At 41.3% G+C, this 144179-nt stretch overlaps 4 protein-coding genes across 8 annotated transcripts; all 4 read left to right on the top strand.

The window, feature by feature from the left end:
- Positions 1-45204: 45204 nt before the first annotated feature.
- tcaim (T cell activation inhibitor, mitochondrial) lies at positions 45205-66561 on the top strand. 4 transcript variants are annotated; one of them, XM_058053026.2, is made up of 11 exons: positions 45205-45264; positions 45692-45783; positions 48352-48484; positions 50854-51004; positions 51081-51336; positions 54801-54923; positions 56723-56820; positions 61005-61096; positions 61166-61398; positions 62977-63108; positions 65723-66561. In XM_058053026.2, the coding sequence occupies exons 2-11, from the start codon at positions 45749-45751 to the stop codon at positions 65946-65948; spliced, it is 1479 nt and encodes a 492-aa protein (XP_057909009.2). In that variant the 5' UTR covers positions 45205-45264; positions 45692-45748; the 3' UTR covers positions 65949-66561. The 4 variants fall into 4 exon arrangements, with proteins under 4 accessions (XP_057909009.2, XP_057909008.2, XP_078646816.1 ...); XM_058053025.2 differs by having other exon boundaries at positions 45225-45294; XM_078790690.1 differs by having other exon boundaries at positions 45225-45294; positions 65716-65941.
- A 10431-nt stretch (positions 66562-76992) lies between these two features.
- LOC131105429 (oxysterol-binding protein-related protein 10-like) lies at positions 76993-115034 on the top strand. 2 transcript variants are annotated; one of them, XM_078790685.1, is made up of 12 exons: positions 76993-77344; positions 79987-80165; positions 82113-82192; positions 88298-88390; positions 90291-90618; positions 91912-91997; positions 100775-100927; positions 101176-101683; positions 105044-105230; positions 105315-105497; positions 107279-107432; positions 113808-115034. In XM_078790685.1, exons 1-12 carry the CDS (start codon positions 77190-77192, stop codon positions 113901-113903), a joined length of 2202 nt encoding a protein of 733 aa, XP_078646811.1. In that variant the 5' UTR covers positions 76993-77189; the 3' UTR covers positions 113904-115034. The 2 variants fall into 2 exon arrangements, with proteins under 2 accessions (XP_078646811.1, XP_057909526.2); XM_058053543.2 differs by having other exon boundaries at positions 100766-100927.
- A 3031-nt stretch (positions 115035-118065) lies between these two features.
- Positions 118066-121121, top strand: ggctb (gamma-glutamylcyclotransferase b). Its single transcript, XM_058053492.2, has 4 exons — positions 118066-118269; positions 118325-118470; positions 118541-118673; positions 120761-121121. The coding sequence occupies exons 1-4, from the start codon at positions 118150-118152 to the stop codon at positions 120920-120922; spliced, it is 561 nt and encodes a 186-aa protein (XP_057909475.2). The 5' UTR covers positions 118066-118149; the 3' UTR covers positions 120923-121121.
- Positions 121122-121937: 816 nt separating this feature from the next.
- sacm1lb (SAC1 like phosphatidylinositide phosphatase b) lies at positions 121938-141187 on the top strand. The gene is made up of 20 exons (XM_058053472.2): positions 121938-122048; positions 122474-122571; positions 122652-122726; positions 122801-122928; positions 124787-124936; positions 126341-126400; positions 126548-126581; positions 128707-128808; positions 131886-131971; positions 132156-132242; positions 132330-132398; positions 132505-132584; positions 134027-134125; positions 134203-134341; positions 135865-135934; positions 136032-136104; positions 136216-136309; positions 139971-140063; positions 140134-140191; positions 140260-141187. Exons 1-20 carry the CDS (start codon positions 122020-122022, stop codon positions 140394-140396), a joined length of 1761 nt encoding a protein of 586 aa, XP_057909455.2. The 5' UTR covers positions 121938-122019; the 3' UTR covers positions 140397-141187.
- The last annotated feature ends 2992 nt before the right edge of the window (positions 141188-144179 follow it).

Genomic DNA, 144179 nt, shown 5'->3' with positions numbered 1-144179 from the left:
GATCGCTCCTGGCAAAGAGCTTGAGAGTGGGGTAATAATTCTTTACTTTCGAATGACAGACTTTAGGCTGCAGCGTGTCATTCGGTCTGCAGAGAAGGTGATTGGCTGCAATCTCCCGTCCCTCCAGGATCTGTACGCCTCCAGGACCCTGAGGCGTGCAGAAAAGATTGTGGCCGATCCCTCTCACCCCGGACATAGACTCTTCGAGACGCTCCCCTCTGGCAGGAGGCTGCGGTCCATCAGGACCAAAACCTCACGCCACAAGAACACTTTCTTCCCGTCTACTGTCAGCCTCATCGACAAGGCCCGGAACCCCATCTGACACTCTTCACACCCCACCTCTGCCTCATCCTGCCACTTTGACACTTTCACTATATGTGTTACATTAACGCCCAGTTTGGACTTTTAGGAAAAACAATCACTGCACTTCCGGAATAACAAACAAAAAACAGACTGTGTACATATATTTATACTGTTATTCTGTATATTTTGTATTTTTCATTCTTTTTTAATAGATGTGTCTGCACCTACTATACCAAAACAAATTCCTAGTATGTGTTTGATCATACCTGGCAATAAACCTTTTCTGATTCTGAAGTATATTTTGGATTGAGAGTACTGATCAAATGTGTGTGTATTTGTTTTTTACTTAGTTGTTCTTACTAGGCACTTCTGGGCCATATTTTAATCCATGAATACATAAATGAGTGTTTAAATATGTTTCTGTGTTGTGTGGAAACAAAATGTTATCTTTTTGTTGTCTTTAAGGTGATAAATGCATATCTAACATTGCTTGTCCGGCGATACATCGATGCCAACAGCGGTGATCAAGCTGCTGTCATTGACAGCTATGAAATGACACGCATTTGGACTCACAACACCTCCAAGCTCAAAGTTAGTAGAGAACATATTTTTCTAATTAAGTAATGATTAAACAATTGCTTTTTACAGTCACATTTTACTTTATTATCCTTCAAGTTGTTTGTTTGGATTGATTTTCAGGTGGATTTGATGCAGTTCAACATTAATGTGGGGATTTTTAACCAACATCATCACTGGATGTTAACGGTAAAGCAGTGATTTTCAACCACTGTGCCGCGGCACACTAGTGTACCTTGAGAAATTGTCAGGTGTGCCGTGAGGAATTATCCAATATCACTTTTTATAATTAACATTTATTAATCATTATTTGCAAATATTATGTCAATATCCACGTATACGTGGACACAAATATTCCAATTGCATTTGGTTTATTTACTATTACTATACTTGTAAAAACACTTAATTACAGAAGAGACAGACAACAAAATTCAAAGTTTCTCGCAGCAAGTGTTGCTGGTGTGCAGATGCTGCTATTACAGCCCGCACACCACTGCATCTAGCTTAGAAGAGTAGTACACTATTGGGCTTTCTTTATACCATACTCTTGTAGTAAGACAAAGGTAATGTAAAGACCTTTACAATCTACTGCTGGTATAAATGTTTGCTGTAATCAGAATCGTACTTCCTACCAGTACTTTTTTAACTTCACAGAATGCTTTTTCTGCCTCATTCCACTATAAGGGTGCTGTCATTTTTTTAAGTCTTTTTTATATGTTAAGTTTGTTAATGGGGACACTATTTGTGCATAGTTTGGAATCCAACATCTACAATAATTGTTATATTTTTCTAATCTCTTCTCATAATTTGGGTTAGGTCCACTGTGGATACGATTATGGTTGTCCACCTACTACACCTCCATTTTGACTACTGTTGCTCACTATTTTGGTTGGCATAGCCCTACTCTCGTTATCTTCCTTGCGTGTATCAAAAGTGTCTGAGTCTTTCTCCTCACTTACTTTTCCTTCATCTTTCTGATACTCATGAAGTAAAACTTCCCTTACTGTCTTTTATACTATTATTACGACTCTTACTATATTATTGTTGTCGTTTTTTGCAATATCTTGTAATGTAATTAATTTAGGGATCGATAATTGTCCATTAAAACCATACTTGCCAATCCATATTTCTAGATGGTTTACTTTGGTTGGTTGGCACTGAAACACGAAACACCAATCCTTGCACTTTAGTACTTCCTTTATAATTTGTGGTTTTCCACTTTTATTTCCCATCTTGGGAATAATTTGGTCCCTGTTGTGATGAGCTTCCTAGGGAAAACTAACAACAGGGTTGTTTGTCAGTGAGAGAGTAATGAACTTTTCTTTGAGGTAATTCTCAAGCTTCTGCCCCGGTGAGGGCGGAGAATTCTTGCCTCTGCTTCCTCAAAGACTTACTCTTTTTCTCACCCTTTAATATGAAGACTTGCCTAGTGACAAAATCTCCCATTCACACACTCATTCCTACTTTGAAAACGTTTTCGCATTCAAACCCCGAAAAGGTCTTTCACCGCGGAGGCTCTCCTTTCCTAGCCTAACATGACCGTCAACTCCGTCTTCACACAAAGAACTGCCAACTCTGTCTTATTGTGAAAGACCGCCAACTCCGTCTTATTACAAAAAAATGCCAACTCCGTCTTATTACACAAGACAACTCCGTTTTCCAAGTTCGACTTACTGCAAAAGACACAAAAGACTGCCAGCTCGTCTTCCTACAGAAGACTGTCAAGTACAGTAAACCTCGGATATATCGGATTCAATTGTTCCCACTGGTTTTGTCCGATATAAGCGAAATCCGTTATATGCGTATACCGGAAAATGTCCGCCACATTCATTACACGGACGCGCAATGCCATGGGGGAACTTTCTTTGATCCATGTTCACAGCCAAAGCTGAAGATTATAACATCTTTGTATGAATTACAGACATGTACATGAGCATGTACAACGAAATAAAAAAAATTGTCTCAAATCTGTAAAAATGCCTTCTTGTTGCTATTAGGGAGGTTTAGAAACCAAACCATAAACGTAAACGCAAACGATAATGACATCACAGGCTATTGACAAGTCGGCAAGTTTCCATAAATTTCAATAGCATGTGACGTCATTATCGTTTGCACTTACGTTTATCGTTTGGTTTCTAAACCTCGCTAATAGCAACAAGAAGGCATTTCTACAGATTTGAGAATTTTTTTTTTATTTCGTTGTACATGCTCATGTACATGTCTGTAATTCATACAAAGATGTTATAATCTTCAGCTTTGGCTGTGAACATGGATCAAAGATGGATCAAAGGCCACGATGCGGCCAACCGATATATTATGCGAGGGAAATTGGAACAGGATTTTGTCCGAAATAGGCAAAATCCGTTATAAAAAATCCGATATATGCAATGAATTTTTATTGGAAATGCATTACAGAAAATTGGTTCTTTTTTATCTGTCCGTTGTGAGCGAATTTCCGATATATCCGAGTCCGATATATCCGAGGTTTACTGTATGTCTCTTTGCTTGCCAGCGACTAGTATACACAAGGCTTTTAGCACCGGGTGACAAACCTTATTGACTCGCGGGCCGCACTCAGCTCTAGGGGTCAAGAACCCTTCTGGCCTCCCTGCATTGGTTGCCTGTTCGCTTTAGGATGGATTTTAAGATTTTATTGTTTGTTTTTAAGGCGTTGAATGCACTGGCCCCCAAATACATCTCGGACCTCATCCAGGTTTACTCTCCAGCACGGTCACTGAGGTCCAAGGGCCAGCTCTAACTTGTGGTGCCCAAGACGAGACTTAAGACCAGGGGAGAGCGAGTCTTTTCTGTGGTTGGCCCCAAGCTATGGAACTCTCTCCCCTCCCAAGTAAACATTGAAAGCTTTAAGTCTCGTCTTAAAACCCACTTTTATTCTCTGGCTTTTAACTCAGAGTGACTCGTATGGTCCTGTGTCCTTTAGTTCTTAATTGTTTTTATTTTATTTTTTTTTCTTATTCGACCTTTTAGTTTTGGATTAAATTCAATTTGTACCTTGATTTATTGTATTTTATTTTTACTTTTTATTTTACTAGTCTGTGCAGCACTTTGGAAACTCTGTTTCTAAAATGTGCTATATCAATAAAGTGGATTGAATTAGTGGGCTGCATGCGGCCCCCAGATCAGTTTGCCCACCCCTGCTTTAACACAAAGGGACGACGCCCTTTCACTCACACTCTGATCAAAAGTGTCTTACTGTTTGCTGTCTTCTCTTCCGTCGGTATCCCGTCAACCTTCAGCTTCCAGTTGTTGAGCTGAGAAGCCCATCAAAGGGTTTTGTCTGCCGTGGTCACGGTCTTTCTGTCTCGTCTGCTCCACAACTGGACTCCTCAGGTGTCTTGGGATCCGGCTCGAAGGACCAAGTAAATGTCAGGTTCAAACTCCTGTGACACTTAATTACAGAAGAGACAGACAACAAAATTCAAAGTTTCTTGCAGCGAGGAGTGCGAAACAACATACCCTGTGACGTGCCGCTCCACTCTGAGTATGCCATTCATGCTCCTGTCTTTTTATTTTCGTTAGGAGGTCCCTAATACATGGTCGTGCAACTCTAAGGGGAGGGGGAAGCAAGCAGTTGCACAAGCTGTACTTGTTGTCTATGTGTGTGGGTTTGTATGTGAGAATAATTACTTTTTGTGCACGTGTTCTTATCTTGGCACATTTTGCATGATGAACAGGAACATCTTCAAGGTCCCTGCTGGTATTCCCAGGCACCTGCAAGATTAGTGGTGCTGGGAGAAGCTGGTCAGCGTCTTGGATTGTTCCTGCTCCAAAACACTCAAGACTATTGTCTATTGTCTAAGCCAGGGGTGCTCATTAAGTCGATCGCGATCTACCGGGCGATCGCGGGGGTGGTACTGGTCGATCGCTGGTCGATCGCGGCGTGACATTAAAAAAATATCATCCTAGCATCAATGCCGTCACTTGATTGATATACAGGGCAGCCATTCAGATGACAACTGAATGTTGCCCTTCGGGTGACCAATCAAATCAAACAACGTCTCTAAGTGCAGCAGAACTTACGATGTCAGCCTATCATCCATCCCCGTTACTTGATTGACATACAGGACAACCAGTCAGATGACAACTGAATTTTGACCTTTAGGTCACCGCTCATGCGTAAACAACGATGCAAAGTGCTAAGCTAGTCGGCGAATTGCGTCAGATTTTAAGCCCTCGCTAAAGTTTATGGTCACTAAAATGAGTGAAGTAGCTGGACCAAGTAAAAAGGCAAAAACATATCACTTCCATACGGAATGGGAGGTGTCTCTGAACACTCTCCTTGCAAGTCTATATCTCACGTCTTTGTGTCTTCTTTCACAGTTAATGATAATGTTTCGGGCTTAACCCTAACAAGGTGGACTTTTTTTTTCACAATGTCTTTTTCGAAGTGCGTTTGCCTGGCTAACCTGGCTATCAGCAGCTACTGTCCGGACTATGCATCCCTGGCTGATTCAATTCAGTGCAAGTCATCAAAGTAAACTCAGGTAATTACAAAAAATGTTCATAGTTAATTATGTGTGTTTTGCAATATTGGCTCATTTGGTTATGTAAGGTACATCAACATACATTGTACGTACAAATAATCCTCAATACATTTGAAAATAAATAGATGTTTTGCATTTTTGTAGTGGGTAGATCATTTTGACTCGGTCATTTTAAAAGTAGCTCGCATGCTGAAAAAGTGTGAGCACCCCTGGTCTAAGGGGCCATCCATAATTTTCAACATTTTCACAAGAGTACAAAGAGTACTCTTTTGAGCAACCCTCCCTCCCCCCAAAAAAGAGTACAATCCCAAATGAAAAATGTTGATAGGTCCATGACCAACTGACCCAATACAGCCAGGAAATTCGAACATGTCCAATAGTGTTCTCTGGCTGTATTTTGGGACTCTGGTCAATCAGTCACTGCCCATCAACATTGTATTGAACATGAACAAGATAAAAAATTATATCAAATGCCTCTGTTTTGTACAGTAAACCTCGGATATATCGGACTCGGATATATCGGAAATTCGCTCACAACGGACGGATAAAAAAGAACCAATTTTTCTGTAATGCATTTCCAATAAAAATTCATTGCATATATCGGATTTTTTATAACGGATTTCGCCTATTTCGGACAAAATCTCCAGTCCTGTTCCAATTTCCCTCGCATAGTATATCGGATGGCCGCATCGTGGCCTTTGATCCATCTTTGATCCATGTTCACAGCCAAAGCTGAAGATTATAACATCTTTGTATGAATTACAGACATGTACATGAGCATGTACAACGAAAAAAAAAAAAAAATCTCAAATCTGTAGAAATGCCTTCTTGTTGCTATTAGCGAGGTTTAGAAACCAAACGATAAACGTAAGTGCAAACGATAATGACGTCACATGCTATTGAAATGTATGGGAACTTGCCGACTTGTCAATAGCCTGTGATGTCATTATCGTTTGCATTTACGTTTATCGTTTGGTTTCTAAACCTCCCTAATATATATCGGACAAAACCAGTGGGAACAATTGAATTCGATATGTCTGAGGTTTACTGTATTTTTCTTTCAAGAAAAAACAAATGTATTACAAATTTGGTCTTTTTGTATTGTTCTTTCTATCAAATGATACATGTAGAAAAGTCCTGATGCAACAACTGTTTTCCACAGGATTTTTTAAACAAGGGAATACTTCTTGTATACACACATGATTACTCAAGGAGCAGAAGAGTTGCCCCTGGTTTCCAAAAGCCTGAGGAGATAAAATCTTCTCTGAAATGATGGACACAACCCTTGAACTCAACTCTATGCGAAGTATGCAATAAAGATGCCACAACTGTTTTGAAAAGGCTTAACAATCACACCTATAGTCTAGTCAGTGTATCACAGGAAGTGAAAATCACATTGATTGTTACTGCACTGTCCACAAAGTCAAATTCACCACCACAGAGTCATTCAGAAAATGGCAATCACAGCCAGGTCCATGCCCAAATATAGAAAATAAACGCAGAGCTGGCGAATAGATTCAGGATGGTCGCTTTAGTTTTGATCTTCTCCATTTTCGCAACAGCACTTCGGAACAAATCCGCCCTGCTCGATTCCTTCGATTTGGAACCTTTCCAAGCCGCCTGGCCAGCCGCGACAGCATCCTTCCGCTTTCTTTCCGAACGCACAAAGCAATAAACATTGATGTATTGTTCGTATGCATTGCTCGGTGAGCGATGAATGGCAGCAATTCTCTTTTTGATGAACGAAAATAGGTAATCGAAATCACCGGGGTCGGCCATTGTCTGATTGTTGTGTTGGAATGCGAAGCACGCAGAGCTACGTGGAGTATCGCGTGGACTGGTACGCTCTCGCGCGAGCATGCGACGACAGGGAACCAGTCTATTCGCGCTAAAATTTGACTGCGTCCCGCAGTTCGAACATACAGACCTCGACATTTTCTGGTTTTCAAAAAAGCGTACGTTGATGTCTTAACCCCCTCCCCCCCTCGTACGGTTTGTACGCTCATGAAAATGTTGAAAATTATGGATGGCCCCTAAGCAAACGGATATAAGGGTGATAACTTAACACTATAATAATTGAATTTACATTTTATTCTAACAATAGGTATGAATGTGAGTGTGAATGGTTGTTTGTCTATATGCGCCCTGTGATTGGCTGGCCACTAGTCCAGGGTGTACCCCGCCTCTCGCCCCAAGACAGCTGGGATAGGCTCCAGCACCCCCCGCAACCCTCATGAGGAAAAATCGGTAGAAAATGAATGAATGAATGAATGTTACTGTAAGGATGCTAGAATTAATTTTTAGCATGCTAATTAGCATAGTATAATTTTTAGTCATTTTAATGGGCATACATACTGTATATAACCCACCACCTGGTTCAGAACTCTGCTGCCCGGATCATCACCAGAACCCCCTCATCCCACCACATCACCCCCATCCTGCAGGAACTCCACTGGCTCCCAGTGACTCCAAGAATCACCTACAAAATCCTTCTGTACACCTACAACTCCATCCATAACTTTGCCCCCCCTTACTTCTCTGACCTTGTGACCTCTGACCTATTATTATTATTAACATCTGGCAATCCCTGACACAAGGCATTTAGATGCATGGAAGGGGTGTCCACACTTGTTCCACACAGCCTTGCCACTTGGATGTTTTGGAAAGCAACACATGCAAAAAAGTTATACAGGGTGACACAAAAAAAAACAGAGCTCACTAAAAGTCTTATAACTCCTGAAATTTTATTCAGTTTGAAACAAAAATTCTATGGAATTATGTACAACCTATGTAGCCAACATCTGCAAAGTCTCAATTCTGTACAACAAAAACTCTTTGTTCTACAGCCGCTCAAAGATATGTTCCAGATGCCCGCCCTGACGCTGCAGGCAGACTTGGATTCGCCTGGCAAAGTTCTCAATGACCCTCCTGCACTCCTCTCTCGGGATGGCTCTGATGGCTGCTGTGATGGCTGCTTTGAGGTCAGGGATGGTCTGGGGGTTGTGCTCATACACCCTGTCCTTGAGGTAACCCCACAGGTAGAAGTCTGGGGGGTTCAGGTCTGGTGAGTGCGGTGACCACTCCGGGTTGCACCTGCGGCTGATGAGTCGGTCATCGAAGCGCTGCTGCAGCCACTCCAGGGATTCATTGGAGGTGTGAGGGGTGGCTCCGTCCTGTTGAAACCACTGGAGGGCTCTGTCAATGCCTCTACGTCGGCCAAGTGCTACCCAGAACTTGCGCAGGACCTGGATGTTGCGCTCCGTGTTCACAGTCAAGGACCGCTCGTCATCGTCCTCAAACCAGAATGGCCCGATAACGCCATGAGATGAAATGGCCACCCAGGCAGTACACTTGACAGAGTGCAAGGGCCTTTGCAGGCAGTGGTCAGGGGGTGTGCTGCCCCAGAAGATGTTATTCTTAGAGTTAACGTGCCCAGACAGCAGAAAGTGGGCCTCGTCTGAAAACCACATGTTGTCGAGAAAGTCCGGTTCATCGTCAATCTTGTCTGAAAACCACTGGCACATGGTTACTCGCTTCCTCATGTCGTCAGCTGTGAGCTTGTGCTTGATTTGAATCCTGTAGGGATACAGATGGAGATCTGAGATCAAAATTCTTCTTACAGACTCCCGGTTGATGCCAAGTTCTTGACTTCGCCGACGCACAGACTTGCTTGGGCTGTGGACAACAGAGTCTCTGACTGCAGCAACATTGTCTTGTGTCCGTGATGATTTTGGTCGCCCAGAGTGTGATTGTCTGTTTTTGTCTTTTGCATTCAGGTTATTCACAGTCCCATGGGTTCTGAACTTTTTAACCCATCCGCAGATCACTGAGCTGACAGGAAATTCACGACAATTGAAATGGTCTTTGAATCGCAATTGCGTTTCCCGGAAAGACTTCAGCCGAAAATATGTCTCAACTGCAAATGTCTTTTGCTCTGTAGTCCAAGGCATCTCGAAGCTCACACGTGGTAGACTCTTAGATCAATCCGTCTTCTTAATGAATCTGAAACAAATAACAGAATTACTTGAATATTGCGGAAATTATTCAACTTTTTATGAGCTCTGTTTTTTTTGTGTCACCCTGTATACAGTGGCGTGAAAGTGTTTGCCCCATTCCTTATTTTTTTGCATGTTTGTCACACTTAAATGTTTCGGATCATCAATCAAATTTCAATATTAGTAACATTAAAATAACACAACTGAAAACAAAGTGCAGTTTTTAAATGAAACTTTTTACTAAGGGAGAAAAAAAAACTACATGGCCGTGTGTGCCCCCCCCTCCCAAAAGCCATTTCCAAAGATGTGGGACTCCAGCCAACCACAGTGACAGCCATTATCCACAAATGACAAAAACATGGAGCGGTGGTGAACCTTCCTAACCAAAATGACCCAGGAGCGCAGCCACGACCTCAAGCCCAAGAGGTCACAAAAGACCCTGCAACAACATCCAAAGAAGTGCTGTCCTCACTTGCCTCAGTTAAGGTGCGTGTTCAGGACTACACCATAAGAAAATACTCTGTGGTCTGACCAGGCAAAAGTTGAACTTTCCGGAAGGTGTCTTGTCTGCATTTCAGACAAGCAGCAGTAAAACATGGTGGTGGTAGTGTGATGGTCTGAGGCTGTTTGGCTGCTTCAGGACCTGGAAGACTTGCTGTGATAAATGGAAGCATGAATCCAAAACACACCAGCAAGTCCACCTCTGAACGGCTGAAGAAAAACCAAATGAAGACTTTAGAGTGGCCTAGTCCAGGTCCTTACCCGAATCCTATTGAGATGCTGTGGCATGACCTTAAAAAAAGCCTCCAATGTGGCTGAATGACAACAATTCTGCAAAGATGACTCATTGCAAGTTATCACAAACGCTTGATTACAGTTGTTGCTGCTAAGGATGGCCCAATAACTTTTTCCCTGAACAAATTTTCCAAATAATGACAACTTAGTTTTTTTGTTATTGTGATTTAAATAAAGTTTTTTTCTTGAAAATTTCAATTATTTTTCAACCTAATATAGACATAGACATAGACTTTCTTTATTGTCATTGCACAATAACACAGCAGTGAAATAGCCAACGAAATGTCGTTGCCTGGCTCCCGTGTAATAATAAATAATAAATAATAAATAATAAATAATAAATAATAAATAATAAATAATAAATAATAAATAATAAATAATAAATAATAAATAATAAATAATAAATAATAAATAATAAATAATAAATAATAAATAATAATGTGAAGAATAAATAGATTACATCAAATCTGAACAACAATGTACAGCATAAACAGTAATTTGTACAAATAATTTAAATATCACAGGTTTATTCTGGTAAAAAAAAAATTCTCTTAACATTTGGCCTTTATTCTGGTGTGATGGTAGTAGGGAACACGCAGTTGGCCTTGCAGATCATCAAACGGAACCAACTGCTGCCCACGGCCACCCAGAGGTTGTCCCCAGCGTAAATGAGCCTCCGTCCGTTAGACCACTCTGAGGAGCCTCTATCAAGGCTCTGAGGAGCCTTGATATTTATTATGCTTCTTCTCTCAGCATCCGGGCGTGTGTTAAATGCAAATCTGGCGGCCGAGTGATGTGACACGTGATCATGGACTGAGGCTTCTCGACCTTTTAAATTCATTTTGACTGCAGGATCTGTGTGTGTCTGAATTGCAAAAATCAATTTTTATTTACTTTGACGTGTGACTGTCTTGAATACTTTTATAGTCTCAACCATGATATGCCGAGATATATCAAGTTCTCATCTGAGAAGACGCGACTTTCAACAGTCAAGCGAATTGCTGACTACAAGTGTGATCAGATAAGAAAATCAATTTGGAAACTACAGTCATTTATTTTTCAATTTATTATGCAGGCTGCACGGCGGACGAGTGGTTAGCACGCAGGCCTCACAGCTAGGAGACCCGGGTTCAATTCCACCCTCGGCCATCTCTGTGTGGAGTTTGCATGTTCTCCCTGTGCATGCGTGGGTTTTCTCCGGGTACTCCGGTTTCCTCCCACATTCCAAAAACATGCTAGGTTAATCGGCGACTCCAAATTGTCCATAGGTATGAATGTGAGTGTGAATGGTTGTTTGTCTATATGTGCCCTGTGATTGGCTGGCAACCAGTCCAGGGTGTACCCCGCCTCTCGCCTGAAGACAGCTGGGATAGGCTCCGGCACCCACCGTGACCCTTGTGAGGAAAAGCGGTAGAAAATGAATGAATGAATGAACCAGACCGGGTCATTTTTGACCCACTTATGGAAGGTTGGGGTAGTAACACAAAAACTAAAATTTCTTAAAATGTATAAAATGTAAGTTAAAAATGTAAACGGCATGATATCAAAAACATGTTTTTTGAGGAATACCTGGAATATGAAACGATGAAAATTTTTCATTATGAAGATATTTGAAGAAAACAACCTGACCGGGTCATTTTTGACCCACTTATGGAAGGTTGGGGTAGTAACACAAAAACTAAAATTTCTTAAAATGTATAAAAGGTAAGTTAAAAATGTGAATGGCATGATATTAAAAACATGTTTTTTTTAGGAATACCTAGAATATGAAATGATGACAATTTTTCATTACGAAGATATTTGAAGAAAACAACCTGACCGGGTCATTTTTGACCCACTTATGGAAGGTTGGGGTAGTAACACAAAAACTAAAATTTCTTAAAATGTATAAAAGGTAAGTTAAAAATGTGAATGGCATGATATTAAAAACATGTTTTTTTTAGGAATACCTAGAATATGAAATGATGACAATTTTTCATTACGAAGATATTTCAAGAAAACAACCTGACCGGGTCATTTTTGACCCACCAAGAGAACGTGCCATTTAAGTAGACCGCCTGTTTAGTGCGGCTGCGCACAGTAGCTGCCCATATGATACGTTTGTGGGAGTGCTGACCGTCGGACTTTTGGCTTTCAACTAGAGCCGGAGCCGAGTCACCAAAATCCCCCCATTACACATGCATGACAACATTACAAAAAGTAAAAAAAAAATACAAATGACGGAATACATTTGACAGGGTGCATTTGCATTAACGCGTTATACTTTATTCCACGAGATATGTTTCATTACTGCGATAATAAAGTACGCGAAGCCCCGCCCACTGCAATCAGGGAGGTGTAAAGGCTGTCAGACAGTAGGATCAGCTCTCATATTGGGAGACGCAAACATGGAAAAAGATGCCCGACCCAACTGGGACAATCCCATGCAGTTCATGATGGCCTGCGTTTCGTACGCGATCGGACTGGGGAACGTGTGGCGCTTCCCGTACCTGTGCCAGATGCACGGCGGAGGTAAGAGCACCTATTTCGTGGGTTTGAGGCGGGGTGTCGAACTTGGTAGTGAACTTTATTTTTCTTTCGAACATTAACTCACACACTCCTCGCTACGTGAGACATAACCGCCCACATCTTGCAACCACATGAGAAAAAAAAAAACTTTTTCCTCACGCCCACCCCTCCGGGTGGCAACCACCCCCCATCGATCATACAAAATGCACGGAAAACGATCAATCTCCCTCCAGGGAGCCTCACCATTTGAACTTTGTAGTACATTTGACTTGGTATTATGGTAATGGCAATGGTAATGGTTTTATTTCATTTGAACATGCATCACATTACAATTGAGTGCATTCAAGTCTACATACATTGCTAACTGATGAAATGAACGTTGGGCAGCTGTTTTGCTATCAGCACACAAAAGATCACCTAAACATAAAAAGACCCACACACTGTAAGGACAGATTATTACTATTCCACTACAAACTATTATGTTGAAGAATGCATAATATTTAGAATATTTACCTCAGAGTCGACTCATGCACCCACACGTAGCTTCTACTTGGCTCTCGTCCAACCCTCACTTCCCCTTTCATTTAACCGTCCAACAACCCCTCACAAACAGCACACTGACCCCTAGCGCTGTCACGTGGAACTGCACCAAGGACCACTTATTTTCCCCTGGATTACAATTACCATTACTCAATCCATTCCATAGTTTGATTCCACATACTGAAATGCTATGGCTAGCATAACGTAGTCCTAGCATAGAAGTGTTTCAAATGTACTTCTTCCCTGAGATCATATTTCTCCTCTCTTGTAGAGAAGTATTGGATGACATTTTTAGCTAATTGGTTGTTTTTAGCCTTATGCATTATTTTAGCTGTTTGAAGATGAACTATATCAGCAAGTTGAAGTATTTGTAATTTTAGAAATAAGGAGTTAGTATGTTCTCTGTAGGCGGCATTATGAATTATCCTTACTGACCTTTTTTGCAGTACATTTAGCGAGTGAAGATTGCTTTTATAGTTATTATCCCATATTTCCACACAATAAGTAAGATATGGTAGAACCAGAGAGCAATAAAGAGTGTGGAGTGATTTCTGATTGAGATCAAATTTTGATTTGTTCAATACTGAAATATTTCTGGCCACCTTATGTTGTATCAGGGCTCGACAATAACGATGTACCGATGGCCCGGGGCAAGTTAAAACAAAATTCGGGCAAGTAAATCCAATCAGTGATATTCCCGTTGGGCAAGTGCACTTTGGCATGCCATACTGCCAAGAGTTTTTTTAAAGCGGTTCTTGTTGGGTGTTGGTAAAACACGGACTGCGTAATTCCGGTGGTAATTTGCAAACCAATCCTTGCAAATCTTGAAATGGACCAATCAGAATCGTTTGTTTAGACCGCGGCCCGTAATCCACAGTCCACGTTTTACCCACACCCGTTCTTGTTGGCGATCAACCAATCAGCGATGGTTTGACTAGGAAAACATCTATCATGGCGTCCCTGCCAACATGGTCTAATTCTTCAACAACTTGTGAAGGAAAACAGCAAAAAGTGATGAACCAGTGCCTCCTAAACAAGTATTTTATTAGCGGCAGCAAATCAAATGATGGCACAGGTGAGTGAATCACATTGCTGTGACAATTTGAAGTGGTCACAATGAAACACCACCCATTAGATCCAATACTGCTGATTTTGCACAAGCTACAAAATCTAGCGCTTCCATTTCTCTGTGGATTTTTCTCACCTTTGCTTCACAAATTATTGTTTGACCATTGAGCTTTTTTTCTGGATTAAAAACACTTTACTAGTACACAAATGTGTCTATTCAATAATGTTTCATTGTGGTGCACAACTTATAAATATCACTGCTTACTACGACTACCATGTGTAAGGTATTGTAACGTCATAGAATGACGACAGTCAGGATGGCTCTATCGTTGCATGGTTTTTATTTCCAAGGCAGCATGAAAAACAACTTACTGGCCTGTTGCAGACTTAACTAACTAGCTTGGCGCATGGCAACCGAACTTCTCCTTTTTTCCCCTCTCGTTCCTCTTCTTTGGTCCCAAAACGCCCGCTCCAAGACCGTGAGCTGAACATGACTGCCCCCCAGCGTCCATGCATGAAACTACAGCCCGGAATACAACACACGCAACGCTACAGTATTATTTATTTTATTATTTTATTTATTTGAGATTCTCATGTGATGCCACAAAAAATTACATGATATCATTATGGCAGTCTTTTCATTTTACATGGGGCAAGTTCGGGCAAGTAGTTCTCACCTTAAGGATTCCCTATGGGCAAGTCATTTTGGTTTTTAATGTAGAGCCCTGTGTATATTTGTAATATGAGGTTTCCAGCTCATATTTTCATCTATTGTGATCCCCAGAAATGTATTTTCCTTCACCCTTTCAATGTCCACACCGTCTATTTGTATTTGATGGTGCGTGTCCTTTCTGCTGTTACCAAACAGCATGATTTTAGTTTTATTTAGGTTCAAGGACAATCTATTATCATCAAACCATCTTTTTAATGTGACCATTTCTTCTCTGACCTTTCTAAGGCCAAACTTATCATCAAGTGATCGAATTAAAGGAGACCTATTTTGCTTTTTCCACTTTTCTGACCTATAAATGTAGTTAGAATGTTGTATTCTCGTGTTAAATGATCCAAAGTTTCAGATAATGAGTTTTATGCATTTGGAAGTGAGCCTTGAAAGAAGTTTGGGATGGCTCTGAACGCTCCCTATTATGTCATATTGAGCCGGACTTACTTATAAGGGCAAGACTGTGAAGATTTCACGTGTTAGTACAGAGTATGACCAATCACAAGTGTTTTGTAAAGCCAAGGAAATACAGCTGGAATAGGTGCAGATTCTGGAAGAAGTAGAAAACTTTGTGCGGGTTATTGCGTGTTGTCCACAACTCAATACAAAGGGCCCAAGAAATGAGCACAACAGGTCCCCTTTAAGTAAATGTTATTAACCCTTAGATGCATGTGGATGCAAGTGGGTCAAAAATGACCCGGTCAGGTTGTTTTCTTGAAATATCTTCGTAGTGAAATTTTTTTTATCATTTCATACTCCAAGTATTCCTCAAAAAACATGTTTTTGATATCATGCCATTCACATTTTTAACTTATCTTTTATACAAAGAAATTTTAGTTTTTGTGTTACTACCCCAACCTTCCATAAGTGGGTCAAAAATGACCCGATCAGGTCATATATCATAGGTCATATATTATCTATATCTATATCTATATCTATATCTATATCTATATCTATATCTATATCTATATAACATTTAAAATAATTATATAGATATTATAATTATAATATAATTAATTAATAATTAAGGATGAAGCTATTTGGGAGAAGGGGAAAAAAATAAAAAATAAAAATAACACTAAAAATAATTATAATTATAATTACACTATTTTTAGTGTATAATTATAATTATATTTATAATAAAAAATAACACTAAACATAATTATAATATAATTATAATTATTTTTAGTGTTATTTTTGTTTTTTATTTTTTCCCCTTCTCCCGAATAGCTTCATCCTTAAATTTATTATTATTATCTATTATATATATATATATATATATATATATATATATATATATATATATATATATATATAATATATATAATGTTCTATATTATATTATATATATATATATAATATATATATGTTATATATTATTATAATTATTTATATTTTTTTCCCATTTCCCCTTCTCCCTAATAGCTTCATCCTTAACCAATATTATCACAATCTCTTATTATTATTAATTATATATATATTATGTATATATTATTATAAATATAATATAATATAATATAATATTTTATTTTTATTTTTATTTTTATTTTTATTTTTATTTTTATTTTTATTTTTATTTTTATTTTTATTTTTATTTTTATTTTTATTTTTATTTTTATTTTTATTTTTATTTTTATTTTTATTTTTTATTCCTGGTATTCCTCAAAAATCTTATTTTTGATACCATTCCATTCACATTTTTACCTTACCTTTATGCAACACACAATGGATCCTCACATTTTCTATTGTTGTACGGGGTCATTTTCTTTTTCAAAGATGTAAAAAAGTGAAAAATGAAGATGTTTCTAACATGAAATCATTCTTGTGTGGTCCTAAATATAATACTAAATTTCATACAAGTGATTATTCCTAACCAAAATGGCAAAATTGGCATAAAAACGTGTTGATTCTAGTATGGGTCATTTTGACCCACTTATGGAAGAGTTTAGGGTCCAGTCACTCGTGCATCTAAGGGTTAAAGTATTTTTATTCAAATGTACAAAAAATATACAGCATTTATCCAACCCAATACTAAGTAAATACTTTAACATTATAAAGATTTTTAAAATAAATACATTAACTACAGTTTTCTTACATGGTTTACATGTATAACTAAAGCAACATTTCGTCTGACAAAAAAAACTAGCACCTGCTAAGCTAAAATGCTAAAATGATTGTGTCAATCACTGGCCTCACCACCGCTCATACAATACTCATTCATTCATTTTCTACTGCTTATTCTCACAAGGGTCGCGGGGGTGCTGGAGCCTATCCCAGCTGTCTTCGGGCAAGAGGCAGGGTACACCCTGGACTGGTGGCCAGCCAATCACAGGGCACATATAGACAAACAACCATTCACACTCACATTCATACCTATGGACAATTTGGAGTCGCCAATTAACCTAGCATGTTTTTGGAATGTGGGAGGAAACCGGAGTACCCAGAGAAAACCCACGCATGCGCGGGGAGAACATGCAAACTCCACACAGAGATGGCCGAGGGTGGAATCGAACCCTGGTTCTCCTAGCTGTGAGGTCTGCGTGCTAACCACTCGACCGAGGTCAAAGTTGACATGATAAAACACGTGATGAAAGTGAAAGGCTACGTGATGCTATATCTAATAACTGTATACATAATACATACTAATACACGTTTATTAAGTCGTTTTTCTGCTTGTGCTTTCCTGCTTTAGGGAGTTTCTTGATTCCATATCTGCTGATGCTGCTTGTAGAGGGTGTGCCGTTGTTCTACATGGAGCTCGCCATCGGTCAAAAGATGCGCTTGGGAAGCGTCGGGGCTTGGCATGCTATTAGTCCTTATTTGGGTGGAGTGGGTAAGTTCTGTGACAGTTACTTTTTGACCACAAGAAGGCTCATTTACAATGGAAATATAGGCAACAAAGGCATATTTTGTTGGTTCTTAATTGTATATGATCTAATTAAGCTAAAGTCGTTGTGAAAATGTGAAGTCACTACAAGGAGATTACGGGTTGGCTGTGAAGAATCTTGAGTAAAAGTTTATTCATATCCGTCACACATGGTGATGTTTACAGATGATCCCAGTGGTCTACAACCTCCCCCAACCTCCATCTTATTTATTATTTTATAATATTTATTATTTGGGGTGTCACATGATCTTGCGAGATTAAAACCTGACAAGATTTCTTGTTCTGAAATAAGAGGCTCTCGGCTTTGTGAGGGGGTCTTCACAGACCTTGGCTTTGGTCCTTGGTTCTTTGTCAGTTCTACCACATGCATGTGCTCTCTCAGCATATCTAAAAACCTCATCTTTGGTCTTCCAGACCCAAGTTTCAGTATTTGAGATCATTAATTTGATGTAAAGTGCGTTATAAATTAAATTGATTTTTATTTTTATTTTTATTTTTATTTTTATTTTTATTTTTATTTTTATTTTTATTTTTATTTTTATTTTTATTTTTATTTTTATTTTTATTTTTATTTTTATTTTTAATTTTATTTTTATTTTTATTTTTATTTTTATTTTTCTTTTTATTTTTTTCCCATTTGCCCTTCTCCCTAATAGCTTCATTCTTCACCAACATTATCACAATCTCTTATTATTATTAATTATTATTATATTATATATATAATATATATATTATATTATATATATTATATTATGTATTATATATATTACTTTTATTTTTATTTTTATTATTTTTCCCATTTCCCTTTCTCCCGAATAGCTTCATGCTTCACCAATATTATCACAATCTCTTATTATTATTAATTATATATATATTATATATATATTATACATATATATATAATATATATAATATTATATATATATTATATATATTACTTTTATTTTTCGTTGTATTATTTTTTCCCATTTCTCTTTCTCCCTAATAGCTTCATCCTTCACAATCTCTTATTATTATTTTATATATATATTATATATATAATATGTATCATATATATATTATTTATGATATATATTATATATAATATATATATTATGTTATTTTTTTATTTTTATTTTTATTTTTAATTTTATTTTTATTTTTATTTTTATTTTTATTTTTATTTTTATTTTTATTTTTATTTTTATTTTTATTTTTATTTTTATTTTTATTTTTATTTTTATTTTTATTTTTATTTTTATTTTTATTCGTTTCCCATTTCCCCTTCTCCCTAATAGCGTCATCCTTCACCAATATTATCACAATCTCTCCTTCTCACTTGGCCAAACCATGTCAGTCTGGCCTTCACTTTTGGGGACAGAAATGCCCCACCCCACATTTAAAATAATATTGAGAAACTGAGTATCTGTTTGGAACAGACTGAAACCAAAACTGAAACCATGAAAATGCAAGAAAACGGAGAGCTGTGAAGCATCCAAGCTTATTTGAGAGTCAAATTGCATGAGTATGATCCATTTGTACGTGTTGACAGGTGTTGACATTGAACGTAATCCCTGCCTCCCACAAAACCCCGACATTTGTCCGTGCCTTCCCTGTCGCTGTGCCAATATTTCCATATTGATTGATCATTTCAGGACTTGCTAGCATTATGGCTTCCCTGTATCTTTGCCTCTACTACAACATCATCAACGCATGGAGTTTCTGGTACCTCTTTAATTCATTTCAAGTGAGTGGCTCATCATCATCTTGCACCATGTCATTCAAGACGACACCAGAGCTCATTTGTTCATGAGTTCAAACTCCCTGGTTTGCATTCACAGTCCGTCCTGCCTTGGTCACAGTGTCCTGTTAATGCCAACTTGACAGGACCGCTAGAAGAGTGCCGGAAGGCTTCTTCCACGCAGTATTTCTTTTTCAGGGAAACACTGAATATTTCCCCCACTATTGAAGAGACCGGAGGTGTGCAGACAAGCCAAGTTTTGTGCTTCCTGCTTGCCTGGATGATAATCTACCTGTTCATTATACATGGAGTAAAGTCATCAGGGAAGGTAAGCGAACATTCATTCATTCATTCATTTTCTACCGCTTTTTCCTCATGAGGGTCACGGAGGATGCTGGAGCCTATCCCAGCTGTCTTTGGGCGAGAGGCAGGGTACACCCTGGACTGGTCACCAGCCAATCACAGGGCACATATAGACAAACAACCATTCCCACTCACATTCATACCTATGGACAATTTGGAGTCACCAATTAACCTAGCATGTTTTTGGAATGTGGGAGGAAACCGGAGTACCTGGAGAAAACCCACGCGTGCACGGGGAGAACATGCAAACTACACACAGAGATGCCCGAGGGTGGAATTGAACCCTGGTTTCCTAGCATTCTTATAATTATTATTATTTTATTTTTGATTTTTTTCCCATTTCCCCTTCTCCCTATTAGCTTCATCCTTCACCAATATTATCACAATCTCTTATTATTATTATTATTATTATTATTATTATTATTATTATTATTATTATTATTATTATTATTATTATTATTATTATTATTATTATAATATATATATTACATATAGTATTATATATATATAATATATATATTATATTATAATTTTCATTTGTATTTTTGCCAGCCAATCACAGGGCACATATAGACAAACAACCATTCACACTCACATTCATACCTATGGACAATTTGGAGTCGCCAATTAACCTAGCATGTTTTTGGAATGTGGGAGGAAACCGGAGTACCCGGAGAAAACACACGCATGCACGGGGAGAATTGAACCCTGGTCTCTTAGCTGTGAGGTCTGCGCGCTAACCACTAGACCGCTATGCCACCCGGTAAGAGAACATGAAAGAAGAAATTCACTCCACTTAGACCTTCATTTCAAAAGAATATGTACAGTGTTTTCTAGAAAAAATACACTACCAATTTTGTACTGTACTAAATATACTGCAAAAAAGGTCAGTAAGGATAATTCATAATGCCGCCTACAGAGAACATACTAACTCCTTATTTCTAAAATCACAAATACTTCAACTTGCTGATATAGTTCATCTTCAAACAGCTAAAATAATGTAAAATAAATAAAGTAAAATAAATAATGTAAAATAATAAAGGCTAAAAACAACCAATTAGCTAAAAATTCCCTAAAAAAGGGAATGAGCAAACGGGAATGTCACGGCACGATACGGTCTTGCACATTTTTGAGACCAACAAGTCTTCCTCGGTGGACGTCCAGCTTCTACAATCACCTATTGTAGGTCCATATTTTCAGGCAATCATTACATAACCAAATAGAATATGTATGAATAATCTCTGGTGATTGCATTGAGGACAGGCGTCCAGCCAGCATCATACTGAGCTGGAGAGACGGCTCCATTCATCACTGACTGCTATTCAGCAGATGATACATTGGCAGTTGACACATGTGGGTCATTTTAATAGGCCACAATTATAATTGGTGGCGACTGTCAGCCCAATATTGAAGGAAATATGAAATATGAAACTGTGACCCATCACGCTCAACATCGGCACATACTGTATGTAGTTCCTTGTGTTGTCATTTCAGTCAAGAAAAACACTATAACACATTTTTCTGGATGACGACTGTCCTACAAATTATTGCCGATAAACGATATTATTGTGAACATTACTTTGAGATCATTTTTTCACGAATGTAATGAGAACTGTATCAAAAGCAAAAACTGACCGCGGAAATACTCTGAAGTTGATATTGTGTGCACAGTGTGTACAGTTCTGTGTCGACTACACAGTTAATTTTTAATGAGGTGTGACATTTTGTCCATGTTTGGTCAAAGTACACCCAGTATATACACGTGTAGATACCAGGGGGAAAAGAGTTCAGATTCCTCCACAAGACCAGAGCTATGCCGGAATCACACTCACATCTCAGTTCATTTTTACATGGCGTTTATCAAAGAGCCCACAGCCCATCCATGCGACATTCTCCTCTGGGAAGCTCAGCCTGAAGTGGTGTGACCAAACGTTTGGACTGAGACCACTGGTTTCACCAAGATCATAGCCCAGAAAATCAGGACGCAGGCTTACAGAGTGTCCTGACAAAAACAACAAATAATTGAAGAACAGGAGAAAATGCTGAGCAATGGCGGACCCCACTACCTACCTACCTACCAACCAACCAACCACCAAATGCAGTTTGCTGCGTGTACTTTGACCATGGACAAAATGTCACAACTCATTAAAAATTGACTGTGTAGTCGACACAGAACTGTACACACTGTGCACACAAAGTCAACTTCAGAGTATTTCCGGGGTCAGTTTTTGCTTTTGATACAGTTCTCATTACATTCGTGAAAAAATGGTCTCAAAGTAATGTTGACAATAATATCGTTTATGGCAGGGGTGCTCACACTTTTTCAGCATGCAAGCTACTTTTAAAATGACCGAGTCAAAATGATCTACCCACTACAAAAATCTATAACATCTATTTATTTTCAAATGTATTGAGGATTATTTGTACGTACAATGTATGTTGATGTACCTTACATAACCAAATGAGCCAATATTGCAAAACACACATAATTAACTATTAACATTTTTTGTAATTACCTGAGTTTACTTTGATGACTTGCACTGAATTGAATCAGCCAGGGATGCATAGTCCGGACAGTAGCTGCTGATAGCCAGGTTAGCCAGGCAAACGCACTTCGAAAAAGACATTGTGAAAAACTTTAGCGAGGGCTTAAAATCTGACGCAATTCGCCGACTAGCTTAGCACTTTGCTTCGTTGTTTACGCATGAGCGGTGACCTAAAGGTCAAAATTCAGTTGTCATTTGACTGGTTGTCCTGTATGTCAATCAAGTAACGGGGATGGATGATAGGCTGACATTGTAAGTTCTGCTGCACTTAGAGACGTTGTTTGATTTGATTGGTCACCCGAAGGGCAACATTCAGTTGTCATCTGAATGGCTGCCCTGTATATCAATCAAGTGACGGCATTGATGCTAGGATGATATTTTTTTAATGTCACGCCGCGATCGACCAGTACCACCTCCGCGATCGACCAGTACCACCTACGCGATCGACCAGTACCACCTCCGCGATCAACCGGTAGATCGCGATCGACTTAATGAGCACCCCTGGTTTATCGGCAATAATTTGAAGGACAGTCGTCATCAGGCACCAAACAAACCTCCTCGTTTCCTTCAATATTGGGCTGACAGTCGCCACCAATTATAATTGTGGCCTATTAAATTGACCCACATGTGTCAACTGCCAATGTATCATCTGCTGAATAGCAGTCAGTGATGAATGGAGCCGTCTCTCCAGCTCAGTATGATGCTGGCTGGACGCCTGTCCTCAAGGCAATCACCAGAGATTATTCATACATATTCTATTTGGTTATGTATATGCTGGGGTTTGATCGTCACAGAATCGTCTTTGGTTAGCTAAAAGAAGAACATTTTGAGAAAATCATTGTGTTCTCAAAGACAGAGGAACAACACCTCCTCGACCTTTGACGCTGTGTTTGCAAAGCTGACGCTCAATGTGAAAAAGTGCCACCTACTTTAACGTAAGCTCAGCTTTCTGGGACACCTGGTTTCTGGGAAAGCGGTGGAAGTGAATACTGATGGACCTAAAAAGTCTCCACGGGTTTCTGGGAATGATAGCCTGGCATCACAAATTCATCCCCAGACTAGCTGACCTGGCAGCGCCCCTAAACCATCTAAAAAAGAAGGACGTGCCTTAGGAGTGGAGTGCAAGTTGCCAATCTTAAAGCTGTTGCAGTCACCACCAGTCCTTTCACAACCCCATCCATACCTCAGTTTCCAGGTCCACTATGATGCCAGTGATGTGGGCCTGTGAGCTGTCCTGATATGGACATGGACATGGAAGGTGAGGAACGGCCCATTGCCCTTCATTGTGCAGAAGTCCGCTACTCCACCAAGGAAAAGGAAAGCCTGGCTTGTGATGTTATCACAGTTCCCTCTCATGAAGACATTTTCTGGACTCTCCTTCATGGTCCATTATAAAGAAAAAGAATCCTGGAATGTGTTGCTGGATGCCCTGTCGCATGCACCCCAGTCACCAGAACGTCCAGTCCCAAAAAAACACTGGTCGGTTCTCCCAAGTACGCTCCAAGACATTGCTGAAGTCCAGAAAACAGATCTAACTTGCCTAGACTGTGGACCCTCGGTTGACCAGCCCAAGCCTGGCCGCATCCACTGTGGGGGAGTACCATCTAAGCAACGGCGGCTACAAGTACCAACTCATAGTGCCTATTGCCGTAGTAGCACAGTTCCTAGCCTACTCCTTTGGTGGCCATCTTGGGAGGATGAAGACCCTCCTAAAAGTTCTGGAAGTGGCTTGGTGGTCACATGCAGTACCCGTCAGCAGTACAAAAGCCCTAACGACAAGCATGGTGGACATCTCCAGTCCTCTGAAGTCAAAGCCCTTGTTGAGATGATTGGAATGGACTTCATGGGACCATTTCCACTTAGCAAGGCAAGGAACTCAGTACTGATGGTGGTGGTGGACTACTAGTCAAAGTGAAAACAAAAAGAAAACAAACGACATCTTCACTCGAGGGAGAGTTCCCAAATTCATGGTGTCTGATTGTGGCCCCCAGTTCACAAGTTAGTTGATGTCCCGGCTGTGTGACGCCCTGGGGAGTGTCCCATTAGCTTACCACCACCAAACCAACATGACTGAGCAACGCAATGTAATGGCCACATATGTCCATCAGCAGAGCTTAGTGGGGTCCGTAAGCGTGTCACTATTTGTAAGACTTAGATCAGGGGTCTCAAACTCAATTTACCTGGGGGCCACTGGAGCTAGGGTCTGGGTGAGGCTGGGCCGCATCAGGTTTTCCAAAAAAACCAAAACAAAAAACGCATTTATTAAAAACAGAAAAATGAATAAACTTTGCTTTGGTTCCGATTTTCTATAATAAAAGCTCTGATAAAACATTCCACTGTTCTCAAATATCTTAATTTTTATTTTTCTACACAAAATAAGATGAAAAATAAATAAACAAATCAAGAATAAAGAAAATCAATCAATCAGTAATAAATAAATATAATAATAATAATAATAATAATATGGCAAATTATGAAAAAGAAACCACATATAGTTGGTGGGTAGACAAATGATTTTTTTCAGATTAAAATGAACAAAGCATTATTAGAGCCCTGTAGACATGACAAAACACGACTATAGTCACATTTATACTCTTTTTATTTACAACATATTGCGCAACTGCAGGGTCTTGAGACACATGCTAACTCGCAAACTAGAGAGCTAGCGACCTAAACGGTAGCCTTCAAGTTATTTCCTTTAAACTTAAATAGCCAAAAACTTACCACTTCCACACGGATAGGGAGGATAACTATTAACAGTTATTTAACCTTTAACATGAACATTAATCAAACGTAATAATTTTTTGCGTGGGCCGCACTAACATTAAACTTTCATATCAAGGCGGGGGCCTCAAACTAGTGTCCTGCGGGCCACATTTGTCCCGCGGGCCGCATGTTTGAGACCCCTGATCTACATGTTTCTTACCATGAGTCGAATGGTCGTATGTCTTTTAGTTGGAATTGGTTTTAGTTCATTCCCGATGGGCAGCGGTGGGCCACGTCGATCCCCTGCCTCCATCTTACGAATTCTGTAAGCTTGAACTCCTCCACCTGGGCAGGACCTCATTCCCAACCCGGAAAGAACACTCCACCCTTTTCCGACTGAGTTGCTGAGGTGCTGAGTCTCATCCCAGAAGCTTCACACTCAGATGCAAAGCGTCCCATTAAACGCTGAAGGTCACATCCCGAAGTCACATCACAAAGGGGCTGGAGCTTTCAGAAGAGGCATAGTTAATAGATTTTAATGCCAGTTTTCTGCTGTATAGAATAAAGGTATATATTTGTATATATATTTGGGATGAGGGTGAGAGAGGATGATCAGACATTTCTAACTGTTTTTGTTGTTTCGTCTGCAGGTGGTTTACTTCACTGCCACGTTTCCCTATGCGGTCCTCCTCATCTACCTGGTGAGGGGTTTAACTCTACCTGGCGCCATCAATGGTATCAAATACATGTTCACCCCCAAGGTAAGGAAGAACCACCACAGCGTTGAAGATGTTTCCATGCCTAACCGTTCTTGTACCGGATCTCAGCTGCAAGAACTGGCCAACCCGCTGACGTGGATGAATGCCGCCACTCAAATCTTCTTTTCTCTGGGGTTGGGCTTCGGGTCGCTTATAGCGTTTTCCAGCTACAACCAGTACCACAACAACTTTGAGCGCCAAGCCATCACTGTCACCCTCATAAACAGCGGAACTTCCATCTTTGCTTCCATCGTCACTTTTTCCATCTATGGGTTCAAAGCCACAGTGAACTATGAGAACTGCCTGGAGAGGTAATTCATTTAGTATCTTCTTTCTGGATCATTCTTTGTATAGGAGTCACCCTCCCAATGTACTTAGTAGCACTGGCTAATGTTTCACTTCAAGTTAGGTATGAGTACCTACCAAAGTACATACTGAATATTCAGTAGTGTTGGTTTAATGTATGAAAATCTCTCTGAGAGAGTGAATGATCATGATTTCCTTTTTCAGGACACGCATATTACTGCTGAATGCCTTTGACCTTGCAGAGGAGACTATCAGCAAAAACAACGTGTTTGACTGGATCATGAAACTCAATGCATCGCACCCGGAGCAGCTTGTTGAACTTGGCAATAAACTGGAAGACTGTGACCTGATGACTGAGCTAGATACAGTATGTTCTTCACCGTTATGCTACCTAACCCTAACCACATCGCCAACCCTAACCCCAGGGGTGTGGTCCACATATAGCAGATTGTTGCCAGGGCTCTACATTAAAAACAAAAATTACTTGCCCATGGGGAATCCTTAAACCAGGGGTCTCAAACTCAATTTACCTGGGGGCCAATGGAGCTTGGGTCTGGGCGAGACTGGGTCGCATCAGGTTTTCCAAAAAAAACCCCCCAAAAAACACATTTATTAAAAACAGAAAAATGAATAAACTTTGTTTTGGTTCCGATTTTCTACAAGAAAAGCTCTGATAAAACATTCCACTGTTCTCAAATATCTTCATTTTTATTTTTCTACACAAAATAAGATCAAAAATAAAGAAAATCAATCAATCAGTAATAAATAAATATAATAATGATAAAACAGCAAAGAATTAAAAATTAAGAAACCACATACGTATAGTTGGTGTGTAGACAAATTATTTTTTTCAGATTAAAATGAACAAAGCATTATTAGAGCCCTGTAGACATGACAAAACACGACTATAGTCACATTTATACTCTTTTTATTTACAACATATGCTAACTCGCAAACTAGAGAGCTAGCGACCTAAACGGTAGCCCTCAAGTTATTTCCTTTGAACTTAAAAAGCCAAAAACTTACCACTTCCACACGGATAGGGAGGATAACTATTAACAGTTATTTAACCTTTAACATGAACATTAATCAAACATAATAATTTTTTCTGGGTACATGATACCATACAGCATCCATTAAACTTTCATATCAAGGCGGGGGCCTCAAACTAGTGTCCTGCGGGCCACATATGACCTGCGGGCTGCGTGTTTGAGACCCCTGTCTTAAGGTGAGAACTACTTGCCCGAATATGCTGATAATTCATCAGATAATAGTACTGATGCATTGCATTTGGAGGAATGTCTGAAACGTTTGTTAACATGGCATGCCATACTACCTTACACATGGTAGTCGTAGTAAGCAGTGATATTTATAAGTTGTGCACCACAATGAAACATTATTGAATAGACACTAGGGTGCATCAAATTTGAATGGGAAATTTTAAATTCATAATATCAACTTGGGGGCGGCACGGCAGTCTAGTGGTTAGCGTGCAGACCTCACAGCTGGGAGACCAGGGTTCAATTCCACCCTCGGCTATCTCTGTGTGGAATTTGCATGTTCTCCCCGTGCATGCGTGGGTTTTTTCCGGGTACTCCGGTTTCCTCCCATATTCCAAAAACATGCTAGGTTAATTGGCGACTCCAAATTGTCCATAGGTATGAATGTGAGTGTGAATGGTTGTTTGTCTATATGTGCCCTGTGATTGGCTGGTGACCAGTCCAGGGTGTACCCCGCCCCAAAGACAGCTGGGATAGGCTCCAGCACCCCCGCGACCCTTGTGAGGAAAAGCGGTAGAAAATGAATGAATGAATGAATATCAATTTGGCTGGCATTCCATTTTTTATTCTAATGAACATAAAAATGTATTTTGCAACGTTTTGAGGAAATCCATTGAGATTTAGGGGTGCCACCTCACACAAAAACTTTTGTAAAATTTCGGAAAATTTGCAATTTCTAGTCTAATTGCCAAAACGTTGAGTACAATGAACTTCTATACAGCATCATTTTCTATAGGGTTATCAAAGGGGGCCCAGACCAAAGACCAAGCTGAGACTGCTAGTCTGAAAGGAACTAGTTGTTGAGGGCAGCATCTTAGGAGAGCTGGTGGGTTGTGCTGCACAGTGACTAAAATAATAAATGGACAAGTGTATATCACATTATGTAGGACTACAGTACCACTCTCAATAAATATGAGGCATCAGTAATACTGTCTACTCTATATTACTGTTATTGATGTTATGCTTGCTCAGCTATTAGCTAACTGTCATTAGCAAACTGTAGCTAGCTAATGTTAGCTACAGTAGAGGCAATGAGCACTAAATACCTATAAATATGACTACAAATCATTCAAATTACAAAAACAAAACCACAAATTTGGTAGTAATATGTAATAGGAGTATAAATACCAACAAAAACATAAAAATCACCTGAGAGTTCTTGAGCTGCATTCTTTGCTGACCTCAAATCTCCATGGCGACCATTGAACTGTTCACCACTTTATTCCACAAAAACAGATGGTGGCACCCCTAAATAATCATGTATTGGAAAAATATGTGGTATGTGTTGTTTCTACATATATTGGAACACTTTTAGTACCCAGCCATAGCAAAATTCAATAATTGTGTTTTTTGATGCACCCCACACTGGTCCAGAATCACGAAAAAGTCGATCAAAACTGATCTCTCCGATTTTCGAAAAAAGGGGTATTTTTCCTTTTTTTAGTTCATGAGGAACTGGGGTGTGCTTTTACTTTGGTCCCCGAGCCCCCTGATTAGGAGCAGTGCGCGTTCAAAAGTAAGGTTTTCAGTTTCCTCTTTGTACCGCTTCCCAGCAAGTGAAATGTTGGGCACTTGTGCTCACTAGTGAACGTGCGTGTTTCCAAGTTTTTGTGGTACCTCCAGTCACCCAAGGATGGCAACTGCCCAACCAGGTGGTCGTTTCTCCTTTTGAGCCAATACTGGGAGAATTCCCTTTGGTTTGAATCACATGTTGTCGAGCAGTCATTTAGTGTTTGTTCAATGGGTCATATAATACAGAAGAAGGGCCAAGCACAGACTCAAATCAACATCATGTGATACCTACGACATCACTCTTTACTTGGTTGGAAAAGGTTTTGCCACTTTTTGCAACTTTAGGAGTAAACTGGATTTTCCCGTTTCATATCCACTCCATGAGATGACGTCCCCCACCCGTCGGGGGCTTCTGGAGGCGATGCAGGGAGCCGGTTTCCTGATGTCGGACGCGGCATTGAAAGCTGGTGTCGAGTTCCTGTGTCTCTCGGTTCCTCCTGGACGTGTGCCTGACCAATCCGTCATCCGGGACGTCGTTCTTTATCAACGGAAGATGATACTTCAACGCTGGGATGCTCCAGGAATTCGACGGTCATTCGCGAAGATGCTCAACAAACATGAAGTCTGGCTTCGCGAATCTGTTCCAGTGGCGAGCCTGGAACCTCCAGCTCCCGAGCAGGACAACACGATGGATGGCCGCAGGGGCGGACAACCGTCGCAGATGCCGGCTGCCTTCTCCCTCATCTCCTCCCCCACCCGGCGCCGCAGCGTGTCCCAGCTCCTCGACCAAGGATTTACCGGCGAGCAGCTGGCGTACGCGTCTCAGATGACTCTGAGGAAGGAGGGGAGGCACACCGAAGCCGACATCATCAAGAAAGTGATGGCAGCAGATGGCCCGGACCCTACAGTGGTGCAGGCATCGTACCGCGCACCCCCTCCATCGCTTCCGAAAATGCTGTCGTCCGACGAAGCTCTCGTGTTGCTCTTCAACACCAACATGACACGAGCTGCGTACCAAGTGGTCCGTGAGACATCGAAGGACCACGTCGCCGACATCTTCCCGCCGTACAACTTCGTATTGGATGCCAAGAAACGATGCCATCCGGCTGGAGTTGCTGTCGACGACCGTGGCGCTTCTGTCCCCGTGCAGCAGTTGGTTGACCACACGGCGTCAAGGCTGTGCACGCTCCAGGCGTCGGTCATCCAATCGTCGGCAGCTCAAGGCTCCTTGATCCTGACCTCTAAGTACGGGTTTGACGGTGCTACCGGTCAACAAGTCTACCGCCATCGACAGTCAACGGACGTCGACGACTCTACCATGTTCCTGGCGAGTATGGTCCCTCTGCGGCTCCGGACCGAGGATGGCCGAGTGATCTGGGCAAACCCGAAGCCAAACTCCACTTTCTTCTGTCGTCCGATCAGCTTCATCTTCGAAAAGGAGTCCAGGGAGTTGACCACCTCCACCTACGTCCAACTCAAGCAGGAGGTGGAGTCACTCACGCCGTCAACCGTCCAACTCACCAACGACGCCACCATCTCCGTCCGCCACGACATGGCATTAACCATGATTGACGGCAAGGTCCACAACGCCATCCAGGACATCCGGTCGCAACAGGTCTGCAGCATCTGCCTGGCCAAGCCTACCGAGATGAACGATATCGACGGAGTTCTGGCCCGGCCCACTGGAGACCGGACCCAGCACGGAATCTCCACCCTCCACTGCTGGATCCGGTCGATGGAGATGCTCCTTCACATCTCATACAGACTCCCGTTCTGCGAGTGGCAGGCCCGTGGAGAGGAGAAGCAGCGGATTGTCAAGGAACAGAAGCAGCGGATCAAGACCGAGTTTCGTCAGCGTTTGGGGCTCCTAATCGACCAACCCCTTCCTGGCGGATCTGGAACAACCAACGATGGCAACTCTGCCCGCCGCTTCTTCTTGGAGCACGAAACGTCTGCGGACATTCTGGGCCTTGATTCCACCCTGAGCCGCCGCTTCAGCCACCTCCTCCGCGCTGCGTCCTCCAACTTCAACCTCGACGAGGAGCGGTTCGGCGTGTACGCGGTTGAGACGGCCAGGATGTTGGTCAGCCTATATGGGTGGTTCAGGATTCCACAGTCGGTCCACAAGCTCCTGATCCATGCTCCCGCTGTCTCCGCCGGCATGCTCCTTCCCCTGGGGGCGATGTCAGAGGAAGCCCAAGAAGCAAGAAACAAGGACTTCAAGGCCATCCGGGAGCACCATTCGCGCCAGATGTCCCGGGTTCAGTCGAACACCGACCTGTTCCACCGTCTTCTTGAGAGTTCTGACCCCTTGATCAGCCCCCTCCGGATGCGGAAGCTGAAGACTCCGATGAACAAGGCCACGGACCAGTTTCCGCCAGAGGTCCTGGCCCTCCTTCGAGCTCCATCGGTAGAGCTGTAGACCCTGGGTGATGGTGGTGGTTGTCTTTCAGGTCGCGGGGGATAAACTTTTAGTGTGTGATATGATGTGAAGTGGAAGGCGTTAAGTTACCAACTTTCAGTGTGTTTTATGATGTGACTTATAAAGTTTTGGTACAAGTCAGTGTTTTTGTGAAAGTTGGCCAACTAAAGTCATTCGTTATTTTCGGTTTTTGAGGTAAAATGAAGAGATACGGTCATGTTTTTGCTTATAGATCATTTTCATGCTGATTTACAATGAATTCACTCAAAAATTAGTTTTGATCGACTTTTTCGTGAATCTGGACCATTTGTGTACTAGTAAAGTGTTTTGAATCCAGAAAAAAATGCTCAATGGTCAAACAATAATTTGTGAAGCAAAGGTGAGAAAAATCCACAGAGAAATGGAAGCGCTAGATTTTGTAGCTTGTGCAAAATCAGCACTTGGTATTGGATCTAATGGGTGGTGTTTCATTGTGACCACTTCAAATTGTCACAGCAATGTGATTCACTCACCTGTGCCATCATTTGATTTGCTGCCGCTAATAAAATACTTGTTTAGGAGGCACTGGTTCATCACTTTTTGCTGTTTTCCTTCACAAGTTGTTGAAGAATTAGACCATGTTGGCAGGGACGCCATGATAGATGTTTTCCTAGTCAACTAGATTTGCAAGGATTGGTTTGCAAATTACCACCGGAATTACGCAGTCCGTGTTTTACCAACACCCAACAAGAACCACTTTTAAAAAAACTCTTGTCAGTATGGCATGCCAAAGTGCACTTGCCCGACGGGAATATCACTGATTGGATTTACTTGCCCCAATTTTGTTTTAACTTGCCCCGGGCCATCGGTACATCGTTATTGTCGAGCCCTGGTTGCACAGGTCAGCCGTTGGTTCCTGCTTCGACCTTCCGGCCTGTCGCACCTCTGCAGGCAGCTGCAGGGTCATCAGCTGGAGGCCACTGTTCACAGATGTTTCACCCCCTATGCCAGTACATCTCCCGGTGTGGGGGGGCAGTGGCGTATGGGGACGTCAAGAGGGTGTTAGCCCCCATCCTTTTTCCTTCCCCCGGAGCCACAGCCAGTAGCTAGCTTTCTCAACATCCTCTCCCAGCTCCTTCACCGCTTTCCGCAGGCCCTGTCGTCCCAGCACTGCTTCCGACCTCCACAGGGTATACCCCGGCTTTCCAGCCAGCCTCTCAGCACTCTGAGTGTTTGAGGTGTTTCCTCTCGTGTGGTGCTGTCATGCCCTCTTCCCAGGGGATGGTTAGCTCTACCAAGTGGACTAATCTCTCCACTGCAGACCACATGACAATATCTGGTCTGAGAGTAGTTGTTATGATCTCTCTCGGGAACACTAGCTGTCTTCTGAGATCCACCAGCATTTGTCATTCCTTGCCTGGTCTCAGGATGATAAATCCCTGTGTGGGTGCTCTGCGCATTTTGCCTGGCTTGACGAAGGGAGCTAGCGCCGGCCTTACCACCCTGCATCTTTCAAGGTACTCTGCCAACTTGACTAGTACCTGGTTGTGGCGCCAGCTAAATATCCATCCATCCATCCATCCATTTTCCTCCACTTATCCGGGTCGCAGGGGCAGCAGTCTTAGTAGGGAAGCCCAGACTTCCCAGACTGAGCCCATCCCGGATGGCTGAGCTCCTCACCTTAACTCTTAGGGTGAGTCCAGCTACCCTACGGAGGAAACTCATTTCAGCCGCCTGTATCCGCCATCTCATTCTTTGGGTCATGACCCAAAGCTCATGACCATAGGTGAGGGTGGGAACATAGATCCACTGGGAAATTGAGAGCCTTGCCCTCTGGCTCAGCTCTCTTTTCACCACGACGGTCCGGTACAGCGACCGCATTACTGCCTAGGCTGCACCGATCCGTCTGTCGAACTCAGGCTCCCACTTTCCCTCACTCGTGAACAAGACCCCTAGATACTTAAACTCCTCCACCTGGGGCAGGACCTCATTCCCAATCCGGAGGGAGCACTCCACCCTTTTCCGACTGAGAACCATGGCCTCTGATTTGGAGGTACTGAGTCTCATCCCAGACGCTTCACACTCAAGTGCAAACCATCTCAGCAAACGCTGAAGGTCACAGCCCGAAGAGGCCATAAGAACCACATCATCTGCAAATACCAGAGATGAGATTCTAAGGCCCCCGAAGGCACCCTCGTGAGGGTGTAGAGCTGGTCCAATGTTCCACGACTAGGCCGAAAACCACATTGGACCTCTTGTAACAGAGGTTCGACCAACGGTCGTACCCTTCTCTCCAGCACCCTGGAATAGACTTTCCCAGGGAGGCTGAACAAATATTTATTGAAATGTCAACACTGAAAACAGTCGGATTCAGTTTTCTTAAACACACATTTAAACAGTATTATCAATTTTAAAACGAGAAAATATTCAACCATGTGCAAAACATTAATTAAAAGTCTAATTAAATATGGTGGCGGGTGCCGCCACTGCGCGTGTTGCTGGGTCCTCCGGCAACACAAAGCTGCCCGGCAGATGCCTGTCTGTAAATCATGCGCAGAAAAATATATCGGCGAACCCACGCAAATATCGGTTCGATATATCAGCCGGCTGATGTATCGGTCGATCCTTAGATCCTTAGTGTAGTCCCAGCTGTGCATGAGAATTATTCAACATAACCATCCAACATAATCTCGAGTAAAGTCAATCTCAGTAGACAAACTTGTGAGAAGGGTACAAATGAAGGTAGATCGACAGCATCAACTGTGTTTTTTTCTGGTATTTTCCAGGCGGTGGAAGGAGTTGGTCTTGCCTTCATTTTGTACAGCGAAGCCATTCAGAACATGCCTCTGCCTCAGATATGGTCAGTGCTGTATTTTTCAATGCTCCTGCTTTTGGGCATGGGCACCATGCTGGGCAATGTCACTGCCATCACCACCCCGCTACGAGACTTTAAGATGCTGGCTGGCGTTTGCAACGAGGTGCTAAACGGTAAGATTGCAACACATACTATCTCATGTACTTTTGTTTGCTCACAGGGCACATATAGACAACAACCATTCATTCATTTTCTACCGCTTATCCTCACGAGGGTCGCAGGCATGCTGGAGCCTATCCCAGCTGTCTTTGGGCGGGAGGCGGGGTACACCTTTGACTGGTCGCCAACCAATCACAGGGCACATATAGACAACCATTCATTCATTCATTCATTTATTCATTTTCTATCGCTTTTCCTCACGAGGGTCGCGGGGGTGCTGCAGCCTATCCCAGCTGTCTTCGTGCGAGAGACAGGGTACACCCTGGACTGGTGGCCAGCCAATCACAGGGCACATACAGACAAACAACCAATCATTCATTCATTTTCTACCGCTTTTCCTTACGAGGGTCGCAGGGGTGCTGGAGCATATCCTAGCTGTCTTCAGGCGAGAGGCGGGGTACACTCTGGACTGGTCGCCAGCCAATCACAAGGCACATATAGACAAACAACCATTCATTCATTCATTTTCTACCACTTTTCCTCACAAGGGTCGCGGGGGTGCTGGAGCCTATTCCAGCTGTCTTCGTGCGAGAGACAGGGTACACCCTGGACTGGTCGCCAGCCAATCACAGGGCACATATAGACAAACAACCATTCATTAATTCATTCATTTTCTACCGCTTTTCCTCACGAGGGTCGGGGGTGCTGGAGCCTATCCCAGCTGTCTTTGGGCGGGAGGCGGGGTACACCCTGGACTGGTGGCCAGCCAATCACAGGGCTCATATAGACAAACAACCATTCACACTCACATTCATACCTATGGACAATTTGGAGTCGCCAATTAACGTAGCATGTTTTTGGAATGTGGGAGGAAACCGGAGTACCCGGAGAAAACCCACACATGCACGGGGAAAACATGCAAACTCCACACAGAGATGGCCGAGGGTGGAATTGAACCCTGGTCTCCTAGCTGTGAGGTCTGTGCGCTAACCACTAGACCACCGTGCCGCCCTCATTAAGGTTATAATGCAGATATTTAAAGAAAGATACTAATTTGTTTTAGTTTAATTTGTCCACAGGACATGCTTTGCACATGACAGGAAGTGGATTTGATTGCCCTGATGCATTCTGTTAGCGTTCCTTTGAACCTGTTATGTGTGTTTTTTGTGCAGGTACCATATGTGTAGTCCTGCTGCTGCTCGGCCTGGGCTTCACCACCCCTTCAGGGAATTACTGGTTCAGCATGTTCAATGACTATGGGGCCACTGTGTCTGTCGTCTTTGTGGTCCTGTTTGAGACCATCATCATCAGCTACATCTACGGAATTAAAAGGTGAGTGATAAGGCTTGTTCTGTCTCGTCTTTGTTGATGTTGCAAGTATAGTGCGTTAAATGAATTTACAGCATTCGATGTTAATAAATTGAACAGGTAGAGTCTAGAAAACCTGTTTGATTTTCTAAATACTTTTTAACATTATTTTTTAGAAGCCCTGTAGACATGAAATAACATGCTTATAGTCACTTTTACACTCCTATTATTACACTCCTGGTTCTACCAAATCTTACTTATTGTGTGGAAATATGGGCTAATAACTATAAAAGCAATCTTCACTCACTAAATGTACTGCAAAAAAGGTCAGTAAGGATAATTCATAATGCTGCCTACAGAGAACATACTAACTCCTTATTTCTAAAATCACAAATACTTCAACTTGCTGATATAGTTCATCTTCAAACAGCTAAAATAATGCATCAGGCTAAAAACAACCAATTAGCTAAAAATGTCATCCAATACTTCTCTACAAGAGAGGAGAAATGTGATCTCAGGGAAGAAGTACATTTGAAACACTTCTATGCTAGGACTACGTTATGCTAGCCATAGCATTTCAGTATGTGGAATCAAACTATGGAATGGATTGAGTAATGGCACTTCAGTATGAGGTACATTATTAAAAAAAAAAACCTTAAACTGTATTATGGAAAGCAGGAAGTGAACAAATGTAACAGTTAGTGATTGTAAAAGTACCAGATGGAGGGGTAGGATTTAATAAGCTTTGCTTCTTCCTACTCTTTTTGGACATGTGGAACTGTGAACTGATTATGGGATGCACTCAATTGTAATCTGATGCATGTTCAAATGAAATTAAACCATTATCATTAGCATTAGCATTAGCATTAGCATTACCATTACCATTACCATTACCATTACTCATTGTTTACACCACATTGCTACTCTCATGTGGCAGGGACTTGAGATGGCCTCCAGCTAGCGAGCTAACCATTCATTCATTCATTTTCTACCGCTTATCCTCACGAGGGTCGCTGGGGGTGCTGGAGCCTATCCCAGCTTTTTTTGGGCGAGAGGCGGGATACACCCTGGACTGGTGGCCAGCCAATCACAGGGCACATATAGACAAACAACCATTCACACTCACATTCATACCTATGGACAATTTGGAGTCGCCAATTAACCTAGCATGTTTTTGGAATGTGGGAGGAAACCGGAGTACCCGGAGAAAACCCACGCATGCACGGGGAGAACATGCAAACTCCACACAGAGATAGCCGAGGGTGGAATTGAACTCGGGTCTCCTAGCTGTGAGGCCTGTGAGCTAAACAGTTAGCTTCTAATTAATTTCTCAGAAACTTAAGAAGCCAAAAACCAAGCACTTCCACACAGAATGGGAGGAGAACCCTTTTTGACTCAACCATGTCAGATATGCCATGGCTGATTTCATGACTTCATGCAGTGTTATGGTAATGTCATATGAGCTAATATTTCAATGTTTTGTGTCATTACTAATAATAGAAAGTCTACCACGAAACAGCAATCATTTATTAATGAATTAATTTCCTTTAATGTGATATTGCGATGGATGACTGTATGATCAACTTCTATCTGGACTGTAGGTTTGAAAAGGACATAGAAGACATGATAGGCCACCGACCCAACTGGTTCTTCAAGATCATGTGGATGGTGGTTAGTCCCCTTGTCCTCATCGTCCTCCTCATCTTTTATATTGTCAACTACATCAGAGGAGGGACACCCACTTACCAGGCATGGGACAAGGAGCTGGTAAACAGTTTCATTTATTAGTTTCATTTATCAGTTTCACTTTATTGCTGTTTGTTTCATGTGAAAGGAGAACTGCACTTTTTTGAAATTTTGCCCATCAACCCTTATTTGAAACATGAACACATTTATTTCCCTTTTCTGTGCATTCTAGCGCGAGAAAACAAGTTAATATGAGCTATCTAACAATGGACGTCATGGGAAATACCTATTTTGACTTGTATATAAACAAGTTAAAGCTACGGCCATATGGTTATTATTGTAGCAGCTAACGCGTTGCTAGCCGTAATGGAAGAGTGGATACCTAGCTCTCAATTTCACTACAAAGACTCAACAAGATGCTCGTTTGCCGTCAGCATTTTTTACCTGAGGACTGGAGCACACGTCATGTGCTGGAAAACACAGCCATCCCAATAAGAGTAAGTGTTGTCGCTGTTGTTGTTGTTGTTGACAGAACTAGCATAAGTATGTGTATCGATACTTCTAGGTAAGACGTTTGGGTAGTGTTTTAAATCATCAAAATAACGGCAAGATACTGCAACTATTACATATTATCATCAATTGATGATACCATGGGGCGGCACGGCGGTCTAGTGGTTAGCGCGCAGACCTCACAGCGAGGAGACCCGGGTTTAATTCCACCCTCGAGTATCTCTGTGTGGAGTTTGCATGTTCTCCCCGTGCATACGTGGGTTTTCTCCGGGTACGCCGGTTTCCTCCCACATTCCAAAAAAACATGCTAGGTTAATTAGCCACTCCAAAATTGTCCATAGGTATGAATGTGAGTGTGAATGGTTGTTTGTCTATATGTGCACTGTGATTGGCTGGCGACCAGTCCAGGATGTACCCTGCCTCTCGCCCGAAGACAGCTGGGATAGGCTCCAGCACCCCCCACGACCCTCGTGAGGAAAAAGCGGTAGAAAATGAATGAATGAATGAATGATGATACCATTTTACCATTGATATGGTAAAAGCAGATCAGATAAATAAGAAGGTGCAAGGCTGTTAAGACATTTGGAATGGAATGGAATGGCCTTTATTGTCATTATACAAGATGTACAACGAGATTGGAGAGCTTCTCCTTTCAGTGCAGTAGTCAAGTTTAAAAAAAAGTATATAAAAGTAGAGTTAAAAAAAGACAATTTAACAAGATATGTACAAGATATATACAAGATGTCCAAAATATACACATAGTATTGCACAGGAGCAGTAAAAACCAGTAAGAGAATCTTAAAATATATAGGTCAGAAAAGTGGAAAAAGCATTACAGGTCTCCTTTAAGAGCAGCAGTGCAGTACCGTGGGCCTCCCATTGTCCTTCATTTGTACTTTTTTGCCAGTATGGGTGTGACATGGGTCACATTTTGTTGGAAGCTTTAGAGACCCTGTAAAATCTGTAAAATCGACTTACAACAAAATACTCAGATGTTTAAGATATGCCTTTAAGATATGCCTTTATCCGTCCCTCAGTGGGGAAATTTGTATACCAGAAAGTATTAGCGTCTGAGTTTTTTCTCGTCAAATTTTCTCACCATGTACAGTGCATCCGGAAAGTATTCACAGCGCTTCACTTTTTCTACATTTTGTCATGTTACAGCCTCATTCCAAATTGTATTAAATTAATCTCTTACCTCAAAATTCTACACAAAATACTCCATTATGACAATGTGAAAAAGTTTTTTTTTGACTTTTTTTGAATTTATTAAAAATAGAAAACAAAAAAATCACATTTACATAAGTATTCACAGCCTTTACCATGAAGCTGAAAATTGAGCTCAGGTGCATCTTTTTTCCACTGATCATCCTTGAGATCTTTCTACAGCTTAATTGGAGTCCACCTGCAGTAAATTCAGTTGATTGGACATGATTTGGAAATATAATAACTGTCTATATAAGGTCCCACAGTTGACTGTGCATGTCAGAGCACAAACACCAAGCATGAAGTCCAAAGAACTGTCTGTAGACCTGCGAGACAGGATTGTCTTGAGGCACAAATCTGGGGAAGGATACAGAAACATTTCTGCTGCTTTGAAGGTCCCAATGAGCACAGTGGCCTCCATTATTCGTAAATGGAAGACGTTTGGAACCACCAGGACTCTTCCTAGAGCTGGCCGGCCTTCTAAACTGAGCGATGGGGGAAGAAGGGCCTTTGTCAGGGAGGTGACCAAGGCCCCGATGGTCACTCTGTCAGAGCTCCAGCGTTCCTCTATGGAGAGAGGAGAGCCTTCCAGAAGGACAACCATCTCTGCAGCAATCCACCAATCAGGCCTGTATGGTAGAGTGGCCAGACGAAAGCCATCAGACCAGAGAATTTGGTTTCTCATGGTCTGAGAGTCATTCAGGTGCTTTTTGGCAAATTCCAGACGGGCTGCCATGTTCCTTTTACTAAGGAGTGGCTTTCGTCTGGCCACTCTACCATACAGGCTGTGCCATTAAAGGCTGTGAATACTTATGTAAATGTGATTTTTTTGTTTTCTATTTTTAATAAATTCAAAAAAGTAAAAAAAAAAACCTTTTCACATTGTCATAATGGAGTATTTTGTGTAGAATTTTGAGGTAAGAGATTAATTTAATACAATTTGGAATGAGGCTGTAACATGACAAAATGTAGAAAAAGTGAAGCGCTGTGAATACTTTCCGGATGCACTGTAGTTGTGTTTATGTTGGTTATTGCTATTGTTTGATGGCCTGGCCACTAACTTGTATGTGTGTGTCTGCTACTTCAGGGAAAGACGGTGCTGACTAACTATCCTGTGTTTGGTCAAGTCTTCATCGGCGTGTTGCTGGTATCTGCAGTGAGCTGCGTTCCTCTTACAGCTCTGCACGTGTGGTGCAGGAACAGAAAACACGGCTACATCAGAGACGAGGTCTGGACTGAATCGGCTTAGTCTACCCAGATTAGGGTGATACTGCAGATCCTTGTCATTCATTGAGAAATTGAGATGTCTAATTGATACAACCATAAAAATATCTTTAACAAATGATATTTGCTCCTCCCCCTCCAAACACTCCTGCTAGCTTGACGTTGACGTTCTCCGATCAACATTTACAATAAAAGTGACTGTAAATTATTAGATTACAGTCACAATCATTGTTCACTATCAAGACACAATCTAGGTTTAAACATGAAATATGCCTCACATGCTCATTAAAGACATTTCATGTATAACATGTATAGCTACCTCCCCACTAATTAGTGATCATGTAAAATGATAAATATGTATGCGGAATGGGAGGCACAGGGTAAAAGTTATATATAAGTTCTGTTCAAGGACAAATCAAACAACGTGCAAAATCTCAATGTTTGATTTAAAAACATCAGTGAAGCATAAAGACATAAAAATAATAAAAAATATATTTTTAACAGGCACAATTATGCTGTACATTTGACCTGTATTATAGCTAGTGATGGCAATAACGGCGTTTAAATACACGTTACTAACGCTGTTACTTTTTTCAGTAACAGGTAATCTAAATAATTACTTTTACTGTCAGCATAACGCCGTTACCATTTTCGACAACCCAGTACTGCACGTTACTGAAGCCGACTAAAAATATATCACCGACTTCATAACTAATCTGCAGCGCAGTGAGAGTGTTGCAGAGTGACAAGGGAGGGGGTGAGACAACCACATAAGCATGACGATTGGCTAAGGTTTATTAAAATTTTGTCTTCAGCCAATCGGAGAACTTTAGTGGGCGGGTGTTTAAAGCACTTAAGCAATAAGGATTGGCTAACGTTTAGTAAAATTGTGTCTTCAGCCAATCGGAGAACTTGAGTGGGCGGGTGTTTAGAGCACATAAGCAATGAGGATTGGCTAAAGATTTATTAAAATTGTGCCTTCAGCCAATCGGAGAGCTTGGGTGGGCGGGTGTTTAGAGCACATCCAAAGATACAGCATAGCGAGAGATGGCGAGTGAGGAGGAGTCTAGTGAGAAGACAGCGTTTGCCCAATGGAAGTACAGACACTACTTTAACCTCGTTGATGTCAAAGATAAAATGTACACGTCGAATTTATATCATTTCCCTGAAAAATTATTTTCCCCACGTCTTGTGTGAGCAACTCAAACCCATAGAAACACCTGTCGACTGCAATAAACTATTGCAAGTAACTAAATTATTAACTGCACCTGTTAACTAGTTACTATAACTAATTACTTTTTTAAAGTAACGTGCCCAACACTCATTATAACAAAACCAACTTGAGTGCAGTTAGTTTTTTTGGCTACTTCAGCCATCTTTGAGTAGATAATTTACATATTACATATTTTATATAAGAATACATTTGTATTTCTTTTGCATTGATTTATGTTATTTTTGGAAATATTTAAGTTTAAGTTTTTAGTTAAATGCGCTATATTGTGTTCCAAAGCTGATTTAATGTGAATTATCACTGCTGTGTGGGATGAATAAAGTTATTCTCTCAACCATGTGAGAAGATAAAATACATTGTTTTTGGTGTCTAACTGTTTTCCAAGTATGTTATTGTGTGGAAATGTATAAACGAGTGTCATTAACTTAAAGAGGAAGTTTCATTCCCATGTACGCGTTACCACGCTTGTGCAGCCCACTCATTTCCATTGCAAGATGGATGTAGTGGGGGGGCCCGTGGGAGCTATAAAAACAAACAGTAATCCCTCGTTTATCGCTCCTAATTGGTTCCAGGCTTGTCCTCAATAAGTGACTCAGCAAAGTAAGATTTGATATTAAATTACAAAATATTTTCATAGTTAAAGAATAGCTTGTTTGACTTTCTAAATAGGACTTTTACTATTATAAGAGCCCTCTAGACATACTAATAATTACTAATTACGAGTAATGCTGTAGTCAACCACAAAACAGCGATCATTTATCCTTGAAATAATTTTTAAAAAGCATATAGAGCTGGGGTCTCAAACTCAATTTACCTGGGGGCCACTGGAGCTTAGGGTCTGGGCGAGGCTGGGCCACATCAGGTTTTCCAAAAAAAAAAAAAACGCATTTATTAAAAACAGAAAAATTAATAAACTTTGCTTTGGTTCCAATTTTCTACAAGAAAAGCTCTGATAAAACATTCCATTGTTGTCAAATATCTTCATTTTTATTTTTCCACACAAAATAAGATCAAGAGTAAAGAAAATCAATCAATCAGTAATAAATAAATATAATAATAATAAAACGGCAAATAATTAAAAATTAAGAAACCACATATAGTTGGTGGGTAGACAAATTATTTTTTTCAGATTAAAATGAACAAAGCATTATTAGAGCCCTGTAGACATGACAAAACACGACTATAGTCACATTTATACCCTTTTTATTTACAACATATTGCGCAACTGCAGGGTCTTGAGACACATGCTAACTCGCAAACTAGAGAGCTAGCGACCTAAACGGTAGCCTCCAAGTTATTTCCTTTAAACTTAAAAAGCCAAAAACTTACCACTTTCACACGGATAGGGAGGATAACTATTAACAGTTATTTAACCTTTGACATGAACATTAATCAAACGTAATAATTTTTTCTGGGTACATGATACCATACAGCATCCATATCAAACTTGTGCGGGCCGCACTAACATTAAACTTTCATATCAAGGCGGGGGCCACAAACTAGCGTCCTGCGGGCCACATTTGGCCCGCGGGCCACATGTTTGAGTCCCCTGATATAGAGTGTGGAAGCGATGCTTGAACCGTGACTGTATTGGAAATCAAGCAAAATATGCAAGTCCGCACCATTAGGTGGCGCTCTGTCCACGCTAATATGAGCTGTTTTTCCCATCCACGGTACCTTGCGGTTACCTTGCGGCTTCTATAGAAGCAGGAGAAGCCGCTCAGAGAAGCCAGGCAAGGGGCATTAATGTCGGATACGCTATCCCATTACACAACTGTGTTTGTACAAAAATAAAAACAAACTTGTGAATAGCATTGCAATGTTGCAGTAACTATATGTGTCAGGTTACATTAGTACATTATTCTGAAGGCCCGACTCGGCATCAGAATAGATCATGTTGATGTTGCCCGAGAGGATTGGAAGCTCTGCTGGTATATTTTATCATGAAAGTTAAAACACAGGAAACTAATTAGCGAAAAACTACTTACTTAGTTGAATCGCCACAGGGTCCTCCCGTCCAGCTGGGAGTGCTAGAAAAATAATATTTGGTAGAAGAAGAAGTACCTTTTCGATTTCAGAAGAGACCAATTTATGCTGACATACCGGAATAAACTGAAAGGATGCCGACACGGAAACCTGGCTTAGAGTGTCATCCAGGACTGTTGGGTGTATAATTCAACTAGAAGCAATACCAAAGCAAACACGCGGCCCGCGGGCCAAATGTGGCCTGCAGGACACTAGTTTGAGGCCCCCGCCTTGATATGAAAGTTTAATGTTAGTGCGGCCCGCCCAAGTTTGATATGGATGCTGTATGGTATCATGTACCCAGAAAAAATTATTACCTTTGATTAATGTTCATGTTAAAGGTTAAATAACTGTTAATAGTTATCCTCCCTATCCGTGTGGAAGTGGTAAGTTTTTGGTTATTTAAGTTTAAAGGAAATAACTCTCTAGTTTGCGAGTTAGCATGTGTCTCAAGACCCTGCAGTTGCGCAATATGTTGTAAAAAAAAAAAGAGTATAAATGTGACTATAGTTGTGTTTTGTCATGTCTACAGGGCTCTAATAATGTTTTGTTCATTTTAATCTGAAAAAAATAATTTGTCTATCCACCAACTATATGTGGTTTCTTAAGTTTTTATTATTTGCCGTTTTATTATTATTATTATTATTATATTTATTTATAATTGATTGATTGATTTTCTTTATTCTTGATTTTATTTATTTTTCATCTTATTTTGTGCACAAAAATAAAAAATAAGATATTTGAGAAAAGTGGAACGTTTTATCAGAGCTTTTATTGTAGAAAATCGGAACCAAAGCAATGAAAAAGGTAAATTGAAGGTGAAAGGTAAATTGAGTTTGAGACCCCTGCCATAAAGGAATTACAGTGTTGCAAAAAATACAGCTGAAATAATGGCAATCATTATGGGATTGCAATGGATACAGGAAGTTAAACCAGAGAGTGTAATATTGCGTAGATTCTTTGTCAGCCTCATACAGTATTAATAAGTATGAAATCAAGTAGAGAGGATTTATTCTTGGAAATACACCAAAGCCTATTCCAATTAAGAATGGAAAATGGCAAAGCAGATGGGATAGGGATAAAAAGGGAAGGCAATACCACAAAGTACAAAAAGATGGTAGGCAAAAACACATGTGAATTATGTATAGAAGGTAAGGCCATAGAAAAGTATTATTATTATTATTATTATTATTATTATTATTATTATTATTATTATTATTATTATTATTATTATTATTATTATTATTAATATAATATAATATAATATAATATAATATAATATAATATAATATAATATAATATAATATAATATAATATAATATAATATAATATAATATAATATAATATAATAGTGAATATTGTAAAATAATTATTACAATTATTTTGATTATATGATATTAGAATATTTATTAGTAGTAGTAATATCATGTGATATCTCTACTATTCACCCGAACATAAAGTAAAATGCCCATATATACATATTCTGGTCCAGTAGGTGGCGGTATGCACCTTTTTAAAGTTATGGATGCAGCCCGCTATTAAACCAAAAGAAGAAGAAGAAGAAGCAGAAGAAGAAGTGGAGGCAGGAAGTACAAACTAAAAACAAACAAGTATGACCGCTGCTGTCTCCTGGAGTAACGGTTTGCTTTGAAACTCTTGTTAGTTGCCAATTGACTACTAGTAAATAAGTGTGGGCTTGTAATGTAGTAACGATGAAAAATGTACAGTGACAAATGATTCCATACTCGTTCGACAACGTTATGGGAGCTAACTGAAGCCATGATGTTGCAATTGTATTTATGTCTAAACATGACGTCATGGGGACGTTTTGGGAGGAACCATTATTCCCTTACAGTTGTTCATTGTTCTTAATGATCTGCAGGTCTTTCACAGTGTTTGGAATGTATTTCAGGAGCTTGTGGGTGCCAGTTGCAATTAATGCTATAGAATGGGAATGAGCGGACAGCCCCCACAACCGTCGCACACCAATGAATATGAAACATGGGTTCCTCTTTTTTCATATGTTACTGATTGCAGGACTGCTGACGGAGTGTCTGCAGAGATGATGAGTTGAAGTACCCGTCAACAACAGCCATGTCTGTCCAGTGCATTCTGCGCTGCACCGCCAGGTGACACGTTTGTATTACAAACATCTGGAAGACTTCAAATTTAAAATTATTCATTCGTTCATTCATTTTCTACTGCTTTTTCCTCACTTGGGTCGCGGGGGTGCTGGAGCCTATCCCAGCTGTCTTTGGGCAAGAGGCGGGGTACACCTTGGACTGGTTACCAGCCAGTCACAGGGCACATATAGACCAAACAACCATTCACACTCACATTCATACCTATGGACAATTTGGAGTCACCAATTAACCTAGCATGTTTTTGGAATGTGGGAGGAAACCGGAGTACCCGGAGAAAACCCACGCATGCACGGGGAGAACATGCAAACTCCACACAGAGATGGCCGAGGGTGGAATTGAACCCTCGTCTCCTAGCTGTGAAGTCTGCGCGCTAACCACTCGACTGCCGTGTCGCCCATTTAAAATTATATATTATTATATATAAATTACTACGAAATGAACTCACATGAAAGCATCTCAGATTGGGCTTTGTCTTAACCTTCCTCTTGTGTTAGCTTTCTGGTATCATCTCTTATGTTAACAGGTGGGTTTTGACCCATGTATTAAATCAGCTATAAAATACACTAAAAACAATAAGTTACCATCAAATTTGCTTCTCATGTCTTGGTTACCTTCTTAGGCTTCCTCATTCATGAAAATGTTGCTTTTAATACTTTTGGTGTGGGCATGTAGGCCTTTTTTTGTCACTATACCCCTCCATTTCAATTTCCAAAAATGGTCAAATGAACCTCAAAAGAATCATATTCACAAATTGAAGGTTCTTTTGTTACCTGGCTATTACTGAGGGCTATAGAACATATCTCTTAAATCAATTAGTTTTATTTATTTTCTCATTTTAGTATTAATCACTAAAGAAACATCTATGGTGTTGGGGTGAATTTTGACCCATATATATTCATGTCAAGAAAAGGTATAAAAAGTGATTGTTTTCAGCAACAGAACTTTAGTATAAAGTGAAATGAAAAATCAGAACAGGTCCAGATCTTGGTTCACTGTACTTCTTGCCATTCTTTCCATGATCCAAATTGTAAATGTGAAATCAGCCATCAGTCAAATGAGTGAATTCACCTCACATGTCTGGACCTTGTTTTTCTGCTGGTATACTGGAAAAGCGGTCAAAATGAGAATCCCCTGAAGCTTCCATGATGAGAAGAGGAGCTGGTTGTCATTGTGTTGGCTAATTGGACACTTATGATTTCAGTTGTGGCTCAAAATATTGCTTTATAGTCATATTATTATAACTGGGTCCAAACCAAACCTAACAATACAGTGGTCATAATTTCAACCAGACCATTTTAAAATGTAGTAAAAAAAATTTTTTTGGTTTTATTTTGTTGAAATAGAGTTTCCTGACAAAGTCAAAAAGCCTTGATGCAATAAACAAATGTTATGGGATTCTTTTTATGCATTAAAATGTAAAACGGGTTGGTGCCGACCCGAACACAAGAGGAGGGTTAAACACGGGTCTGATGCCAGGCGTGGCAGTTTGGACCCTATGTCAGGGGTGTCCACACGTTGCTGCTGTCTTCTCGTAAATTGTTTTCTTACAATATTATCATATCATAGTTTAACTTTTGTCCCATAAAATTATAACACTCATTATCCAAAAACTTACACCTACATTTTGTTTTGTTAGTTTCTCATATTACAATTTTAAAACAGCTCTCTTGAATTTTTCAATTCTGCACTACTAAAATGACCTCATTTTTTTAATTCTCAAAGAAGTGTGACTTTTTTCTTAGTAGAATACGATCCTTTTCTCTTAATATTTTGACTTTATTCTTGGAAAATGTTAGCTGTTTTTTTCCATTTTTTTGTTTCTTTTGTACATTTCTTTATTCCTATAATACTTTGACTTTATTCCCATAATATAACTTTTTCCCCAATGTCATGATCCAAAAATTGCAACTTTATGTTGTTTTGTTAATTTCTCATAACATTACAATTTTAAAACATTTAAAAAACATTTCAAGTCTACGCTACTAACATGACATTATTTTTATTCATGATATAATGAGTTCTTTTGCAAAATTACAGCTGTTTTTTTTCTGTCAACTGTCAACTGTCAACTTTCCTTTTGAGAATTTCTTCTCATAATTATGCCTTTATTCCCATAATATTTTTACTTAATTCCCTTAATATTGGGGAAAATACTTTTTCCCCAAGCATAATTATCCAAAAATTATTTATTTTGTTTGCTAGTTGTCATAATATAAAAATGTTATACTAAGGTGTTTTTTCTTTACTATTTCAACTCTATAATACTAAAATATTTTCTTCTCATATTACAAGTTTATTCTTGCTAAATTGTGACCCTTTTCTTGTTGTACTATTACTTTACTATCATAAAATTTTTCACTTTATTCTTGTAAAATGAATTCTGCTGTTGTTTTTTCCCCAAATATTTCAACTTTTTCCTTGTAAAATATTGTATTTTAGACTTTGCCATGAGGTGCCATGTTGACCTTTATGTTCTGGTATAAGGATTTGTTTAGTGTGATATTTTGATGCTGCTGTGTTTAAAAGCTTGTTCAACATTTTTTTTGTCTGTAGGCTGGAAAGAAAACGTGTGGCGACACATCTCCTCCAGTTGAGAGCTCTGTCAGGGGCTGATGCTGTCAATGCCCTCAGACCCTTTTACTTTGCTGTCCATCCTGACTTTTTTGGTCAGCATCCCATCGAACGGGTATGTTACCACTTTCATCACTTGTACAATAATAATCATGATTATCACGGCGCTTGGTTGCTTTGTCTGTTGTGCAGAATTGTGCAGCTGTTTCAGAATTCACCATTGACTCTCACGTTGGTTCATACAACGCCACCATTGGCCATATGTTATTTAAGTCATTTTTATTATGCTTTTTTTACACTATTATTGAAGTAATTAAATTGTATTTGTTTATTTTATTTGTTGTTATTTTTATGCTTATATTCAAAGTATTTCACTTTTTTATTTTTAATTATTAAAATAATATAAACGACTCAAGAATAAAGAAAGACAAATAGTCATAGGTGTGTATAAAATAATAAAAATAAATACAAATAATTGTGTAAAAAAAAGTTTAAAAAAATAAATAAAACTTTAAAAAAAACAAAAAATTAAACATAAAAATGCCTTAAGTAAAAGTGAAAAAAATAAATACATAAAATGGCTTGAATAAAATAAAAAATGATTTAAAATAAAAATGCCTTAAATAAAAGTGAAAAAAATAAATGAATGAAATTAAAAATAATTTAAAATAAAAATGCCTTAAATAAAAGCGTAAAAATAATAACGAATAACAATTTCAAATGACTTCAATAAAAATGTACAAAAGAATAAAAATAACAATGACTTCATGTGTAAAAAATAAACAAAACTTAAAAAAACCAAAAAAATCAAACATAAAAGTGAAAAAAAATAAAGAAAATGGCTTGAATAAAATAAAAAAATATTTTTAAATAAAAATGCCTTGAATAAAAGCGTAAAAATATGAATGAATAACAGTTTCAAATGACTTCAATAAAATGTACAAAAGAATAAAAATAACAATTACTTCATGTGTAAAAAATAAATAATACTTAAAAAAAACAAAAATTCAAACATAAAAATGCCTTAAGTAAAAGTGAAAAAAATAAAAAAATAAAATGGCTTGAATAAAATAAAAAATAATTTAAAATAGAAATGCCTTAAATAAAAGCGTAAAAATAACAAATAACAATTTCAAATGACTTCAATAAAAGTGCACAAAAGAATAAAATTAACAATGACTTCATGTGTAAAAAATAAATAAAACTCAAAAAAACAAAAACTTAAACATAAAAATGCCTTAAGTAAGAGTGAAAAAAATAAATGAATAAAATGGCTTGAATAAAATAAAAAATAATTTAAAATAAAAATGCATTAAATAAAAGTGTAAAAATAATAACAAATAACAATTTCAAATGACTTCAATACAAATGTACAACAGAATAAAAATAACATTGACTTCATGTGTAAAAAATAAATAAAATAAAAATTACTTAAATGTAAAACAATTGCCGCTTAATAGTCAAAATTACAAGTGCGCCTGAACTCCTCACAGTATGAGGAAACAGCAGCAGGAAGGAGACAGTGCGGCAAGTTGTTCCTTGCTCTGTGTGCATCATATCAACAAATAAGTACATTTAAATGATGACCGTGATCAGTAACTTTTGCATTTGTTCACTTCCTGCTTTCTATAATACAGTTTACGTTTTTGGGGTTTTTTTTGTTTTTTTTTTTTAATAATGTACCTCGTACCGAAGTACAAGGTGATATGAGCATCCAATGACATAATGTGTACCATAGTAAGTGTCAATATAGTGATATATATAGCACATCATGACTGGTTCAAGACTCTTCATCCTTGTATTTAGAAAACATCAACTGCTTGTATTGTTTCTTGAATTGGCTCATCGTTGTGCATTGTTTGAAGTCCTTACTCAATCCAGTCCATAGTTTGATTCCACATACTGAAATGCTATGGCTAGCATAACGTAGTCCTAGCATAGAAGTGTTTCAAATGTACTTCTTCCCTGAGATCATATTTCTCCTCTCTTGTAGAGAAGTATTGGATGACATTTTTAGCTAATTGCTTGTTTTTTGCTGTTTAGCTGTTGTAATTGCATAGCCGATGTGAAAGTGGGAGGAAAGTTGTTTTTGAAGGTCTGTTTTAAGATGGCAAAAAAAATTATCAAGAAGTGGGGCATAGTAAAAAAGACAAATAGCATTTTAGTTGAATTTACTGCCAAATGCCAATAAGGAATAAAGTCAAACACTTTTTGTAGAACCATACTGAATTCCATTTTTCCCTTTATTTTTTACTTATTTGCATCATGTTTAATCATATCATATCACATCATATCGCAAGAAATTGCACCATATTATATCGTATTGCATTGATTCGAACTAAATGATTATCGTATCGCATCGCCAGAAAATTCCATGTATGGTTAAAGTATCATACCGCTGGCAGTGCATCGAGATGTGTATCGAATTGTCCTCAGTGCTGAGATTCACACCCCGAGTGTTCACGATTTGGTTGTGTTTTGCAGGAAGTGAATGAAAACTCCTTAAAGAGATTAAACGGCTATTTGGAAAACCTACAGAAGCCTGGCTCTTGTTCCGTTCAACCCATGAAGCTCACTTTTTATGTAAGAGACACAAAGGACAGCAGTGATGTGCAGCAAGATCTCCCCACCTCTGGTATAGATGTTCCTAACATTCCCAAATTTTTTACGTTGTGCTTTTAGAAACTTTAAACATTCCCGTTTGCTTTTAGGCTTCCGTTCAGTCACCTTTGTCCTGCATACAAATGATGTTCTAAGCACGGTGACAAATGTGTTGAAGTCCTGCAGTCTGCCCGTGGAGCACATGAAAGCACTTGAATCACTTTCTCACGCTTCCAAAAGTCCATCCGGAGGGACCATTCCTTTTTACAGACCCATTAAGTGGGATAAGAGCTACTACACCTTCACTGGCTTCAGAGACCCGGAGCAGGAGCGACACCAGGCCACCAGAGTAGAACCCACTCTCAGGTATCTTATTGTAGCTGCAGTATCTTGTTTTTATCTTGTTTTCTGTACATAGCAATTCTTTATGCCGGTGGTTCTCAACTGGCTGGTCGGGGCCCAAAGGTGGATTGTAGATCCATTCAAAAATGACATAGAAATATGTACTTTGAAGTAAAATTGAGTAATAGTTTAGTCATCTTCCTCCTCGATAATAAAAAAAATGTTGGCCCTCTTTAAGATTTTTTTTATGTGCATGTTTTTCCACACTTTCCACATGTTTCAGATCAAATAACAAATGTAAATATGGTAATGGTAATGGTTTTAGGCAGTGGTATCATCCGCAAATAATACCAGCTTTAAGTCTCAATTATGGTAATGGTTTTATTTCATTTGAACATGCATCAAATAACAATTGAGTGCATCCCATAATCAGTTCACAATTCCACATGTCCAAAAGGAGTAGGAAGAAGCAAAGCTTGTTAAATCCTACCCCTCCACCTGGTACTTTTACAATCACTAACTGTTACATTTGTTCACTTCCTGCTTTCCATAAAACAGTTTAAGGTTTTTGTTTTTTTTTTCCATAATGTACCTCGTACCGAACTACAAGGTGATATGAGCATCCAATGACATAATGTGTACCATAGTAAGTGTCAATATAGTGATACAGTGAAGAAAATAAGTATTTGAACACCCTGCTATTTTGCTATTTCTCCCACTTAGAAATCATGGAGGGGTCTGAAATTTTCATTGTAGGTGCATGTCCACTGTGAGAGAGATAAACTAAAAAGAAAAATCCAGAAATCACAATGCATGATTTTTTAACAATTTATTTGTGTGATACAGCTGCTAATAAGTATTTGAACACCTGAGAAAATGAATGTTAATATTTGGTACAGTAGCCTTTGTTTGCTATTACAGAGGTCAAACGTTTCCTGTAGTTTTTCACCAGGTTTGCACACACTGCAGGAGGGATCTTGGCCCACTCCTCCACACAGATCTTCTCTAGATCAGTCAGGTTTCTGGGCTGTCGCTGAGAAACACGGAGTTTGAGCTCCCTCCAAAGATTTTCGATTGGGTTCAGGTCTGGAGACTGGCTGGGCCATGCTAGAACCTTGATATGCTTCTTACGGAGCCACTCCTTGGTTTTCCTGGCTGTGTGCTTCGGGTCGTTGTCGTGTTGGAAGACCCAGCCACGACCCATCTTCAATGCTCTGACAGAGGGAAGGAGGTTGTTCCCCAAAATCTCACAATACACGGCCCCAGTCATCCTCTCTTTAATGCAGTGCACTCGTCCTGTCCCATGTGCAGAAAAACACCCCCAAAGCATGATGCTACCACCCCCATGCTTCACAGTAGGGATGGTGTTCTTCGGATTGTACTCTTCATTCTTCTTCCTCCAAACACGCTTATTGGAATTATGACCAAAAAGTTCTATTTTGGTCTCATCTGACCATAAAACTTTCTCCCATGACTCCTCTGTATCATCCAAATGGTCATATGCAAACTTAAGACGGGCCTTGACATGTGCTGGTTTAAGCAGGGGAACCTTTCGTGCCATGCATGATTTCACATCATGACGTCTTAGTGTATTACCTCCAGTAACCTTGGAAACGGTGGTCCCAGCTCTTTTCAGGTCATTGACCAAGTCCTGTCGTGTAGTTCTGGGCTGATTCCTCACCTTTCTTAGAATCATTGAGACCCCACGAGGTGATATCTTGCATGGGGCTCCACTCCGATTGAGATTGACCGTCATGTTTAGCTTCTTCCATTTTCTAATGATAGCTCCAACAGTGGACCTTTTTTCACCAAGCTGCTTGGTAATTGCTCCGTAGCCCTTTCCAGCCTTGTGGAGGTGTACAATTTTGTCTCTGGTGTCTTTGGACAGCTCTTTGGTCTTCGCCATGTTACAAGTTAAAGTCTTACTGATTGTATGGGGTGGACAGGTGTCTTTATGCAGCTAACGACCTCAAACAGGTGCATCTGATTCAGGATGATACATGGAGTGCAGGTGGACTTCTAATGGGCAGACTAACAGGTCTTTCAGGGTCAGAATTCTAGATGATACACAGGTGTTCAAATACTTATTTGCAGCTGTATCACACAAATAAATTGTTAAAAAATCATGCATTGTGATTTCTGGATTTTTCTTTTTAGTTTATCTCTCTCACAGTGGACATGCACCTACGATGAAAATTTCAGACCCCTCCATGATTTCTAAGTGGGAGAAATAGCAAAATAGCAGGGTGTTCAAATACTTATTTTCTTCACTGTATATATAGCACATCATAACTGGTTCAAGACTCTTCATCCTTGTATTTAGCAAACATCAACTGCTTGTATTGTTTCTTGAATTGGCTCATCGTTGTGCATTGTTTGAGGTCCTTACTCAATCCATTCCATAGTTTGATTCCACATACTGAAATGCTATGGCTCGCATAACGTAGTCCTAGCATAGAAGTGTTTCAAATGTACTTCTTCCCTGAGATCATATTTCTCCTCTCTTGTAGAGAAGTATTGGATGACATTTTTAGCTAATTGGTTGATTTTAGCCTTATGCATTATTTTAGCTGTTTGAAGATGAACTATATCAGCAAGTTGAAGTATTTGTGATTTTAGAAATAAGGAGTTAGTATGTTCTGTCGGCGGCATTATGAATTATCCTTACTGACCTTTTTTGCAGTACATTTAGCGAGTGAAGATATCTTTTATAGTTATTAGCCCATATTTCCACACAATAAGTAAGATATGGTAGAACCAGAGAGCAATAAAGAGTGTGGAGTGATTTCTGATTGAGAACAAATTTTGCTTTGTTCAATACTGAAATATTTCTGGCCACCTTATGTTGTATATTTGTAATATGAGTTTTCCAGCTCATATTTTCATCTATTGTGATCCCCAGAAATGTATTTTCCTTCACCCTGTCAATGTCCACACCGTCTATTTGTATTTGATGGTGCGTGTCCTTTCTGCTGTTACCAAACAGCATGATTTTAGTTTTATTTAGGTTCAAGGACAATCTATTATCATCAAACCATCTTTTTAGTTTGACCATTTCTTCTCTGACCTTTCCAATGATTTTGTCTGTACTCCCTCCAGAACAAAAAGCAGTGGTATCATTCGCAAATAATACCAGCTTTAAGTCTTTGTAACTTTGGAGATGTCATTGATGTACAGGTTGAACAGTTTTGGCCCCACTACATCTTAACTGTGTCATTTCAAATACATTGTGGTAGTGTACAGTACCAAAATTAGAAAAACTTTGTGTCTGTCCAAATATTTATGGACCTAACTGTATGTTGTTTTGCTTTATGCGTTATTTGTACGCGTATAGTTATCCTTATCTTCCTCATTTCTTTGACAAAATCCCTTAATAAATTCCTTTACCATTTGAGAAACCACGGTATAGACGATATAATAAAAGGCTTGCTGAAATGTGAGGGCTGTCTTGATTTTGTGAGGTACAGTACATATTCTTTTTTTGCCAGCTCTTGGCTTCAAAACAACGAGTCAGAGGCGACAAAGAAGCACAACGATAGTCTTCCTCGGCGAGAAGAACTGAAACGGTTGAAGAAGGAACTGTGCCGCAAATTTGACCTGGCTGACATCAGGTGCGTCCATCCAAAATCAGTAGACACGCGTTAATGTTATGCATAATGGTGCTAAGTGTCCATATACAGTGCATCCGGAAAGTATTCACAGCGCTTCACTTTTTCTACATTTTGTCATGTTACAGCCTCATTCCAAACTGAATTAAATTAATCTCTTACCTCAAAATTCTACACAAAATACTCCATTATGACAATGTGAAAAAAGTTTTTTTTGACATGTTTTGAATTTATTAAAAATAGAAAACAAAAACATCACATTTACATAAGTATTCACAGCCTTTGCTTAATACTTTGTTGATCCACCTTTGGCAGCAATTACAGCCTCAAGTCTTTTTGAATATGATCCCACAAGTTTAGCACACCTATCTTTAGGCAGTTTTGCCCATTCTTCTTTGCAACAAGTCTCAAGCTCCATCAGGTTGGATGGGAGACGTCTGTGCACAGCCATTTTCAGATCTCTCCAGAGATGTTCGATTGGATTCAAGTCTGGACTCTGGCTGGGCCACTCCAGGACATTCACGGAGTGGTTCTGAAGCCAATCTTATGAGATCTTGGCTGTGTGCTAATGTCTACTGTCTATATGGTCAAGGTACATGACCAGTCTACTGAGGTCAAGAGCGCTCTGGAGCAGGTTTTCATCCAGGATATCTCTATATATTGCTGCATTCATTTTTCCTTCTATCCTGACTAGTCTGCCAGTTCCTGCTGCTGAAAAACATCCCCACAGCATGATGCTGCCACCACCATGCTTCACTGTAGGGATGGTATTGGCCTGGTGATGAGCAGTGCCTGGTTTCCTCCAAACATGGCGCCTGGCATTCACACCAAAGAGTTCAATCTTTGTCTCATCAGACCAGAGAATTCAGGTGCTTTTTGGCAAATTCCAGACGGGCTGCCATGTTCCTTTTACTAAGGAGTGGCTTTCGTCTGGCCACTCTACCATACAGGCCTGATTGGTGGATTGCTGCAGAGATGGTTGTCCTTCTGGAAGGCTCTCCTCTCTCCACAGAGGAACGCTGGAGCTCTGACAGAGTGACCATCGGGGCCTTGGTCACCTCCCTGACTAAGGCCCTTCTTCCCTGATCGCTCAGTTTAGAAGGCCGGCCAGCTCTAGGAAGAGTCCTGGTGGTTCCAAACGTCTTCCAATTACGAATAATGGAGGCCACTGTGCTCATTGGGACCTTCAAAGCAGCAGAAATTTTTCTGTATCCTTCCCCAGATTTGTGCCTCAAGACAATCCTGTCTCGCAGGTCTACAGACAGTTCTTTTGACTTCATGCTTGGTGTTTGTGCTCTGACATGCACAGTCAACTGTGGGACCTTATATAGACAGTTATTATATTTCCAAATCATGTCCAATCAACTGAATTTACTGCAGGTGGACTCCAATTAAGCTGTAGAAAGATCTCAAGGATGATCAGTGGAAAAAAGATGCACCTGAGCTCAATTTTGAGCTTCATGGCAAAGGCTGTGAATACTTATGTAAATGTGATTTTTTTGTTTTCTATTTTTAATAAATTCAAAACATGTCAAAAAAACCTTTTTTCATATTGTCATAATGGAGTATTTTGTGTAGAATTTTGAGGTAAGAGATTAATTTAATACAGTTTGGAATGAGGCTGTAACATGGCAAAATGTAGAAAAAGTGAAGCGCTGTGAATACTTTCCGGATGCACTGTATGTGTCTACAAATGAATATAGCTAATAAAGTGTGTATCAACAATCATAAAATGGTTGGCTAAGAGTGGAGCGAGCACACATGATGTTGAGCAATGGATGATAATGTAATTTATTGTGCAGGTGGCAGCGCAGCTGGGGCGTCACCCACAGGTGCTCTCAGCTTCAGAGCCTGAACCGATTGTCTGTGCAGAACCTGGAAGCCATGACCAACCTACAAGGTAATTCAAAGATGTAGCAGGGTTGCGTTTCCTGAAGGGTGCGCGGGGGGGGTGGCGCCTCCGGCCGTGGACGGGCTCCCTTCCGGTTGGCGGGGGCGCCCTGGTGCCCGCAGGTGTGTGGCCCTCGATGCCCTTCTGCCCTAGTGGGGTATGGTCTCCCGTCGGTCTTTGGGGTACGGCACTCCCTGTCGCCGGTCAGGATTGCTCCTCCATGGCCTTTTGATGGTCTCTTCGGGGGCGTGTCTTGGGGAGTCGGCCTTGGCTTTGCATGCACCCACAGGGCCGGTGCATCTCTGGCGGTCGGGGCTTGACCTGGCTGCACGGGGCGGGGTTTACTGGGTGGTAGAAGGCAGTCGCTCTCCTTTTGTCATTCTCAGTGACAATTACACATTCTCACACACACGAGCACACTTACGCACACATTAGGGTGCATCAAATTTGAATGGGAAATTTTAATTTCATAATATCAATTTGGCTGGCATTGCATTTTTTCTAATGAACATAAAAATGTCTTTTGCAAAGTTTTGAGGAAATCCATTGAGATTTAGGGGTGCCACCTCACACATACACTTTTGTAAAATTTCAGAAAATGTGCAATTTCTAGTCTAATTGCCAAAACGTTGACCTGGAAATGTTGAGTACAATGAACTTCTATACAGCATCATTTTCTATAGGGTTATCAAAGGGGGCCCAGACCAAAGACCAAGCTGAGACTGCTAGTCTGAAAGGAACTAGTTGTTGAAGGCAGCATCGTAGGAGAGCTGGTGGGTTGTGCTGCACAGTGACTAAAATAATAAATGGACAAGTTTATATCAGATTATGTAGGACTACAGTACCACTCTCAATAAATATGAGGCATCAGCAATACTGTCTACTCTATATTACTGTTATTGATGTTATGCTTGGTCAGCTGTTAGCTAACTGTCATTAGCAAACTGTAGTTAGCTAATGTTAGCTACAGTAGAGGCAATGAGCACTAAACAGTGACTAAAATAATAAATGGACAAGTGGATATCACATTATGTAGGACTACAGTACCACTCTCAACAAATATGAGGCATCAGTAATACTGTCTACTCTATATTACTGTTATCGATGTTATGCTTGCTCAGCTATTAGCTAACTGTCATTAGCAAACTGTAGCTAGCTAATGTTAGCTACACTAGAAGCAATGAGCACTAAATACCTATAAATATGACTACAAATCATTCAACAAACAAAAATCAAAAAACAAAACCACAAATTTGGTAGTAATATGTAATAGGAGTATAAATACCAACATAAAACAAAAATCACCTGAGAGTTCTTGAGCTGCATTCTTCGCTGACCTCAAATCTCCATGGCGACCATTGAACTGTTCACCACTTTATTCCACAAAAACAGATGTATGGTGGCACCCCTAAATAATCATGTATTGGAAAAATATTTGGTATGTGTTGTTTCTACATAAGAAGAGCTTGCAACCAAAAGGCGCTAAATCCAATTTTCACCGAGTTGCATGTTTTTCATGAGTTTAATAGATCTCTGTCATGTGTATCCAAATCACATATTTTGGTCTTGAAATCATTTTTAAAAATATGAAAAAAAGTGATATGAAATTTATGCTTTCAACCAAAAGGCGCTATTTCCATTTCAGATTTCAACCAAAAGGCGCTAAATCCCTTTCTTTATTCTTTATTCTGATTGGCCCAAGTTTCCCATCTATTGATAATCTGACCAATCAGAGAGAAGAATACAATTGGCACTGCACATACAGAAAGCCAGTATCAGTGCGCATCCTGTTTTGTTTGTGTACATTAAGTACACGTATGATAGTTACAGTATGTTATGCAATTCAGGAGAGCACAAATTGTGTTTTTGCAGTATTCTGTAACATGGAAGTTTTTTTTACGCCATAAAAGGCATGTCTCTACCTTGACACCTCCAACTTTCATGAGAAACATTATTTTACTTGTACTAAAAAACATACAATGTAAAGAGTTTGTAATGAGATGATTTTTGTCACTGTCACCTTCATGGTGCAGTCAAATATGAGCACTGCTTTTAATAACATTTTTATTATTGTCTGCAAATTGTTATTTTTCATGTGGGTATGATTGGGTATGTTGAGTTGTGTTAAAGCTGATCATCATGGAATGTGGAATGTTAATGTGTGCTATAATATCTTAACAAAATTTTATCAGTTACAGTGTACTAGTGGTAGGTTATAACATTTTGTTTCTGTAATGTGTGAAGGTGAACGAATGTGTGTGTGTGTGTGTGTATGTGTGTGGGTGGGTGGGGGGGTGTATTGTATGTTGAGAATGGCTTCTGTGTTGTAATTATTTTATTAGCATAGCACATTAAAGCACCTTACATTCTTTTACAACAATGCCATTGAAGAAGTTAAAGGTGACTTCAAATTTATTTCAGCCAAAAGGCGCTAAATCCGAAAAAAATTAATTAAAAAAATTATATAAAATACATGGTGTGCGCAGGATTTTTATAGCATGCATTTTTTTGACCTATATTGATAGCTCTTTCATTTGCAATATAGACTTGATGACCAAATAGATTGATCAGTTAAAATGGATTTAGCGCCTTTTGGTTGCAAGCTCTTCATATATTGGAACACTTTAGGTACCCAGCCATATCAAAATTCAATAATTGTGTTTTTTGATGCACCCTAGCACACATATATGAATATATACACAGAAGTACACACCTCCATATGGCCACTCACAGCACATGGGTGCTTCTCTACACAATCTACCGTCTTATCCTTGGTGTCTATATGCTATTGGTATGCTATTATTACAGTAATAATGTTGTCATAATAATGTTGTAAAATGTCATTGACATTTAACTGATGCAGTCCTGTTTGTCACTGTTGTTTGTTATGGGAATTGTTGTTGCTGCTGTTTTTGTCTCTCTCTCTGCTGTCTCCCCACCATCACCCCAGTTTTTCTGTGTTTCTTCTTGCTCTGGTCCGGTCGCTCCAAATGCGCAAAACAAAAACATCAAATAACGGCAAATAAAAACCTTTCCTGACACAGAGCAAATCTGTTTAGCATGTAAGGGCATTTAGATCAACAATACTATCTGCCCCAATGGTTGGACGGGACAAAAAAAAAAAAAAAAGATGTAGCAGGGTCACCACAGACGGCAGGGTCTTTGACCGGTTAGTCATTTGTATATATAGCATGTTACATTTATGGCCGCACAATGGGGAGTGGTTAGTGTGGAGGCCACGCAGCGAGGAGAGCCGAATTCGATTCCAAACTCGGGCATATCTGTGTGGAGTATGCATGTTCCCCCGTGCATGTGTGGGGTTTTTTTCCGGGTACTCCAGTTTCCTCCCACATTCCAAAAACATGCTAGGCTAATTGGCGACTCCAAATTGTCCATAGGTATGAATGTGAGTGTGAATGGTTGTTTGTCTATATGTGCCCTGTGATTGGCTGGCCACCAGTCCAGCAGTCCAGGGTGTACCCCGCCTCTCGCCAGAAGACAGCTGGGATAGGCTCCAGCACGCCTGCGACCCTCGTGAGGATATGCGGTAGAAAATGAATGAATGAATGAATGAATGAATGAATGTGTTGTTGCCATGGCAACAACACCACAAAAGGATTCCTGAAAGTTCCTCATATCAACCAGCGGTTAGAACGGAACTTCCCGTGCAAGCTCCCCGCAACCTGACATAGCCATCCGGGGCATAGTGAGGGGGAACTACTGCTGACTACTACTGAGCCTGTAGTGTCCAAGGTCCAAAGTGAAACTAACTTTACCACGGTACACCACAGACGTGTCTGCCTGGGGGTTTTGCCTTTTCTTCTTCATGCGGGTGGCGGGAGTCGAGCGGCAACTAGCTTTGGGGCACGCTACCACACCTAGCATGTTGGTGTGTAGCTTTTTGTTATGATTGTGATATGTCAACTGGATCCGACCCATCTTGTGGTGTGGAAGCCGATATTATCTGATCTTAATGCATCAGATTGAATGCGATTCCTACTTCTTATTCCATAATTATGACTGTCTTATTACTGCGGTTTCTTCCCACATTCCATAAACATGCATGCATGCAACAACCTCAGTGAGGATAAGCGCCATAGAAGATGGATGGACTTTCTTATGTCCTAATTTGGCATGTTTACGATGATGGTGATAATGAAGCCAATGTGAAATCTTCTCCATCCACCCTCCAGGTCACACCGTCATATTTGCTGACCAATCAGGGATGAACGCCTCTGGACACGTTATGTTGGGAACAATGGATGTTCATCATCAGTGGACCAAAGTAATCCACTATTACGCTTTTGTCTCGCTTTCCCTCTGTGCTCACCTGCTCCACCTATGTGCCTCCCAGCTGTTTGAGCATCTTCCCAGCTACTGCCTCCTGCAGCAGCAGACCGAGTGGCTGAAGGAGAGGATCAGCCTCCTCCTTGGTGGAACTCGGGTTGTTCACATGGAGAGGCTGGGACCAGTCCAACCCGTCATCGAACTCTACCGCACCCTCAACACCTTCCACAGCCGTCTCATTTCCCGGCGGCTTAGTCTACACCCCAGAAGTCTGGAGGGGCTCACCATGATCCTGGAGAAGTATGCTGTCTTTGTCCTTCTTGTTCCTTCTTGTTCTTAGACCAGGAGGAGTTAAACTGACTTAAGAGGGATATCTTTATGGTAATGGTAATGGTTCTATTTCATTTGAACATGCATCAGATTACAATTGAGTGCATCCCATAATCAGTTCACAGTTCCACATGTCCAAAAGGAGTAGGAAGAAGCAAAGCTTATTAAATCCTACCCCTCCATCTGGTACTTTTACCATCAGTAACCGATACATTTGTTCACTTCCTGCTTTCCATAATACAGTTTAAGGTTTTTATTTTAAATAATGTACCTCGTACCGAAGTATGAGGTGATATGACCATACAATGACATAATGGGTATCATAGTAACTGTCAATATATTGACTCTTGAACCAGACTTTATGAACCGGAATACACGGATGCCCGAACTTTATCAGATGCCGTTCGGTGCTCTCACAAGAAAAAAAAAACTTTGTGACCTCTAATATAGCCACAGTAGTACATTTAAACTTTTACCCACTGACAAAAAGACTGCATGACTGAACAAAGGGCTCACTCCGTTCATGCTGTTGTTCTATGGAACAACCGAAAACAATGCACAGAATGAATCCTCTTTCTGCCTGTTTGGAGGATTGGACATGAGGAAATGGACATGGCAATATATTGAAGCCATAAACATTTTCCAGGTCATTTTTATTTTTTGTGTGATTATTCATTCATTCATTTTCTACCACTTTTCCTCACAAGGGTCGCAGGGGTGCTGGAGCCTATCCCAGCAGTCTTTGGGCGAGAGGCGGGGTACGCCCTGGACTGGTGGCCAGCCAATCACAGGGCACATATAGACAAACAACTATTCACACTCACATTCATACCTATGGACAATTTGGAGTCACCAATTAACCTAGCATGTTTTTGGAATGTGGGAGGAAACCGGAGTACCCGGAGAAAACCCACGCATGCACGGGGAGAACATGCAAACTCCACACAGAGATGCCCGAGGGTGGAATTGAACCCTGGTCTCCTAGCTGTGAGGTCTGTGCGCTAACCACTCGACCACCGTGCCGCCTTTATTGTGTGATTAATTAATAATTTATAATTAGACATTTTTCCCCACAAAAAATTGTCCAATTTTAATCTCGCAAGACCTTGTGACACCCTGTGGCGGGACAAGTTCTTGGGGGCTCAAAGCAAGAAATTCATGGGACCCGCTGGGGCCGATAAATAAACAAACCTTGCGGCTGGCACTGATTGACGCAGACAGGGCAGAAGGCAGGTAGGGTTGTGGGGTTTGTTACGTCGTTGTTTCATATTTGCATCTTAAATGCCCATTGTTGTTGTTTCTGTGCAGTACATGTATTAGCATTACCGCCTAACGGGGGCCCCCAGCAAAGACATGACTTTGAGAAACGGATGGTATTAGTTTATGGTTCAAGAAACTGCCAATGCTGTCTACAGCTTTGGCATTGAATGAAATAATTTGGAAAAGTTAGTTGGTCCAGTTTAAGAAGCTTAATGGACCCGTAGTTTGCCTGTTTCTTGTTTCGAGCTTTGCAATGAATACACCATTGGTCTCTTGTATCATTCCCAGGGAGTGGTCTAGTCCAAGTCTTCATGAGATGGGGCACTTCATCATACCTGCCAACTGTGACCTTCCCAACCTACAGGCCTTCCTCCAGAACCATGCCTCTAAGGCCAGACAACAAACTCGGTGTACAAATCTGTAAGTCTTTTACCGCACTAATACACTTCATGAGATTTTTCTGCACCATCTTAGAAGTTAGCTCATGAAGTAAGCTGCACTACATCAGGGTCCAAATATTCCACAAAGCAAGAGGATGCTGACATGATTTGTCAACTTTGTTATATATTGTTTGAAATTCTGTACTGCATTGTTCGATTTTTGAAAGTGAACGGTACATTTGCAAAAATCACATTTATAGTTCATGGTGCCAGCCATGACAAACTAGCTCACGCTGTCTAATTTCCCAATTTCCCATAAGGTGGCCAGAAATATTTCAGTATTGAACAAAGCAAAATTTGTTCTCAATCAGAAATCACTCCACACTCTTTATTGCTCTCTGGTTCTACCATATCTTACTTATTGTGTGGAAATATGGCCTAATAACTATAAAAGCAATCTTCACTCGCTTAAATGTACTGCAAAAAAGGTCAGTAAGGATAATTCATAATGCCGCCTACAGAGAACATACTAACTCCTTATTTCTAAAAACACAAATACTTCAACTTGCTGATATAGTTCATCTTCAAACAGCTAAAATAATGCATAAGGCTAAAAACAACCAATTAGCTAAAAATGTCATCCAATACTTCTCTACAAGAGAGGAGAAATATGATCTCAGGGAAGAAGTACATTTGAAACGCTTCTATGCTAGGACTACGTTATGCTAGCCATAGCATTTCAGTATGTGGAATCAAACTATGGAATGGATTGAGTAAGGACCTCAAACAATGCACAACGATGAGCCAATTCAAGAAACAATACAAGCAGTTGATGTTTGCTAAATACAAGGATGAAGAGTCTTGAACCAGTCATGATGTGCTATATATATCACTATATTGACACCTACTATGGTACACATTATGTCATTGGATGCTCATATCACCAAGTCAATGATCAACCTCAAGAAGCGTTTACTGCTTTAGCTGAGAGGTATCACCCAGATGACTGCTAGAGCTAGTTCATCATGGGAACAACAATGAACTACAATTGCCAATTTACCTTTGAAAAATACATCAACGTAGAGTCGCTACATTGGCTCCCCGCCCGCTTCAAGATCGATTTTAAGATTCTCTTACTGGTTTTTAAATGTCTAACGGCCTTGCACCTTCTTATTTATCTGATCTGCTTTTACCATATCAACCCCCGAGTATGGAGGGTGGGAGGGAGGGGCTTTCTTAGTAATTGTTTTTCTTTTTAATTGTGGTAATTGTTTTTAATTCTGTAAAGCACTTTGTGTTGCATGTCTCTGCAGGAAAAGTGCTCTACAAATAAAGTTGATTTGTTTTGATTTAGATCATTGGCAACAAAGTTGATGAGTCATGTCAGGGACCCTGTAAATGTTTTGATGTTCCTACTGAAATAAGATAAGATCAGATATGCCTTTATTCGTCCCTCAGTGGGGAAATTTGCATTGCACAGCAGCAAGAGTACAGAATCAGTTAAGCAGTACAAAATACACAATATAAACAACCCAAGTATTAACAAAATCAACAGTTTTACCCAGAGTTATATACAAATACAGTATGCAGATAATATGGAATGAGATGAAATATATGACCAGTCTATACACTGAGATCTTGCTTGTGAGTGAATATGAGGCATTATAGAAATACTTCACATAGAACCTAATATATTGTATTTAGAGCAGGGGTCTCAAACTCAATTTACCTGGGGGCCACTGGAGCTAGGGTCTGGGCAAGGCTGGGCCGCATGAGGTTTTCCCCCAAAAAAAACGCATTCATTAAAAACAGAAAAATATACAAACTTTTTCATTGCTTTGGTTCCGATTTTCTACAATAAAAGCTCTGATAAAACATTCCACTGTTCTTAAATATCTTAATTTTTATTTTTCTGCACAAAATAAGATGAAAAATAAATAAACAAATCAAGAATAAAGAAAATAAATCAATCAGTCATAAATAAATATAATAATAATAATAATAAAACGGCAAATAATAAAAACTTAAGAAACCACATATAGTTGGTGGGTAGACAAATTATTTTTTTCAGATTAAAATGAACAAAGCATTATTAGAGCCCTGTAGACATGACAAAACACGACTATAGTCACATTTATACTCTTTTTATTTACAACATATTGCGCAACTGCAGGGTCTTGAGACACATGCTAACTCGCAAACTAGAGAGCTAGCGACCTAAACGGTAGCCTTCAAGTTATTTCCTTTAAACTTAAATAGCCAAAAACGTACCACTTCCACACGATAGGGAGGATAACTATTAACAGTTATTTAACCTTTAACATGAACATTAATCAAACGCAATAATTTTTTCTGGGTACATGATACCATACAGCATCCATATCAAACTTGCGCGGGGGCCTCAAACTAGTGTCAAACTAGTGTCCTGCGGGCCACATTTGGCCCGCGGGCCGCGTGTTTGACACCCCTGATTTAGAGCCTTAATATTGCAGGTGGAGGTTGATCAGATATTGCGCAGAGAATGGAGTCTGGAGTAACTATACTGAATATAAAAACAAAGTATTGCACAGATGTACATAGTGGTGTAATTATGTTTGTTCTCAAAATAAACCAGAACTCATACTGCTTGTTGAACTTTGTCACCGAGGGTGCAGGTTGCTGGCCGAGGAAGACGCTGTAATGAAGCTGTGTCTCCAGAGTCTTTCTCTCCGGACTCTGTCCAAGGAGCCTAGCGTCACCTCCAGTCAGATGACTCTATGCTGTAAAAGGTTGTTGGACCAGCGCTCGCCCCTCATGCAGGGCCTACATGTCCGGGTTTCCCATTTCTATTCCGTGATGCAGGATGGAGACCTCTGTATCCCCTGGGACTGGAAAGGTTGAGTCCGTCCACGAGGTTACACCATTCGTGAAAATCATGTTGGTTACAGTTTGTGAAGAAACGTTAAAAGACTGTATGACCATGTGTGAAATACAAGCACTTTATTCTTGAAGTCAAGAAGGAGCCATGTCAGTGTTGAAAGCAAACAAAGATGGCCAGTAAAATAATAATGATTGTGTTCAGGTTGCTGACTCGCTGCTAAATGACATGCCACAGGGCCAAAGAAAGTTGCAGTTTGATTAGGAAAGTGAGAAACCGTATTAAATTGAAGTACGAAGGTGGCATCCCCTCCCCTTGCCGCTCTCTGCTCCTCGCCGTCTTTGCCATCAAGAGTCTTCACTGAAGGTAAAAAGTCATGTAACAGGCTTTTGTTAAGATTTTTGGTAGTTTTATGGGGGAAATTGCTTTGTTTTTTGTGTGTTTTGGTAGAACCTTTTGGAACAGATTTGTCACGCCCTGTATGGGTTCCCAGGTGACAGTTTGTTTATGTTCACTGTCTGGGCTTTGGTTTCCGTTTTGGACACTCTTATTTTGTATTGGACTTCCTGTTTTCCCGTGTCTGCCTTGGTTGTCCTTATCTCCCACACCTGTCCCTAATTTGTCCTGTGTATTTAGTTCAGGCGTGTGCTTCTTCCCGCGTGGGATCATTCTGTCAAGATTGGTCTCGATTGCTTTGTGGTGCGACCCCAGGCTGCAGAGAGCAGGACCAAATGCAGGTAAAAATGTTTATTGCGTGCAATAATAGCGGTAATAATAATTACCCTGCGAACTGAGCTCCAGGTGGGCCGGGGAAGCGTCGCGTGCTTCTCCCCACGTGGGATCATTATCGTTTGTCCGTCAAATCCTGAGTTGCTTTATTATTATTACCGCTATTATTGCACGAAATAAACATTTTGACCTGCATTTGGTCCTGCTCTCTGCATCCTGGGGTCGCACCGCAAAGCAATCGAGACCGATCTTGACAGAATGATCCCACGCGGAAAACGTGTTTTAACATTATTAGAGCCATGTAGGCTGTTGAGGGAGTCCGGTTCGGGGGCCTTAGAATCTCATCTCTGCTATTTGCAGATGATGTGGTTCTTACGGCCTCTTCGGGCTGTGACCTTCAGCGTTTACTGGGACGGTTTGCATCTGAGTGTGAAGCGTCTGGGATGAGACTCAGTACCTCCAAATCAGAGGCCATGGTTCTCGGTCGGAAAAGGGTGGAGAGCTCCCACCGGGTTGGGAATGAGGTCCTGCCCCAGGTGGAGGAGTTTAAGTATCTCGAGGTCTTGTTCACGAGTGAGGGAAGGTGAGAGCGTGAGGTCGACAGACGGATCGGTGCAGCTTCAGCAGTAATGCGGTCGCTGTACTGGATCGTCGTGGGGAAAAGAGAGCTTAGCCGGAAGGCAAAGCCGGTGGATCTATGTTCCCACCCTCACCTATGGTCATGAGCTTTGGGTCATGACCCAAAGAATGAGATGGCGGATACAGGCGGCTGAAATGAGTTTCCTCCATAGGGTAGCTGGACTCACCCTAAGAGATAGGGTGAGGAGCTCTGTCATCCGGGAGGGGCTCAGAGTAGAGCCGCGTCTCCTCCACATCGAGAGGAGTCAGTTGAGGTTGCTCAGGCATGTTGTCCGGATGCCTCCCGGACGCCTCCCTGGTGAGGTGTTCCGGGCATGCCCATCCGGGAAAAGGCCCCGGGGCAGACCTAGGACACGCTGGAGGGATTATGTCTCACAGCTGGCCTGGGAACGCCTTGGTGTCCTCCCGGTGGAGCTGGAGGAGGTGGCCGGGGACCAGGAAGTCTGGGCTTCCCTACTAAGACTGCTGCCCCTGCAACCTGAAAATGGATGGATGGATGGAAAGCCATGTAGGCAGGTAATAACACCCCTTTTACGCTCCTATTACCCAACATTCATTCATTCATTTTCTAAGGCTTATCCTCACGAGGGTTGCAGGGGTGCTGGAGCCTATCCCAGCTGTCTTCGGGCGAGAGGCGGGTACACCCTGGACTGGTGGCCAGCCAATCACAGGGCACATATAGGCAAACAACCATTCACACTCACATTCATACCTATGGACAATTTGGAGTCGCCAATTAACCTAGCATGTTTTTGGAATGTGGGAGGAAACCGGAGTAGCCGGAGAAATCCCACGCATGCACGGGGAGAACATGCAAACTCCACACAGAGATGGCCGAGGGTGGAATTGAACTCACTAACCACTCGTCCACCGTGCAGCCCTATTACCTAACAGGATAGACATAAAAAAAGAAAATTAGACCTTCAAAAAACATGACTTGTTCCCATGTGTGTTGCTGTAATTGTGTGCCAGTGTTGGGGGTGCTGAGTGGGGGGTCCAACAAGAAGTGACATCAGGGTTCAGAGTTGAGTTTTATCTTCAACAGTAGACCGTATTAGAGATTATTGTATCTGTTGTGAGATCACTCATGTCTCAGCCACCATTACAGTAATGTCACTGACACCTACTGGTCATTGTAGAACACTACACAATGCGTTTTTTTAAAGCGTCTTCCGAATGCCTTATACAGACGTGATCACAATCTTAAGACCAGGTGGAAAAAAGGTAGAATGGACATTTTGCACATTTGAATTCTAAAGATAAATCTGTTTATTATCAACTCCTATACCGTTCATCCTATGGAGTTGGGTTCACAGCTAGTGGAACAAACTGGAAGTCCTAAGCACTCGGGAGTGTGACAAACCACAGCGGAGTGGGTGTGGCTGGAGGCTGGAGGTAAGTGGAATATATTAATACAGACCGTTACAGCTGGAATAGGTGCAGATTCTGGAAGATCTAGAAAGCTTTCTGTGCGGGTTATTTTGTGTAGCTGCTCTACAGGAGTCCTCGACTCAATACAAAGGGCCCAAAATGAGTATAATAGGTCCCTGTTAAGTATTGCATAAATGCATACTAGGTACCGAAGGTTTTGATGACTTTGGACTTGACTCCACAATATCATCAAATACTTGAAATTCAACTCTGATGACTATGTAAATACTCGAAATTATGTGTGAAAGTGTGTGTAATATACTGTGTGCCCAAACCTCTGCCAGATTGTGGTAAGACTTACTCCCATCTTTCTGACAAGAAAAATTCACTTTTAATAAAAGTCGTTTTCTTGAAAGGTAGTGTTACTCAAGTACGGCTGTTGTGTACTTCATTACTACTGACTTTGAATCATTTATTACTGCCACTCAAGAGGTTTGTTATGTTTTTGTCAGTGGTTGTTTGTTTCTTTCTTTGTTTTTGTTCAAAATAACTTGAAAAGTTCTGAATGGATTTGAGTGAAATTTTCAGGAATTGTCTGAAATGGTATATGGAAGAACTGATTAAATTTTGGGGGTGATTTGTGATGAAATATGGGCTAATAACTATAAAAGCAATCTTCACTCGCTAAATGTACTGCAAAAAAGGTCAGTAAGGATAATTCATAATGCCGCCTACAGAGAACATACTAACTCCTTATTTCTAAAATCACAAATACTTCAACTTGCTGATATAGTTCATCTTCAAACAGCTAAAATAATACATAAGGCTAAAAACAAGCAATTAGCTAAAAATGTCATCCAATACTTCTCTACAAGAGAGGAGAAATATGATCTCAGGGAAGAAGTACATTTGAAACACTTCTATGCTAGGACTACGTTATGCTAGCCATAGCATTTCAGTATGTGGAATCAAACTATGGAATGGATTGAGTAAGGACCTCAAACAATGCACAACGATGAGCCAATTCAAGAAACAATACAAGCAGTTGATGTTTGCTAAATACAAGGATGAAGAGTCTTGAACCAGCCATGATGTGCTATATATACAGTGAAGAAAATAAGTATTTGAACACCCTGCTATTTTGCTATTTCTCCCACTTAGAAATCATGGAGGGGTCTGAAATTTTCATCGTAGGTGCATGTCCACTGTGAGAGAGATAAACTAAAAAGAAAAATCCAGAAATCACAATGCATGATTTTTTAACAATTTATTTGTGTGATACAGCTGCTAATAAGTATTTGAACACCTGTGTATCATCTAGAATTCTGACCCTGAAAGACCTGTTAGTCTGCCCATTAGAAGTCCACCTGCACTCCATGTATCATCCTGAATCAGATGCACCTGTTTGAGGTCGTTAGCTGCATAAAGACACCTGTCCACCCCATACAATCAGTAAGACTTTAACTTGTAACATGGCGAAGACCAAAGAGCTGTCCAAAGACACCAGAGACAAAATTGTACACCTCCACAAGGCTGGAAAGGGCTACGGAGCAATTACCAAGCAGCTTGGTGAAAAAAGGTCCACTGTTGGAGCTATCATTAGAAAATGGAAGAAGCTAAACATGACGGTCAATCTCAATCGGAGTGGAGCCCCATGCAAGATATCACCTCGTGGGGTCTCAATGATTCTAAGAAAGGTGAGGAATCAGCCCAGAACTACACGACAGGACTTGGTCAATGACCTGAAAAGAGCTGGGACCACCGTTTCCAAGGTTACTGTAGGTAATACACTAAGACGTCATGATGTGAAATCATGCATGGCACGAAAGGTTCCCCTGCTTAAACCAGCACATGTCAAGGCCCGTCTTAAGTTTGCATATGACCATTTGGATGATACAGAGGAGTCATGGGAGAAAGTTTTATGGTCAGATGAGACCAAAATAGAACTTTTTGGTCATAATTCCAATAAGCGTGTTTGGAGGAAGAAGAATGAAGAGTACAATCCGAAGAACACCATCCCTACTGTGAAGCATGGGGGTGGTAGCATCATGCTTTGGGGGTGTTTTTCTGCACATGGGACAGGACGAGTGCACTGCATTAAAGAGAGGATGACTGGGGCCGTGTATTGTGAGATTTTGGGGAACAACCTCCTTCCCTCTGTCAGAGCATTGAAGATGGGTCGTGGCTGGGTCTTCCAACACGACAACGACCCGAAGCACACAGCCAGGAAAACCAAGGAGTGGCTCCGTAAGAAGCATATCAAGGTTCTAGCATGGCCCAGCCAGTCTCCAGACCTGAACCCAATCGAAAATCTTTGGAGGGAGCTCAAACTCCGTGTTTCTCAGCGACAGCCCAGAAACCTGACTGATCTAGAGAAGATCTGTGTGGAGGAGTGGGCCAAGATCCCTCCTGCAGTGTGTGCAAACCTGGTGAAAAACTACAGGAAACGTTTGACCTCTGTAATAGCAAACAAAGGCTACTGTACCAAATATTAACATTCATTTTCTCAGGTGTTCAAATACTTATTAGCAGCTGTATCACACAAATAAATTGTTAAAAAATCATGCATTGTGATTTCTGGATTTTTCTTTTTAGTTTATCTCTCTCACAGTGGACATGCACCTACGATGAAAATTTCAGACCCCTCCATGATTTCTAAGTGGGAGAAATAGCAAAATAGCAGGGTGTTCAAATACTTATTTTCTTCACTGTATCACTATATTGACACTTACTATGGTACACATTATGTCATTGGATGCTCATATCACCTCGTACTTCGGTATGAGGTACATTATTAAAAAAAAATCAACAACCTTAAACTGTATTATGGAAAGCTGGAAGTGAACAAATGTAACAGTTAGTGATTGTAAAAGTACCAGATGGAGGGGTAGGATTTAATAAGCTTTGCTTCTTCCTACTCCTTTTGGACATGTGGAACTGTGAACTGATTATGGGATGCACTCAATTGTAATCTGATGCATGTTCAAATGAAATTTGAACAAATGAGATAAGTTTGAGGTCCTAACTCAATCCATTTCATAGTTTGATTCCACATACTGAAATGCTATGGCTAGCATAACGTAGTCCTAGCATAGAAGTGTTTCAAATGTACTTCTTCCTGAGATCATATTTCTCCTCTCTTGTTGAGGTAATTGTGGAGGTAATAAAATTTTTAGGGGCCATCCATAATTTTCAACATTTTCACGAGCGTACAAACCGTACGAGGGGGGAGGGGGTTAAGACATCAACGTACGCTTTTTTGAAAACCAGAAAATGTCGATGTCTGTATGTTCGAACCGCGGGACGCAGTCAAATTTCAGTGTGAATAGACTGGTCCCCTGTCGTCGTATGCTAGCGCGAGAGCGTACTAGTCCACGCGATACTCCACGTAGCTCTGCGTGCTTCGCATTCCAACACAACAATCAGACAATGGCCGACCTCAGAGAGAGAATTACTGCCATTCATCGCTCACCGAGCAATGCATACGAACAATACATCAATGTTTACTGCTTTGTGCGTTCGGAAAGAAAGCGGAAGGACGCTGTAGCGGCTGGCCAGGCGGCTTGGAAAGGTTCCAAATCGAAGGACTCGAGCAGGGCGGATTTGTTCCGAAGTGCCGTTGCGAAAATGGAGAAGATCAAAACTAAACCGACCATCCTGAATCTATTCGCCAGCTCTGTGTTTATTTTCTATATTTGGGCATGGACCTGGCTGTGATTGCCATTTTCTGAATGACTCTGTGTACTGGAAGCATTTAGATAGGAACTAATGTGATGTGTATCGGGTAGGACACATTAAGAGGTGACACGTTCCCATGTCGAAGCATGTTAATAAAGCTTCAGATAAAGACCTACATGAGCCTTCTTTATGCACGTCCACACATCATAGCACATGGTGTCAGAAGTTAAGAAGCCCGTCTCAGGCAGAGATCGGAGGACGAAGTCGGTGAGAAACAGCAGTCTTACCGCAAGCCGAAGTGAGAGGCTAAGAGGCTAAGTGCTACCGGCTAAGCTAACGGCGCAACGAGAGGTCCGGAGGACAGCGCAACAATGATGGATTCCCTGTTTTCAATCTTACCTCAACTACTGCAGTCTCAGTGATTAACAAGATGAAAGCGATTTTTGCACGGCACGGGGTCCCGGAAACTCTTGTCACAGATAACGCCCCCCAATTTTCAGCAGCTGAATTTGCAGCATTTGCAAGGGACTATGATTTCAACCACGTGACTTCAAGTCCCCACTACCCTCAAAGTAATGGGGAAGCTGAGAGGGCTGTGAGGACTGTCAAATCTCTCCTGAAGAAGGGGGAGGATCCACACAAGGCTCTCATGGCGTACAGGGCCACACCCTTGGCTCATGGCTAGTCACCTGCACAGTTGCTGATGGGTCGTAACATCAGGACACCGCTGCCCGTCAGTCAGGAGAAACTTCAACCAAAATGGCCAAATCTTCAACTATTCCGGAGCAAAGACCAGGATCAGAAACACAAACAAGTTATCTGGTTCAACAAGAGACACAAAACACAAATAAAACAAGAGCTCAGACCAGAACAAAAGGTCTGGGTGAAGAACACCAACGACTCAGGAACAATCAGCAGTCCAGCCAACACCCCGCGGTCCTACAACATTGACATGCCATCGGGACATCTCAGGAGAAACAGATCTCACATCAGAGTGATTCCTGAGGGTGCCACAGTCACAAGATCGGGGCGAGTTGTTCGCACTCCGCAGAGACTGGACTTATGATAATTAGATAGGACGCTGTGGTCCACAGGGCAGAATAATCCCTGCACAGCTTTGGGGGACCCAGGCAGTCACACCTGACCCCTAGACAGGTTCTGTGTCATATTTGTTAAAAATGTTTATTAGAATTGTGACACTGTTAAAAGTAAAAAAAAAAAAGAGGAAAGAAAAGGAAAAGTTGGTGCAATTTTGGCATATTGTAAAAGCACTTAAATGTTTGTTGAATTTCATGTCTCATATGTTTATTATTAATGTTACAGAAACAAGAAGAGCTAAATAAGAAAAAGGTTCTGTGAAAAATAAATAGAAATATACACTCTAAGCTAAAGAGGAACTAATGTGATGTGTATCCGGTAGGACACATTAAGAGGTGACACATTCCCATGTCGAAGCATGTTAATAAAGCTTCAGATAAAGACCTACATGAGCCTTCTTTTATGCACGTCCACACATCATAGCACACTCTGTGGTGGTGAATTTGACTTTGTGGACAGTGCAGTAACAATCAATGTGATTTTCACTTCCTGTGATACACTGACTAGACCAGGGGTGGGCAAACTACGGCCCGGGGGCCACATCCGGCCCGCCAAGTGTTTGAATACGGCCCGTCCAATCTTTCCAAAGTATTTCATTTAAACTCAACATACAACCTGGCATCATGGCCTGAGCCAACCTTTTGATGGTTTTATCAATTTTGTTTTTTGACATGGTCTGTTGTTTACAAAGTGTTCCTGAAAAAAGGGACACAAGCACATAATAATAATAATAATAATAATAATTATTATTATTATTATTATTATTATTATTATTAGATTATTATTAGATTATTATTAGATTATTATTAGATTATTATAATTATTATAATTATTATATTAATGCTAATTATTATATTAATTATATATAATATTATTGTTATATTTGCATATTTTACATAATAATATAATAATTATTATTTTAATTTTATTGTAATTATTATAACATTTTATTATTTTAAAATATTTAAATATAAATATAAAATAATAAATAATAATAGCAGATTGCATGACAATTTTACAGATACAATAATACCAGGTGGACTGTTACGTGTAAAATATATAGCGCCCCCCCCCCCCCCCCCCCCCCCCCCCCCCGTAAATTTTGTCATATCAATGCGGCCCGCGAGTCAAACCCCTGGACTAGACTATAGGTGTGATTGTTAAGCCTTTTCAAAACAGTTGTGGCATCTTTATTGCATACTTCGCATAGAGTTGAGTTCAAGGGTTGTGTCCATCATTTCAAAGAAGATTTTATCTCCTCAGGCTTTTGGAAACCAGGGGCAACTCTTCTGCTCCTTGAGTAATCATGTGTGTATACAAGAAGTATTCCCTTGTTTAAAAAATCCTGTGGAAAACAGTTGTTGCATCAGGACTTTTCTACATGTATCATTTGATAGAAAGAACAATACAAAAAGACCAAATTTGTAATACATTTGTATTTTCTTGAAAGAAAAATACAAAAAAGATGCATTTGATATAATTTTTTATCTTGTTTGTGTTCAATACAATGTTGATGGGCAGTGACTGATTGACCAGAGTCCCAAAATACAGCCAGAGAACACTATTGGACATGTTCAAACTTCCTGGCTGTATTGGGTCAGTTGGTCATGGACCTATCAACATTTTTCATTTGGGATTGTACTCTTTTTTTTGGGGGGGGGGGGGGGGGGGGGTGGGGGGTTGCTCAAAAGAGTACTCTTTGTACTCTTGTGAAAATGTTGAAAATTATGGATGGCCCCTTAGGTAACTGGTTGTTTTTAGCCTTATGCATTATTTTAGCTGTTTGAAGATGAACTATATCAGCAAGTTGAAGTATTTGTGATTTTAGAAATAAGGAGTTAGTATGTTCTCTGTAGGCGGGGAATTATGAATTATCCTTACTGACCTTTTTTGCAGTACATTTAGCGAGTGAAGATTGCTTTTATAGTTCATTCATTCATTTTCTACCGATTTTCCTCACAAGGGTCGCAGGGGCGCTGGAGCCTATCCCAGCTGTCTTCGGGCGAGAGGCGGGGTACACCCTGGACTGGTGGCCAGCCAATCACAGGCACATATAGACAAACAACCATTCACACTCACATTCATACCTATGGACAATTTGGAGTCACCAATTAACCTAGCATGTTTTTGGAATGTGGGAGGAAACCGGAGTACCCGGAGAAAACACGCGCATGTGTGGCAGAAGGGCTGTGCGCACCCTCCCACTGTGGGCACAGCACCTGTTTTACTCTGGTTAGTCTGATTGATGGGCGGGACTGCGCGGCTATATAGTGGGGCTGGATCTCGGGCGCCTGAACTGCGCTGCTGTTTTGGCTCTGCCTCCTTTCTAAATTGGGTTTTGTTTTACTTATTTCCTGGTTTGAGTCCACCCATCGCCGTTATCTTCTTTAACTTTAGGTTTAATTAGTTGTGATTAAATTCTTTCTTTATTTTCTGTTTTTGTGTATTATATTTTTGGTGTAATATATTTTAATTGTGTTCCGTTAATACTGTTCATTCTGTTTATTTCCTTATTATTTGATCCTGTGCCTGCGTGTGTGGGTGTTCTTTTTATAGACAGCTGTACGAAGCATTGTGGCCTGTTTTAAGCATTCTTTTCTTTTGTGGACAGGTGCTGCGGGCTCAAGGTGGCGACCCAATCCTGGTGGTGGGTTTTTCCCTCACAGATCTGCGTGTGTGTGGTGTCACGGGTGTTTTAGTTTCTTCCTCCCTTCATGATTTTGAGTTTGGGCCGCCACGGTAAGTCCCAGCTCTGTTCCCTTTTAGTGCCACCTACAGGTTAAAGTAAGAACATGATCCACAGCTGATGTTTCTTAATATTGTCATTGCAATAAAGAATTGTTATATTTTTCTATACCCTGTCTCTCTCCCTGTGGTAATTTCGAGCCTGTGTCCTAGTCTAAGCTAAACTATTTCCTGGGGCGAAATCCCCCAGGTGGCGTTGTTGGTATTGGTCTTCAGTCAGAATTAGTGTTTTCATCTCCCACTTGCCACACATGCACAGGGAGAACAAACTCCACACAGAGATGGCCACTCGACCGCCGTGCCGCCCGCTTTTATAGTTATTACCTCATATTTCCACACAATAAGTAAGATATGGTAGAACCAGAGAAAACAACTTTAATTCTTGTTTTCAATAAATTACTTTTCCAACGTGTTCTTTTTGTCTCAGCCCCCCCTTCTTGCTTTTGCATATTTTAGTTGCAATGAAAACCTCTTTGAAGTCCAAATGTCCAAAAGGTCAATTCTAGCTATTTTTCAACTGGTCTTAAGATTTTGATCAGGTCATTTCTTAGCATATCTTTATTAAATAGCAACGTTTTCATGTCTGGACACCCCCGGTTTAAGAGATGACTCTTAGATTAGAATGAAAAAGGCTGAAAATAACTTTGTCGCAGTGCTCCACCACAAAGTGATCACACACATATTGTGTATGCAGCGTGTGACGTCATGTTCTGATTCATTATTTATATCAAGTGGCTGTGAGGGGAGATTCCGTCGGGGGCGTAACCAACCCGGGATTTCCAAATTTAAAAAAACAATGACGTCAGAGAGACAGGGAGGAAAAGGAGACAGCTCCGCAGAAAGCGCTGTGCCTCATCATCATCATCATCATCATCCTCCTCAACTGTTTGAAGGTGCAGCGCATCTCTCGAGGAAGCATCAGTCCACTTCCGGCTCGTGTTCCCGCCGCTTTAGCAGAGCAACCAGCGGGAAGGAGACAGCATTCAAGCTGCAGAAGCTGCAGCATGAGCCGGTCAGTGCGTCAGCAGACCCCCGCTGTCTGCTCCGGAGCTCCTGGTTGTTGTCGGGACAGTGCGGGTCCGTCGCAGCATAGAACCAAGCAACATCTGGAGGGGGTGCTGAAGAAATACACCAATATATTCCAGGGCTGGCAGGACAGGTCAGTCGTTAACTTTTGTTACACCACGTAACATCAACAATGTAAATGTATACATAATGTTGTGTGCTAGGGTTCGTATTAGGGGGAATAATTTGGCATTTAACCATTGTGACACACTTAAAATGTGTTCCGGACATGTTTGTCCTCGACTTGAACTCAGAGGAAACATTTTGGAGTGGTTGTCATGTGACTTTTTTCCAATATGGCTTCCCCATCATGACCGAGCTAGCTCGCTAGCTTACTTGCTAGCGAGCTCATTTACAAAGGCGCAATTGAGATGCATTAATATTATGATTTCAGTTCTTCTTACTATATTTCTTTTTTCAGTGAATAGTAAACAAGCTAGGAAAATCAACATTTACACATTGCAAAACAAGAACTTGTTTACAGTATATTTCTTGTTTTTATAAGATGTGTCTTATAGGTGACAAAGCTAGCTACTCGATACCATACTTTTACATTTTGTAAAAATGTAAATTTTCTTCTAATTGTGACTTAATCCCCATAACTTTTTTCTTCAGTATTTTGACCTTATGCAACTAAAATTGTGTTATTTTTCCTCATATAATAACAATAATATAATAATTAAATATTCATTCATTCATTCATTTTCTACCACTTTTTCCTCACAAGGGTTGCGGGGGTGCTGGAGCCTATCCCAGCTGTCTTTGGGCGAGAGGCGGGGTACACCCTGGACTGATCGCCAGCCAATCACAGGGCACATATAGACAAACAACCATTCACACTCATATTCATACCTACTATGGACAATTTGGAGTCGCCAATTAACCTAGGATGTTTTTGGAATGTGACCACACAGAGATGGCCAAGGGTGGAATTGAACCCTGGTCTCCTAGCTGTGAGGTCTGTGCGCTAACCACTCGCCCGCCGTGCCGCCCATAATTAAATAATATAATAATTAAACATTTATTCATTCATTTTTTACTGCTTATCCTCGCGGCTGCTGGAGCCTACCTCAGGCTGTTCGCCAGCCAATCACAGGGCACATATAGACAAACAACCATTCACTCTCATTCACATTCATACCTATGGACAATTTGGAGTGGCCAATTAACCTAGCATGTTTTTGGAATGTGGGAGGAAACCGGAGTACCCGGAGAAAACCCACGCATGCACGTTGTATAAATACAGTATAAGCGATACACAAAACCGATGTGTCTCCCCGGCAGCATAATACTTGATATTAACTGACTGAATGTATTATTCTATACAATAGCATATCCCCACACATGCTTGCATTCATTCAGTTCAAAACATGGAATGAGTCATCCAGGGAAGCCCTGCACTTCTCTCGCATCCTGTCTTTCTCCTCCTCCTCAACCTCCACCCTCCCCCACTCACCTCACCGTCCCACTGGATCGATAGAACCGTCCAAATGAGCTCCATGATCACACACGGCGTTTGGGTGGTATACTGTACTGTCATAGAGTGGCATAATTATGTTATGTGGGATGTTCAAAGTGCCATCCTCAGCTGTTTTTTTATTGGCTCAGGACACGTTTGAAAATGGCAATTAAACAGGAAAACACCAGCAATAGTGTAAAAAGAAGTCATTTTTGAAGAATTCTAAAATCTCAGAACTATTCGGAGAAAAGGGTTATCATCTACCATATCTTACTTATTGTATGGAAATATGGGCTAATAACTATAAAAGCAATCTTCACTCGCTAAATGTCCTGCAAAAAAGGTCAGTAAGGATAATTCATAATGCCGCCTACAGAGAACATACTAACTCCTTATTTCTAAAATCAGAAATACTTCAACTTGCTGATATAGTTCATCTTCAAACAGCTAAAATAATGCATAAGGCTAAAAACAACCAATTAGCTAAAAATGTCATCCAATACTTCGCTACAAGAGAGGAGAAATATGATCTCAGGGAGGAAGTACATTTGAAACACTTCTATGCTAGGATTACGTTATGCTAGCCATAGCATTTCAGTATGTGGAATCAAACTATGGAATGGATTGAGTAAGGACCTCAAACAATGCACAACGATGAGCCAATTCAAGAAACAATACAAGCAGTTGATGTTTGCTAAATACAAGGATGAAGAGTCTTGAACCAGTCGTGATGTGCTATATATATCACTATATTGACACTTACTGTGGTACACATTATGTCATTGGATGCTCATATGACCTCATACTTCGGTACGAGGTACATTATTTAAAAAAAAAATACAACATTAAACTGTTTTATGGAAAGCAGGAAGTGAACAAGCGTAACAGTTAGTGATTGGGGGAGAGGCGGGGTACACCCTGGACTGGTCGCCAGCCAATCACAGGGCACATATAGACAAACAACCATTCACACTCACATTCATACCGATGGACAATTTGGAGTACGTATTCCAAAATGGAATTTTGGACCTAGCATGTTTTTGGAATGTGGGAGGAAATCGGAGTACCTGGAGAAAATCCACACATGCATGGGGAGAGCATGCAAACTCCACACAGAGATGGCCGAGGGTGGAATTGAACCCTGGTCTCCTAGCTGTGAGGTCTGTGCGCTAACCACTAGACCACCGTGCCGCCATCACTCCATTCAGTTTATTCAAATGATTGATCCACAGATCCATAACTCATGGCGTTGTTCATGTGATTTGTCTCTCTTGCAGATATTTCGTTCTTGACCCCGACGTTGGCCAGCTTGACTATTATCGAAATGAACACAGCAAAAGCCAACAAATTTGTAGAGGGTCCATGCCTCTACTGGGAGTGTTGGTGGTCTCCTGTAAAGACTTTCCTTACATGTTTGCTCTTCAGTCCTCAACTGGCCAGTCCTATAAACTCAGAGGTAAAACACGATGCACGCAGTACTAGCTTTGTATTGTATTGTTATATTACTCTTGCAAATACAGTGTTGTGCACAAGTTTAGAACGTTTTAGGCAAGCTCTAAAATCCTTTAAAGATCCTAAAATAAAATATATCACCAAACCAGTCCAGACATTCACCAGGTCTCAATAACTGGCAACATGAAAGTAGAAAGCAATTTAGAAATTTAATATTTTTGTTTCACCCCCTAAGTACACCTTTTAACATTATTAGAGACCTTCAGACATGAAATAACACCCCTATAGTCGTCGGTACACTCCTATTACACAACATACTAGACATTACGAGTTGATCCCGATTAGCTATTATTGTGCCTGCCTGTGGTCAGATCATTCAAACCTGCAAAAAAGCCTTTTGTTTTGGTGTTGTTCAAGTCTTGGTGCTCGTGTGTCTCATCCAACATTACAATAACATTGCTGACGCCTCGTGACCACTGTGGAATACTACTTCTACTGTGGAATACTATTTTTTTGAATGCATCTTTTGAATAGCTTATATTTGTATTTCAGTTCATTCCTCCATGTTTATGCTGGAAAATGCTTCACTAATAATTAAAATATGTTTTAAAATAAAATAAAATAAATATTAAAATATAATTTTTTAAATATGCTTTTTTATCAATAGGTCGTATCTAATTATACATTTGTTAATTAATGTATGTTTGAAAAAAAAAACTTAATAGAGTGAAGCCGCAAAATTCGAGGGACGACTGCAATGAGTTTAATTATTTAATTAATTAAATTCTGTGGTGTAATTCCTAGGTTCCCAAAGTAGGGTACGTGTACCTTTTGGGGTACGCATCTTGTTGTAGTTGTGTCTGAATAAAAATGAGCGCTGCTGTGGGGGTTGAGGGGGGACTGGGGTGTTTCAGCCGGAGGTCGGCCACACCGGAGGGCGCAACGTTCCTGTGTCTCCATCCTGGGGTCACGACCATTCCCGCCCGTGACAAAAAGCAGTAATACAAATAAAAACAGTAATACAAAATATTAAGAGTTGTAATATCTAATTTAAAAACAGTGACAGTGTCCAATGCTTTCAAGTTCCTTAGTTTCAAAAATGTTAACAAAATGATCAAGGGGGGGCGGCACGGTGGTTAGGAGACCAGGGTTCAATTCCACCCTCGGTCATCTCTGTGTGGAGGTTGCATGTTCTCCCCGTGCATGCGTGGGTTTTCTCCGGGTACTCCGGTTTCCTCCCACATTCCAAAAACATGCTAGGTTAATTGGCGACTCCAAATTGTCCATAGGTATGAATGTGAGTGGGAGGAATGTTGGCCTACTCATCTTTGCAGAATTGTTGTCATTCAGCCACATTGGAGGCTTTTCCAGCATGAAGCCTTTTTAAGGTCGTGCCACAGCATCTCAATAGGATTCAGGTCAGGACCTGGACTAGGCCACTCCAAAGTCTTCATTTGGTTTTCTTCATTTGGTGGACTTGCTGGTGTGTTTTGGATCATTTGGTCCTGCTGCACAACCCAAGTTGCTTTCAGCTTGAGGTCACCAACAGGTAGCCGGACATTCTCCTTCAGCAGAATTCATGCATCGGCCTCAGACCATCACACTACCACCACCGTATCGTATTTTACAGTTGCTATGATGCTCGTTGCAAGTTGCTTTCAGCTTGAGGTCACCAACAGATAGCCATGTTGTTTTTTCACGCGATTGTTTTTTGTGATATGGTGAATATATCATATTTTGTATATGTATGAGTGGGTTCAAATATTAAGGTATGAGGAAAAAAAACCTTCTTGTCATGGTCAAGGAATTGTCTAATGGAGTTTATTTTCTGCCAAAGGCTGATAGATTTTTTCACACTGTAGGAATTTTCATTTTTGTTCATGTTTTTATTGGTATACCACCTTTTTTCTTTGAAAATATTGAATTGTGTGTTCATATTTGTTTCTCTCAGCATCCAGTGCTGATGAACAGGAATTATGGATGACTCAGCTCCAGCTGTGTTCTCGATGCCACTCTGACAATGGTGCTAAGGTAAGTGCTAAAACAACAAAAAAAACTTAAACTGTATTATGGAAAGCAGGAAGTGAACAAATGTAACAGTTAGTGATTGTAAAAGTACCAGATGGAGGGGTAGGATTTAATAAGCTTTGCTTCTTCCTACTCCTTTTGGACATGTGGAACTGTCAACTGATTATGGGATGCACTCAATTGTAATCTGATGCATGTTCAAATGAAATCAAACCATTACCATTACCAAATGTCAGCTCTCACTCATGGTTTGTGCTCCCTGACATGGTTCCACGTTAAAAGGAAGGCAGGCTCGAGGGGTTGTGATGTGTGACCCGCTCTCACTAAATGGACAAGCAAAATCACCCATGCGCTTTGATGCTGTCGCTTTGTTTTCAGCGGCTTTCTGTTTTTCCCTCTCACTGCTGAAAGCCTCCCCATCTGCTGGCTGTTCTTCACCCAGCAGATGTACCAGGAGGCAAATGTATTCATGCACATCTCACTTTGCTTCATGCGCTAATGTACTATGTGCATGCACGTGTACCCTGCTTAACTTGGTGAGCATTCATCATACTTTATTCATCGTAATTCTTAGCCACTCTACAGTTTGATGACTCTGCTTCATTGAGCACTACTATCTTAAAATTAGCATCATAACTCTTGTGTTTTTTTTTTTTGCTCAAGCTGCATACACATTGTGATATGCCACTCTTGTTTAGACAAGTGATTCTCAACGAGTGGGTCGCTATCCAAAAGTGGGTTGTGGAGTAGTTTTCAGTGTGTCCCGGGTCCTTGCCTGGGGCAAAAAAATGTAATGACTGCGCTGTACGTAAACCCACCTTGTGTTTTTGTCTGTTATTTGCGGGCTATGCCCCCACGATGTGCGTGCCATGTTTAGATCCATATATTACCCAAGCTACAGCGACATTGTTACTAGCTTCACCACACGCTACCTCGCAACGCTGTCGATACATGGATGGATGGATGGATGGATACATGGATGGATGGATGGATGGATGGATGGATACATGGATGGATACATGGATGGATGGATACATGGATGGATACATGGCTGGATGGATGGATACATGGCTGGATGGATGGATACATGGATGGAAGGATGGATGGATACATGGCTGGATGGATGGATACATGGATGGATGGATGATAGATGGATGGATGGATACATGGATGGATAGATGGATGGATAGATGGATGGATAGATGGATGGATAGATGGATGGATCCGTGGATGGATGGATGGATACATGGATGGATAGATAGATGGATGGATACATGGATGGATGGATGGATACATGGATGGATGGATGGATGGATGGATACATGGATGGTTACATGGATGGATGGATACATGGATGGATGGATGGATACATGGATGGATGGATGGATAGACTTTCTTTATTGGTGTAGCTTGTTTCAATGTGACATCAATGCACCCAGGAAGGAAGTTCCGGTAATGCTTAAAATGACCAAAATACTTTAGTATTACATGTTATCATGAATGTACCTGTTACTACATGGTTGCAGCATGGTTATAAAACCATAAATGTTTTTGGGGGTGTTTTAATAGTAGGCATCCTAGGGAAAATGGGTGTGGTCCATTATGTCCGTCCATTACCTGCCTCTTTGTAGCTGTTTTTATATCTTGCGCACAAAAAAGAGGACATGTGTTCATGTCTCACTTAAGTATTGTGGATGATGGGCATCATTTAAAAAAAAAGTGCTGTTTCCCTTCATGAACTGTAGATATCTGCTGGAGAAGATATAGTGCAAGCTAAGCTAGACCATTTGAAAGATTGTCATTAGCCAAAGGCTTCCCAGTAAAAAAACATATGCAGAAAGTAAGGATGGCAATCACGTGGTTCTCGTGCCAGAACAAGACACATTATTCCATACATTTACTGCATGGAATATTATGTATTGGAAGTAAAACCTTGGTTAGTGTCATTCATTTGTTCAGGAGGGTCTGACGCTAACCGAAACGGACACTAACCAAATCCGTTTTTCTCATAAGAGATAATGTAAATCCAATTAATCAGTTCCAGAAAGCCAAAAATGTTATCACAAAACAGTCTGGGCCTCCCTTAGGCTGCTGCCCCCACAACTTCAATCTCGGATAAGCAGTAGAAGATTTATGGATGGATGAATGTCTACTACAATAACTGTAATGGCAGTGTAAAAGTGACTGTAGGGGTGTTATTTCATGTCTCGAGGGCTCTGATAATGCTTAAAAAAACATACCCACAATACACACATGGCAAAATGTGGTCTAACTATGAAAATATTCAATTTCAATGAGGAATTTGTTTCTTCAGGGTTGAGTTTGACTGTTCTCACCATCCTTCACCTCTGCTTATCTGAGATTTTTCTTGGTTTTCTACTTCATCAGATTCTGATAAAATTGTAATTTGTGGGGGAAAAAATGTAAAAATTCTCATTCAATACCAAACGTTTTTTTTTTACGAGAGGCAAAAGGTGATGATGCAACTCTGCACTAATGCACTACCATTTCACAGCAGGATTAAAGCATAAAATGGCCACAAGGTGGCAGAAGTGCGTTGGATAAGAACTCGGCAGAATAAAGTCATAATAATACGGGAATAAAATGTACAAGAAAGTTGAACTACTTGGAAAATTCATTAAAAAATAACAGAAGTGTAAAAAAATCAACTGTAATTTTACAAGAATTAAGTCAAAATATGAAGTGAAAAAGATTGTATTCTGATGGAAAAAAAGTTGCAATTTTACAATAATAAACTTAATAATAAACTAATATGGCAATTTCATATTATTATTATTATTGTTATTATTATTAATTTCAAATAAGAGCTGCATAACAGTGGCTAGCACGCAGGCCTCACTGCTAGGAGACCCGGAATGACCCAATTCCACCCTCGGGCATCTTTGTGTGGAGTTTGCATGTTCTCCCCGTGCATGCGTTTGTTTTCTCCAGGTACTCCGGTTTCCTCCCACATTCCAAAAACATGCTAGGTTAATTGGTGACTCCAAATTGTCCATAGGTATGAATGTGAGTGTGAATGGTTGTTTGTCTATATGTGCCCTGTGATTGGCTGGCCACCAGTCCAGGGTGTACCCCACCTCTCGCCCAAAGACAGCTGGGATAGGCTCCAGCTCCCCGCGCGACCCTCGTGAGGATAAGCGGAAGAAAATGAATGAATGTTTTCTTTTGTCTCTTTCAAAGACACATTTTTACCCTGAGAGAAATCTTGGTAAAATAAAAAATCTAAACAATCTGTGATGACAAGACGCCAAACAGAGATGGAAGTAAAGAAAGAAGCACAGCTGCTGAAAGGCAGGTTTAAAAATAAAACCACAAGCCTTGCTTGAGTGATGGACCTTAGGGAACCAAAAGTGACGTCATGCTTCGATAGAAGTCTAGCGCTATAAATACTCACAAGTGTTGAAGTGAATTCTGAGGTGTGTTGCAAAAGCACCGAGGAGTATCTGCATTTGAGACACTGATTCTAAGACATATACGAACACTGTACGGTGCAGATGGGGAAATTGAATCTTGTGCCATCACCTTATGGATATGATTAATATTCCCTTCATGTCATACATTTGACTTCGGATGAAATGATCCTGTTACTCTGCTTGACAGTCAGTGCCTCCCTTACTAAATGTAAGGATTCTTGCATTCCATTAGCTGGTATTTTAATTACTACCGCAAAAGTACACACTCTACTACAAAAGTGGAAAAACCTTTTTTAACCCTTAGATGCATAAGTGGGTCAAAAATGACCCGGTCAGGTTGTTTTCTTGAAATATCTTCGTAATTAAAAAAATATTATCATTTCATATTCCAGGTATTCCTCAAAAAAACATGTTTTTGATATCATGCCGTTCACATTTTAAACTTACCTTTTGTACATTTTAAGAAGTTTTTGTGTTACTACCCCAACCTTCCATAAGTGGGTCAAAAGTGACCCGCTTTTCTTGAAATATCTTCGTAATGAACATTTTTTATCATTTCATATTCAAGGTATTCCTAAAAAAAACATGTTTTTGATATCATGCCGTTCACATTTTTAACTTACCTTTTGTACATTTTAAGAAATTTTAGTTTTTGTGTTACTACCCCAACCTTCCATAAGTGGGTCAAAAATTACCCAGTCAGGTTGTTTTCTTGAAATATGTTTGTAATGAAAAATTGTTGTCATTTCATATTCCAGGTATTCCTCAAAAAACATGTTTTTGATAACATGGCGTTCACATTTTTAACTTACCTTTTATACATTTTAAGAAATCTTAGTTTTTGTGTTACTACCCCAACCTTCCATAAGTGGGTCAAAAATGACCCACTTTTAATTTCTCAAAAAACATGTTTTTGATATCATGCCATTCACATTTTAGGCGATATTTCCCCCGCTGCTTGGCCAGAGAAAACATTGCATGTGATGTAGATGAGGTGCTGTGGCCTGACCCAAACAGAAGACGTGATGCAGCATAGTCTTTTGCTTTGTTATTGATTGATTTTTTGTTTATTATTATTATTTTTTTACAGTTTTCTCGATTGTTTAAACACATTTTGTGAAAGGATGCCTCATATTCTCAGAACTCCACACACAAATAAAAAAAATGACTCCCACATTTCTGAAAACCCCTCAGTTCTCCTGCAAAATGAAACTTTACATCCAAAACAGTCTTCATTCTTCTTAAAATGGTCTTTTGTCTCCAAATGACGCACACAAAAAACATTTATATGAACCAGTTGAACACTGATGTGCTCAGTGTAAAACACTGGGATTACATAATATTCCTCATGACTCGGGCCTTTTTGTGTTCAGTGTGACACTTCTTGCTAAATATTTTAGAATTGTTTTTTGTTTTTTTGTATTTTTTGACTCAGAACACAAAATTACACAGGAATATTTTTTTTATTTTTCACAGAAAAACAATGTATTGTAATGTAATGTAATGTTATTGCCATAGTTTGTTCCAAAACAGAGAAACTCACCTGTTGCCGTTTTATGCTAAAGCTCTGATTGCTAATTGTAAAAATGTGTGCCAGGTGTTTACCCGTGTGATGAGTCAGTGTGAATAATAGGAATATTAATTTTACTCTTCTGAGTGGCATTGTGTTCTTTGTGAAAATAAGGAGTTTGCGTCATGAAAATTGTGCCAAAACTCAGAGAATTGTGTGTAGTGTGTTGAAAAAAGTGTGTTGTAGATCTGCATTCTGAGTGTAAAGCAGGAATTGTGCTTATTGTTTAGCAGACTTGGTTCATGGAGTTGGTGCATTGGTTATATGTTGTGGTCATTAGGTCTCAGGCATCACAAATTGTATGTAAACAATCGAGAAAAACTGGAACTGAAGCTGTATACATTTAGATGCAGACCACTGTATGTGGAACTTTGTGTTGGCTGTGATGAACACTTCGTACATTGTTTTTCTGTGAAATTTTGTGTTCTGAGTCAAAAAAAAAATACAAAAAAACAATTCTAAAATGTTTAGCAAGAAGTGTCACACTGAACACAAAAAGGCCCGAGTCATGATGAATATTATGTAATCCCAGTGTTTTACACTGAGCACATCAGTGTTCAACTGGTTCATATAAATGTTTTTTGTGTAAGTCATTTGGAGACAAAACACCATTTTCAGAAGAACGAAGACTGTTTTGGATGTAAAGTTTCATTTTGCAGGAGAATTGAGGGGTTTTCAGAAATGCAGGAGTGATTTTTTTGATTTGTGTGTAGAGTTCTGAGAATATGAGGCATCCTTTCGGAAAAATGTGTTTAAACAATCGAGAAAAACTATAACAGCTCCTTCCCTCAAACCAAAGGAGGGTTAATCATTAAAATCACCTGCTTTAGTGACCGGCTGGTCCGACTGGAAAGAAAACCTGTCGTGTCTCGGCCCTCCATGGCATGAGTTTGACACCCCCTGCTTTAACTGCTCTTATTTTGAAGGCCGGAAGTGTGTTGTTGTGTGATGAGAATGTCTGCTGACGGTTAAGACGAGCAGGGAGCCTCTCATCCTTATTTCACTCAGAGCGTAGGACAATCCTAGGACAGGGATGTTCCTCCCTGTTCCTTCATAGCACCACATGTTGATGATGATGATTTCTCTTACTGGGTCTGGATAAAGGTGATGAGCGAGGCACAAGGGGAACCCAAGAGCCTGGTCCACTCGAATGAAACTCTGTCCCCAAGAGTTGGACCCCTCTGCTCTCTCAATGAGGTAAGATTATGTACACATGAAGACCAAATATCCATCCTCCATTCTATGTTATTCTGCTCATGTGGGCCTGGTCCTCCAACTCCACCGAGACAAGCTGTGAGATAGTTTGTCCTCGGTCTACCCTGGGGTCTTTTCCCAGTTGGGCCCACCCAAAATATCTCACCACGGAGGTAGGCGTCCAGGAGGCAACTCAAACTGTTACCTGAGCCACCTCAACTACTCGCTTCTCTTGATGTGTAGGTCCTACAATTGCAGTCTAAGCCCCTCCATGATGGGTGAGCTCCTCATCCTGTCTCTAAGTGTCTGTATTAGTGCAAATGCTATACCAATCCATCTGTTGATGTTATGATCCATTTTTCCCAAAGACCCCCAGATAATCCCAGCCTTATCCGGCTGACAACCATCAACAACCACCTTAACTATATAACTATAAAAGCAATCTTCACTCGCTAAATGTACTGCAAAAAAGGTCAGTAAGGATAATTCATAATGCTACCTACAGAGAACATACTAACTCCTTAGTTCCACATGTCCAAAAGGAGTAGGAAGAAGCAAAGCTTTTAAAATCCTACCCCTCCATCTGTTACTTTTACAATCACTAACTGTTCCATTTGTTCACTTCCTGCTTTCCATAATACAGTTTAAGTTTTTTTGGTTATTTAACCTTTAACATGAACATTAATCAAACGTAATAATTTTTTCTGGGTACATGATACCATACAGCATCCATATCAAACTTGCGCGGGCTGCACTAACATTAAACTTTCATATCAAGGCGGGGGCCTCAAACTAGTGTCCTGCGGGCCACATTTGGCCCCCGGGCCGCGTGTTTGAGACCCCTGCTCTACATCCTTCCGCTTGGCAATATCATCCGTCGACATGGCCTCAATTTCCACAGCTACGCCGATGATATTCAACTATACATTTCTACCACCTCCATCAACTCCAACATCTACTCCACCCTCACCAACTGCTTAGCTGATATCAAAACTTGGATGGAACAAAATTTTCTCAAACTTAATAGTGACAAAACAGATATTATCATCATCGGTCCCAAAAACATCACAACACCCACCCATAACTTCTATCTTCAATTTGACAGCGCCACCCTCATTCCATCCCCGCTCATCTGCAACCTTGGTATCCTCCTGGACCCCACCTTTTCATTTGAACCCCACATCAAACAGTTAACCCGGACTGCATTCTTCCATCTTAAGAACATAGCCCGACTCCGTCCATCACTTACATTCTCTGCCGCTGAATCCCTGATCCATGCATTTATCACCTCCAGAATGGACTACTGCAACAGTATTCTCTACGATACACCTTCCAAAATCCTCAACAAACTACAATATATTCAGAACTCTGCTGCCCGCCTCCTCACCTCCACCCGCTCCCGTCAACACATTACCCCTGTCCTCCAAAACCTCCACTGGCTTCCCATCCCCCAACGCATTCACTTCAAAGTTCTTCTCATAACCTACAAAGCCCTCCACGATCTGACCCCCCCATATCTCACAGACCTGCTCCATCCACACAATCCCCCGCGTCACCTTCGCTCCTCAGACTCCAACCCTTTGCCCCATTCACTAAGTGCTTGCCCTGACCTTCCCACCTTCAAAAAACAACTAAAAACCCACCTCTTTAAATCTGCTTTTAATGTCTAACCTTTTATATCTGACTGCTGTGCCCCGCCCCACTTTTACTCATGTTTTAACTGTGTATTAACCAATCAATGTTGGATTTTGGTGTGTCTTCTACTCTGTTTACTTGCTTTTATTCAACTTCATTCTTCTGTAAAGTGTCTTTGAGTATTTTGAAAAGCGCTATACAAATAAAATGTATTATTATTATTATTGTTATTATTATTATTACCCTGTTTTCCTTCTCCTTGATCCAGGAGATCCTCCTTTTTAAAGCCACTTCTGCAGCCACTTTGAGTTGCTTGGGAGAGTGTTTCACTTTGCTACACCACAACGTTGTCCGCTCCCACAACCAGAACCAGAACCAGAACCACCGTTCAGTGGGTGCGACGGAGACAGCCTCGGCAGACAGACTCAAGTCCTGGAGTAGGCACTGCAGCTCCAGTGTGAATGAGGTGGAACCTGGTAGCCGCAAGTCCAGCAGTCAAAGCCCGAGTCACTCGGTTAGTGAGAACCAAAGTCCCAAACACTGCAGCTTTGCTGGAAAAGAAGAAAAGGACTACAACCACATCCAGAGTCATGCAGGTGAGCAAAGTCACGAGTGGTGACGTTTCATTTTTTTACCTCATCAACAAATTGTTGAATTTTCATAATTTGTCCAACACAGGCCCAACCTCAAACGTATCAAACAATGAACTACAGCTAGCTAGAACTGTAAAGCTAACAGGACCTCCTCTGGTGCAACATCAGTGTCCGCTGACCTCATAAATAAACGAATCGAAGAAAAAATCTTCCATTTTCAGTCTAAAAAGCTACATTTTTGTCCCAGTCCATCCCTGCCACTCCTCCCCATTCAGTGGTTCTTTGCTACTTAAATACGCACATCCTGGTGAATAAAAAAATGCGCAATTAATCGGCAAACGTTCAAAGAAGGCAACAGACTACAGTAAACCTCGGATATATCGGATTCAATTGTTCCCACTGGTTTTGTCCGATATAAGCGAAATCCGTTATATGCGTATACCGGAAAAGGTCCCTTTTACGCATATATCGGATTTATATCCGGTATATGCGTAAATCGGATTTTATACGTTATAAAAAGGCACTTCCTTGACTATGTTTCCAATGTACCTGGACTGGGCAATGAAAAGAGACGTAAGGTAATGAGAATTTAACTTTATTGGACTCTGAGCATAACAAATTGTTAATTAAGCTAGGCCCTGTTACGCCCATCAGGCCTACGTTATTTCCAATAGTGAGGTTAAGATCTCATTCACTGCTGTGCTAGTATTATTGACGTCACTCACTTTTATATTTGTCCTAAATCTGTATAATAAACGTGAATATAAATCGCGCAGGCAACGCTGCAAATTACGTCGTATAGCGGCCTGTCACGATTCGGCGAATCGGAGCGCCATGATGCGGCCATCCGATATATGCGAGGGAAATTTAATGGAAATGCATTGGAACGGGACTGGAGATTTTGTCCGAAATAGGCGAAATCCGTTATAAAAAAATCCGATATATGCAATGAATTTTTATTGGAAATGCATTACAGAAAAATCGGTTCTTTTTTATCTGTCCGTTGTGAGCGAATTTCCGATATATCCGAGTCCGATATATCCGAGGTTTACTGGATAACTTGGCCAGGTCTCTGCCGCAATCATCTCTGGTTCTACCATATCTTACTTATTGTGTGGAAATATGGGCTAATAACTATAAAAGCAATCTTCACTCGCTAAATGTACTGCAAAAAAGGCCAGTAAGGATAATTCATAATGCCGCCTACAGAGAACACACTCCTTATTTCTAAAATCACAAATACTTGTGTCTCAAGTCACATTGTTCTTGTCTTCTTCCATGGATATGTCTCTCCAGAGAGTTCAGTTGGATGGTTCAAATCTCCTAAGAAGCAGACGACCAATGATGCATCCCAACCGCTCACGTACAACAATCAAGCTGAGGTATTGCACATCCCACCATTGCATTTTATTGTGTAATTGTCCCATAATTCAGGGCTCGACAATAACGATGTACCGATGGCCCGGGGCAAGTTAAAACAAAATTGGGGCAAGTAAATCCAATCAGTGATATTCCCGTCGGGCAAGTGCACTTTGGCATGCCATACTGCCAAGAGTTTTTTTAAAAAGCGGTTCTTGTTGGGTGTTGGTAAAACACGGATTGCGTAATTCCGGTGGTAATTTGCAAACCAATCCTTGCAAATCTTGAAATGGACCAATCAGAATCGCATTTTACCCACACCCATTCTTGTTGGCGATCAACCAATCAGCGATGGTTTGACTAGGAAAACATCTATCATGGCGTCTCTGCCAACATGGTCTAATTCTTCAACAACTTGTGAAGGAAAACAGCAAAAAGTGATGAACCAGTGCCTCCTAAACAAGTATTTTATTAGCGGCAGCAAATCAAATTAAAACTGCAAGCAGTGATGAGCGGGCTCGAGCACCCCGACGTGCTCGGGGGTACGCGCGGGTCGGGGGTACGCGCGGGTCGGGGTCGCGCGCGCGACCGGACGGGCGCGCGGATGCGCCGTACGAAAAACCGCGGCGAGCGGATAAGCGGTAAGGGAGTCACGGCACTTGCAATTTTCCGCCAGGAGGGGGCGACAGCGGCGGCGAGGCGGGTGCGCGGTCACGTCCCGTCCGACACCGCAAACCGCTATAAAAAAATTCACGACGATCGGACCACGCGGTAGGTCCTTGCGGCGGATATACGTTTCCGCCTGTGGGTGGCGCTATAGAGTGGTTGGCCCACACGGTAACGGACCGGAGGGTACCCCGAACCAACAGAAAAAATTAGGGGCCGATCCGACCGTGCGTAAGGAAGTTACGGCAGATATACATTTCCACCAGTTGGTGGCGCTATAGCGTATGTACACACACAGTCATAGACCAGAGGGTACCCCAGACCACCAGAAAAAATTTGGGCCTGATCCGACCATGTGGAAGGAAGTTACGGCTATATACATTTCCACCAGTTGGTGGCGCTATACAGTCGATGTACACACACAGTCATAGACCAGAGGGTACCCCAGACCACCAGAAAAAATTTGGGCCTGATCCGACTATGTGGAAGGAAGTTACGGCTATATACATTTCCACCAGTTGGTGGCGCTATAGAGTCTATGTACACACACAGTCATAGACCAGAGGGTACCCCAAACCACCAGAAAAAATTTGGGCTTGATCCGACCATGTGGATGGAAGTTACGGCTATATACATTTCCACCAGTTGGTGGCGCTATACAGTGTATGTACACACACAGTCATAGACCAGAGGGTACCCCAGACCACCAGAAAAAATTTGGGCCTGATCCGACCATGTGGAAGGAAGTTACGGCTATATACATTTCCACCAGTTGGTGGCGCTATACAGTCTATGTACACACACAGTCATAGACCAGAGGGTACCCCAAACCACCAGAAAAAATTTGGGCTTGATCCGACCATGTGGAAGGAAGTTACGGCTATATACATTTCCACCAGTTGGTGGCGCTATAGAGTCTATGTACACACAGTATAACAGACCAGAGATTGACCCAACACACCAAAAAAAATTTCAAGACAATCTGACCATGAATCAGGAAGTTACGGCAGATATACATTTCCACCAGTTGGTGGCGCTGTGTTTAGAACATGGCTTCTGGAGCATTAGGTGCGTCCTGTCATGATAGACGTCTCCACCGAAAATCATAGTGATACGTGTAACGGGTGGCGAGGGATAATGAATTGAAACTTCTAGGTGGCGCTAGTGTGTCAATTTAGATTGGTGTCACATGGGAGCACCACCAGGGCGCTCAGGCCTGGATTAAGGCCTCACGTTTAAGATTTCAGCAGCCTGTGACCTTCTGCAGGCAAATGATGACCTTTTGATGGTCAATGGCGAAGGCTGACCATTCGCCGTGGCCACGCCCCCCACATGTGCTTTACACACATCATAGTCCATCAACTGACATCATCAGTCTGTCAGTCAAACTGTGTATTGACTTTGATGTACATTGCTTCAAGGCAAGGCCAGACACCAGGCAGGGCCAGATATGAAATGGTCAAAGTTTGGTGGCGTGCCACGCCCACATCCTATGGAGCGGCCCAAAATCCTTCGCAATTTAACGTCGGCCATCCGTCTAGTGTCCGTTGATGCAACAACGGACTCATTCGGTCAAACCCCCTAGGAGGAGTTCGTCAAGATACGACCCATACATCCGCCCCCAAATGGCCGCCGCCACCTAAAATGGCCGACTTCCTGTTGGTTTTAGAACATGGGTTATTGAGACTTTTTTGTGCGTCCTGTCACGAGTGATGTCTCCTCCGAAAATCATGCCGATACGTGCAACGGGAGGCGAGGGATAATTATTTTAAAACTTCTAGGTGGCGCTAGTGAGTCAATTTGGCTTGGTTTCATATGGGGGCCACACCAGGCCGCTCAGGCCTGGATTCTGACCCCCCCTATGAGTTTTCAAGCCCATGCGACCTTTTGCGGGCGAATGATGACCTTTTCTATGTAAATGGCGAGGCCTGAGCATTCGCCGCCAGGCCACGCCCACCACGTGCGCTTTTCCTGCATCATGGTCCATCAACAGGCTTCACCAGGCTGTCAGGCAGTGACCTTGTGACCCCGATGTTCATCTGATGAATCTCCTGGCAGAAAAGGCCTCATGTAGATGACACGCCTTTAGCCTGTCGCCAATAGGTGGTGCTGCGACGAAATCAGGAAGTGACCTACGGGGACCTTCGGGGCGGGGCCATGATCACATGTACCAAGTATGATGAAGATCTGACCACGTGGAGCCAAGTTATTCACGTCTACAGTTACGCTCAGCGTGCAAGGCCCGGACATATGAAAATGGGCAAAATTTGGGGGCGTGCCACGCCCACATCGTATGGAATATCCCAAAATCCTTCGCAATTTAACGTGGGCCATCCGTCTAGTGTCCGTTGATGCAACAACGGACTCATTTGGTCAAACCCCCTAGGAGGAGTTCGTCGAGATACGACCCCAACTTCTGGCACGAAAAAGGCCGCCGCCATCCAAAATGGCCGACTTCCTGTTCGTTTTCCAATATGGGTTCTTGAGACTTTTTGGTCCGTCCTGTCACGATAGACGTCTCCACCAAGTTTCGTGACGATAGGTGAAACTGGTGGCGGGGGCCAATTTTTTCAAAAATTAAAGGTGGCGCTAGAGAGTCAATTTTGGAACATTGTTTTCGGGACCCCCACCAGATCGAAATTTTCGCCAGACCTGACGCGCTTGCAAAATTTGGTGAGTTTTCGGGCATGTTAAGGCCCTCAAAATGGCCGTCCTTTCGTCAGAATAAAAAACGGAACGATTACAATAGGGCTTTCGCACTGGTCAGTGCTCGAGCCCTAATGATGGCACAGGTGAGTGAATCACATTGCTGTGACAATTTGAAGTGGTCACAATGAAACACCACCCATTAGATCCAATACCAAGTGCTGATTTTGCACAAGCTACAAAATCTAGCGCTTCCATTTCTCTGTGGATTTTTCTCACCTTTGCTTCACAAATTATTGTTTGACAAATTGAGCATTTTTTTCTGGATTCAAAACACTTTACTAGTACACAAATGTGTCTATTCAATGGCATGCCAAAGTGCACTTGCCCAACGGGAATATCACTGATTGGATTTACTTGCCCCAATTTTGTTTTAACTTGCCCCGGGCCATCGGTACATCGTTATTGTCGAGCCCAGTATTGTGCTACTTTTTATGCCACTTTTCGGACCTATAAATGTAGTTAGAATGTTGTATTCTCGTGTTAAACGATGTCAAAGTTTCAGATAATAAGGTTTTGCGCATTTGGAAGTGAGCCCTGAAAGAAGTTTGGGATGTCTCAAAACACTTGGTTACAGAGGGCGTTGCAAAACTGTTCCTTTGTGATGTCACAGAGGAGTGGGGCTCTGCTTCTGTGTTTACATTGCTAGCAAAGACTCGTAAATAGTGTTTCTTTGTGTGTAAGGTGTAAGGTTTTTGCAAAAAAAAAAAATTGGGATGTCCCTCAACGCTCGGTTTCAGAAGGCGTGGTAAAACTGCCCCATTCTGATGTCACAGAAGGCGTGGCTGTCAGATAAGATGTCTGCCCTCCCCCAAGCTCTGCTCCTCTGTTTATGTTGCTCGCAATGTCTCGTACGGGAAATCCACATTTGTTTACAATTCCGAAAGACGCCACCATCAGGCACGAGTGGTTGGATTTCCTGATTCTCTACCAGCAAAATGTCAGGTTCAAACTCCTGTGACACTTTTAAAAACACTTATATACAGAAATAGAGAAGAGACAGACAACAATATTCAAAGTTACTCGCAGCGAGGAGAGGGAAACAACATACCAACAACATACAAACAACATACCCACACTCCTCTCTTTTTATTCTCTTTCGGGGGTCCCTACTACATGGTCGTGCAACTCTAAGGGGGGCAGAGGCTGTTGCATGAGCTGTATTTGTTTGTCTATGTGTGTGTGTGTATATGTGAGAGTAATTAGGGCTCGAGCACTGACCAGTGCGAAAGCCCTATTGTAATCGTTCCGTTTTTTATTCTGACGAAAGGACGGCCATTTTGAGGGCCTTAACATGCCCGAAAACTCACCAAATTTTGCAAGCGCGTCAGGTCTGGCGAAAATTTCGATCTGGTGGGGGTCCCGAAAACAATGTTCCAAAATTGACTCTCTAGCGCCACCTTTAATTTTTGAAAAAATTGGCCCCCGCCACCAGTTTCACCTATCGTCACGAAACTTGGTGGAGACGTCTATCGTGACAGGACGGACCAAAAAGTCTCAAGAACCCATATTGGAAAACGAACAGGAAGTCGGCCATTTTGGATGGCGGCGGCCTTTTTCGTGCCAGAAGTTGGGGTCGTATCTCGACGAACTCCTCCTAGGGGGTTTGACCAAATGAGTCCGTTGTTGCATCAACGGACACTAGACGGATGGCCGACGTTAAATTGCGAAGGATTTTGGGATATTCCATACGATGTGGGCGTGGCACGCCCCCAAATTTTGCCCATTTTCATATGTCCGGGCCTTGCACGCTGAGCGTAACTGTAGACGTGAATAACTTGGCTCCACGTGGTCAGATCTTCATCATACTTGGTACATGTGATCATGGCCCCGCCCCGAAGGTCCCCGTAGGTCACTTCCTGATTTCGTCGCAGCACCACCTATTGGCGACAGGCTAAAGGCGTGTCATCTACATGAGGCCTTTTCTGCCAGGAGATTCATCAGATGAACATCGGGGTCACAAGGTCACTGCCTGACAGCCTGGTGAAGCCTGTTGATGGACCATGATGCAGGAAAAGCGCACGTGGTGGGCGTGGCCTGGCGGCGAATGCTCAGGCCTCGCCATTTACATAGAAAAGGTCATCATTCGCCCGCAAAAGGTCGCATGGGCTTGAAAACTCATAGGGGGGGTCAGAATCCAGGCCTGAGCGGCCTGGTGTGGCCCCCATATGAAACCAAGCCAAATTGACTCACTAGCGCCACCTAGAAGTTTTAAAATAATTATCCCTCGCCTCCCGTTGCACGTATCGGCATGATTTTCGGAGGAGACATCACTCGTGACAGGACGCACAAAAAAGTCTCAATAACCCATGTTCTAAAACCAACAGGAAGTCGGCCATTTTAGGTGGCGGCGGCCATTTGGGGGCGGATGTATGGGTCGTATCTTGACGAACTCCTCCTAGGGGGTTTGACCGAATGAGTCCGTTGTTGCATCAACGGACACTAGACGGATGGCCCACGTTAAATTGCGAAGGATTTTGGGCCGCTCCATAGGATGTGGGCGTGGCACGCCACCAAACTTTGACCATTTCATATCTGGCCCTGCCTGGTGTCTGGCCTTGCCTTGAAGCAATGTACATCAAAGTCAATACACAGTTTGACTGACAGACTGATGATGTCAGTTGATGGACTATGATGTGTGTAAAGCACATGTGGGGGGCGTGGCCACGGCGAATGGTCAGCCTTCGCCATTGACCATCAAAAGGTCATCATTTGCCTGCAGAAGGTCACAGGCTGCTGAAATCTTAAACGTGAGGCCTTAATCCAGGCCTGAGCGCCCTGGTGGTGCTCCCATGTGACACCAATCTAAATTGACACACTAGCGCCACCTAGAAGTTTCAATTCATTATCCCTCGCCACCCGTTACACGTATCACTATGATTTTCGGTGGAGACGTCTATCATGACAGGACGCACCTAATGCTCCAGAAGCCATGTTCTAAACACAGCGCCACCAACTGCGCCACCAACTGGTGGAAATGTATATAGCCGTAACTTCCTTCCACATGGTCGGATCAGGCCCAAATTTTTTCTGGTGGTCTGGGGTACCCTCTGGTCTATGACTGTGTGTGTACATACACTGTATAGCGCCACCAACTGGTGGAAATGTATATAGCCGTAACTTCCATCCACATGGTCGGATCAAGCCCAAATTTTTTCTGGTGGTTTGGGGTACCCTCTGGTCTATGACTGTGTGTGTACATAGACTGTATAGCGCCACCAACTGGTGGAAATGTATATAGCCGTAACTTCCTTCCACATGGTCGGATCAGGCCCAAATTTTTTCTGGTGGTCTGGGGTACCCTCTGGTCTATGACTGTGTGTGTACATACACTGTATAGCGCCACCAACTGGTGGAAATGTATATAGCCGTAACTTCCATCCACATGGTCGGATCAAGCCCAAATTTTTTCTGGTGGTTTGGGGTACCCTCTGGTCTATGACTGTGTGTGTACATAGACTGTATAGCGCCACCAACTGGTGGAAATGTATATAGCCGTAACTTCCTTCCACATGGTCGGATCAGGCCCAAATTTTTTCTGGTGGTCTGGGGTACCCTCTGGTCTATGACTGTGTGTGTACATACGCTATAGCGCCACCAACTGGTGGAAATGTATATCTGCCGTAACTTCCTTACGCACGGTCGGATCGGCCCCTAATTTTTTCTGTTGGTTCGGGGTACCCTCCGGTCCGTTACCGTGTGGGCCAACCACTCTATAGCGCCACCCACAGGCGGAAACGTATATCCGCCGCAAGGACCTACCGCGCGGTCCGATCGTCGTGAATTTTTTTATGGCGGTTCGCGGCATCGGACGGGACGTGACCGCGCACCCGCCTCGCCGCCGCTGTCGCCCCCTCCTGGCGGAAAATTGCAAGTGCCGTGACTCCCTTACCGCTTATCCGCTCACCGCAGTTTTTCGTACGGCGCGTCCGCGCGCCCGTCCGGTCGCGCGCGCGACCCCGACCCGCGCGTACCCCCGAGCGCATCGGGGTGCTCGAGCCCGCTCATCACTGCTTGCAGTTTTAATTACTTTTATTATTTTATGAGTTCTTATCTTGACACATTCTTGCAGGATTAACATGAGCATCTGCAGGCTCGTTGCTGGTGCTTCCAGGCACCTCCAGGACCTGGGGGGGTCGCTGGGGGTCTCTGATCAGGGTCACAGGAACATTCCTTCTTCAGCACATTCAAACACTTTCTATTGTCTAAGCAAATGGATATAAGGGTGATAACTAACGCTATAATAATTGTATCTACATTTTATTCTAACACAAAAGAAATGCATTTTAATCTGTCAACGGCATTTAACACTGAATTGTTTTGTGAACATGGGCCGGTATGCAGCTGGACTAGCCGACAAACAGTTGCTGAAGCCCTATGCCTTTCCAACGTTACTCTGTCGTTTGGAAGCAGGCAGTAAGTAACAATTTATCAGTGTCCTAATTGTGTTTATTTTGTGTAAGTCATGGAGCAAAAGCAGTTGTCTGTGTAGCATTATAGAGTGTGCATACAGACAGCGGGTTTGCTAATAGCCATTTCCCACCAAAATCAGTGGCTCTACCCGAGTTTTTGAAACACTGGTAAAACGCCAAAGCTACTTACCATTGAGCGGTCTTGAAGTAACCTCTTTTCTTGAGAAACTTTGGACTGTCCAGTGTCTACAACCGGATGGGATTCGGGATCCAACATATATGTATGGCTGTATGTTTAAAGCTTTTAGAAAGACAAATCACGTTTATTATCAACTCCTATAAAGTTGGGTTTGCAGCTAGCGGCACAACACCGGAAGTCTTTCTAAGCACTCGGAAGTGTGAGCAACCACAGCGGAGGTGGCGTGCCTGGAGGCGGGCCGTGGGTGGAATACATTAAATTAGACGGTTTTCCCGGGAAGCACGAAATCCAAAGAAATACAGCTGGAATAGGTGCAGATTCTGGAAGAACTATAAAACGTTGTGTGCTGGTTATGGTGTGTAGCTGCTCTATAGGAGTCCACAACTAATTAATAATAATTATTAGTAGTTTCTAATAAATAATAATAAATAATCATTAATAATCATTAATAATAATATTCATAATTATGATCCTCTGCTGATTTAGTAATTTTACTCCTGACAAAGACAGAGCAGTCCATCATTTTTAGGCTAGGTTTATTTTAACAGAGACGGACTATCACCAACAAATCCAGCAAAACACAAACACTTAAAACAAGGTTATGAATAAATTTTTATTTGAAATAATTATTTCATCCCCAATCAAAACGTGGCTTCGCTCCTAGTGGAGGGAACCCTTGTTGGCAAGAACTGAAGTCAGGCATTTTTAAGTCAGACAGTATTTGTAGACGCTATGAATATAGTATTACATGCAACATGTTTTTCCCCACTCTGCTTAAATCATGGTATTCTCAAAAAATGTCAATCAGCAGCGACAGCAGCAGACCAACAGTCCGGACGATGTGGATCCCAGTGACGAGACCACAGACACAGAGGACAACGACGAGGAGGACCTGGGTGTTCTTGATGAACAGCGAAGCATCATCCGCCATCTCCTCTCCCAACTCAAACTTGGCATGGATCTCACAAAGGTGAATGTCTCATCCTTGACTTTGTTGTTTGCTCTTTGATTCTTCTCAAATTTAGTATGGGTGGCTGGATAGAAATGAGTGCTAATGAGTGCTAGTTATCAAACTGATAACTAATAATCGCTAATAATATGCTATCTAGTGGTGATGATCTTAAAAAGCTGTCATTTGGAGCCAAGCAGTAATTTCACAAGAATGAAGTGAAAATATTAAGAGAAAAATGTAATGTAATGTAATGATATTTTGTTTAGGTGGTGCTCCCTACGTTCATACTAGAGAAGCGCTCCCTGCTGGAGATGTATGCTAACTTCATGGCTCACCCCGACATGTTTCTCTCAATCACCGTTGGTTGTACGCCGGAGGAGCGCATCGTCCGCTTTGTTGAGTACTATCTCACTGCCTTCCATGAGGGCCGTAAAGGGGCTGTGGCCAAAAAGCCCTACAACCCCATCCTGGGCGAGACCTTCCACTGCGCTTGGCATGTTCCTCAGGACCGTGTTCGCTCTCTCAGAGCTGCTAGCTGTACGGCTCCCATCTCGGCAACAACGTCAAACTCCTCACAAAAGTTGCCAGGCGGTTGCGGCGGAACAAACGCTGACTTTTATCAGGTTCGGTTTGTGGCTGAGCAGGTGTCCCACCACCCACCGGTATCAGGCTTTTACTGTGAGTGCAGGGAGAAGAGGATGTGTGTTAATACCTACGTCTGGACCAAGAGCAAGTTCATGGGCATGTCTGTTGGAGTTTCAATGGTCGGACAAGGTAAGACAAACAGCTTTAAACATTTATTATTTTCACACAAAGCATGTGTTTTTACTCAGAAAACCTATCTCATCCACCATAAGTCAGTAAGAATTTATAAATATGTCACAATATAAGTGATGGGTGTCCATTTGTGGCAAAATTTTGCAGTAATTGCAGTAATTTCACAAGAATAAAGTCAAAATATGTTCCTATAGTAGTATAGTAGGATCCTACAGAGAACATACTAACTCCTTATAAAAGCAATCTTCACTCGCTAAATGTACTGCAAAAAAGGTCAGTAAGGATAATTCATAATGCCGCCTACAGAGAACATACTACTAACTCCTTAGTTCTAAAATCACAAATACTTCAACTTGCTGATATAGTTCATCTTCAAACAGCTAAAATAATGCATTAATAATGCAACAATGGCAATTGAAGAGAGAAAAGTATTCCAGAGCTCTCTTTTTGCAAATGCTTACCTGAAATCAGAGGAGAATGTAAATGTCAAGAGATGGGTTCTTCAGTATTAAAAACTCCTTAATAAAGGAGTAGCTCAAGAGGAACACATTGAGATCCTGGAATTCCAGACTTTAATCCCATAGAAAATCTATGCCGGGAGCTGAAACTTGAAAACTATATTTGGAATATGTGGAAAGTATTACCAGTAAAAAAAACAGACCACACCCACCTAAGAAACCCTGGTGAGCTACTACAAAAAATGTCTGACTTGAGTTCTTGCCAACAAGGGTTCCCTCTACTAGGAGCAAAGCCACGTTTTGATTATTATTTTTTTTATTATTGATAATTATTTAATCAGCAGAGGATCATTTTCATTTTTCTGGATGTGGCCCTTTGCTGTAAAGCGTTTGGACACCACAGATATTGGTAAATGTACAGCAGATACATACATATGTACTAGTGTGCGCATCTTTTTGTGATGCTTCACTGGTGCTTTTTTCATGCGTTTGAGTTTTCGCACTTTCTTTGGTGGGCCTTGAATGCACCATAGTTATGCACTGTGAGACTTTGTTAGCACTTCCTTCCACAATGAATCCAGCCTGCAAACTTGATTGTGTAGCGGGGGGAGCTAGGGAAATTGAAGAGAGAAGGTGAGGGTTCTGGAGCTCAGTCTAATTGAGTCTCACTTTTATTGCAAATGTTAATGGATAACGTAAAGGGCTAACAGGAGGGTTTGGAGGGGTAGGAGCGAACCGTTTATCAAAAATTAATATTTTCATAGCCATATCAGATACCTGCGTCATTCATTGGTGGACTCGGACTATATTTCCACTGTTGAATATTTCTTAATTTTATGTATTTACTCGTAGATACATATGCATGCAGTCATTCATGCACACATGCACAAAGGTGAATGAGCTAAATATAGTTGAGGATGTGGAACAGTACTATACAGTACGTTTTCTGCTTGACCAACTTAAACCTGCTCGTGTGTGTGTGGTAGGGAAAGAGATGTGACTGAGTTTGACCTGGACATAGAACAGCTGGCTGTTACATAAGCTTCAGAGAGGAAGGGGTGAGCAAATCTTCATGGGAGCCCAGATGGCACAGTTTGAAATTCTAAATCACGATTCAATTGAGGTCAAGCAGAATTTGCCAGTGACCCGCTTAGAATGTCTTTATTCAAGCATGGGATATATACTAAATATATAAATGGCGTTGCTGAGTCTTTCCAGGAAAGCGTATATCAATGATGTTAGCTTGCCGTGGATGGATGTGCAATATGCTATCTCTGGTACAATACAATTTAATTGATAGTTGGAATAGAAAGGATAAACCAGGGGTCTCCAACTCGCGACCTGTCGAATTGTATTAGCTAAGATGCTAATCTTAGCATGCTAACACCTAGCATAATAGTACTGTAGTACTATTATTACTAGTACTGCGCGGATACTGGGGCGGGTAGCGGTTGGGAGGTGCTCTGCGCGGCGCAGGACGGGATTGGCGGGGGGGCTTGCTTGGGGGAAGGGTGGTGAGCTCTGGGTCGTGGGGGAGCCTCGACCAAGGGTTTCTGGCCGGTGGCTCACGGGTGGCCCCTGCTATTTGCCGGTGTCTGGTTGGCCCCCTATGTCTCCGGTCTGGTGGCAGTCTTCCCGCCTCCGGGGTGTCCTACTTGGCGGGTTGGTGGGCGGATGGGAGATGTGGTGGAGACGGGTTGGCGCTGGTTGGGGAAAGTGGAAGGTCATGTGCCTGGCAAATCTTTCCGTGGAGGACATGGAAGACGTCTACCTATTCGGAACCATGATACCAGGTGTGTTGCTGATTGGATTGGGCACTTTCCTGGTGTATCGCAGAATTCGTATGATGGCGGCAGTGGATCGAGTTGGCCGAAGGACGAAGCCGTTCACACTCTGACTGTGACTGCCAATCACAACAAGGATGCCATCTTGAAGATTTCGGCTTTGCACATTCAGTTGGATCAATTGGGAGACCAGAATGGACACTAGAGTGACCTGGTCTATCGGATTGTGGCTGCCCCAACTAACCCAAACAATATTCTTAATCTGGATTTTGGCGTCCCCACCACGGCTAACAAAGGTTGTGTTGTGAAAACAACATCTCCCAAGAGATTTCTGCAGCGGGAAGCTCTGACCCTCCATTATTTCTTCACGGAATGTTGTTTCTCTTCTCTGGGCCCACCACCAACTTCTCCATGGCAACTGCTGTGTATCGCATTGACACCCTGCGAACTGAGCTCCAAGTTTGGGCGCCTGACAGGGGAAGCGAAGCAGGCCACGCACTCGTGCATCCAAAGACACACATATGCATTGAACTCACCCCCCACCCCTTCTCATACAATGCTTTCGCTGCTATATCCCCCCTCCCCCCGGTGCGGGGACCATGGCTTGCGCCGTAAGTGGCTGCAGGTAGCCTGGCTGGCTCGGTTACTTTCCTTTTGTGGCGCTGGTCTTGAGTCTTGTATGCCAAATTGTATGCCGAGGTTTTTTTAACAGTCCCACACTGTTCTCCTTCATTTAGGAGTCTAGTTTGGAGTTGTTTTTTTCCCCTCCCCCCCTTTATCGTCCAATCACCCCGTCCTGTCACCCCTCGTCTCACTGCATAGTATGTTGTATATGTATGGACGGATGATTGCACTATTTGGCTCGTACTTCTGTATAAGTGACAAGAATAAAAAGCTACATCATCAGATTGTGTCATTTATTGTGGTTGTAATGTCATCTGTGATGCAGAGGATTTACTGAAGTCAGGAGGATGGGTTTTGAACATAGCTTTAATTATTGTCTCCCTTCTGAACGCAACACGGTAGCTCATAATCTCCCATTCACTACGTCTCCATTCTTCAATTAACCAGTCTGGATCTATCAACCCAATGCACCTTCCCCCTGTTTCTCCCAGGTGTTCTACATCTGTCAGAGCATGATGAAGACTACGTGTTCACACTGCCTTGTGCCTACGCTCGGTCTATTCTGGCTGTGCCCTGGGTGGAGCTTGGGGGAAAGGTCACAATCAGTTGTGCCAAAACAGGCTACTCAGCCACAGTCATCTTTCACACCAAACCTTTCTACGGAGGGAAAGTCCACAGGTAAGTGAACACAACTGACATACGACAAGAAAATGTAGATCCTTGAAAGCTTGCTCAATGTTTGCTGTACTCTTATTTTTACAGAGTAACAGCTGAAGTAAAGCACAATCAAACAGGAAACATTGTGTGTAAAGCGCAGGGTGAGTGGAACGGGGTCCTGGAGTTTACTTACGGAAATGGAGAAAACAAGACGATTGATACCTCAAAACTCCCGGTCATCAAAAAGAAGATCAGACCAGTAGAGAAGCAGGAACAGAATGAGTCACGGTGAGTCGCTCCTATACATCATCTAATGTGTCGAATTGTTGACTGGTAAAAAAAGTCGTTAGAGCGTCGTTAGGTTCAATGGATGACTTGGTTGGTTGACTGATGACAAGTTCAGGTGATAGTCGCCTTTTACTCTCAGACTCTGCCATGACTCTCGCCTGTGCTCCAGACCTAAATCCAGTTGAGCCCAATATGCACCGGTGTCCCAAGAGTCAACTGATCAGCCTGCGCGGGCCGCACTTTTGTTTGTACTTGGATCCCAGCCGAGCATGCCTGGATGTTTGAGCATGACATTGAAGCAGGAACAGAAGTCGGATCAGCCTCTGATCTGATTTTTCTAGTTTTTTTTTTAAAAGTAGTATCCAAAGATCATGAGCTTTCGGTAGTGATCGAAAGGACACTACCGATCCAAGGGACACTAGCGATCCAAGGGACACTAGCGATCCAAGGGACACTAGCGATCCAAGGGACACTAGCGATCCAAGGGACACTAGCGATCCAAGGGACACTAGCGATCCAAGGGACACTAGCGATCCAAGGGACACTAGCGATCCAAAGGACACTAGCGATCCAAAGGACACTAGCGATCCAAAGGACACTAGCGATCCAAAGGACACTACCACTACCGATCCAAAGGACAAGGTTGCGTACAGTACAAACGGTCAAAATGAGTAACCTCCTTAGGGTGGCTGGGCTCTCCCTCATCCAGGAGAAAGTCAGAGTAGAACCGCAGCTCCTCAGGAATTGAGAGGAGCTAGATGAAGCGGCTCGGGTATCTGGTCAGGACATCTACCCGATTCCATTGTAGAGGCATGGGATCTCATGTGGTTTCCGGAGTCCGAACTCTTAAGTCCCAAAGCATTCCGCAGACAGAGCAGCAAACCCCAGTTCCCAATCTTTGTTTCTGTTGGATATGGCTTGTATTCAAGGCATCTACGTAGCACAGATGTCCCAAGAGAGTCTAGGTTGGCTGTTTGAATGTTTCATTTCTTCAAAATGGAGTGGATATGGTCTTAAGACTGATGTTTTTGACTCCACAAACTTCACTTTCTAAACTGCATCTGTTAGCAAGACTCCCTTTCAGGAGCTACGGAGCTTTGGGGCGGATGGAATAGGCCATTAATTGCCATCAGTACTAGCTCATAATAATTTCAACTCTGGCTCAAAGTGGCTCAACTATGGGTCTTGACTAACCACTGTGGGTACACACCGAACTCCGGCCTTTGTATTAGGCAGGTCCCGATCTTCATATTTTCGGGGACCTGCAGGGGGCTGCAGCCCCTGAAACTTCTGATCGTCTGGAGCAATCTGTGCCATTGAGTTTAGTTTTCGGGGGTCACTTTAGCGAGACTGGAGACTTCCTTGCAAGGTTTTACCTGACTGCTCCCTGGAGAGGTGTTCAGGGGCACATTTAACTGGCAGGAGACCTCAAGGAAGATCCAGGACACTTTGGAGTATATCTCTCTCAACTGGTTGGGAACCCCTCGGGATCTGTCGGGAGGAGCTGGACTAAATAGTCTGTGCTTTGACCTAACCCTGGAAAGTGGAAGAAGATGGATGGTTAGCTTTTCCACAGAAGTTGCGGTCCCTCTGATCTGAATTTTCCACTATGTGTGATTCTGATCCAGGTCTCTGTGGTCAATTTTGCTGTTTCTATGGACTCCACCATTTCCAACTGTAATATTTCATTCATTAAAATCAATGATCTGTGATATACTGTGTATATATAAAGTGTGCATACAAAATGTCCATTAACTATGTGATGGTGTCTTTGCGTCTAGGCGCCTTTGGCAGCACGTGACTGCATCTCTTCGGGCAGGAAAAATGGATGAAGCCACGGAACACAAACACCGCCTTGAAGAGAGACAGCGGAGCTCAGGCAAACAGAGAGCTGCCAGCAAAACTCCTTGGAAGCCCAAATATTTCATCAAAGAGGTGAGGAAGAAACAATGCACCCAGGAAGGAAGTTCCTGTCATGTTTAAAATTATCGAAATACAGCAAAAAAACTAAGTATTACATGTTATCCTGAATGTACCTGTTGTACTACATGCTGAATAATTTATGGATATTCATTCATTCATTTTCTACCGCTTTTCCTCACGAGGGTCGCGGGGGTGCTGGAGCCTATTCCAGCTGTCTTTGGGCGAGAGGCAGGGTACACCCTGGACTGGTCGCCAGCCAATCACAGGGCACATATAGACAAACAACCATTCACACTTACATTCATACCTATGGACAATTTGGAGTCGCTAATAACCTAGCATGTTTTTGTAATGTGGGAGGAAACCGGAGTACCCGGAGAAAACCCACGCATGCACGGGGAGAATATGCAAACTCCACACAGAGATGGCCGAGGGTGGAATTGAACCCTGGTCTCCTAGCTGTGAGGTCTGCGTGCTAACCACTCGCCCGCCATGCAGCCCAATTTATGGATATAAAAGCACAAAACTTTGCTGTATGTTTCAATAGCGGGCAATGTAGCCAGAATAGGTGTGTCCCATTATGTGCATTAATGAGCTGCCTCTTTATCTTTTTTTATATCATTAGAAAAGAAAAAGACATGCGTGTTCATGGCTGATAGAAGTGAATAATATAGTATGCCTTTATTGTTATTGTACATGGTCCGAAATTAAAAAGGCTTTGCCGCTACAAATTTCTAGATGTTGGCAGGGCTGCACTAAAATGGCGCCCCAGACAGTTCCCCGTGCCACCCCGCAGGGACCCGCCCCAGAATTTGAGATGCACTGCTTTAGTGCATCTTCAGTGCACTTATGGATCCACAATAATAATAATTCATTAATAGTAATGGATTGTAGATGGACAAAATTCCAAAAAAGGTGCAATTTTCCTTTGACCTCGCCTTGAGTTGATTAAGTTTTGGGTTAACCTCTTAAAGCCTGGTATTAAAAGACTTACTAGTGTTAGTTTTAGGTCCCCCCGTTTTTTTGGTTAATGTCGAAAATTCATACCATAATTTTAACTTGATTTGCGTTCATTCTCTGGTTAGCATCCAATATGCTGTGCGTCTCGTTAGGTTATTAATACACGGTGAGAGCTGTAACGAGTTGTAAAACATTTGTCCGAATACGAGTGCATAATATTGTCTGAAACAATAGAATTTTGTTAGAATTTTGTCATAAATATAAGTGCAGCATTTCCATAGACAACCACACCATGGCACTATCACCATGATGCATCCGGAAAGTATTCACAGCGCTTCACTTTTTCCACATTTTGTCATGTTACAGCCTCATTCCAAATTGTATTAATTTAATCTCTTACCTCAAAATTCTACACAAAATACTCCATTATGACAATGTGAAAAAGTTTTTTTTTTTTTTACTTTTTTTGAATTTATTAAAAATAGAAAACTAAGAAATCACATTTACATAAGTATTCACAGCCTTTGCCATGAAGGTGCATCTTTTTTCCACTGATCATCCTTGAGATCTTTCTACAGCTTAATTGGAGTCCACCTGCAGTAAATTCAGTTGATTGGACATGATTTGGAAATATAATAACTGTCTATATAAGGTCCCACAGTTGACTGTGCATGTCAGAGCACAAACACCAAGCATGAAGTCAAAAGAACTGTCTGTAGACCTGCGAGACAGGATTGTCTTGAGGCACAAATCTGGGGAAGGATACAGAAAAATTTCTGCTGCTTTGAAGGTCCCAATGAGCACAGTGGCCTCCATTATTCGTAAATGGAAGACGTTTGGAACCACCAGGACTCTTCCTAGAGCTGGCCGGCCTTCTAAACTGAGCGATCGGGGAAGAAGGGCCTTAGTCAGGGAGGTGACCAAGGCCCCGATGGTCACTCTGTCAGAGCTCCAGCGTTCCTCTGTGGAGAGAGGAGAGCCTTCCAGAAGGACAACCATCTCTGCAGCAATCCACCAATCAGGCCTGTATGGTAGAATGGCCAGACGAAAGCCACTCCTTAGTAAAAGGAACATGGCAGCCCGTCTGGAATTTGCCAAAAAGCACCTGAATGACTCTCAGACCATGAGAAACAAAATTCTCTGGTCTGATGAGACAAAGATTGAACTCTTTGGTGTGAATGCCAGGCGCCATGTTTGGAGGAAACCAGACACTGCTCATCACCAGGCCAATACCATCCCTACAGTGAAGCATGGTGGTGGCAGCATCATGCTGTGGGGATGTTTTTCAGCAGCAGGAACTGGCAGACTAGTCAGGATAGAAGGAAAAATGAATGCAGCAATATATAGAGATATCCTGGATGAAAACCTGCTCCAGCTCTTGATCTCAGGCTGGGGCGAAGGTTCATTTTTCAGCAGGACAACGACCCGAAGCACACAGCCAAGATCTCAAAAGATTGGCTTCAGAACCACTCCGTGAATGTCCTGGAGTGGCCCAGCCAGAGTCCAGACTTGAATCCGATCGAACATCTCTGGAGAGATCTGAAAATGGCTGTGCACAGACGTCTCTCATCCAACCTGATGGAGCTTGAGACTTATTGCAAAGAAGAATGGGCAAAACTGCCTAAAGATAGGTGTGCTAAACTTGTGGGATCATATTCAAAAAGACTTGAGGCTGTAATTGCTGCCAAAGGTGGATCAACAAAGTATTAAGCAAAGGCTGTGAATACTTATGTAAATGTGATTTTTTTGTTTTCTATTTTTAATAAATTCAAAACATGTCAAAAAAAAAACTTTTTTCACATTGTCATAATGGAGTATTTTGTGTAGAATTTTGAGGTAAGAGATTAATTTAATACAGTTTGGAATGAGGCTGTAACATGACAAAATGTAGAAAAAGTGAAGCGCTGTGAATACTTTCCGGATGCACTGTATGTTTTGGATCATGTAAGAGCCTGTCCATGTGGACATATACACAATACCCAATACACACCTACTGTTCATGTGAGAGTGGAGAGTGTTCCTTGGGGGGATTCCCTTGTTCTCCACGGGGGACTTCAACGCTCATGTTAGCAGAGACAGTGAGACCTGGAGAGGCGTGATTGGGAGAAACGGCCCCCCTGATCTGATCCTGAGCGGTGTTATGTTGTTGTGGCCGTCACGATCATCCTCAACCGATCACCACCTGGTGAGGAGGGGGAAGCAGTCAACACCTTGTATGGTGACGATGATGTGCTGCTGACCTCAATTGGAGATGTTGTGGATCGGTGAAAGGAATACTTACAAATACAAAGACCTTCAATACTTCAATCCCATCGATACGTCTTCCAATGAGGAAGCAGTGCCTGGGACACCACAGGGGGCTCTTCAGATGCTGAAGTTGTCAAAAAGCTCCTCGGTGGCAGGGACCCGGGGGTGGATGAGATCCGCCCAGAGTTTCTTAAGGCCCTGGATGCTGTGGGAGTGTCTTGGTTGACATGGCTCTGCAGCATCATGTGGACATCGGGGGCCGTACCTCTGGATTAGCAGATCAGGGGACGGTCCTCCTTTTTAAGGGGGGCCGAAGGGTGTGTTCCAACTATCGTGGAATCACACTCCTCAGCCTCCCTGCTAAGGTCTATTCAGGGGATCCGTCGGGTAGTTGAATCTTGGAAACGGAAATAATCTGATCAGGTTCTAACTTTTTGGGGGGGCGTCGCAGACGTCAAAGACACCAGAGTACTCTCTGGTCAATTTATTAATAATAAACATGAATGTGAATCTATTAAGTGAAAAGACACCAAAATCTACAACACCATGGCTGTGCAGGCAAATACGGCTATTATTCACTAGAACTTCCTGTATACAAGGCTAGATGGATTGGATCAGGACTGCAGCTGCAACGGATCCAGTGTGAGCCCGGGGTAAAAACCATTTGATTTGGCCACATGCAATGTTGTTGCGATCTCTGATGGTTTTTTTTGTTTTTTTCAGCCTCCATGGCTTGCTCCTTAAAATATAACACAGTAACATCAGTGTTTTGTTTTGTTTCTTCAATGACTGTTGTAACGCCCTCGGATGTGCAACGATCAGACAGCAACTAGTTCTTGTGTTTTACTCATGGATTTATTGCAAAAACAACGCGAGAACTAAAAGGGTGTTCAAACGGATACATTCATTCATTCATTTTCTACCGCTTACAAAATACAATAAATTACTGGTCGCATAATACACAGATATACAATAACATTATGTCTACAAATTCATTTTCTTATCATTAAACTCTTTCTTTACAATAGTACAAAAAAACTTGCCACATCACATACATTTCAACAAACAACCATCACATGTGCAACACACTCATTAGCATTAACATTAGCTGGCACAGCAAACTGTAAACTAAGACACTAAGAGACTGAAACGAAAATAAAACAAAACACATATACTGCACCTTAATGGCTGCACACATACCTTAGTGGGGAATTATAGAGATGATCTTTAACTTTTAGCAACTGTCAGCTTTTGCGCTCTAAATAGCGTGGCAAACAACGGAGCTTGTTTTCTATGGGTGTAACTACAGTAAAGTCTCGTTATATCGATATCGGTTATAACGAATTACTACTTATTACGATACTATTTTCATTTCCCGGCAAATTTCTAGTCTTTTATGATATAATTAGTTCCGTTAGTACGATACCCGGTTATTATGATAATCCGGTTACTACGATGCCCTTTTCATCTCCCGCCAGCCAATTTGGTCTGCTTATATCGATACAAAAGCAGCTTAAATCAATCTTTGCTTAAGGATTTCAATACCAAAAAAGAACACGGCGAACGGCTGCTTCCAGTCAACTTTATTTTTCATACTTCCACCACCAGAGCACAGCACACACACCGATTCCCGCACTTCCTGGTTCACAGGTCATGCTCAACCCGCCCCACATAGCTGGCCAAACACATGCCTGCAACAGAAGAACCAACTGACATAGCATACACACCTATTCCAACGAAGACACAAGCGTACAAATACATGTATTTAATTGTGTTGTATTCAGATATCTTTTTATCGCTTGCAATAATCACTGTTTTTCATATGTACAGTGCATCCGGAAAGTATTCACAGCGCTTCACTTTTTCTACATTTTGTCATGTTACAGCCTCATTCCAAACTGAATTAAATTAATCTCTTACCTCAAAATTCTACACAAAATACTCTATTATGACAATGTGAAAAAAAAATTTTTTGACATGTTTTGAATTTATTAAAAATAGAAAACCAAAAAATCACATTTACATAAGTATTCACAGCCTTTGCCATGAAGCTCAAAATTGAGCTCAGGTGCATCTTTTTTCCACTGTTCATCCTTGAGATCTTTCTACAGCTTAATTGGAGTCCACCTGCAGTAAATTCAGTTGATTGGACATGATTTGGAAATATAATAACTGTCTATATAAGGTCCCACAGTTGACTGTGCATGTCAGAGCACAAACACCAAGCATGAAGTCAAAAGAACTGTCTGTAGACCTGCGAGACAGGATTGTCTTGAGGCACAAATCTGGGGAAGGATACAGAAAAATTTCTGCTGCTTTGAAGGTCCCAATGAGCACAGTGGCCTCCATTATTCGTAAATGGAAGACGTTTGGAACCACCAGGACTCTTCCTAGAGCTGGCCGGCCTTCTAAACTGAGCGATCGGGGAAGAAGAGCCTTAGTCAGGTAGGTGACCAAGGCCCCGATGGTCACTCTGTCAGAGCTCCAGCGTTCTTCTGTGGGGAGAGGAGAGCCTTCCAGAAGGACAACCATCTCTGCAGCAATCCACCAATCAGGCCTGTATGGTAGAGTGGCCAGACGAAAGCCATCAGACCAGAGAATTTTGTTTCTCATGGTCTGAGAGTCATTCAGGTGCTTTTTGGCAAATTCCAGACGGGCTGCCATGTTCCTTTTACTAAGGAGTGGCTTTCGTCTGGCCATTCTACCATACAGGCCTGATTGGTGGATTGCTGCAGAGATGGTTGTCCTTCTGGAAGGCTCTCCTCTCTCCACAGAGGAACGCTGGAGCTCTGACAGAGTGACCATCGGGGCCTTGGTTCGGCGCAGGATCGGATATATGGGTAGTCCGGTTATATCGGTATTTTTTCCGACTCCCGAGAATATCGATATAACGAGACTTTACTGTATTAAATGGGCACGTGCGGAAACAACGATTTTACAGAAAATCAATTCCACCTCATTAACTTATATATGCACCGAGGTAGGAACCAAAAACGAAAATAGGTAGGAACCAAAAACTGACACATACACTGACTGAGAGGCAGTTACAACTGTATCCAGGAAGGTGCACATAAATACATAGATGGGCAAATTTTGTTTGTTGTAAATGTAAAATCAGAAATACAGTACACTGTATTGCACAAGCAACTTGATTTTTCACTTCTGTGTGTGTGTATTTAGGGTGAAGGTTGGGTGTACCACAACCCGCTCTGGAACCTTGAAAGCAGACGTCCTCCATCTCTGAGAACAAGTGGAGTGATCACAGGGGACGACTAAAACACCAGTGAGGAGAATCCAACTTTCCATCAGCTAATTCAATTGGGAGGTGATGATTAAAAGGTGTTTTTTTTGGGGGGTTTTCTGACCACACAGGGCCCCTTCCATCATCTATTGTTCCCTGGACAACGTACTGACAACAATGTCTTGTTAGCGGTGTATAGTAATGTACTAAACAGGCAATGAGAGACCAGTCCTGTGGTGGGAAAACTGGTGTTGCATTATTCATTTTGTTGCCAGCGGTCTGGACATAAACTGACTGTGTGTTGAGTTCATCTGGGGGAACTGCTAATTTCTATACAAGCTGTACACTGACTACTTTCATTCTATCCAAGCGTACCATGAAAAGTAATATAATAAAATATTTGCACAAATTTTAGGGATGTACTCACTTTTTTTAACACATCTTTGATTTTTTTTAAATACCATAAAGATAACTAAGAGAACACTTGCAAATATGTAAAATAAGTAAGACAATAAATTATTTATTCATCATTCATTTTCTACCGCTTTTTCCTTGCGGGGGTGCTGGAGCCTATCCCAGCTGTCTTTGGGCGAGAGGCGGGGTACACCCCGGACTGGTTGCCAGCCAATCACAGGGCACATATAGACAAACAACCATTCACACTCACATTCATACCTATGGACAATTGGGATTCGCCAATTAACCTAGCATGTTTTTGGAATGTGGGAGGAAACCGGAGTACCCGGAGAAAACCCACGCATGCACGGGGAGAACATGCAAACTCCACACAGAGATGGCCGAGGGTGGAATTGAACCCTGGTCTCCTAGCTGTGAGGGCTGCGCGCTAACCACTCGGACAATAAATTAAAAAAAGTCTAAAAAAATAAATACAAATAAGTGAAAATAAATAAATAAAATAAAGAGAGGGCGGCACGGCAGTCTAGTGGTTAGCGCGCAGACCTCACAGCCTAACCTAAACCTAATTGACAGGAAATAGCCATATTAAGATAATATATATAAGAAAAAAATATACATTGAAATATACATCAATTTTGTCTAGTCTAATCTACTTCACTTGCACCTAAAATGGGTGCTAAAGGCGGCCAGGCTTCGGTTCTCACCGCTAGGCCTGTTAGCATTAGCGAATATACACATGTATATACACAAGACTTTCTTTCTTTTCTCACATAAACAACTAACATGCAGTACAGAGGCATCAAAAGTCACTCTACATGACTACTATATATCGTGGTGTACTTAAAAACATTTATTTTTCACCAACCTGAAACACATGAAAGCGCGGGAACAGTTGGTCGTCTCTCCAGCACAGCAGTTCATTTATTTCTTCTTCATCGCTGTGTGTGGCCTTCCCAACTACCAAGCCGCAACGCCCCCCTGTGGCGCCACTGTGCAACAGCACCGAGCAGCCAAAGTGCCCTACTTTCAACCACAAATTATAGGAAGATTAAATGAAAACCCCTTTGTTTTTTTTGTGTGTTTTTTTTCCACATCTTTACATGTGCATTCTGAATGGCCGTAGACCATCGTAGAACGCCATTATGGAATACTGTAAATGAATATTCGGGTTCATGGAGGATGAGGAGGAGGAGTAAAACACTACAACAGAAGCAGGTTTAAACCAGGATAGGAAAATGCTACAGCTAAACGGTGCCGGGACGAGACACGTCAGAGGAGTGAATGCAGTGAGTCACTTACCTTATTTCCTCTTTCCTACCAAAGATGTATTTATATGTTTTGCTTGCCCAAGAAGACATCTTTTACATCATCAAAAATGACCAGTACCAAGGAAAAATTAAAATTGAGTGAGTTAAAGGGGACCTATTATGATTTTTCCACCTGTCTGACCTTTAAGTGGGTCAAAGATGACCCGGTCAGGTTGTTTTCTTGAAATATCTTCGTAATGAAAAAATTTTGTCATTTCATATTCCAGGTATTCCTCAAAAAACATGTTTTTGATATCATGCCATTCACATTTTTAACTTACCTTTTATACATTTTAAGAAATTTTTGTTTTTGTGTTACTACCCCAACCTTCCATAAGTGGGTCAAAAATGACCCGGTCAGGTTGTTTCCTTGAAATATCTTCGTAATGAAAAGAATTTATCATTTCATATTCCAGGTATTCCTCAAAAAACATATTTTTGATATCATGCCATTCACATTTTTAACTTACCTTTTATACATTTTAAGAAATTTTGATTTTTGTGTTACTACCCCAACCTTTCATAAATGGGTCAAAAATGACCCGGTCAAGTTGTTTCCTTGAAATATCTTCATAATGAAAAAAATTTATCATTTCATATTCCAGGTATTCCTCAAAAAACATATTTTTGATATCATGCCGTTTACATTTTTAACTTATCTTTTATACATTTTAAGAAATTTTGGTTTTTGTGTTACTACCCCAACCTTCCATAAGTGGGTCAAAAATGACCCGGTTCGGTTGTTTTCTTGAAATATCTTTGTAATGAAAAATTGTTATCATTTCATATTCCAAGTATTCCTCAAAAAACATATTTTTGATATCATGCTGTTCACATTTTTAACTTACCTTTATGCAACACACAATGGATCCTCACATTTTCTATTGTTGTACGGGGTCATTTTCTTTTTCAAAGATGTAAAAAAGTGAAAAATGAAGATGTTTCTAACATGAAATAATTATTGTGTGGTCCTAAATATAATACTAAATATCATACAAGTGATTATTCCTAACCAAAATGGCAAAATTGGAAAAAAAAAAAAAAGCCTTGATTCTAGTATGGGTCATTTTTGACCCACTTATGGAAGAGTTAGGGTCCCGTCACTTGTGCATCTAAGGGTTAAATGGAGTTTGAAAAAAAATAACCTACAGTAGGTCAGAGTTTCAGATCATGAAGTTTGCACATTTGGAAGTGAGCCTTGAAAGAAGCTTGGGATGCCTCTGAACGCTCAAGAGCAGTGGTCTCAAACACGCGGCCCGCAGGACAAATGTGGTCTGCAGCACACTAGTTTGAGGCCCCGGCCTTGATATGAAAGTTTAATGTTAGTGCGGCCCACGCAAGTTTGATATGGATGCTGTATGGTATCATGTACCCAGAAAAAATTATTACGTTTGATTAATGTTCATGTTAAAGGTTAAATAACTGTTAATAGTTATCCTCCCTATCCGTGTGGAAGTGGTAAGTTTTTGGCTATTTAAGTTTAAAGGAAATAACTTGAAGGCTACCGTTTAGGTCGCTAGCTCTCTAGTTTGCGAGTTAGCATGTGTCTCAAGACCCTGCAGTTGCTCAATATGTTGTAAATAAAAATAGTATAATTTTAATCTGAAAAAAAATAATTTATCTACCCACCAACTATATGTGGTTTCTTAAGTTTTTATTATTTACCGTTTTGTTATTATTATTATATTTATTTATTTATTACTGATTGATTGATTTTCTTTATTCTTGATTTGTTTATTTATTTTTCATCTTATTTTGTGTAGAAAAATAAAAAGTAAGATATTTGAGAACAGTGGAATGTTTTATCACAGCTTTTCTTGTAGAAAATTGGAACCACAGCAAAGTTTTTAATAAATGCGTTTTTTTGGGGTTTTTTTTTGGAAAACCTGATGCGGCCCAGTCTCACCCAGACCCGAGCTCCAGTGGCCCCCAAGTAAATTGAGTTTGAGACCCCTGCTCAAGAGAGTTTTTCACTGTGAGCCAGACTTCCTTATTCCCAAATACAAGCTGCTGCCTTGTGACGAGTTAGACCAATCAAAGCAGAGTGGGCGGGGCATGGGTGGGTGGAATAAATTAAGATTTTTTGGAAAAGCCAAGGAAATGCAGATGTAAGAGTTGCAGATTCTGGAAGTTCTAGACAACGCTTTGTGCGTGTTATTGTGTGTAGCTGCTCTATAGGAGTCCACCACTCAATACAAAGGGATGGAAAATAAGGAAAATAATAAAAAGTTTAATTTAGTTGTTTTGTCAAGACTAATATTTATATATTTTTTGGATTTTTTGGATGATCTGAAACATGGAAGTGTGGCAAACTTGTGTCCACACCAGTGGATGAACACCATGTGGTTGAACAATGTCCCTCCCACCGGTGCAGATGCTATCAGCACTATTGCACGGGTTTAGATTAGCATGAGAATGGCGTGGAAGTGCTGGAAGGTCAGTAGTTCATTTCTATGCCCGTCCAGCTCTCGCTTTTATCCCCTTTGCTCCATACTGCCTTGCAACGCTCCGTCATCATTGCCTCCCCTCTGAATGTCCATCATCTTGGACTCACCTTATGCTAAACATGGAGGACGCTAACACTTTCCTGTACTTTGCATACGGCAGCAACCTGTTAAAGGAACGACTGCAGCTGAAGAATCCATCAGCGGCGTTGCACTGCGTAGCCGTACTAAAGGTATACTCACATGTCTTTTTTTATACGTACATGTACAGCTTCTTTTCTCTTTCAGGACTACAAACTGGTTTTTGGGAACCACAAAGGCCTCGCGAGTGAGCGCTGGCATGGGGGCGTTGCCACCGTGGAGTACAGTCCCGGGGATGAGGTGTGGGGGGTGGTGTGGAGAATGAACCAATCTGATCTGGAGTCTCTCGATAGGTAATGCCTCGTCTTCCGAGCCACTGTCGAGTTTCCCCCTCATGAATGAATGGAATGTGTCCACGCACAGTCAGGAGAATGTGATGTTGGGCGCGTACCGTCCCATGGAAATATTCGTCACCACAAAAGGTCCGGAGCTCAGTTGTCGCACCTACATGATGAACAGCTGTGTGTATGCCCCACCATCGCCGCAGTACCTGCAGGTGAGTATTCTCTTACTGCATCTACACCACATCCATGTGACCCCAGCACAAGTGGCGTTGCTATGGTGACTGTACACTCTGGGGCCAGCTCATCAGCCAATCACAGGGCACACATTTTAATCCATGGGTGTCCAAACGTCTTCCCAGCGAGGGCCACATCGTGACAAATGAAAGGATATAGAACTGCATCCTAGCTTTGTCACATAAGTGAAAAACTTTTTCATCTTTATTTTCCTGATTTTTTTTTTCCTCCAAAGATTTCCATCCAATCCATTTTTTCTATGCCGCTTATCCTCACTAGGGTCATGGGGGTATGCTGGAGCCTATCCCAGCTGACTTGGGGCGAGAGGTGGGGTACACCCTGGACTGGTGGCCAGCCAATCACAGGGCACATATAGACAAACAACCATTCACACTCACATTCATACCTATGGACAATTTGGAGTCACCAATTAACCTAGCATGTTTTTGGAATGTGGGAGGAAACCGGAGTACCCGGAGAAAACCCACACATACACGGGGAGAACATGCAAACTCCACACAGAGATGACAAGCCCAGGTCTTCCCGATCTCTTGACTGTGTGGCCTACATGCTAACCACTTGCCACCCGCTCCAAAAACATTCGGAACTTGTAATAAAAAAAAAATGAAATAGGTTGTCTTTCACCTAATCAAAAGTTTAAGGCCAGCGGCCCCAAATTGTCATTTTCTGTCAGGCATTGACACGGTCATGCCTTCCTGATGGCTAAAGCTAATAAGCTTTCTCTTCTTGAACGTGGTCGGATGGTGGAGCTGCATAAGAAGGTCTCGCAGCATGCCATTGTTGCTGAGATTGGATGCAGTAAGACAGTCGTTAGGGTGCATCAAAAAACACAATTATTGAATTTTGCTATGGCTGGGTACTAAAAGTGTTCCGAACTATGTAGAAACAACACATATAAAATATTTTTCCAATACATGATTATTTAGGGGTGCCACCATACATCTGTTTTTGTGGAATAAAGTGGTGAACAGTTCATTGGTCGCCATGGAGATTTGAGGTCAGCAAAGAATGCAGCTCAAGAACTCTCAGGTGATTTTTATGTTTTTGTTGGTATTTATACTCCTATTACATATTACTACCAAATTTGTGGTTTTGTTTTTGTAATTTGAATGATTTGTTGTCATATTTATAGGTATTTAGTGCTCATTGCCTCTACTGTAGCTAACTTTAGCTAGCTACAGTTTGCTAATGACAGTTAGCTAATAGCTGAGCAAGCATAACATCGATAACAGTAATATAGAGTAGAAAGTATTACTGATGCCTCATATTTATTGAGTGGTACTGTAGTGTTACATAATCTGATATACACTTGTCCATTTATTATTTTAATCACTATTTAGCTCTCATTGCCTCTACTGTAGCTAACATTAGCTAGCTACAGTTTGCTAATGACAGTTAGCTAATAGCCGAGCAAGCATAACATCAATAACAGTAATATAGAGTAGACAGTATTACTGATGCCTCATATTTATTGAGAGTAGTACTGTAGTCCTACATAATGTAATATACACTTGTCCATTTATTATTTTTTCCGAAATTTTACAAAAGTTTATGTGTGAGGTGGCACCCCTAAATCTCAATGGATTTCCTCAAAACTTTGCAAAAGACATTTTTATGTTCGTTAAAAAAAATACAATGCCAGCCAAATTGATATTATGAATTTAAAATTTCCCATTTAAATTTGATGCACCCTAACAATCGTTCTACATTTTTGGAAACGATCCTGAGTATTACGGAACAAAAAAGTCAAGTTGTAGACCGAAAAAACAAAAAACAAAAACGGAATTCAAAGACCTGGTCTCCTTCAACACCACAAAAATGCCCGTTTATACTTTAGGAGGGAGCATCAAACATGGGACATTGAATGGTGGAAAAAATGTAACCTTGGCGGAGATGTTTTCTACCCGGCACAGTAGAGGGGGGTCCATCATGATCTGAGGTGTTTTTTCATTCAGTGGAACACCGAAGCTTCAGGTTTTAGTAGATTGTTAGTAGATTAGTTTTAGTAGGTGTATTTTACCGAAAGGTTGATTTCCTGTTGAAGGTGATTCTGATGGGAGCTGAGCAGAACCGACTGCCAACGGACTACCAGGAGAAGTTGAGAGCGATCCAGACCAACATGTATGATGGTCCTCTTCCCATGATGGCTGACCTGGAGCGAGCCAGAGAAGCGGAACAACATCCGTGCTGTGACACTCATGCCTGACCGCACAAAATCAAACCTGACATCTTCAGTTCTTGATTTCTACTCATTGTATTTTATAGGCCACGTGGACCAGACTCTCATTATGTCCAAATGGGTTTGGCAAGAAAAGCTTTTAGAATATTTTCTATAATAAAATCTTTGAAAAATTATGCCTCCTGTTTCTGAACACTTCATGCATTCCAGATGATACAAGTATCGATGCCTCAGATATCAGCTCTTCATTATCTAAAAGAGATTATCAAATAAAAATATTGATACTTTTGATACTTCAGTTCTTTGTTCATGTTTGTCCTGGAATTGTCCAACTCAGATCAGAAAGAAAAGCAGTGGTATCTGTAAAAGCATCACCTGTGAATAACATAATCCAGAGTCATGTTATGCAAGCCAAATATTCACAAATATTCTTCTGAACTGAAAATATTATATGAATCACTGAAACTGATAATCAAAAACAGAAAAGCACTGAAAACCTTTCATACATTGGAGAACGTTCTAAAAACAATTCATATGAAGAACAAGCTTAAGTGACATGTTTTCTATTTTTATTTTGTTGTTCTTATTTTCAAGCAATATCCCACACATTCCTGTTTTTATTTTAATTTTTAATTTTTAATTTTTAATTTTTAATTTTTAATTTTTAATTTTTAATTTTTAATTTTTAATTTTTAATTTTTAATTTTTAATTTTTAATTTTTAATTTTTAATTTTTATTTATGTTGATATTGTTCTGTAGAATTGCACTTTTATGTTCCTGTAATTCTGCTTATATTGTTATTGTTTCGTACAATTGAAGCTTGTAATAAAATATATATAAAAAAAAACCTGTGAATAACATTTACTGTTAATGGTGGCTCCTTGTGTACTTCTTTAAAAAAACAGTATGAACACTAGGGGGCGATAGTGGTCTTGACTGGCTTTGTGTGTAAGACCAGTGGTTGGTTCTCAAGCTTTTTACAGTCAACAATGACGCTTTTATTTTGAAGGCACGCGCTGTATTTAGCACATGCGCAGTAACGTTAACAATAGCCCCCACACTTGATGGCGGAAGTAGTCGGCGTGCTGAGCTGACACGTCACGGAGGTTAAACTGAATGAAAGATGGCGAGCACCTATGCCAGCTTTAACTTGTAAGTGCCTACGACATTCTGATAATGTCACGTCGTTTTGTTTCGTGGTAGTAGAACAACCGGAATCTGTACATTTAGTGGATGAACGATGAGTAAGCGAAACGGAACCATGCTGCTGAGCCCTGTATCCACGCCTACGTCACGGGGTCCTGGTTGAAACACGTTTGATGCTAGTAGTTAAAGTTATACTTAGCATTTTAAGTCGTCTGTTTTGTTGAGTTTAATAAGTGGTTCCGCAGCTTAAAACAGTTTAAGAAACATTTGGATGCTTCTGTGATTGAATTCATTCATTTCCATGTTTAATACGGTATGGCTCAAGAGTATCGTTGTAACCGCATTTTAATCGAACCATTTTACCCCTAATCACAATTTCTGATCAATTGCGTAAAAGAAGTGCTGGCAACTCTTGCCTCGTTCCACCTTAGGCGCACCACACCTGAGAAATTCTACATCGAGGCTTGTGACGATGGATCTGTGGACGTACTGGTCATCGATAGGGTGTCGACGGAGATGACTCTCACAGGTAGGCATTCATTGTCAACAGTACTTCGAGCTTGTTTACATAGCTGACTGATTCCTGTTCTTCCTTGCTGCGGTCCACAGTAAAGAGGGAGGTTCCTGCATCTGCTGAGACCAGACCAATATGTGGACTCATGGGGACGCTGCGTTTGGTGGCAGGTAACACGTCATCATGAAAAGTGTCATATCTGAGACAATCAACACAACTTGTCCACTCTTCCTGTTTGTCGTAGGCATGTACCTGATCGTCATCACCAAGAAGACGAAGGTGGGGGATCTACTTGGCCATGCTGTGTGGAAGGCTGTGGATTTTGACATCATCTCCTACAAGAAGACAATAATCCATCTGACAGACAGCCAGGTAGACACCAGGATTGTACTTGCGACTGTAATCTTTGGTGGACAGTAGTATTGATATTAGGGCATTGGCCACTGATTGGTATCGGATGATATCAGCTCCAGAACCCCCACCCCTCTTTTCTCTCTATAATTCTTATATTCTCATGACACAATCCAGGTTTGAGACGCATATAAAGTATTATAGAATTCTACTTATTGAACTGATAATTATCAACCTATATCTAAAAACTAAAGGTAGGGCTTAACAAGAAGAAACTGATGTTTAATGAATAATGATAATAATAATAATAATATTGCAATGATAATAATAATAAGTGAAAACAAGACTGTGGCATGAACATGGTTATATCTTGCAAAAAGGGGTAGGCATTTATAAGCTTTTGCTTCAGCCTACTCCTTTTGGGCTTGTGATCAGATAGTTGAATACAAATGTAAATAATGGAAAGTTATATTTTGATTGATGTAAGAAATGCACTGTAATGTTTTTTTTCTAAAACCTCAAGGTAGGGCTTAACAAGAAGAAACTGATGTTTGGGTTGGTCACCTGTTCAGACACAGTCTCACGTTCTTGTTTTTTAATGGACAAGATTAGACACATGCAATCCAGAAAATGATATGTAAATGTTACACTTAGGGGAGAAAAGTGGGCTAATAAATTGACAATAAAAGCACAAATACTGTGGATTTCAGAAAACAACAGATGGAATGATACAGCACTCTACAAGAAGCAATGAAGTCTGTAAAATTAAATAATAAATAAAAAAAATAAAAAAATTGTTACAACTATAATAATGAAAATGGTAATATTAATGATTATAATAATGGTGATAATAATAACAATAATAATGGTAATAATGATAAAGAGTATAACAATAATGAAAATAATGATAATGATGCGCGGTCGAGTGGTTAGCGCACAGACCTCACAGCTAGGAGACCAGGGTTCAATTCCACTCTCGGCCATCTCTGTGTGGAGTTTGCATGTTCTCCCCGTGCATGCGTGGGTTTTCGCCGGGTACTCCGGTTTCCTCCCACATTCCAAAAACATGCTAGGTTAATTGGCGACTCCAAATTGTCCATAGGTATGAATGTGAGTGTGAATGGTTGTTTGTCTATATGTGCCCTGTGATTGGCTGGCCACCAGTCCAGGGTGTACCCTGCCTCTCGCCCGAAGACAGCTGGGATAGGCTCCAGCACCCCCGCGACCCTCGTGAGGATAAGCGGTAGAAAATGAATGAATGAATGATAAGGATAATAACAATAATAATATTACAATGATAATAATAACAGGAGAAAACAAGACTGTAGCATGAACATGATTATATCTTGTAAAAAGGGGTAGACATTTATAAGCTTTTGCTTCAGCCTACTCCTTTTGGGCTTGTGATCAGATAGTTGAATACAAATGTAAATAATGGAAAGTTATATTTTCATTGATGTAAGAAATGGACTGTAATGTTTTTTTTTTCTAAAACCTCAAGGTAGGGCTTGTTATAATGTCATGCCAATAAATCCGGTAACATTAAAAATAGCTCTGCTCAGGGATGCTCTGGTCAGGGTTTTATGCTGCCTGTTGAAGGCATGGTTTACCATCAACTTGTGTAAACTTTAGAGGCGGGATTGAACGTGACGTAGACAGATAGACCTCTGCATCTCACAGCGTTTGATGATGAGTTCAAGTGGGCAAATCGCACCACCATTATCCATGTAGCATAAAGACATCCACATGTAAAAATTTTGGCTTTTTACCTGTACGCCAGAGGTCCTCAAAGTGCGGTCTGTGTCTGCGTCTGTTTTTTTTTTTTTTTTTTTAATTGGCCCAAGCCACATTGTAACAATCTCTCTCTCTTCTGTTTCAGATGCAAGACAGCAAGACATATTTGTCCATGATCAACAGTGTCATTCATACAGACAGCTTCTACTTTGCAACAGACTACGACCTGACGCACACACTGCAACGGCTGGCCAACACCAGTCCTGAATTTCAGGAGATGAGCCTCCTGGAGAGGGTATGTGTGTCTGCATGTTGCAAATGTGAGCCCTCATTGCACCGCCATGCAGGATGCAGAAGAAAAACACTGAAAAAATAAACACAAACCCCGAAAAAAATTTATATGAGAGCAATTTCATACGTTTGTGGAACAAAAGAGAAATCAGCCAGGATACCAAGTGGCACCAGACCTGTCGGATATTTGTTTTTACAGACTTATGGTGTAATATTTGACCTTTTTGAGCCCAAGATCCCAGGTCTGGGCCGTGAACCTCGGCAAGATTTTCATCCAGCTGGCTGATTTGACATTTATATCTTGTCTGATTTATTGTCTGCTATTGACAGATTTAAACATAAAACAGGCTTTTCAACAGCAGCTTTCCAGATGGCTTGAGTGCCTTAGCTGCCTGAATGGTGCCAGTTAAAACGCTTTGTGAGGGAATTACAATCAACCATGCAAGTCCCAAAGATCAACTTGTCCAGTGGTTCCCAAAACCTTTATTGCACCCCCCCCGGGCCCCTTTTTCCTTCTGTATAAATGGAATAGTTTGGTCGTTAAAGCATAGAAAACTTGTTTACAGCCTTCTAAATACAAATTTGACCATCATGAGAGCCCTGTAGACATAATATAACACCCCTATAGTCACCTTTACACCTATATTGGCAAATATAGTCGACATAATAAGAGAAAATAAGACGTAGACTCGCACAAGTTAGCTTTGGGAGAGTCCCTTTTTTTGTTTTTGTTTACTTTGGACTTTTTGCAGTGGCTAATGTAGCATTACTGACACCTTCTGACCAGTGTAGAATACTACACATTGACGTGTCAGCCATCCATTCTTTTTCTATTCCGCTTATCCTCACTCGGGTGGCGGGGGTATGCTGGAGCCCATCCCAGCTGACTTTGTGCAAGAGGCGGGATGTGCCCTGGACTGGACACCAGCCAATGGCATGGCACATATAGACAATAATTATTATTATTATTATTATTATTAATGACTTTTATTTGCATTTGAGTTTGTCATTTTTATGCTTGAAAGTGATTAATTTAGACAAAAAATATGTAACATTGGCTTAAACATGAATATTTTCTTATCATTCATATATTTTGAAGAACGGTAATCGAGCGAAGCCACAAAATTCAAAGCGCCACATCACATTTGACAGTGGATTCCGACAATGTGCTTTTACTGCCATCTACTGTCCACTCGGAGGTTAGGTTTCTTTGTGGTCCAAAAATGACTCAATATTTGCTCTCCTAAAGGTGCGTGTTTGGGTGCAAATAAGGTATATGCTGTTTGAGGTTAAGATTATCCGCTGATTGGCAGACAGACGGAGCAGCAACAGGAAGAACATAAAGCACACTTTGTGTCACACAGCAACAAGACTATTCACAACAACAATATTGGACTTTTCCTTCCAGGCAGATCAGCGTTTTGTGTGGAACGGCCACCTGTTAAGGGAATTCTTTGCACAACCAGAGGTGAGACTTCATCTTTGAATTTATGTAGACTTTTTAATCTATGTATTACATTGGCTTATTCAAATCATACAATTAAAAAGGCTGCATTGGTGTTGTGTGAATATGATATGTGACTCTTCATACTGTATTTCTCTCTATTTCTTACAGTTACACAAGTTTGTATACCCCGTCATCCACGGCTGTATCCTTTTCTTGTTGTCTGACAGCCTCTCCAATGAGTGGTGAGGTCACTGGAGGGGAGACCCAGACGCTCACCATCATGCCCCGCCTGCATCCGGGCAAGGGAAATGTAGATCCAACATAATTTCTCTACATTAGTGCCTGATGAGCCGCTCTTTGTCTGGTCCCTCCCCGAGGACCAGTTTGTCCCCGAGCAGCGGCATAAAAGCCCCCGACTACTTGCTGTTAGATGTTAGCTCCGAGGATCATCAGGGTATGCAAGCTTCACCACAATCAGTGTTGGAAGTTTTTCCCCACTCTAATATTCCAGAAAATCCAATTCATAATATTGCAACTATAAAAATGGATTTTAAAGTATTTTATATTCAAACTCTATACTACTAAAATTGCATTTTGCATTTCCTTATAATATTACAAGTTTATTCTCATACAATTGCGCCTTTATTCCTCATTAGAATATATTATGAGAATGCTGCGAAACTTCCAAGACAACCTGAGCAGTCCACTTTGATGGATTGAATGCCCTTTTTTCCACTTAATATTCATTCATTCATTCATTCATTTTCGACCACATTTTCCTCACGAGGGTCATGGGGGGTGCTGGAGCCTATCTCAGCTGTCTTTGGGCGAGAGGCGGGGTACACCCTGGACGATCACAAGAACATGCAAACTCCACACAGAGATGGTCGAGGGTGGAATTGAACCCTGGTCTCCTAGCTGTGAGGTCTGCACGCTAACCACTCGACCTCCGTGCCGCCCTCCACTTAATATTTTTGTCTTTATTCTTATTATTTCTTTCAGCTTTTTTCTGATTTCCTGGTTTTCCTGATTACAGAGCCAGGATCTTTTAATCCGCATACTGATTTGGCTTGAGCACTTTATATTCCTGATGAATACCAATGAGGGCTGCACGGCGTCGAGTGGTTAGCGCGCAGACCTCACAGCTAGGAGACCAGGGTTCAATTCCACCCTCGGCTATCTCTGTGTGGAGTTTGCATGTTCTCCCCGTGCATGCGTGGGTCTTCTCCGGGTACTCCGGTTTCCTCCCACATTCCAAAAACATGCTAGGTTAATTGGCCACTCCAAATTGTCCATAGGTATGAATGTGAGTGTGAATGGTTGTTTGTCTATATGTGCCCTGTGATTGGCTGGCGACTAGTCCAGGGTGTACCCCGCCTCTCGCCCGAAGACAGCTGGGCGACCCTCGTGAGGAAAAGCGGTAGAAAATGAATGAATGAACACCAATGATGCTTACTAGTGGAGATTTGAACCCAGGGCGTTTGCTCCGAAGTCCAGAACACTAACCACTACTACAAAAAAACTAGTGACTTTTGACACCGCTGTATTAGCTTTTAAGTCAGTCAACCAGTGAACAATGTTTACTATGTTTACTTTCTATCACGTTTTTTTAAAAGAAAAAATATGCATCACTGATAGTAAAAAAAAAAAATTATATGTGTTTTTTGCCTAAAAGAGCACAATAATGGCTAAATACTTGATTGGCAACCAGTCCATAAGCTGAAGCTGGAATAGGCTCCAGCATATTTGAACCCTAGCGAGGACAAACGGTATACATAAAGGATGGCAATTATGGATGCAACTATACAACAATCAAAGATGCATTCAAAGACATTGTGATGATATGTAGTATTCTACACTGGTCCCTAGGTGTCAGTAATGTTCCTTTGATGAAGCAAGGAAGTACTGTACAGAAACTGGTACAACAAACTCCCGATGCTAGCATGTGTGACTTTATATTACTTCTTATTTTCTCTTATGTCTGCTAAATCTGGCTAATAGGAGTGTAAATGTGTAAGGGTGTTGTTTCATGCTCCGGAGGGCTCCAATAATGTAAAGGTCATGAATGTTTTTTATGATATGATTTACCTAGGGGAATATTATATTTCTAAATATGGAATCCTGTTTGAGCTTGCTTTTGGGCTCCACCGTGGTTTGCATGGTTTGCTCGCTGCCACACAACTGTTGGCCCTTGGCAGCTCGACCCATCCTATGCATTGCTTGCGCGCTATCCCTACATATTCTATGTTTTGTGTACCACCGGTGGGCCATTGTTTGCCGGTAGATCTGACTCCTCTGATTTTTTTCTTAACACACCCTTTTACTAGTCATCGTCATGAAATCCAGTTGTATCAACGGGAAAGTGTTTGACTGGAGTATTATCTCCAGGAGGAGCTGCTTCAGAGCAGGGGTACGATACTATGTCCGAGGTAACCACACTGTCATACCATCACAACACAAGTTGACTAGACACTATATTGTCCAAAATACTCAGTTCAACACACACCTTCACTAAGCCCAACAGAGGTAATACCAAAAACGTAGAGAGCTGAGCAGGTCGTCGTCAATTTAATTTTTTTTTGTCTGTAAACACGAGAACTACTGTTTTTTTCCCTCACACTTTTTCATAGTTTGGCTGCTCCTATGACTTATAGTCAGGTGCAACTTATATATATATATATATATATATATATATATATATATATATATATCACTATATACACTCCTGATCAAAATGGTAAGACCAGTTGAAAACGTCTTGCACTGCTTAATATTTGGTACAATTTCAAAATTGGAGTGAGAAAATGTTTTGCGTAAGCAATTTAACAATTTATTACAAACAAGCACTAAAGTGAAATAAATAAGCTGTTCAACTGATCCAAAGTTCAAGGCCACGGTCTTCAAAAGGCCAAATATTGGCAATAAGGTAATTTTTTTTGTCAGGTATTCACACTGTTGTGATATCTTGATGACAAAGACAAAAAGGCTTTAAATCCTGGTGGGATCATCTGGCAACGCGTCATTGCTGCTGAGGGTTGGAAGAAGCAGACGTTCATTTGAAATGCCTGGTCCTGAGGATTATGGAAAAACCCCAAAAATGGCTGTCTGTCAAGACATGAGACCATCCTAAGCCCAAATGAAGGTTGTTACTGGTGCCGAGTGCAGTCCAATAACCATCAGACGCCAGGAAGGTTTGAAGAAAAAAAAATTCCTTCAAAAGCCTCATCTGCTTCTGACAGTTGGGAATTTGCAAGGGAGCACCAAACATGGGACATTGAAAGGTGGAAGAAAGTTTTATTCTCATTGCCGATGGCTTCCTCCAATTTGACCGGCACGACAAGGAGATCGCACCTGAGGTGTTTTCTGCACGGCCCAGTGGAGGGGGCACCATCATGATCCTTCAATGGAACAATGGAGCTTCAGGTTCTGCAGGGGCGTCAAACGGCTGCCATCTATGTGGAGATGTTGCATGGGGCATCCCTTCCAGATGAATAAGTTTACTATTTTGGACCATCCTGCAGTTCCCTTCATCTAAATCAAATGGATAATTATTTTTTTTAGATTAATGTAAAGGGGAGTTAACAAAAATGGACATCAGTTCCAGACAGTGGATACCCTCCGTGAAGGCATCTTCACCACATGGATCAACATTCCCACTAGCCCCGTGGAACCACTGCATCAAGCATGCCTCAGGCCATTTGTTAACAGTAATTATTGTTTACCTTATTTCAGTAAATGTTTATTTATCCACTTTAATGCTTGTTTGCAATAAATATCTTAAGGTCCAACAGTACAAAATGTGCTTTTTTTTTTTAACTGGTCTTAAAATTTTGATCAGGTATATAGTATATACTGTATCGTGGTACAGTGGTTGGCCTGGTGGTTGTTTTATGGCGACTCCAAGTGGCTGCAGTAATTCATTGAGTTCACCCAAAAATGACTTTTGGTGTAAAAATGTGGCTGTTTGATCTTCTTCCACACACTGGGATGCATCCAGGCATCATCTCGGATATTAAAGGTGTGTTTTTACTGAATATTTATTAAATTGGTATGGTAGGTTTGTGTTTATATACTTCAAAATGTGACTTATTTGAGCATGTGTGGCTTAAAAAAAACTGAAAAATACAAATATAATATTTGTTTAAAAGCTGGCTATGATGATTGTGCCGTCATGAATACAGTTAAATGCCACATATACAGCAACCTCACCAGGCAACGACATTTCATTGGCAATTTCACTGCTGTGATATTGTGCAATGACAATAAAGGAAGTCCGTCCGTCCGTCCTTCCATCCATCCATCCATCCATCCATCAAGCAAGGAAGGTTAGTGTATTGAGTTGTGGAAGGAAGGAAGGAAGGAAGGAAGGATAGTGTATTGAGTTGTGGAAGGAAGGAAGGAAGGATAGTGTATTGAGTTGTGGAAGAAAGGAAGGATAGTGTATTGAGTTGTGGAAGGAAGGAAGGATAGTGTATTGAGTTGTGGAAGGAAAGAAGGAAGGATAGTGTATTGAGTTGTGGAAGGAAGGAAGGAAGGAAGGATAGTGTATTGAGTTGTGGAAGGAAGGAAGGAAGGAAGGAAGGAAAGGAAGGATAGTGTATTGAGTTGTGGAAGGAAGGAAGGAAGGATAGTGTATTGAGTTGTGGAAGGAAGGAAGGATAGTGTATTGAGTTGTGGAAGGAAGGAAGGAAGGAAGGAAGGAAGGATAGTATATTGAGTTGTGGAAGGAAGGAAGGAAGAAAGGAAGGAAGGATAGTGTATTGACTTGTGGAAGGAAGGAAGGAAGGATAGTGTATTGAGTTGTGGGAGGAAGGAAGGACGGTAGTGTATTGAGTTGTGAACTCCTATAGAGTCGCTATAGCTAGAGGGAGGGCATAAAGCATATCTGGCCTACAGCACATACCCATATAAGGAAGCCCGGCATTCTGTGACATCACAAACCGCCAGTGTTGGACCGCCCTCTGAAACCTGAGTGTTTTGAGCCATCCCAAACTTGTTTTAGGGCTCACTTCCAAATGCGCAAACCTCATTATCTGTAACTTGGCATGCTTTAACCCGAGAATACAACATTCTAACTACATTTGTAGGTCAGAAAAGTGGAATAAGCAAAATAGGTCCCCTTTAACGTTGTTCTCTCATATCAATGTCTCAAGTTTAGTTTTTCATAAGATCATATTATTGTATGGTGCATAGGTTATTATTAGCTTTATGCATTGTTTTGGCGATTTTTAATATTTGTGATTTTAGCAATAAAGGATTTGTATATTGGATTATACTCATTGTTTTTTGCAGTACATTTAGCGAGTGAAGATTGCTTGTATAGTTATTAACCCATATCTCCACACAATAAGTTAGATATGGTAAAACCAAAGAACAATAAAGGCTATTTTATAAGTACAAATTTTGCTTTATTCAATATTGGAAATGTTTCTCACCACCTGATGTTGTATATTGGTACGGCTCTCCATTGTGTTACATCTCTTCTCGATTGTGTTGTTGCTGCTAGGGATTGATACCGAAGGCCATGCTGCAAACTATGTGGAGACAGAGCAGATTGTGCAGTACAACAGCGCCAAGGCATCTTTTGTTCAGGTGAGCTCCAGCATGAATGACAGACTTTCAGATGATGAAAAACTTAAACCACACATAAATTCACTCTTACATTTGATTGACATGGGTTGGTGTGATGATAGGTGGTGTGCCGCCTTCCGGATTTTTTTTACTTTTTCACACCATGGTATGTATGCATTGTTCATTCGTTTTATTTCCTCCACAGACAAGAGGCTCAATCCCCTTCTACTGGTCCCAAAGGCCCAACCTGAAGTACAAGCCAAGACCACAGATAAGCACAACAATCAATCATGTAATTGACTCTTCTGCATTCCTCATTGAACTCTTTTGTTTGGCCGTTTCTACACGGAATTTCCTTATTTCCTCTTGATTGTTTCAGTTGGATGGATTCCAGAGGCACTTTGACTCACAGATTATTCTTTATGGGAAACAGGTCATTTTGAACCTGGTAAGGTGCTTAAAACGGACATAACATGTCCGACTGACGTTTCTTGACGATTGTGAAGTAATGGTCAAGAGGAACATCTGTAAATAAAGGCTACTTCTCTTTCCAGATCAACCAGAAGGGCTCAGAAAAGCCACTGGAGCAGGCGTTTGAAAAGATGGTGGCCTGCTTAGGAAACGGCACCATCAAGTAAGAGTGTGCAGTTGACATTTCACACACGGCTGTATTGCTTTTGCTCAGTAAACGCTTACATTTCTGGGGCCAAAATTGTTCAACTTGTACATCATTGATATCTCCAAAGTAACGAAAGACTTAAAGCTGGTATTATTTGTGGATGATACCACTGCTTTTTGTTCTGGAGGGAGTACAGACAAAATGATTAGAAAGGTCAGAGAAGAAATGGTCACACTAAAAAGATGGTTTGATGATAATAGATTGTCCTTGAACCTAAATAAAACTAAAATCATGCTGTTTGGTAACAGCAGAAAGGACACGCACCAGCAAATACAAATAGACGGTGTGGACATTGAAAGGGTGAAGGAAAATACATTTCTGGGGATCACAATAGATGAAAATATGAGCTGGAAACCTCATATTACAAATATACAACATAAGGTGGCCAGAAATATTTCAGTATTGAACAAAGCAAAATTTGTTCTCAATCAGAAATCACTCCACACTCTTTATTGCTCTCTGGTTCTACCATATCTTACTTATTGTGTGGAAATATGGGCTAATAACTAGAAAATCATTCTTCACTGGCTAAATGTACTGCAAAAAAGGTGAGTAAGGATAATTCATAATGCCGCCTACAGAGAATACACTAACTCCTTATTTGTAAAATCACAAATACTTCAACTTGCTGATATAGTTCATTTTCAAACAGCTAAAATATCTCAGGGAAGTACATTTGAAACACTTCTATGCTAGGACTATGTTAAAAAGCCATAGCATTTCAGTATGTGGAATCAAACTATGGAATGGATCGAGTAAGGACCTCAAACAATGCACAACGATGAGCCAATTCAAGAAACAATACAAGCAGTTGATGTTTGATAAATACAAGGATGAAAAACTTATTAACTTATAAAAAAATTATATTAGGAAAGCAGGAAGTGAACAAATGTAACAGTTACTGATTGTAAAAGTATTAGATGGAGGGGTAGGATTTAATACGCTTTGCTTCTTCCTACTCCTTTTGGACATGTGGAACTGTGAATTGATGAGCCAATTCAAGAAACAATACAAGCAGTTGATGTTTGCTAAATACAAGGATGAAGAGTCTTGAACCAGTCATGATGTGCTATATATATCACTATATTGACACTTACTATGGTACACATTATGTCATTGGATGCTCATATCACCTCGTACTTTGGTACGGGACAAAAAATAAAAAAAAACCCAAAAAAAAACCTTGATCTGTATTATGGAAAGCAGGAAGTGAACAAATGTAACAGTTAGTGATTGTAAAAGTACCAGATGGAGGGGTAGGATTTAATAAGCTTTGCTTCTTCCTAGTCCTTTTGGACATGTGGAACTGTGAACTGATTATGGGATGCACTCAATTGTAATCTGATGCATGTTCAAATGAAATAAAACCATTACCATTACCATTACCATTTCCCCAGGTACATCGCTTTTGACTTCCACAAGGAGTGCAGTAGGATGAGGTGGCATCGCCTCCAACTCTTGATGGACATGGTTGGCGAAATCCAGGAGGAATTTGGGTCAGTGAAGTAGCGGGTATATTGGATAGATACCATAACGGCCCTCGTAATTAGTAGCAATGTGAATTTGGACACAGGTACTTCCTGGTGGATTCAGATGGGAAGGTGCTGTTAACCCAGGAGGGGACATTTCGGAGCAACTGCATGGACTGCCTGGACCGCACCAATGTCATTCAGAGTCTGCTGGCCAGACGTTCTCTGCAATCACAGCTACGGGTAAGGCGGTCATGCTCCAATCAGTGGAAACAAGGAGGAAAAGCCTGATTGTGGAGGCATTGAGAGCTTAGCAACTATAGTAAGACTTATAGTAACAATATGCTATATACCAGGGGTGGGAATTTTTTCCATCATTCACAATCCCTTTGTGAAACATGAACACATATTTCATTCCCTTTTCTGTGCATTATAACACAAGAGAACAAGTTTAAATGAGCTAGCTTGCAATGCTGTCATTGGGATGCACATATATCAACTATGAAGCCCTCTAAAAAAACCTCCAACAACATTGCATGGTTTGATATACATGCTGTGATCATGCATTAGCACATACACTGATGATAACATGTATAATTGCAGTATCTTGCCCTTCTTGAGGATTTAAAACACAACCCAAACTTCCTTGCTGTGTGCATTGATAACTAAGACGACACCTCGCTGACCACTTGCCTCAGACTTGGTGGAAACATTAAGCCGGTCTTTGTGAATGAGACGCGCTATTTATGCGAGCCGCCCCCATTGTTTAGTTGCGTAAGTTGCGGTGAGTTCACATAAATTGTGCGTGTTAGCTTTCTTGTATCACCTCTTATGTTAACGGGTGGGTTTTGACCCATGTATTAAATCAGCTATAAAATACACTAAAAACAATAAGTTACCATCAAATTTGCTTCTCATGTCTTGGTTACCTTCTTAGGCTTCCTCATCCATGAAAATGTTGCTTTTAATACTTTTGGTGTGGGCATGTAGGCCTTTTTTTGTCACTATACCCCTCCATTTCAATTTCCAAAAATGGTCAAATGAACCTCAAAAGAATCATATTCATAAATTGAAGGTTCTTTTGTTACCTGGCTATTACTGAGGGCTATAGAACATGTCTCTTAAATCAATTAGTTTGATTTATTTTCTCATTTTAGTATTAATCACTAAAGAAACATCTATGGTGTTGGGGTGAATTTTGACCCATATATATTCATGTCAAGAAAAGGTATAAAAAGTGATTGTTTTCAGCAACAGAACTTTAGTATAAAGTGAAATGAAAAAGCAGAACAGGTCCAGATCTTGGTTCACTGTACTTCTTGCCATTCTTTCCATGATCCAAATTGTAAATGTGAAATCAGCCATCAGTCAAATGAGTGAATTCACCTCACATGTCTGGACCTTGTTTTTCTGCTGGTATACTGGAAAAGCGGTCAAATATTGCTTTATAATCATTTTATTATAACCGACCCTAACAATACAGTGGTCATAATTTCAACCAGACCATTTTAAAATGTAGTAAAAATTATTATTATTTTTTTTTATTTTGTTGAAATAGAGTTTCCTGACAAAGTCAAAAAGCCTTGATGCAATAAACAAATGTTATGTGATTCTTTTTATGCATTAAAATGTAAAACAGGTCGATGCCGACCCTAACACAAGAGGAAGGTTAAAACAATCTGATTTTGTGCTATAGAACCTTCTGTTGGGCACATAGGTGTACCGAATTGTGGTTCTGCCAGTATGACTGTGCTATGCCTCCACAGAGACTGGGGGTCTTACACACGAACCAGCACATTGAGGATCAAGCAGACTTTGAAAAGATGTACAAGAATGGTGAGCTGTCTATCACACGGTGTCTTTCCTGTACTTGCATTCCCCTTTTTCAGTCTTTCTGAGCTTACTCTTGCTTTGTCTCCCTGTTTTCCTGCAGCTTGGGCAGACAATGCAGACGCGTGTGCCAAACAATATGCCGGCACTGGAGCCTTGAAGACGGACTTTACCAGGTCAGTTATGACCCCTTTCTTGGTAACTTGCTTGTCATGTGTCCTCATATCCTCATGTCCTAATCCTCATATCAGCAATCAAAAAGTCATGGTGCGGGGTCATTGTTTTAGGACAGGCAAGAGAACTCAGTGGGGACTGCTGATGGATGGCTGGAACTCGATGATCCGATATTACAAAAACAACTTCTCCGATGGCTTTAGACAGGTAGGTTCACATTTTGCGGCGCGGGTCCCATTCCCCGCTGTTGTGTCTCGGGGTGAGACATTTCACCCACCTTGCCCCCAGTGCTGCCTACACTGTTGTACAAATGTTAATGAATGCTTGGTGTTGGACGCAGAGGCCCTGTCCAAACCCAGGAGAGCTGTGGCTACAAATGTAGGTTACCACTGCAGTCCTTCAGTCAGTCATTGATATTTGCAGTACACTCATACTTTGCCACTTTGCGCCTCCACTTCCACTGCTTCTAAATATTCATTCATTTTCTACCGCTTTTTCCTCACGAGGCTGCTCCTGATTTAGTGCAGTGGCCAAAGTACAACCAAAGCCTCCTCCATGACTTTATGATTTTATGATTTGATCATGATTTATCGGCAATGTAAAGCTCTAAACCAAAACATCAGGTGTACCTTTGAAGCCAATAGACCCAATTCATCTCTGGCATTGTTTCTTCTCCGATCATTTCAGTGTTTATTCCGGGTTCAACTCTAAATGGCGTGCATGTGAACGTGTTGACTTTTCGTAGTTAATGGCCAGTGAGGTTAATGTTTAGCATTGACGTTTTGGCAAAACAAAAAAAAGCTTTTTTTTTTTCACATCCAAATATGTGGTTTTGTAAGACTGGGAGAACCAAAAGAATAATGGTTATCCTCACATCTTTTGTGCTCTTACATTTAAAAATTTTTTTTTTTCTTCTTTATTTCGAACATCATTCAAAGCACAACAAACCAAACATAAATCAACACAAATAAAAATACCTATGTACATATAAACATACACATGTTCCAAAGGGAATGGGAAGAAGCCAAGACTTATCTAGTCCCACCCCCCCAACCACCCAGATTCCAACCTCATCCCAACAAAACATATATTATTCCTTGTCTACCAGAATGAAAACCCCACATCCAACCACCCTCACCCAGCTTGAGGCACCCGACTACGTGCCAAGAGTTCATTACTAGTCATCGTATCGTACATACGTAGTCCAATAGTCCAGTACAAAAGAATGAAACCACTCCAACTATACAGTCACCACACCAGTCATCACAAGCTAACATGGATATAAAAAACATCAATGTTATGGTATTGTTTCAGTGACATTGAAAAAGAAAAATATTCTTTAAAATACCTCAAATGAAATAATCACACTTGAGTCTTACTACTTCCCTATTGTCACTCCAACTACAGTGTTTTCCACTTCCACTTCCTTTATTCTTTTATTTTTGTTTATTTGTTAATTTATTTAATTGTATTTATCATCCTTCCTCTTTCCCCTCCCTACATAGTGTCATGCATTAAAAAGCCAGGGTGTAGAGTGGGCCTGTTGAGAGTGGACTGCAGCCCCACTTAGCAAGCCCCCACCCGGCTGCCCTATCTAGTTAACTTGAGTTAATCAGTGCTGTGTTGTCCTATGCTGTGTGTTGCATTACAAAGATGGGACGGGAGTCTGTTGGGATGGATAGACCCCCCCTTCCAGACCGGATTTAAAGTGGCTACATTGGCTCCCCGTCCGCTTCAGGATGGATTTTAAGATTCTCTTACTGGTTTTTAAATGTCTTAACGGCCTTGCACCTTCTTATTTATCTGATCTGCTTTTACCATATCAACCCCCGCGGACCCCCTGCGGTCCTCCGGCACTGGCCTTTTAACAATACCAAAACCCAGAACAAAAACCCACGGTGAGGCAGCATTTAGCCACTATGGCCCCCACCTGTGGAACAGCCAGCCGGAGAGCCTCAGGACTGCAGAGACTGTTGATATTTTTAAAAGAAGATTAAAGACACACCTTTTTAATCAGGCTTTTAACTCAGATTTTAAACTTTTAAAAATCTTTTTAGTCCTATTTTATGCTTTTAGTCTTTAGCTTTTAACTCCAGTGTTTCCTCAGGGGGGGTCCTCCACACTGGGGGCTGTGTCGGGTCTGCTGAGGGAGTGCCCGTCCTTGGGTCCCTTTGACCCTGCCGGCTGGGGGTTCCTCCCTTTGATGTGGGGGTCCGCCCGTTTGTCGGAGTCTGGGGGCCTGGGTGCTGGTCCCCTGATGGCACGGCCTGCGGCTCCTCCCAGTGTGGACGGCCCCAAAGGTGGCGTTTCCTTGATCCTCAGTGCCATGCCATGTCTCCCTACTGTGTGTGATTGTGTGTGTGTGTGTGTGTGTGTGTGTCTAGTATGGCGGGTGGTAGGGAGGGGCTTTCTTAGTAATTGCTTTTCCTTTTAATTGTGGTAATTGTTTTTAATTCTGTAAAGCACTTTGTGTTGCATGTCTTTGCAGGAAAAGTGCTCTACATATAAAGTTGATTTGATGATTTGACTTGATGTCTCGCCTACCCTAGTTTTCATATTTAGTGTAAGTGGGGATAGCAGTGACAGTGGTTAAAGCAGTAATTAACTTGTCAACAAAACTAAATCCAATCACTAACCGAGCCTACCAAAAAGGAAAAAAAATGTAATTGCTTGACTAGTAAAAGTAAAGGTCTCACTGCCACAATGATGCCAACACATGACCAACCATTATTATTACCCTTCACTATACTTTCTAAATATTTTTACTTTATACAGTTTTATATTTAGACATTGTTTCTATTCTGCCTCCAAATCATTCCACAGTCGTACCCCATTAATTGTAGGGCTAAAACTTTTCAGGGCTCTACATTAAAAACAAAAATGACTTGCCCATGGGGAATCCTTAAGGTGAGAACTACTTGCCCGAACTTGCCCCATGTAAAATGAAAAGACTGCCATAATGATATCATCTCATTTTTGTGGCATCACATGAGAATCTCAAATAAAGATGAAATGATTATCATTTCTTGTGGTTGTTTTCCTACATAGATCATGACGTTGCATGGAAATCTGGATTTATAAGTTGTGCACCACAATGAAACATTTTGAATAGACACATTTGTGTACTAGTAAAGTGTTTTGAATCCAGAAAAAAATGCTCAATGGTCAAACAATAATTTGTGAAGCAAAGGTGAGAAAAATCCACAGAGAAATGGAAGCGCTAGATTTTGTAGCTTGTGCAAAATCAGCACTTGGTATTGGATCTAATGGGTGGTGTTTCATTGTGACCACTTCAAATTGTCACAGCAATGTGATTCACTCACCTGTGCCATCATTTGATTTGCTGCCGCTAATAAAATACTTGTTTAGGAGGCACTGGTTCATCACTTTTTGCTGTTTCCCTTCACAAGTTGTTGAAGAATTAGACCATGTTGGCAGGGACGCCATGATAGATGTTTTCCTAGTCAAACCATCGCTGATTGGTTGATCGCCAACAAGAACGATTCAGGGTGTGGGTAAAACGCCGACTGTGGACTGCAGACCGCGGTCTAAATAAACGATTCTGATTGGTCCATTTCAAGATTTGCAAGGATTGGTTTGCAAATTACCACCAGAATTACGCAGTCCGTGTTTTACCAACACCCAACAAGAACCGCTTTTATAAAAACTCTTGGCAGTATGGCATGCCAAAGTGCACTTGCCCGACGGGAATATCACTGAGTGGATGTACTTGCCCCAATTACTTGCCCCAAAAGTGAAGTGCTGTGAATATTACTTATCTCAGGTACTGTATTTGTGCTTTTTATAAATGAATGATAAATGGCGTGTGAAGTTTTTTACGCAAAGTGCGATGTATGTTTTTAAACAGGACTCGATCGACCTGTTTCTTGGCAACTTTGCTGTTGACGAAGCCGACACGATGACGCCACTGCGCGAGCCCAAAGATTGGAAGTTTTTGACTGTAAGACTCCGAAGACATTGAAGGTTCCCCCCATGTTCTTTCATCTCCAATGACCCCTTTGCTTTTCCAGTTGCCGATAATCATGGTGGTGGCGTTCTCCATGTGTATCATCTGCTTGCTAATGGCTGGTAAGACCATCTTCAGTGGGGAAAACCATGTCACTCAACGCTTTACTCACTCCGCTGCTCCTCATCAGGTGACACGTGGACGGAGACTTTGGCTTACGTTCTGTTCTGGGGAACGGCCAGCGTGGTGACGGGCGGTGTGATCCTCTTCAACGGGCGGGAGTTTGTCGATGCTCCAAAGCTGGTTCAGAAAGAGAAGCTGGACTGAATGTGTGTGTGTGGAAAGCAGCTCTGCCCTGGTGAGCTCACCACCTCGTCATCGCTTTACCCCCGGCAGCACCACCACCACCACCACCACCATCATCATCATCAGCAGGCCTGGAGCCTGTACTAGCACAGACAGGGTGGAGGCGAGGAAGGTGAGGAGGTCAGCTGCTGCTATCCACACTGCTACGATACTCAAGTCTGCACATAGGTGTTTATGTACACTGAACCTCTGGGGGGTTCATGTACTCAGAAAGTACTTCACCCATCACGGGGAATATCAGTGGATGTATACAACATCTCCACTGTCTGATTTTTCTTAAAACTGTCTTTCCCCTTGGCATCTAGTGTATTGATTAGGTCGGGGGAATCACTAAGCATTGTACAGTTGAAATGATGCAAGCCTCATTGTAAATCGCAGTTGCTTTATTGCTAACTACCGCAGGTGTATGAAGTTTAAAATAAATAGAATTTACAATCAGGCTTCAATCATTTTGTGTTTGGGAAATGATGATTCTGACATTTAAAGAATAACAATGTGGTGCTGAATGTAAACAATGCCCCCCTTTTGCAGTAAATGTCCCATGTAAGGGTTGGGTGATGGGTGATATGGACCTTAGCATACCTTAGCATCACGATAGTTTGGGACTATATCACGATATGACAATATAAATCCAGCATTTAACATGTATTATATATATCACGCGGCGAGACCCCCGCGTTCGGCGGATCGTCGGCGGGGCGCTGTCGGAACGCGGCCCCGCGCGCGACGGGAGGGGAGTCCGGGTATATATATATATATACAGTGAAGAAAATAAGTATTTGAACACCCTGCTATTTTGCTATTTCTCCCACTTAGAAATCATGGAGGGGTCTGAAATTTTCATCGTAGGTGCATGTCCACTGTGAGAGAGATAAACTAAAAAGAAAAATCCAGAAATCACAATGCATGATTTTTTAACAATTTATTTGTGTGATACAGCTGCTAATAAGTATTTGAACACCTGAGAAAATGAATGTTAATATTTGGTACAGTAGCCTTTGTTTGCTATTACAGAGGTCAAACGTTTCCTGTAGTTTTTCACCAGGTTTGCACACACTGCAGGAGGGATCTTGGCCCACTCCTCCACACAGATCTTCTCTAGATCAGTCAGGTTTCTGGGCTGTCGCTGAGAAACACGGAGTTTGAGCTCCCTCCAAAGATTTTCGATTGGGTTCAGGTCTGGAGACTGGCTGGGCCATGCTAGAACCTTGATATGCTTCTTACGGAGCCACTCCTTGGTTTTCCTGGCTGTGTGCTTCGGGTCGTTGTCGTGTTGGAAGACCCAGCCACGACCCATCTTCAATGCTCTGACAGAGGGAAGGAGGTTGTTCCCCAAAATCTCACAATACACGGCCCCAGTCATCCTCTCTTTAATGCAGTGCACTCGTCCTGTCCCATGTGCAGAAAAACACCCCCAAAGCATGATGCTACCACCCCCATGCTTCACAGTAGGGATGGTGTTCTTCGGATTGTACTCTTCATTCTTCTTCCTCCAAACACGCTTATTGGAATTATGACCAAAAAGTTCTATTTTGGTCTCATCTGACCATAAAACTTTCTCCCATGACTCCTCTGTATCATCCAAATGGTCATATGCAAACTTAAGACGGGCCTTGACATGTGCTGGTTTAAGCAGGGGAACCTTTCGTGCCATGCATGATTTCACATCATGACGTCTTAGTGTATTACCTACAGTAACCTTGGAAACGGTGGTCCCAGCTCTTTTCAGGTCATTGACCAAGTCCTGTCGTGTAGTTCTGGGCTGATTCCTCACCTTTCTTAGAATCATTGAGACCCCACGAGGTGATATCTTGCATGGGGCTCCACTCCGATTGAGATTGACCGTCATGTTTAGCTTCTTCCATTTTCTAATGATAGCTCCAACAGTGGACCTTTTTTCACCAAGCTGCTTGGTAATTGCTCCGTAGCCCTTTCCAGCCTTGTGGAGGTGTACAATTTTGTCTCTGGTGTCTTTGGACAGCTCTTTGGTCTTCGCCATGTTACAAGTTAAAGTCTTACTGATTGTATGGGGTGGACAGGTGTCTTTATGCAGCTAACGACCTCAAACAGGTGCATCTGATTCAGGATGATACATGGAGTGCAGGTGGACTTCTAATGGGCAGACTAACAGGTCTTTCAGGGTCAGAATTCTAGATGATACACAGGTGTTCAAATACTTATTTGCAGCTGTATCACACAAATAAATTGTTAAAAAATCATGCATTGTGATTTCTGGATTTTTCTTTTTAGTTTATCTCTCTCACAGTGGACATGCACCTACGATGAAAATTTCAGACCCCTCCATGATTTCTAAGTGGGAGAAATAGCAAAATAGCAGGGTGTTCAAATACTTATTTTCTTCACTGTATATATATATATATATATATATATATATATATATATATATATATATATATATATAGTTGTGCTCATAAGTATTCATACCCCCTGGAAAAATCCATGAAAGTTCAATTCTTTTCTACAATTATGCGTGAATGTTGGAAATAGACCTTGGTTCAGTGAGACATAGTTGTTATGCAACAATCCAAGGCACAATTGATTTGGGTTGATGGGCATTATGACGTTTATGATAACATTTGTATTTCCACCCATGTTCAAAAGTATTCATACCCTTGTCCTCCTGAAGTATAAAGTTATCTGTTTTTCATTGTTTTTTTCTACTTGCAAGATGTGATTTGTTGGTCCCCTCAATGTTATTCAACAAATCCAAGTAAACATTAACTATAAATTGAGGGGATTGGTGAGGTCACTGTCAGTTCGAAGTCATCGCCAGGTTCTCCACTATAGTCAAGGAGAAAGAACTGAGTGAGGACCTGAGGTTGCGTATTGTGGATGTACACAAGGATGGTTTGGGCTACAAAGCAATATCCAAGCGCTTTCAGGTCCATAGAGCCACAGTCCGGAGCATCATTAAGAAGTATAAAGAATTCCACACAGTGAAGAACCTTAGAAGACCTGGAAGGAAGCCCAAAGTCTCAGCCAGGCACCACTAAGGAGATGTTGTGTGACCTGGGTGATGAGGGTAGCAATATCTCAAGATAGACACTCCAGAGGACATTGAATAGGGCAGGACTCAATGGACGGCGACCACGCAAGACTCCACTCCTCAAACCCAACCACACAAGAGCACGTCTGGACTTCGCCAAAAAAAACACCTAGACGAAGCTAAGGCATTTTGGTCGTCAATTCTGTGGTCAGATGAGATGAAGATGGAGCTCTTTGGGCACAGAGATGTTGCTTACGTTTGTCGAAAGAAGGATGAAGCGTTCAAACCAAAGAACACGGTGCCAACTGTTAAGTATGCAGGATGAAGCATAATGCTGTGGGGCTGTTTCTAGGCGAGTGGGACGGGGAACCTCATTAAGGTGGACGGCATCATGCCGAAGGAACAGTAGAACATCCGTCAGTCTGCTGCAAAATTTGGTTTAGGGCCACATTGGCTCTTCCAACAAGATAACGACCCCAAACATACCGCCAAAAAAGTCAAAAAATGGTTTGAGGACAATGAAATTAATGTTTTGGAGTGGCCAAGCCAAAGCCCGGACCTCAACCATATCGAAAATCTGTGGCGGGAACTCAAGGTCAAGGTCAGTGCAAGGACGCCATCCAATCTGAAGGACCTGGAGAGAATTTCAGAGGAGGAATGGGCCAAAATCCCTGTGGAAACGTGCCGGAACCTGGTAGTCAACTACAGGAGACGTCTTGAATCTGTAATTGTAAACA

This window comes from Doryrhamphus excisus, linkage group LG5 (assembly GCF_037039965.1).
Source record: "Doryrhamphus excisus strain RoL-2023G ecotype Guam linkage group LG5, RoL_Dexc_Guam_v1.1, whole genome shotgun sequence".
NCBI lineage: Eukaryota > Metazoa > Chordata > Actinopteri > Syngnathiformes > Syngnathidae > Doryrhamphus > Doryrhamphus excisus.
This window is presented reverse-complemented; position numbering and strand designations above follow the sequence as displayed.

Excerpts from the sequence above, each read along its gene's own strand:
- tcaim (XM_058053026.2), top strand. The coding sequence starts at position 45,749 with ATGTCTGTCCAGTGCATTCTGCGCTGCACCGCCAG. Across the intron at positions 61,097-61,165 it reads TTCATCATCAGTGGACCAAA|CTGTTTGAGCATCTTCCCAG; the intron begins GTAATCCACTAT and ends TGTGCCTCCCAG. Across the intron at positions 63,109-65,722 it reads CAAACTCGGTGTACAAATCT|GTTGCTGGCCGAGGAAGACG; the intron begins GTAAGTCTTTTA and ends CCGAGGGTGCAG.
- LOC131105429 (XM_058053543.2), top strand. The coding sequence starts at position 77,190 with ATGAGCCGGTCAGTGCGTCAGCAGACCCCCGCTGTCTGCTCCGGAGCT. Across the intron at positions 80,166-82,112 it reads CCAGTCCTATAAACTCAGAG|CATCCAGTGCTGATGAACAG; the intron begins GTAAAACACGAT and ends TGTTTCTCTCAG. Across the intron at positions 101,684-105,043 it reads AGTTTCAATGGTCGGACAAG|GTGTTCTACATCTGTCAGAG; the intron begins GTAAGACAAACA and ends TGTTTCTCCCAG.
- ggctb (XM_058053492.2), top strand. The coding sequence starts at position 118,150 with ATGCTAAACATGGAGGACGCTAACACTTTCCTGTACTTTGCATACGGC. Across the intron at positions 118,270-118,324 it reads ACTGCGTAGCCGTACTAAAG|GACTACAAACTGGTTTTTGG; the intron begins GTATACTCACAT and ends TTTCTCTTTCAG. Across the intron at positions 118,674-120,760 it reads CATCGCCGCAGTACCTGCAG|GTGATTCTGATGGGAGCTGA; the intron begins GTGAGTATTCTC and ends TTCCTGTTGAAG.
- sacm1lb (XM_058053472.2), top strand. The coding sequence starts at position 122,020 with ATGGCGAGCACCTATGCCAGCTTTAACTT. Across the intron at positions 136,310-139,970 it reads TCTCCGATGGCTTTAGACAG|GACTCGATCGACCTGTTTCT; the intron begins GTAGGTTCACAT and ends GTTTTTAAACAG. Across the intron at positions 140,064-140,133 it reads AAGATTGGAAGTTTTTGACT|TTGCCGATAATCATGGTGGT; the intron begins GTAAGACTCCGA and ends TTGCTTTTCCAG.